Genomic DNA, 143,710 nt, shown 5'->3' with positions numbered 1-143,710 from the left:
ACGTTCCAATTAGACTTCAGCGAACACTTAAACAGAATATGTCGGCTTCGCTTGCTCTCTTTCAGCTGTGATCCCAGGCGCACCTCAAATTAAACAGTCAACAAGTATGTAATGAATGATGGGTTTGTGATTCATAATAATGTCACATTCAGCAGTCAGCTGTTTGTTGTGTATATTATATGCCGAACCATCACAAATTAATGATAAACTTGATCTACATTCACACAACAACTGACGTCAGAGATTGCCACACTTTTTACACATAATAAATAAACAAACGATCGAAGTCATCAGTAGCATTAAATATATTTTATATACAAATATGCTTATTCACGTACAATTTCATATAAAATGAAATAGAGAAACAAAAGCAAAAGTCATTGATAGTCAACACGCAGTCGAGTAAACGCATATATTTACAGAAAAGGTGTGCAAGTGCGTGTGTATGCCGAAGTGGCATTGCACAAGCCGGCATTTGGTTGCCAACAGTCAAGTGCGACGCAGCAACGCAACGCTTCGCTGGCGACTTGCCGAGTGATGCAATTAAACATCCGGACCATATGGCAAACGATCGACAGTCGGCTGTAACGACTACCAAACACCCAATCGTGCGCGCTTTAACGTTTGCTGTGTGCATTGAGACGAGACGAAGTGACACCGATTGTTCAATCAATCGCCCACGCGTCGAGCCGTAGCTCATTTAAATTAGTCAGCTGCTTTTAAACAATCGGCGCGGTGTTACAGCAAATTGCCCGAAAAGGGGGCGTTTTCGAGCGCATACATACATACAAGTGGTAAATAAGCGGTGATTGTTTGCAGCCCGTTGGTTTCGCCAATCAATTGTGGCTAACCGAAATCATTGAACGATTAACAAGTGTGAAAAACAGCGAGCGCTTTTGTGCGTAAAAATGTGTGAAGGTGCGCTGAAAGCGAAGGTGTTTATTTTAATGACAATGTCTTCCTTCATTCCAGTTGCGAGCAATTATTTGCCCAAAGAATTCAGTTGTGCCCAAAACCTCGATTTACGTTTTCGCTTTTTCATGGTTGTCTGCCTTCAAGCGAAGAGCGAAAGTGTAAATATTTCTGAACTTGACTTTTTATAAGCTGGCAACAGTCGTTTTGGTACGGTGTTACATACATATATTCGTGGTTTAAATGGTGCCTGTCAAAAGTCATGTGACAGTCCTTTGTGTCTGATATAGTAAGTTGTAATTATATTATTTTGCTAATTAGGAGGGTGTTCGAAGTATGAGTCATAGGTAGAGTAATAGACATTTGTATAGGGGGTTTGTTTTTTACTGGTTTTAGTTTGCAACAACCGAAGAAAACGTCGGAGCACCTATAGACCACATATCGCTCATTTGCTGCAAGACCGGCATAAATCAAAAAACGTGATTTTTGAGTTAATGCTGCAGAATTGTTCGTTATATCATACTTCATGTTGAGTGAAAAATTCATATGAATACCTCTTATATGCTCCGCTTGAGAAGAGGTGTACGGTTGGTGTCTCGGTGTATGGTTGTAGTCAGTTGAAAACTTTAAACGCGTTTTCTGAAAAATCGATTTTTTTGACTTATGCCGGTCTTGCAGCAAATGAGCGATATGTAAATGATCGGCGTGATGAACTAAGTCAATTTAGTCTGTTCGTCTCTCTGTCGGTCTATAAATAAGCGACTAGTCGTCCACCAGTTCTAGAGATTTTTGAAAATTTTCGCACTCCCTTTTCTGCCCAAAAGGAATTATTTTGGTATATATGTATGTATCAGTTATACAGTTCAGATAATATTGTGCGTTTTCTAATTATCAAAACAAAAAATTCATAAAACCTCTATTCACTTATTATACTCTCGCAACAAAGTTGCTAAGGAGAGTATTATAGTTTTGTTCACATAACGGTTGTTTGTAAGTCCTAAAGCTAAAGAGTCAGATATAGGGTTTTATATACCAAAGTGATCAGGGTGACGAGTAGAGTTGAAATCCAGATGTCTGTCTGTCCGTCCGTCTGTCCGTCCGTCCGTTCCGTGCAAGCTGTAACTTGAGTAAAAATTGAGATATCATCATGATGAAACTTAGTACACGTATTTCTTGGCTCCATAAGATTTTTAAGTTCGAAGATAGGCAAACTCGGCCCACTGCCACGCCCACAAAATGGCGAAAACCGAAAACCTATAAAGTGTCATAACTAAACCATAAATAAAGATATTGAAGTGAAATTTGGCACAAAGGATCGCATTAAAGAGGGGCATATTTCGAAGTAATTTTTTTGGAAAAGTGGGCGTGGCCCCGCCCCCTACTAAGTTTTTGGTACATATCTCGGAAACTACTACAGCTATGTCAAACAAACTCTATAGAGTCATTTCCTTCAGGCATTTCCAATACAGTTCAAAAATGGAAGAAATCGGATTATAACCACGCTCACCTCCCATACAAAGGTTATGTTGAAAATCACTAAAAGTGCGTTAACCGACTAACAAAAAACGCCAGAAACACTAAATTTTACGGAAAAAATAGCGGAAAGAAGCTGCACCTAGGCTTTTTTAAAAATTGAAAATGGGCGTGGCGTCGCCCACTTATGGACCAAAAATCATTCCTCAGGAACTACTCCACCGATTTCAATGAAATTCGGTATATAATATTTTCTTAACACCCTGATGACATGTACGAAATATGGGTGAAATCGGTTCACAACCACGCCTTCTTCCAATATAACGCTATTTTGAATTCCATCTGATGTCTTCTCTGTATAATATATACATTAGAAACCAATGATGATAGCGGAATAAAACTTTACACAAATCACGTTTAAAAAATATGTAAATGACGGATAATGAAATCTCGATTATCACTTTATCATGCGGGAGTATAAAATGTTCGGTGACACCCGAACTTAGCCCTTCCTTACTTGTTTCAATTAATTATTACCAACCTTTCTTTCTTCTATCGTCTCTCCAAACACAGTCGAATTGAGCATTTTATTTTTGCTATTTTTTGTTGTTATCGCAATTTCATCAATATTTGCCTTCTCTATTATGCTTGTTGTTAATGTTGTTGCGATTTAGTTGCCGGCGTTTTTTGCTTCTTTTTCGGCAACCTTGAACTACATTTGAATGTGGCTATAGTTACGAAGTGAGACGCATATATTTACATTAATGACGGACTGACAGTGAAATGAAGCGAAGTGCGAAATGAAGATCACAAATGAAGATAAATTTTATTAACTTTTTTAAGCTGAAGTAATTGCAAAAAAAAAAAATAATAAACAAAATTTAATCTAAAAAACAAAAAAAAGTCACTTGTTTTTGAGTATTAGTAAGCCACCCGCAAAGTGGGTGCCATGCGAGCTCACTTTTGACCAAAAGCAACGATGAGTTGATGACTCGTAGCAGTGTTTGGAGCTGTTCAAGCGTAATAAACCCGAGTTTATGCGTCGATATATGACAATGCATGAAACGTGGCTCCATCATTTCACTCCGAAGTCCAATCGGCAGTCATCCGAGCGGACTGCACGCGATGAACCTACTCCAAAACGTAGAAAAACGCAACAGTCAGTTGGCAGGGTTTTGGCGTCTGTATTTTGGGATGAGCATGGAATAGTTTTTATTGACTACCTTGAGAAAAGAATATCCAACAACAACGACTATTACATAGTGCTATTGAACCATTTGAAGGACAAAATAGACGAAAAAACCGCATTTGAAGAAAAGGAGAGTGCTGTTTCATGACAGCGATATCATTGGCCATAACAACCGCGTCGAGAAGCAAATAGGTCGGGTAGTGAACGAGAACAAGACAGTCATAACTTCGAAGTCGTAGATAATTTCGCGTATCTTGGAACCGGTATTAACACCAATAACAACTCAGCCCATAAATCCAACGCAGAATAACTCTTGCCAACAGGGGCTACTTAGAACTGAGTAGGCAATTAAAAAGTAAAGTCCTCTCTTGTCGAACAAAGACCAAATTTACACTCACAATTACATCATCCCCGTCCTGTTATATGGTCTATGGACGATGACAACATCTGATGAATCGGCATTACGAGCTTTCGAAAGAAAGGTTCTGCTGAAGATTTATGGTCCTTTGCGCATTACCAATAACTTTATCGTAGTCGATGAAACGAAGAGATGTACAAGATATATGACGACATTGACATAGGTAGCTCAGCGTATTAATACATATGCAGCGGCTTCACTGGCTACGTCATGTCGTTCAAATGGATTAAAACACTCCAGCTTAGAGAGTAGTCGTCACAGTACCCAGCGGGCAAGCAGAGGATAAGAAAGGCTTACATTCGTTGCAAAGACCAGTTGGAGAAGGACCTGGCTACACTTGGCGAAAAAGTAGAACGACTAGCGCACTGTTGTAAGCTCGGCAATAACGGCATAAGCGGTGTCTCTACCAATAAAGAAGGGCATATATAAATCTCCATACAATGACTAACGAGCGTTTTGACCTGGCCACAAATTAAATTAAAGCAAGACAAAAACTGCCAGAATTTTGAATAAATTCCCTACAGGGTTGTTTCTATAATATGCATGTATTTAGCAATTGTTTTTGTCACGACTAATCCGTATTTGCACTCTAAGTCACAGCCGTGTTTAACTGTTATTGTGTTCATTGTTGTTTATTGTTGTATATAGGCGAAAAATTAAAACGACAGACATAAAACTTTTATTTTTATTTCGAAGGTAATAAAAATAGAAACAAATAGGGAGTTGAAATCAAATCAAAAATACCTGGAACACACACACATATATTATTGTTGTTGGAATAGAATCGGCGATTCAGTGAATTAAGGTAACAACAACGTTTTTAGAGGAAAGTGTTGATACTCATTGCCGATTCAAAGAAGCAATTATCTTTTGACGGTTCTGAGTGATCTCCGTTGCGATTCATACACAGAAACTTCAAGAGATGCTTGTAGAACCTTCCAAGATTTGTAGTTGTCTTTGCATTTTATTCATTATTTCAAGTTTATACGACTCACTGAGCCCATTTTGTACGAGCTTCCAAAAGCTGTTCTGTTTCAATCCGAATGCCAAGCCGACTGAGATTTGGAGGAATAGGATAGTAATGTGAAAAGTACATTTCGGAAAGTTTACAAGGCAGAAACTACATCTTCATAGGAGAGCAGCATCTGCAATTTTACGTAAGCCGTAAAAATATCCCTTTAGTAACTGGCACATACAGAAACATAAGGGCATTAACCGCATACTTGGACGGCCTATATCACACCACTGAGTTTCGAAACCCAGCCGATTACAGTATATGTATGTACGCGTATATAGTTTCTTATATTGTGTGCTTATCATCGTTAAATTCGATCTAACTTGTCGAAATGTTCCTCCATATGATAGCTTCTTTGCTGGTGCAATATTCCGCCGAAACGTTTAAGGGTTTCTTTGGATTTTCACGTCCTTACAACTCTCTTTATAAGTTAAGGAAACAGTGCTCGATAATCGTCATGTCGTCTTAACATATCTTAGTTATTATTTTGGGTATGAAGGGTTAGTATTGGGAAAAGATCTGAATCTCTTGCCAAATTGTGTCGAATAGAGGTCGCAAAAAGATATTTGTAGCTGATTCATCAGACATACGTACTACTAACAAGACATTGGTTAACGAATATGACATCAGAACAATAGTACCTCAATATTGAGACGAAACTAAAAATACCAAAATTCGCAGAAGGCACTAAAGCTCATCCCATGCTAGGCTTACAGCAAGTGTATGGATGATTGGATTAAGTGTTGACAAGCTTTGTTTAATTGAGATTTGTATTAAAATAAGTGAAAATGTACATTTTTGTCAGTACGGTTCAAATTTGATCATATGGTATAAATATCTCAATATTATTTTTGTATACTATATGTAAATATATGTAAATGATAGCCAATTTATATACGAGTCTCTATATAAAACAACGCATATACATACACAGTACATATACCATTTAAAATTACCCACCACCAATGAGCGCAATTTAAATTATTGGCTTTCTAATGCCCAACTCCATTTTTTAACATATTATACTAAAAAAAAATTGTTGCATCTGTCGTTTTGAAATTTCGCTGTCAATCAAAAATGCAACAATAGTGACCGCAAACAAAAAACCAACAACGACCCCTGCATAAGCGAAAACCCACCATACCGAATGAATGGAAAAAATTCACCGTTCACCCACAATAAGGCAAAAAACTGGGTCACTCGACATACAAAGGCGGCACAAACAATTTTCAAGCAATTAATTAGCGAATTAGGCAATTTCATTTGCCAGGGTAATTTTTTGGTAATTCTTCAAAATTGGCTTTCATAAATGGTGGGAGTAAATCTAATCACTTTACGAGCTTTTGAAATCGAAAGCATTCAAATTCACGACAAAGTGGCTTCGTTTTATGAAGCTTACGCTTGTTAAATCTAATTACCGCTGTGTGCTGTTGTGACCTGTTAAAATGCTGCATGTTTTTCTAAACAATAAAAATTAAGTTCAAGCGCAACTGTACCGCAGCCAGCAATAACTTAATACAATTATACATACAAACAAGCAACGTTTCCTTTCCACATTAACTGTACCTACAGACCTACTGCCATAGAGCGCCAACCACTTCTCGACTTGACTGTAGTCGCTTCAAGCCAACCCCAAAAATATGCTACAAAATAGTAAAGCAACAGCACATGAACATACTCAACGTGCGGTGAAAGTGTTTACCCTGTAGGAAATTCGAAATGTTTAACTGATTTTCAATATTAGCTAATTTTAGCAAAGCCATTTATTAAAAACTATATTTTTAAATTTTTTGAACGGGAAATATTTTATTGATATATGTATATAAACTTAAAATATTTAATGTTGGAATGAAAGATATAATATGGGAGAATAGCGGAGCCAAGATCATACAAAATATAATATAGTATCTAGTTAAAAGAAATCCAGTAGTGGTGCCACTCTCAGAGAAAACCGAGTGCCTATTGGCAAACGCTGGGCTAGTCTATTTTCACAAGCTTTTCTTCACACGAAATTATTATCAGCAAACTCATTCGACAGACAGGAACTTGGTGTCAGGACCCGTTTATAAGGTTAATGGATAAGAAAATCCCAAACAGGTTCCCGGACAATCTTGTGCCGTTGGGCTGATGAATCACAGTTCCTTCTGAGTGTATGCTTCATTCAAATTAACCAGTTTTTGACTGTATCAAATAAAAGTTTAACCGTAGAAGGAGCAGCTCATAGTAGATGATTCCCAACCGATCCCACAAAACCATGCGCCATTTCTGACTTCGCAAAAGCTTGCGTGCAACTCACTGCGATTCGATCACGACTGTTTCCGTTTGAGGTTGTCCGGTAATACTCACTTTTCACTACCAGTCGCTATACCCGATGAGATTTTTTATGTTAACCCTTTTGTATCCAGCCTTATATAAAGGGTTCCAAACTGCCTTTTATGCAATAGTTAGCTCCTGGGCTATTCAAAATAGTGCTTGAAGGATGGAGCCATCTGTAGAAGTTCACGCAAGTGAGGAAACTTCTCTGCGCGCCATCCATTCACTTGGGATTGACCAGAAGCAATTCTTTCACATATGGTTCAAGCAGCTCACAACTTCCGATCTTAGACCAAGTATCCTCTGGGTAGTCAAAAAAACATCCGCTTGAAGGCGAGCTAGATTGTGAATGCGTATTATCTCTCTGCAGGGTTCTACACTAGGTTTGGGACCCGCCACGTAAAAAAATACCGCCAATGAAAAGCACGCAACAGCCTCGAATGAGGAACTCTCCTTTTGATCACGACCACTATAAACGTATTAAGGATAACGATTTAAGGGCATGCAACTGGAATGTTCGATCCTTAATTGGGAAGGTTCCGCTGCCCAGCTGAATGGTCCTCGTTCGAGTAAAGGTTATCATCACCGCCTTCCAAGAAATACGATGGACGGGACAAGAACTGAGGCGTGTAGGTTCATATGGCATTTACTACAGTGGCCATATAAAGGAGCGCAAATTCGGTGTGGGATTCCTGATGGGAGAAAGACTACGTCGTAGAATTCTGACATTCACGGTGGATAAGCGTCTAGTCACAATCCGCTTCAAAGCGGAGTTCTTCAACATATCGATGAATTGCACTTGCGCCTCGCTGCAAGAGAAGTGTGACCAAGATGTCTGCTATGAGCGCTTGGAGCGCAGCTATGAGAGTTTTTGCTTTATTGAAGGAAACCTCTAAAATATGTCTGGGAGGTTTTTTTACTATGAAGTCTACTTTTTCTAACGCCAGATAGGGGAGTCCGTAAGATACACATTACTAAAGCCATCTACTGGAAATGTAATGGACGCATTTTTACAAGACCTTATATATAATATATCGAATTTACAAGGCGGTTAACTATAAGTCATAGAAACATGGGTGGAGTTCCAATAAAAATTACATATATTTATATAGAGATTTTAAAATATCTGTCGGCACTTCACAATTATGAAAATTACCATTAAATTAAAAATAAAACTTAAATCCTAGGGAACTTCCAACTTGTAGGCGTGATAATTTCTAAACGATAGCAGAAGCTTGACCATAAATCTCCTAACATACGTAATTTCCAGTTTCCGTTTGCCAAAATGACAGTGTAATTAGTGAAAGAGAATTTTTACACTCAACTTTCCTGCAGGGCTTCAAAAGCCAGCAATCGAGTTGAGTAAGTGAAGCAAGCAAGCCAAAGCAACGCCAGCGACTTTCAAAACAAATGTTCACAAGTTAATTTTACACATTCACGTAAGCACTTACACATGTATAAATGTTGCCTACTGTTGCAGTGAAGAAGTTAGCGCGCTGCGCACACCCACCCCCTCGGTCAGCGTACGCCATTTGGGCGCACGTGTCAAACACGCAATCTAAACATGCGAAAATTAATATTTGCGAAAGTTGGAAAATGATAAACAATCAATGCAGTAATAATCATAACGACAATGAGATGTCAGCGGTAATAACTACAACAACACAAGTTATTGGCGCAACACTCAACACATCACATTAAACATTGAACAGCAACAACCAAACACTTGAGGCATACATAAATACATACATGCATACATATGTATATATGGGTAAACATATTGATATACGTGCCGAATTTCATCAACAACAACATGTTGCACGAAGTGAAGCACTACTGTGCCAACTCTGAGGATAATCACCATAATCGTTGCTTCAGCGCGTGTTTGCATATTAAAAACGCTGCTTGCGGGACGGGGCGCCGTGGATCAAATTAAAATAGAAGCTTCTTTCTTCATTTCGCGAAATTATGAAAATTATTGAAATTTGCATATTTTGTAGTCATCAGCAATCACATACATACACACACATATAAACCAGCAGCACACGCAATGTCTTACTTATATTTATGTAGAAATTTTTTTATCAATATACGTATATATTTTTTTTAAATTAGTGACAGTGGTTGAAGTCTTACATCTCAGCTTAGTGAGATTGTTTGCGAAATTTGATTAGTTATAAACAACAACAAGATATGCTCAGGGTATTAGAATTTATATATACCAGATCGTTCTTGTATTTTTATATGCGTCAATAATATTGAATGATGTATTAAAATTTTTACTGCTTCCAACCAAAAGACCTCTAACTGTATTTAAAATTAATGGTGCAGAACCTCTTAAGGTTACGTGGGTTTTGACGGTCGTTTTGTTTTCTGTATATTATGTCCATTTTCACCAATTTTTTTCATATAATAAATTAATACAACTTCTGAGTATTTCAAAACACAACATTTGAGTAATATTTTGTGAATTTTTTATAAAAAAAAATTTTTGGAAAATCAAACATTGGCTTTTTCCGGAACCACCGCCTAAAAATGTCACCTCGGGTGGTAGCATAATAGACGAAAGATTTATCTAAAATCAAAAAATCTAATTTCATCGATTAATAGATGAGTGTAAGTCCTAATTAATCGAAGGATTTGGAGAAAAATTATTTTTTGGCTAATGAAATGAATGGAAGCTGGCTAATTTTTTACCACAAATTACTTTGAAAAATTTAATTGTAATCGAAAAAAGACTCATCGATCAATCACAAAGTCATCTTATTTAGAAGAACTAAGCAAAATTTCGTAAGCATTGACTTTAAAGACTTTGGGGAAATATTAAAGCCATATTACAGTATTTAAAAATACAAAACTTAAAAAAAATACAGGTAAAGTTTTTGAAAAAAGGTCCACCAATCCAGCTGCCTCCAAGAATGAAATAAAAAGAAACGAGTATTGCCCGTACAATCATTAACGCTTAGAACAAATCAAAGCACCTCAGCGATTAGTGCCTTACTCTAGATGTGATCAGGGACTTTGTAGCGATTTAGTAAACTTTCATAAAATCATCGAAAACTTGTTGCAGTCCCTAATAAAAAAAAATAATAGTCGCTGAAGGGCACAGAAGGCCATCCCAGAGTATGTTTATAGGTTTATAAGAATGAAGAAAGCCATTGGCTTTTGGTATTGGCGCAGGATCTTATTTTGAAGGAGACAAAAAGGATATGGATTTTAATACGTGAAATGCATTTTTGAAAGCTGTTGATGTATTCGTGAATAACTTTGGGCAAATCTTTGTTAGGGAAACAGATAAATTATCTTCAATGAAAGTACTGAGTTTACCAATGTATATATATACATACAAATAATGTCAACACATCAACATACCATCCCCTGTATTCTCTCCACTCTTTATATGGGAGAATAGTAACAAAATGTACTCGTACGTGCCGTGTACTGAATATTTCCAAAGTAAATTCGATTGCTTGATTGAAATCGATTTGGATTGAGAAAATATTTTATGTCCACTAAATTATGCACTTACTGCTTCTCAATTGTGGTATTGTGAGAGTCTTTCGAACTTATTTCAAGAGCCCTTGAAATCATGGCACATTCTATGCCTCCTTAAATGAAATGAGAAGAGTATTGCGGCAAAGCAAGCACCGAAATGTACTTGAACACGCGTTTGTTAAAGGTGCCAATTGACAGACGTAACTTCGAAGTCGTAGATAATATCTCTTTTGGAACCAGACTCAGCATCGAAATCTAACGCAGAATAACTCTTGCTGCTTCGGACTGAGTAGGCAATTGGGAAAAAAGTACTCTCTCGAAGAATAAAGTTCAAATTCTGCCAAGTCACTCATCATCCTTGTCCTGCTATACGGTGCAGAGGCATGGACGATTACAACAGCTCATGAGTTTGGCGTTCCGAGTTTATGGTCCTTTGTGCATTGGCAACGGCGAATATCGCATTCGATAGAACGACGAGATATTTCGTCGCTATTGGACACAGTTCAGCGAATTAAGAGACAGCGTCTACGCTGGCTAGGTCACGTCGTTTCGAATAGATGAAGATAATCCTGCTGTGGGATTAACGAGCGAAGCAGAGAAAGGGTCGTTGGAAAGACCTGGTGAAGGATGACCTGGCTACACTTGAAATCTCCAATTGACGCTATATAGTGAAAAGCAGAAATGACTGACGCACTGTTATACTCTACTACGAGGGCTGCTATAATATTTCTGGCCTAGGCAAGCCTAAGTGTTGCCCAGGTGAAATCTGACATTTCCATTGGAAAGTTTGACATTTTTTTAGCATAACATCACTCCAGAACGTTTTGTCATTTAATCGTGAATTGTTTTATTTACAGGGAATTAAAAAATTCATCTCGGCCAAAAAATCGAATTAACTCGTGAACATTTTCGTGCGATCATTGTTCACAACTTTCGACGTGGATTATCACGACAAGAGTGCATCGATGAACTAAAATCTTTGTATGGCTATGAAGCACCATCCTATAGCACTGTGAAAAACTGTTTACAAACGAATTCAGTCGTGGCCGACGCTCGCTCTAAGACGAATTCCGTGAAGGTCCGTCCAAAAACAGCCGTTGTGCCAGAAAACATCGATGCCGTACGTGAACTGATAATGCAAGACCGTCATGTAAACATACCTTCAGATAGAGGCATGCCTATGCATTCTCCCACCAGCATACATTCGATATTGCATGAACACCTGGCCGTAAAAAGGGTTTGTTCTCGTTAGATCCCGCACCATTTGACCATCGCTCAAAAAAATGGCTCGGGTGGATTGGTGTAAACAAATGCTGAAATGATACGATCGCGGTGTTTCAAAAGACGTTTATAAGATCGTCACAGGTGACGAATCATGGATCTATGCGTATGAGCCCGAAACAACAAACAGCAATCGACCGTGTGGGTCTTCCAAGACGAGCCAAATCCAACGAAAGTTGTTCGTTGAAGAAGCACTTCGAAGCAAAATGGTCGCCTGTTTCTTCGGTAAAACTGGTCATGTGGGCGACTGTTCCGCTTGAGCAACGTAGGACGGTCAATTCTGAGTGGTACACCACCATTTGTTTGCCTGAATCTTCGGAGAAATTCGAAAAACGAACAAGAGAAGTCGAATCATTGTGCACCATGACAATGCGAGCTCTCACACATCGGCTCAAACCAGCGCATTTTTGACCGGCCAAAACGTTGAATTGATGGGTCATCCGCCGTACAGCCCTAACTTGACACCCAGTGACTTCTTTTATTCCCACACATCAAGAAAATAATGCGTGGTCCAACGATTTTTGTCGCCAGAAGATGCTGTTGAAGCATTCAAAAACCGTGTTTAAAACCATTTTCGTTGATAAATTTTCCTACTTTCATTATTATGCCAGAAATATATATAGCAGAGCCCTCGTATAACCGTGTAAGCGATTTTTGCACCAATAAAAAAGACGATTTCCCTTTCAGTAAGCTACGGAGATATTCAAAGCCACTTTCTAGAGGAACTTTTATTTTAGAATGTATATATGTGTTTCAATCAGAAGTTTTTGAAATTAAAAAAAAATGATTATTTTTCTCGGAAAGAATAATCAAGCTTTTTTCATAGCATTAGATTTATAACTAGATTAGATTTATATTTCTATTTATTTTCCGGAACCGCACTATATTCAGGTAATTGATACCGATGAATGCTGCTTTTTGTGGTAAAAAGGACACGAATCAGGAGACTGATCCAATTATAGTTATAGCTGTATAGAAACTGTGGCAAATATTGAAAAAACTGTGAATTCACTTTTGAAGTCTAGATAGTCAATACCTGATCCTAATTTTGTAAGAATTTTTAGTTGAACTTTATAACATAATAATAATGATTTAAAGCTGTCGCTTATTGTCCTCAACTACCTGCAGAGAAACTTGCTATTCTATCTTTTTTCATTGCAATTCGATTACATATATAAAAAGAAAGAATATGTACATATGTCAATAATAAAATCTGTGGTTACCGGGAAATTCAGTCTACTATACCTTCCTTTATTAATAATAACAGATACGGTTGATTTGTATAGAATTTTTCTAAAAATTTAATATATTGCTTATAGTTTTGGGATATTTGTAATATAGTTATAACCATAATTCATCAAAACACCAACGACAAGAAAAAATGAGATAGAAGTGTGTTGTATACTCTTAAGAAAACTTTATATGAGTTTACGCAAACTCACAGTCCTATAAGCAATTACTGTTATTCAAAGCCTCAAAACGATTACTATCTCCCAAAACAGCAACACTCTATGCAATTTATACAAAATCTAGGTAAATTACTAAAGTAATAACTATGTGGGGAGCAAGTGAGGGATGGTACAGTCCACGTAAGCCTAGTTATTGACATACGCTCGACTAGGCGAGGCAACCATTTAACCCCATTAAAGACACATAAAATGTTTATGGCAATTCGCGGATTGTTAAACAACACAACAAACGAAATCACACAAAATCGTTAGAGAAATGGAAAATACGCACCCACCCCACCCCTACATATACAGATCATTTGCTATGAGCGCTTTAGTGGGCATAAATAAAATATATATGTATGCATATGTATGGAATGTTTATAGTACATGTATGTGCTTAAGTAACTGCTGTAAGTTCGATGCAAAGTAAAGACGTAGATCCTTAAAGGCATACGGAGGAGCTGTGGATTTACACTTTCAAACATACATACAAACATATCAAGGCTTCGTATAATTCATGAAAGCACTCGTAGGTAAGAAAATTACTTATTTTTCCTATTGTTAAGAATTTTTAATCGCTCACAGCAAGCGCCGCATAACAAAAGCGAACGGTACATATTTACGTTTCTGCCATTGTAAAATGAATTATTTAAATTTGTTCGACACATTTCACAAGCAGCAACTTTCAATTCAAATTCAAGCCAAGGATCAGCGAGGCTCAATGACTTTTGTTTAACTCAAAAGCGAGTTTTCAACGAAGAAAATGAGCTGTGTGCCCATTGTGAGGGAAAAGCGCGAAGAAGGAAAAGCAAGAAATAATACAATTTCACATTTGCGGTACTTGTGAATTTACATATGAATGCAAAAGGTGAAATACTCATACCAGCGATGTAACTACTATTATACTCGATTTTATTGTGTTCCAGTCAAGAATTTCCCCTCTCACATGGACCGAGCTGGATTAACTCTGGTTCACTGGTACACAAATGCATGCATATGTATATGTATGTATGCATGTATAAAGGCTTGTGTGTGCTCTTTTTCAAAGGGATGAATTCGTGTGGGGTTTTCCTTACTTTTTCGCGAGGCGTTTAATTTGTGTCGTAATGAAAAATTCCTACAGTCCAAATTAATAGGAATGATTTTTCTTTTGTTGCCAACAAAATGTATGCTTACACTCGTGTGTAGCCAAAGGTAGGAAGTCATCCATCTTGAGGTTGTTGCCGAAGAGCAACGAATTCCGAAAACGCGAATAATTGTTCAATTGTCTGGAAAATGCATAAATTATAAAAAAACCCATACGTATATATAATATATATGTGGTTGGTAAATTGTATTTCAAACTTTGAATGTTCTGTAATTTCTTCCACAACGATGCTAAATATTATAACCAGTTGGAATTCAATGCTCAGAGATTCCGTATGCAAAGCCTTCGCTTCGACTAACTGAAAACTAGGTTAGATTAGAATATTTTTAGAATGGTTTTGACAGAGTAGACAAGCTCATCTCCTCAAATAGTAGGGTCCTTCGTCCCACAAGCTTTCCAGCCTTACATTTTGCTATCATTCCACTATATTTTGAAGAGCACTAGAGAGGTCACAAATATTTTCTAACCAATTGTGGCAAAGTAATCACAGAACCGAAAGATATGGTTGTCACTTTAGCCTAAAGTTAGATGTTAGAAGGTAGATGCTTCTTTGCTATCAGGAGGTCGCTATCAACTCCAGTTTCAGTCTTTCTGACTATTCCAGTGTCTTTCAGGGCGTAACCATTAAGATGGCAATAGATTCAGTACTCCGGAGTGCAGCCTCCTTCAAAAAAGTGGTCATCCACTCAGACAGCGATACCAGTCCTGAAATACTTAACAGTGCGTTGAGAGCTGACCAAAGAGTGCCTAACCTCGCTGTCCATAGCATTGAGTGTCTTTTCGATAAGACTGGTATCAGTGCCAGGCCACAACGGAATCGCAGGAATCTGTAAAGCTGATCAGCTAGCAATAAATGGTACCCTAGTATCGCTATCGTTATGTCGCAAAAGCATTTTGGTCCAAGATCGATGGCAAGAGATTTAGTACTCTCTTTACCTTCAGAAAGCTCAGCTTCTCCATAGTTTTAGGGCTTTTAAAGGGCCATTGGCGTCCACGCAGTAAGGCTGGGAATCTTAACAGACGCCATCTGCAGAAGATCAGTGGAAGAAGATTAAGTGGAAACAACCCAACACTTGCTTCTTGACTGTCCCGCGTTTGGGACCCCCTAAACACCTGTGAGCGCATACCTTCAGGCATTCCCCCGAGCTGGTGAGAGTAGCAATTAAACACCTGTGTCAATTTGTATTGGCTACTAAGTGTTTTGCTATATATGGAACAAAGAGGTTCTTCTTTTCAATGACCTTACAGAGGACTACATATAGCAGTCCATGTGCGATATTTGATCAGCCATCTAACCTAACCTAACTTAAACCTCCAAAATAAAGCAATAAGTATGATTTTCTTGTTGCCATACATATAATTTCCATTGTGCATCTTCCTGAATTGGTATTAGAATTTGTCTGATAAAATTTGAGCCGTACTAACACTAATTTGGCTGGCTTGATGAATATTATTTTTATTTTGCTTTCGGCTAATTTTTGGCGCGCCATTCGCAAGATTATTGGACTTTTCATTATTGGACTGTTTCGATGCCATATTCTTAAACCTATGTCCCATGTCAAGCTTTGTCAGGCATCTCTTTTATGGCCTCCACTCGACATGGTTATTTCAAAACACCCGAGTCTAGCTGACGGGCTGCATAACCAGAAAACTACTCAAAATGTGTTGAGTCGATCCATAAGAGATGTTGAGATCCTCTGCTAGCTCTTTGATGACAATACGACGTTTTTTCAACCACTAATTCCTTAAATTTTTCGATTCTATTGCCATTAACAGAGGTGGATGGACGACATAAATGAGACAAATTTTCCACTTTGTGCCATTTAAATACTTGCGTTAGTGATAAAGTAGACTACCTAAAATATTTCTGCAACATTTTCAATGATTCTTTATACTATTTTATTTCTTTGGAAACACGATATTTCAACCAAACTCGTTGCTCAACTTTTTCCCATAGTAAATATCGCCTGCTGTTCGCATCTAATTGACACAAGGACATCAAAATTTCAATGAACCAATGTAGTATCATAATATTTATTCTTTCGGCTTACTCGCGGAGCTTTAATAGAACAATTCTGGTTACTGTGCTCCTTGAGCTTCACCCAACTTACGGTCAATATAATAATCGGCCTACATCTATTTGCAACACTATCATCCATCTTGAGACCCAGCATTCATTAATATTCGACTGAATAGACCACGTCCAGCACGCAGTGAAGAAAATATAGCAACCGTAACTGAGGGTGTACACGAAGACGGTGGAGAGTCGATTCGACTTGGAGCATTTTGCGTCGTAATCTTAAATTGAAAATGAACAAAATACGGCTTGTGAAAGAACTGAAGCCCTCGACCTTCCCAAGCGACATCGCTTGGCTCTATGGGCTATTGAAAAGTTCAAAGAAGTTCCGACGTTTTCAAGCCAAATTTGTTTCAGCAATGAGACCCATTTCCTGCTCAATGGGTACGTAAACCAGGAAAATTGCCGCATTTAGGATGAAAAGCAACCAGAAGAGATTCAAGAGCTGCAATTTCATCCAGAAAAACATCCGTTTAGTGTGGTTTGGGGACCAGTGGAATCATCGATCCATATTTCTCCAAAAATGATGTCGATGAGAACGTAGCTGTAAATAGCGACCGTTATCGCGCTATAATAACTGACTATTTGATGGCTGAAATTGAACCTCGTGATCTCGGTGACACTTGGTTTCAACAACTTCCCTCACATCTCATCAATCAACAGATTTATTTAGAGAATACTTCGGTGATCATAAATTTTCACGTTTTGGCCGATTGGTCACCAAGATTATGTGATGTCACCCCCTTTTCCTGTGGGGATATGTAAAGTCTAAAGTCTTTGCGGACAATCGCGCTTCGATTTAGGCCTTGGAGCACGCGTCATCACCCGTGCCATTCGCCAGTTACCGGTCGAAATGCTCCAACGAGTCATAGCAAATTGAACTCAACGGCTGGACCATATGAGACGTAGCCGCGACCTGCATTTGATAGAGATAATCTTCATTTCCCATTAATAGGGTCCTCGAAATTGATCAATGATGCACCACAGTATTCGCTGCTAAATATAAACTCCACTGTCTACGGCAGTCCAAGATATTGTTACCAGTAACGTTAACGGTCGGTAATTTTGGTTAGAAATACTAAATGGAGAAGAACTTGTCTTCACTTTGAATCACAGGCTGATATCTTAAGTAACGCTGACCTGCTTCACGGACTATGACTTTCTCTTATTCAAAATTGTTTGGACCACCACCAACCAAATAAAACGAAAAGATTTCCGATATTTCGAAATTCTAGCCCGTAATAATCCAGCCAATGCAAAAATAAAAAAACTAATCTCTTTACAAAGGTAATAATAATGAAACGGGAAATGCCAAGAAATGAAATCTCTACGCACATGATTAACTTCAATTATCGGATTGAACTATTATTCGTCATGTGAGACATTTCATATATAAATATGTGTATGTATATTACTTGCAAGGGTATTATGTCTACGAAGAAACAGTTCGACGGATATACGTCACAATTACGACGCATTAAACGAAATCAATACGCCGGAATGACTTCGTTGCTATTTAATCAACTTCGCATCCGCCGGCATACACTAAACTATTATTCCCTTAAACGCGTTTTTTCGGCCTCGCTTTCTTATATTAAACAACAAAAAATGGAGAAAACACATAAAAATGCAAAAAGGACAAGAAAGGACCAACTGCTACTTCATTGATTACCGATTAAGCTGCATAAATACACAACAACAAATGAATATGCTCTGCGGAGTAAACTAAAATTCCCCGGGGATAGCGGAGACTGGGTCGCGGTCATGTGCTGCGCCATAACCATCATCATTATATCGACTACATTACATATTGGCCGGAGTGAGTGTATTGTCCAGCTCATCAACTACATACAGTCCGTCCGTCCGTCCGTCCGTCCATCAGTGTAACCATCTTAGCCGTCAGCGTAAGCGTGCGGGAACTCTCAATGGCAACACAATCAAAAAATTAAAATCTCTTTATGTGCGCTGACTGCCAGCCTCGACGCTGATTGAATGGTGTGTCCATTGTGCGGTGAGTGGTGAGTGGTGACGCAGACCAGTCGATAACAATCCCTAATGCGCGCCGCTTGTTGTTGTCAACAAGTTGATGAACAGGCGGCGGAAGTAAACAAGTCATCTAGATGGAAATTCGTCGCTCCACGCGCCCTTCGACCACAGCCGTTTGTTTACGTGGCACATAAAAAGCAAGCGCTCGTAAACTCACACATGTGCGACCGTTTGCCCAGGCGGTCATCAGCTCAGCTCGAGCTCGAGCTCACAAGAAAATTGTATGTTAATATATTTATTATCCTTTATATGGCGCTCACATATTCGCGTTTCGCATGATTTCCCGGCTTTCCTGTTTCCCTGTTTTGCATGACTGCGTTTAATGCCAATGAATATCGCAACGGAATAAACATTTAATTGATGAATTTATAAGAATTTCTCCAGCGGAGTCGTAAAAACATCGGACAGCCATGAACAACAAACTATTTCTTTTTTACCTAACCCCAATTTTGTAAGTCTCTCCAGCAAGTCCGGCGAGTGCGTAATTTAATTAAGGCGCATTGGTGCGTTTCCATTTTTTTCATCTTTTTCCTAGCAACGCATTTAGTCTTCAATCCGGTTATAAAGTCGTCAACGTGCACCTCGTGCGGTTGTGACCGTCTTTTTAGTGACCCTGATATTTGTGTATGTTTGAGTGTGGGTATGATGGACTGTGTGCTCGAACAATAGCAACTTCACACCTATTGTCTGCTCTGCGGTCCTCTTGCGTGCTTTCGTATTGTGGAATTGTCTTTTAAGTCGGCTTAGTTGAAATTTTGAAGTGTCTCTTTGGAAAGTTCAAAGGTGTCTACGCATCGATAAGAGTTTTCGTGTCACACCTGGCGAGTTGTGCCATTTCATTTTTATTTGAGAGGTCTTCATGTTGATAATCATTTTGAGGTAATTACGTTTTAAATTTTTTATTTTTTTCATTTGTAATTCAGCGCTAGAAACGCACTCGGCCGTTTTATGTAACCGGCGAGTAATTTTTTATCAATCTCATAATCTATTGAAAAAGTGTCCCATAAAACTGTCATATGCGAGTAAAAAAACGTTTTGAAATAAGATAGAACCTTGGAGAAGCAAAAATTCGTAATTGGCTAACTAAATTCCATAAAGTTCATATGTAAACGAAAGACGATGCAAAGTGGCAATTATAGACGAAAACATCAAAATTTCACAGTATACTTTCGAACCCCCGTAAAGTGAGGTTAAATAAGCTAACTGATACTTTTGATGATATCAAAAAGACGTTCATATATTACCTGAATTCTCGATACCCTATCTGTTTTTTACAGTACTGGCCTTAATTAGTATACACTCAAAGCTTAAGGACATTACATGCAATCGTTCATTAGTTATTGTTCTTAAAGTGAGGCTACCTCCGCTCATACGCAGACAACACTTTCAAAAAAAATCATGCGACAATTCGTGAACTTGTGCTGAATAAGCACAAAATATAATAAGTCAGTTATGGTAATATCATAAAAATTTCAAAGGAATCCCTGGGTCATATCATTCATGAAATAAAAAGCTTTACGTGCGATGGATCTCGCTTTTTTGGAACAACTCGCTCATATATGTACGAGTATGTAGTTTAAATAATTACGTTATAAACTCGTCTCTCCACACCAGATTAGCCATATTGCTCCCAACGACTATTTCCTCTTTCCCAGACTCTATAAGAGTGTCGTTGGATAAAGATTTCACTCAAATGTGGAAGACAATATGGAAACAAACGCCAGTAATGAAGGCTTTGAAACTTCATACTATAGAAATGGTATTAAAATATTGGAGAACTTTTACAACAAATGCTTAATATAGATCAAGATTTTTTCAAAGAATACAGCAGAATTTTCGTTAAACAAAAGCTCTTTCCTTTTTAAGCCCATTTTATTAAGTGAAACCTCGTTATTTTAGCATCTGTAAAGAATTATTTAGATCAATCAGTTTGAAAGGCACCTATATGCTAGAAAGATTCGATATTAACAATTCCTTCAGAAACTATATAATAATCTATTCCTAAGTACGTGAAGATACTATGCCAAATCATAAAAATATCTCATATTGCTTTTACTCAAGTTACAGCTTGCAGGGACGGGCAGACGGAAAGACAGTCACCCGGATTTCAACTTTTCTCGTCATCCAGGTATCTTCTTTAGTCTTAAGTGCTATCTGCGAACTGTAAAATAGTGAATAGTGACCCATTTCGTAAATTTTAGACTTTTTATTAAATATCTGTCACTTTCCGAATGGTATTTGACGTTTCCAATGTCGAAATATAGATAATTAAAATTTAAAACGTTAGATGGGACACCCTTTACAACCGTGAGGTGATGTACTATTTATTTGACAAAGTAGGCATGACTGCCGTTAATTACTATGCCAAATACGAAGGATTTGTCCCAAATCTTGTATTACTAACCAAATTTCGTCTGCGGTCTCGTTGCGAATGGTTCAGTTTTACCAAAAACACAAGAATACGAGAAGAACAAAGTCTTCAAAGACGGTCGGAAGATCGTTGAAGAAGACATGCCTCGTTCTGGACGACCTTCGACCTTTTTAAGTGATGAAAAGTAAAGAATATGGTTCATTAAAACCGTAATCAAGTGTGAGCTCGGTATCGCGAGTCCATTCGAATGATGTTAGTGGATATTTTGTGTATGAAACACGTTCTTGCTGGACTCGTCTCAATAAAGCAGTATATTTTTCAAAAAGAGTATCGTAAACATCGTCTTTAGACATGCTAGTTCGTTGCCACATTCATAAAGAGCTTTACAACTATCGAACAGATATGGGTTTATGAGTTTGACATGCAAACAAACCTACAATACTCGCCTAAGCCGCCAAAAAAACAAGGTGATGCTCATTGTTTTTTTTTTTGATATTCGTGATTTGTAGCATCATTAATTTGTTAGGGAGGGACAGACTCACTAGAAGAAATTCTATTTGGCCATATTGAGGCGTTTTCGTGAGAACATCCGTCGAAAGCGGTCGGAATTTTAGAAAAACAATCAATGGATTTTATACGATGATAATCTACCATCGCATCAAGCCACAATTGTTACCGGTTTTAAAGCCAAAAACGCAATGAATACCATCGATTAAAATCTATAACTATTTAGATGGCACATGGCACTACGAAAACTTGCATTATGGGAGTCGTCCAACCACCTCTGTCTTTAACATCGAGAAAGTTGAAGAAATGCTTGAAAATCGTATTGACATCTGAGAGATATATAGTATGTAAGTAGATCTCAACAACTCTTATGAATCGACTCAACACATTTTGGTTACTGTTTTGGGTAAGAATCGTGTCAAACCGAAAAAACTGAATATTTTCGATAGACGACGTCGAGTAGGGGTGCTTGAGAGAAGCATCAGAAGGTAGCTGAAGTTCATGCATTCAGTAAACGCATCATTACTACTGACGAGACGTGGGTTTATGTATATGATATCGAAACTATGCAACCATCTAGCGAAAGGCTTCATCAAAACAAACCGAAACGAAAATTTGCTGGAAGTGCTGAAGGCCGTCACAGGCTCAGGCTTATAACAAGTTTATGGAAAAGTGGGTTAATGCTTGTAGTGGCTTCTAGGAGCTTATTTTAAAGGTAAAAATACGGATTGGTACTAAAATACGTGAAAATGTAGCTTTTCTTTGCCAGTCCGGGTCAGTTTTTATCAGATCGGTGGTAAGTCACTAATAGAAAATCTACCTACGCAATAGGGGTTAGCGCTGACTATAGTCTTTATTGCTGACTAAAAATATATTTGAAAGTCAGACGCTATTTATCCGAAGACATCATGTATATATTTGATTGAATCAGTTTGAGGCTTCGTTCAAAACATCTACCCTGTCTGCTCGAGACAATCCACTGAAGTTTTGCTTTTATTTAACAAGGTTTCTCTTCCCTTCATTTTACTCTCGCAGTATTCCTGATAATTTTTAATACACACTTATACATAAATATTTACATGATCATCGTTTGATTCTCATAACTTTTCAGCAAATACATTTCTACAAACACAACTTGCCACTAATGAATATTCATGCGTAAATGTCCGCAAGAAAAAAAATCGGCATTTAAGCATTTAATAAACTCCGTACTGCTGTCATTCAAATGCCACATTTTTCCGTCACCGCCGAGTCACTTCATTTAGTTCGTTCCGCCGTGGTCGCCACAGGATGTGCTTGATTACTTGACATTTGTTGGCGTTTCGCAGGCAGGACATTGCCATAATGAATGAAATAAATTTGATTTTGGCAATTAATGCCGAGCCGCACTCAAGCTAGGCAGTGCCGGCAAAATTTGATGCCTCATCATGGGTATAAAGGGAATTATGATAGGATATCAGCGATGTCGTTTGATGAGTCTGACTTCACTGGTTTGCCGGCAACCCCACCCCAGACATATTGACCGAGCCCTTAGCTAGCTGGCTGACATCCTTCCAGCGACGGGATGGCTTTCGTCATCCTGTGCACCCTTGTCCACGACTAACTGTAACTAACTTTCTATTTTGATGTACGTATGTGTGTTTGTATTGCTCTTTATCATTACTCTTGAATTGTTGCACATTTTAATGCTAGTTGTTGCTCTTGTTCTTGCACTGGCCACTTCCCCGGCTGCTTTGTTTCTCATGTCATTCTCATTATGAGTCTGTGCCACATTTTTGCTGCTTCATTTCAAGCAAACACAAATACAAATACAAATACACACTTGCTGACAGCAAATACTTGCAGGGCGACGGAAGGCGGTTCGGTTACATGTCTTCTCTTGCGGGTGGGCGACGCAACTTGTGTCCCATCACTTTCACTAAATTTTCGCAAATTGTAATAAAAAGAAAGTAGGCAAATGACAGCAACGCCAAGGAGGGGGAGGGGTGGCGAAATCAAATGGGCGTGGGTGGGTGGCATGCAACATTTGTTGTGTCATCCTTTTGTCAGGTTGACATAGAATGCGTGTGTGTGAACATCCTGCATATCCTGTCGGTGTTTGTTGTAAGTTGTGTGAACTGCTGTGCCAGTCATTCGCCCATCAACTCGATTATTAGATTACTCAAGTGATACTTGTCGAAATTTACGAGCAATATTCACTAGTCTTGATGAGTTTTCTGGCAATAGTGACGGTGCATACTTTCACTCAGGTGGATTTAATATCGTTTATTCCTTCATATTTCCATTCATTACGCAACACAAACATGTGCGTGGCTTATAAGGATAGTTTATTTATATATTCAAGCGATAAATTTATTGGAAAATTGCTGACTGGATTTAATAAGATGTTGAACGTATACAGTAAGTACAGGGTTTGTCCGAAAAGTAAAAGGACTGAGTCGATTTAAAAAAATTATTGAACCAATCGTTGCAATTCCCTAAAAACTTTCAAAATAGGCTCCTTCTGTGTCGATGCAGCGCTGCCAGCGCGATTTCCTAGCATTTACCATCTTCGCGCACACCTTGCGCATGGTGGATGGGTGCTACCGAAACCCACCACTTCTTGCTAAAACAACATCTGGGTAACCTTGCTTGATCATATCAAACGCGGATTTACCGAGCATTTAAACGTGTACCTCTGCTGTAACGAGCGATGCATTTTCGGCTTGCACCATTAGAGTTAGAAGTAGGTTAGGTGTAGTGCATTAAAGTTCAGCTTTCGATGCTTCTCCCTACATAAAAAAGTTCATATGAAGGCTCACTGAAATCTGTCGGAGATTTATATTTTCCAAACAACGTAAAAGTATTCCCTCTAGGACGCTTGACCTACATATTATTAGATTTCACCAAAATTATATCCATAAAACTCTTCAAGACCCATAATCTGTAGTTAAACAGAGAATATTAGGTATATTGGAGTTTGCAGAAGTATTCAGCGGAATTTACCACAAGTCACAAAAAGCGACCACTCTCTGAATTCCATTAAAACGTCTCACATATTGATCGGTATTTATGATGTAATTCTACCGAAATTTTAAAGATTTGCATTATTGGGTTGGGTAAAAAACAGAATTTTTTCAATAGTTTTTTCTCATATAAAAATTAAAAATATTTTAGAATTTTTTATTGTTTCGAAAATACACCATTAACATAAAATATTCTGAAATTTTTGGAAAAAAAAATATTTTAAACTCGGCCATTGCGACGCCAATTCCGGTGACCCCTACTAAGAAAGATGCGTCAACGTTGGCTGGATAACTTCTTACAGGATCCAAAGTAAATAAATACGTGTTTGAGTTAAAACCTTAACTTAAAAAGTGACGAGAAATAGACTTAAAAATGAATTTTCGGCAGACATTTTTACAAAAAAAATTAAAATTTCGCGGCATTTTTTTCTTTTTCAAATAGTTTTAATCGAAAAAAAGTCCTCCGTCCAAGTCTTGTATCTCAAAGACCTGTGCAAATTTCATAAAGGTCGGTGGAGTAATTCTCGAAAAGTCTTGTCAACCAACTTCAAAATCACAGTTTCGAGAAAAAACACGTTTAAAGACGGCACACTTGGCTTCGAGCGCACATGTTCTCAAAGCTGTATCTCCAAAACTATTACTCGGATCGGCTTGAAAATATAGGACAATATTCTAAAGCTATTGTAGAATTTAATAAGATAATAAAAAAAATCAATTGAAACGTTCTCGTAATATGGGATTTCAACAATTACCAATTTTTACAGCGATTCCCAAAAAAGCCTACCGTAACATGTTAGCTGTGAAATTTATTGCCTCTGACGTTTTTAGTGAGGTCTAGTACTTTTAGTCGGAGGATGTGCCAAAAAGAATTGTCCTAAGCAATTTTCGCTTATATAGTTTATGAGATTTGTAGAAGAAACCTATGAAAGTGCTAACTCTTTGAAGCATTTCAATTCATATTTTCCTTTCCCTAAAACGATTCATTGTACCAATGCACAGTATCTTAATGTGGAGCTTAGGCTTGGCACTTTATAGGTTTGCGATTAATGACGTTTTATGATTCGATTCCGACCTGCTAACCAGTTTTTTTTTAGTTTCAGCAGCATATATCTAAATATACATATCGATTAGTTTTAGATAACATATACGACGGTTAGGTGAAGAACATTTTTAGAAGAAACATACATATACCGGTGATGGGCAATTAAGTACAACAACTAGATTTTTTGATATTCAGTGTGAAATAATAAATATTACTGGTTATAAAGATATCTAAAAACGAAGGCTTATTGTAAAATGCAGCAAGTGTACAATGATTAAGTTCACATAGAGTTAAAAGATTTTGAATTTTCAACCAGAATTCTGTGCAAAAGATACGGCAGTTCATCGGTAAATGCTGGAACACCTTGTAATGGGTTTTTCCGTCCCTATTACAAGGTGTTACAGCATTTACCGATGAACTGCCGAAAAGGAGAACTATTGAGATAGCAAACGTTGTCATATATTTATGATCGCCATAATAGTCCTGTCATATCCGCAATTGAGTGTCTAGTGACAAAATTTAAATCCACAGGCACAGTACAAAATGATTCCCGGAATACACAAATCGGTCTCTCACACATCGTTCTCAAACATAAAGCATCTCTGTGACGTCAGGTGGCAATGAGGCTAATTTCTGGCTGAATAGCTTCGTCAATAGCGCAAAATATTTGTTATTGGTCAGGCAACAATCCACACGAAAAAATTACGGTTTGATGCGGTTTATGTGCCGGCGGCGTCATTGAGCTGTACTTACTCCGTGATGATCGAGACCGGCCCGCCGTCGCTTCCGCTCAATGTTAACAGAATATTTTTGGTCCGAATTGGATGATATCTCACGAAATGGCCCAGTCAATTAGCCGCCTCGTGCGATTTGACGCCGTTCGACTATTTACTGTAGGGCTACGTCTATGGTCAATGCCAACAAGCCAGCAACGATTAATGAAGTCCTCTCTCGACGAACAAAAACCAAACTCCATAAGTCATTCATTATTCCCGTCCTGCTATATAGTGTAGAGGCATGGACGATGACAACTTCGGATGGGTCGGCGTTACGAGTTTTCGAGAGAAAGCTTCTGCGGAAGATTTATGGTTTGCGTTGGCCACGGCGAATAATGCATTTCAATGAACGATGAGCTGTATGGGATAAACGACGACATCGACATAGTTCAGCGGCTACGCTGGGTAGGTCATGTCGTCCGAAAACACTACAGCTCTGAAAGTATTCGAGATAGTACCCTTCAGGGGAAGCAGAGGCAGAGGAAGACCTCCACTCCATTGAAAGGACCAAGTGGAGAAAGATCTGGCCTCGCTTGGAATCTCCAATTGTCACCACATTGCGAAAAGAAGAAATTGTTAACTCGGCTATAACCGCGTAAGCGGTTCCACGCCAGTAAAGAAGAAGAAGACTGTACAGTGCCGTAATTTTCCGTATTCAGAACATCGTTTTGAGATTCATGAAATGCCATGGCATAAACAAAAATTGAATAACGAAAAAAGTCTTGATGTTTACTTATTTAGATAGAAACTGAATTTCTCTAACAGAAATTCCCTGGTCGGCGGATGTCAAAAAGAGGTAACATTTGTCGGCCACTAAAATATCAGGATTTGACTTCCTTCGACTTCGCAAATGAAGGTATTCGTCAGTAATTGTCGGCCAGTTAACGAGCAAAAAACAAGCATTTCGATATGTACTCGAGCCTCCGAGGTACTCGAAAAAGTAATGAAAATCCAAACAGTAAGAACGTTTTGTTAAAGATTAATTGAATATACATATATTCTAGGCATATTTTCCACAGTCAGATAAAAAACTACAGTTCAACCAGTAATTTTCCGGTGAAGTAGACACCCGTGATGAGCAATTATATTAACCCTAATTGGTATACAAGCTCTCAATTCAAATCAATTTATTTGCTTTGCGAAAATGAATGAAGAAGCCTTTTCTGGTGGCAAAGAGCAGAAAAAATATTTCGGACAACAATGATTTGACCACAAACGCACCACCACCTACGTGGACCAGCACACATGACCAATTTAACTTGGACAATGGACAAATTGCTGGACCCAAAATAATATCAAACTATTATCACAACAATAGCAAATCGTACAATGAGTAAAAAAATGGGAAAATGACATGTTGCTGCGGCAACAAAAAAACTGTAGGGGAGGGGGTTGTAAGGAATGCGGTGCAAGTGCCCATTGCAAGCATGTGTATGGCATCCTTTAACAATGTTTTTTTGACCTGCTTCTCGATTTGATGAAATCGCATATTTTGACCCAGAAAGAGACTTCTTTACATTCCAAGCAGCCTTTTACCGTTATGATAAACAAGTTTAATCTAAAATTGTTGCCACTGCTGACAGCAGCTTGAACATAATCAATTAATTGCAAACAGGCGTTTCCGACACAAAGCGAACCCATATTTTAGCGCAGAGCCACAAGTGACATAAAAACATAGATATGGTTTGTACTTATGTACTGAATCGCGCACTGGTTCTTAAACGCCCCTTTTTCAGCAACTTTCACTTTTTATTTGTCGCCGGCCAAGGCGGCAGCGGCGCACAGCGGGAAAAGTGATTCATATTCCTTTATTTGCTTGACCACTTCAATATGTCAAAAAATGATGCCAACAACTAAACAAACAACTACAAGCCATACCGTACAAGTCCGTCGCAGCGACCAGCCACCAGTCGGCAAAAGCGAACCACCGATTTCGAGTGAACTCGGCCGCTCGTCGCGCTGCTCGTGGTTAGTTGTGTATGAAAAGTGGAAATTATATAAATGTTTTGCAAAAGATTTATTATATAAGTTTCGGTAATTTATTGCGTGCTGTTGCACGTGTTGCAGGAGTCGAAAGCCACACAGCAACAAAAATCAAAAATGGAAATAGTTATATGTGTGTGCGCTCATATCCTGCTTCTGTTAGATTTTTTGCCGAAGTTGGCGGAAAGTTTTGTCATTTGCCAATTGTCGTTTTATATTTGTTGTTTGTTGATTTGTTGTTGTTGTAGTTTTGAGAAGCCGAACGAATTTCTTTTGATTTTGATAAACATTTACTTTTGGCAAATTGTGCTGGTGAGCGATGTGGGCGTGATAAGTGCTTGTCTTGGGGGGTAAATATCTACAGATTTATGCTTTTATGTGGCTTATGAGCAAATATAAAAATATAACATAAGTATTTTGCTGTTCAATATTTGTATTTTACTTTAATTTGTATTGTGCTGCACTTACCGGATTTCAAGAGCTTCTGACATTACCAGGAGCCTGTAAGTAAAAATTATTGAAAATTATTTATTTTTGGAAAAGTATTTAGTTTCTGTATTTCTAATGATTTAACTATAAAATTAACAATCTTAATGTTTTATATTAGGAAAATATGATCTAATAAAAATAAAACGAAGAGTTTTCGAATAGATGGCTGTAGTAATACCATATGTATACAGTCCGGCATTCGAAGTGTAACAAATTAAAATAACAATAAATTCGATTTGGAAAATTAATTTTATTTATTTTAAAGTATAATACAAAATATGTGAAAATAATCATAAATTCAGGACCAATTCACTTTTGCCTTAACTATGGCCTTGAGACGGTCAAAAAACGAATGCAAGCTGCCCGAATATGATTTGCCTGTATTTTGGCCCACTCACGGACAATGGCTTTCGGGTGTGTTTTTTACTTCGAACCTTGCTCTCCAAAATGGCCCAGAGAGAATAATCCATTGGATTCGCATCTGGTGAATTCGAGAGCCATTGTGTGGTCGTAATGAAGTTCGGAACGTTGTTTTTCAGCCATTCTTGGTTCACTCTCGCTTTGTGAGACGGTGCTGAGTCTTGTCAAAACGTCCATGATTTGCGACCGAAATGTTTGTTCGCCCACGGCTTCAAAGCAGCCCCCTCGATGAAAACAATTGGAGAGCGCCCATCTGCGGTGACAGCGGCCCAAATCATTATTTGTGGCGGGTGCTGCCTCCTGGCCAACCGATGACTTAGATTCTCGTATGAACCGTCGGTCAAGTAAACCCTATCGTTTTGAGAGTTTACGAATTGCTCAATTGTAAAAATATTGTCGTCAGAAAACACAAAGTTCGGAATTTGACCGCTCTCGGCCAAGCGAAGCAACTGCTTCGCTCTCTCAAATCTTACTTGTTGCTGCTTCGGTGTGAGATTATGGGCCTTTTGGAACATGGAAGGCTTGACCTTGAGCTCATTTTTCAATATGCTTCGGATGCTGCGGTCGGATATTTTCAGTTCTTTAGCTATTTGATTGGCATTTCTTCGTGGATTTCGCTCAAGTCGCTTCTTCACTTTCTGAACCATCTCACGTGACGTTGCAGTCTTTTGATGACCACCTCCATGGCCTTTTGCGATGCTACCAGTATCATTGTAACGAGCGATGGTGCGATAAACAAAAACTTTATTCACATTAAGGTGTTTGAGCTCACGAACAATTGCTGGCTGTGATTTTCCAGCTAAATATAAAGCAATCACACTATTACGTTTGAATTCCATCGCTGATCACTTTTTTTGCGTTCAGTTTTGGCAAAACGCTTTTGTCCACTTGTGAACAATACTCCATCTACTACTACTGTCATTCAGCAAATTTATAAACAGCTGATTGCAGTGCGACAGCTGCGCGAACGGTATGAAGTTGGTTACACTTTGAGTGCCGGACCCTGTATATTTCGTATCTTGTCTGGGCGGCGAAAAACTGTTAAGGACTATGCATTAGCTTCTTTGTAGAATAGGGGCGGACGAAAGAATGCCCGGTTATTGGAATTTAAGTGTGCTTTGCTCAATCCATAAGCAGGGAGACCTCATAATCCGCGTCAGCTACCGTGGGTAAAGCCTCCTCAACATCGCATATAAGATCCTATCGAGCGTACTGTGTGAAAGACGGAAGTCCCCCGTCAACAAACTGATTGGACCTTACCTGGAAAAAGACAATCGACCAGATTTTTAACAAGACGGAAAATCTCTTATCATTAAACAGACAGTCATCGCATAAGCGACTTGGTTCGAAGTCGTAGATAGTTTCGTCCATCTTGGAGCCAGCATCAAAACCTACAACAATATCAGCCTTGAAATCTAACGCAGAACCACTCTTGCCAACATGCTATGCTACTATGGACTGAGTAGGACCTACTCAGTAGGTAATTTAATGTAAAATCCTCTTTCGACGAACAAACACACAACTTTACAAGTTCCTCATCATTCCCGTCCTGCTATATGGTGCGGAGACATGGATAATAATATCATCTGATGAGTCGGCCTAAGATTTATGCTACTTTGCGTATTGGCAATGGCGAATACCGCAGTCGATGGAACGATGAGCTGAACGAGACATTCGGCGGTATTGACATAGTTCAGCGAATCAAGAGACAGAGGTAAGCGCTGACTAGATCATGTTGCCCGGATGAAAAAGAACACTACTGCTTTGAAGGTTTTCGATTCAGTCCACGTCGGTGGAAAGAAAAGAAGATATCCAATCCTAAATTTCTAAATTACTGACACAATCGTTTAATAAAACTAAGTTATAGAGAATATTTAAATGAAATTATGAAACGAAATCAATATTTAATGCACAATCACTATTCGGAAGCCTGAAATTATGCAGCACAATTTCCAAAAACCTTTCAAAAACACTTTCTCAAAAGTAGAAAAAGAAACACTCATTTCCGAGATTCGTAAAAAATATTATGATGCCATTTTCGTAAGTAGTTATGTGCATAAATGGGTAATCTTCAGCTTTCCTTTATTTTTCCACCCATTTTCCATTACATCAGCAATTTAATAAATTATTTACTTAAGTAAGGCATGCATCTTTATACCCGCCACTAATAATAAATGTCAATGTCAATACGAAACTTCAACATATCGCAGCTGCTCGACGGAGTTCGTCAAAAGGCTTTGTGTGGTGTGTGTGTATGTGTGATGAGTTGAAGCTACGCACTGAAGATTAGCAAACGTTTGGTGATGATCAGCGCTTGTTGGAGCTACAGCAGGACCATTACATTATATTAAGTAGGGAAGTACATGCTTCTGTACTTAAGCGGGTATGCAGACACAACAAACAACAACAAATCGCTGCCACTTTGTAAACATAAAATTTTATCACCTAATATCGAAAATGGCTGTAATACGCATTTGCTGTTTTTTCGCATTTTTTGCGATACTTTCCGACTTTTTTTCCGAACCCTTTTTGGCAATTACTTTAGCTCGGTTTGCAAGCAAATTGCGAATTACTTATGACATTGCAAATGGTGATGGGAAGTGAAATATCTGCAATGTGCGAGTTGGAGGCAGACATGTACTGGGGCATTCATACGTGTGTGTGTGTATTGTCACACATGTGTTTTCTCAAAAAAGTGTTCGAATTTGTCGATAGTCTCTAAGCGTTCATTGATGTGTCGCTTGCGAATATTTTGAATATTTTAATAGGGTGTGACATTACTTTCCCATTAAATATGAATCGATATGATAAATATTTAAAGGCAATAGTCTGAAACAACTGGTTCAAAAATAGTTCAATAATTTGATTTTATTTTTATATACCCTGAACAGAGTATATTAAGTTTGCCACGAAGTTTGTAACACCCAGAAGGTGACGTCGGAGACCCTATAAAGTACATATATAAATGATCAGTATGTTGAGCTGAGTCGATTTATCCATGTCCGTCTGTATACATATATACGAACTAGTCCCTCAGCTTTTAAGAAATCATTTTGAAATTTTTCCAACGTCATTTTCTCTTCAAGAAGCTGCTCATTTGTCGAAACTGTCGGTATCGGACTCCTATAACATATAGCTGCCATACGAACTGAACGATCGGAATCGAAGTCGTAGATAATTTCGTCTATCTTGTAACCGGCATTAATACCAACCACAACGTCAGCTCCGAAATTAAACGCAAAATAACTCTTGCCAACAGATGCTGCTTCGGACTGAGTAGGCAGTTAAGAAATAAAGTTCTCTCTCGACTAGCAAAGACCAAATTCTACAAGTCACTCATAAGCCCCGTCCTGCTATCGTATAGAGGCATGGACGATGACGACATCTGATGAATCGGTGGTACGAGTTTTCAAGGAAAACGTTCTGCCGAAGCTTTATGATCCTTTGCCCGCTGGAAACGGCGAATACCGCAGTCGATGGAACGATGAGCTGTACATTGGTCATGTCGTCCGAACGGATAAAAACACTCCAGCTCTGAAAGTATTTGACGCAGTACCCGCCGGGAGAAGCTGAGAATGTGGAAGATCTTCACTCCGATGGAAAGACCTGGTGGAAAAGAACCTGGCTACACTTGGTAACTCCAATTGGCGCCAAACAGCGAAAAGGAAAAACCACTGGCGCACTATTGTAAACTCGATTATAATCGCATAGGCGGTGTTTACGCCAATAAAGAAGACGTTTCCCGTGGTATGCTAGAAACAAACAGATCCATTCGAGCTTCGCTTTTTAGCGTCAGATTCTTTTGAGGCGCTCACAGCTAAGCTCGCAAGAGCGTTCTGTGTCCGTTGATGACACATGACAAGGTGATATCGCTTTTTGGAATTAAGGATGTATCTTCTACATATGGAAAGCACAACGGTCGCAGGGCTCTATAATGACTAATTTTTTTGTCCGCTTCTACTCCAAATTGGCCCGTATGGTTTTTGTTTGTTTTCAAACATGAAAAAGTCACTAGCGCATGGAAAATGTCTTAGTTCGCGGAGGTCTACTTTGAAGATCTCTAGAAAATCTAATTTTCAGTCTTGGATGGCTGGGTCTAGTGTATCGAGCTAAAATATAGTCTCTTGAAAAAAAAGCAACTATTTGTTTTATTTTGTAATTTTTGTTGTTCTTATTAAACCACGCTTGGATTATTGTTTGTTTCCTGATTCCAAATCCTATTTAAATCAATGTCAGGAAACAAATGATATTCTCGTTTAATAAAACTTTTGCCCTCTGTAGTAGTCTTTTATGAAGAGCAGAGCATTGAACCAGCAAGCTGGAGAATAGTCCAATCACTTTCGGCTAAAAATGTTGAACCCTTACATCCACTTGCTAACAGTCAAAGTTGAGTTTTAAACGCTTTCGGGCTGTTATTAATAAATTATTACAAATTTATTTTGACTCTATTTTTAGAAAAAGGTTTCAGACAGCTGCTGCAATCAACACTACCTTTAACAGATGCCTTATAAGTATAAATATTATTGTGCTATTTTGTCTTTTTAACTGTACATTAACTACGGTCATTCCCGAGGGTATTTGGTCGTAGGCGTTCGCTAGCAACACGTGAAATCAAATTAACGGCCAATGTGACGTGACTAAAGCAATTAGTGTGAATTATGTGCGCCATTTGCGACATTTACGCCGTTGATGGCTATGTAACGGATTCATTTCGTCAAAAATCCCAAACAATCTCCATGGCAATTAATTTGGGCAGCGCCACTGGCAAAACGGTAGCAAGAAGGGTCCAAATGAGGTGTAGAAGTCATAATTCAGTTAACTGAATTGAGTGAAGAAAGCATTTTGACGTTGGCAACAATATTAAAATGACGGCATCTTCAACAGACGCCGCGAAGTTCAGAAGAGAATTTTAGATATGGACATCTTACGACCCTCATCAAAGTAATTATAACCCGTGCGGCGGATTGATTTCTGCAATCCATCTTATTATTGATTCAAAGCAGCGCTTTTACGGCTTCTTATAGCGGCTGGTAAGCAATTAGATGACCCTCGTGTGGGTGTAGTTACGTTCATATCGGAGTATTTGTAGCATTACGCTCCGCCACTCCTTCCGATTAATTTGTCAGCCGTCGGCGGCAGCTTGTTGGCGCTAAGCGCGTAGGTTGGTCAAGCGGATTAGATTTCACACATGCTCGTGTGTTTCCACGCCGGCCGCAAACAAGCGTTGAGCAACCACAAGTTAGCCCACTTCAAGCAACCGCGCTCACCATTACTCTAACGTCGAGTGCTACAAGTGCTTAAGGGCATTGCATAAGTTACGTGTGTGTGGCTCGCTCTCAAACACCCCTTCAACTGAAATCTTGCTTATCTTACATAAGATATGTATGTGCCCAACCTCTTTGTTGCCATTCGAGATGTTAGTAAGAAGTGTGCTCGCTATTTCGCAGCCATTAATAAATCTGCTTAAGATCAGCAAATTCGCACAAACCCCCCCACTTTCCAAGTAGATTCTCAAATAATTCGCTTGATTACTTTCATTAATCACTCTATCCACTGCCGCCTTACTAGTTTCTTGTTTGAAGCGGAAGCTCATATTTTTTCGTATTTCCCTTCTTTCGATGAGTAGGAAAATCAACAAGGAAAATTGTATAAGAGAGACTGTCTTTTCTGAGATTTGTAATTAAATAATTCATTCATCAAGTATTATGTGATAAGGACAAATTATCACATTGATTGGTTTTGGCACTGGTTTGATAGTCTTGCGGTGGACTGAATCTAAATCTGAGAAATAACTTATAACAATTTTCCATAATATCCCCCACTATTTAAAAATGATTACATGTATTGATTGGATGACATCTCTCAATTAAAGAGAAACTAAACTCTAGGTGCTCTGGACCTGATCACAATGTCGTCTTCGATTCATCAATTGTCTACTCGCTACATTTGAGTAAATTTATGGAAATAGTACTTTGATTTCACTATTCGCTATTACTACGACTCAAATTTCTGGTGTCGAAACGTTCAGAATGTTGGAAAAGAACTTCATTGATATAAAATATTCAAAGTGGGTCGAGAACGTGTTGATGACTAACCACCTCCAGTACGGACATTACATCAACTGATGATCAACAAGTCAATAAAATAAAGGAATTTGTGCTTGAGAGTCGAGGATTAACAGTCAGAGATCTTACTGGTTGGAATATCGAAAGGATCAGTGAAAACCATTTGAAAGATCATTTGGGCGTAAGAAAAGTAAAAGTACGATTGGTTTCAAAATCACTAAATTTTTTTGAAGAAAGCCTCGCGCTAATGTCTGTAAAACAATGCTTTCCAACCAGCAGGATGACATCAATCGTATTACTACTAGCGATGAGTCTTGGATCTATGCTTAGAATCCGGAAATAGACGATCAATCGGCCTAATATCGTGGCAAAGGTGAGCCGAAACCGAAAAAAACTACATCTAAGTAGATCAAAAATCAAAGTTGTGTTCACAGTTTTCTTCAATTATCGAGGTGTGGTGCACGCCGAATTCGACCGGTCAACAAGGAATAGTATTTGAGTTTATACGTCGTTTCAAGTCAAGTTAAGAGTCACCAGTTACTGGCCTACGCCGACGGGATCGACAAAGTCGGCCGCAGCAAACATAAAAAAGCAAATGAAACAGAACAAGACGGAGTACCCCTGTTATCAAGCAAAGAGTCTTAACAATTGGAAGAGTATGTCAATAACTTCGGGGTAGTGAAAAACTTCGTTTATCTAGGATTCGGCATAAAGACCAACAACGACTTTAGCCATGAAAGCAACGACGTCGGACACGAAGTACCGAATTCGATGGAGTGATGAAGTCTATGAGTTCTTTGGCGATATGTTAATATGTGATAAAGCCGCGCATAAAATCACAGTAGCTGCGCCATCTTGACCATGTTGCCCGAATGGAAGAAATACGCGAGCTCGAAAAATTTACGATTCACCAGGTGGTAGATTAACAAAAAAAGGACGACCCAAACTTAGATGGAAGGATCAAGTGAATGCAAACCAGGCGAAGTTTTAACGGCAGCTGGCAACTTCGTGCGCACTGCAGAGACAACTGGTGAAGACTTATCGACGCGGCAAATACCGACAACCTGATTGTAGTGTCAACATAATGATGATAGGATATTGCAAACTGATATATATCGACATTGCTTGGCTTTATGGGCTCTTGAAATGTTCCAAAAAGTTCCGACGTTTTCGAACCAAATCCTTTTCAGCGATGAGGCCCATTTCCTGCTGAATGGGTACGTAAACAAGCAAAACTGCTCATTTGGGATGGAGAGCAACCTGAAGAGATTCAAGAGCTGCAATTTCATCCAGAAAAACAATCGTTTCGTGTGGTTTATGGGTCAGTGGAATCATCGATCGATATTTCTTCAAAAATGATGTCGGTGAGAACGTAACCGCCAATGGTGACCATTATCGCGCCATAATAACTGACTATTCGATGCATGAAATCGAATCTCGTGCTCTCGGTAACACTTGGTTTCAACAACACGGCGCCACTTCCCACACATCTCATCAATCAACAGATTTATTAAGAGAACACTTCGGTGAACATAAATTTTCACGTTTTGGGCCAGTCGATTAAGCATCATGATCGTATGATATCACACCGTTATACTTTTTCCTGTGGGGATATGTAAAGTATAAAGTTTATACGGACAATATCGCTTCGATTCTGGCCTGGAGCAAAATAACACGCATGTCATTGGCCAGTTACCAGTCGAAATGCTAGAAAGAATCATCTAAAAGTGGCCACATCGACTGGACCAACTGAGACGTAGCAGCGGCCAACATTTTAAAGAGATAATCTTCAACAAATATATGCCAAAGAATATTTCTTACATTACACAGGACAACAGCTAATCTGGGGTAGTACCATCACCCTGACTTGGAATTTCTCTCCCCCCAGACAATAATCCGAAAATGTTCCACAGTGTAATAAACATTCTCCATTAAATTAGAAGTGTCTGTGTATTTTTCTAAAAAAAAGTAAGGAACTTAGAAATGGATCACCATACATAATGGCTTCGCTTCGTATGAACGATATGAATTAGTCAACCTGTCTGATGACCAAATTAAATACATTTTTTTCATAGCTAGTCATATATTTATTACTCTTGCTCTTCATACAAAATTGGTACTCCAATGAAGTTAGTTATTTCTATAATTCATGACTATTAGTATCCAGTATCTGATATCACGGCATCACATTCTAATTGCTTCACTAAATCTTCATCATCAATCTATAACTCAACAACTCTGTAAGAGCAAACTATGCATAAAACCTAACTACTGTTCGAAGATATTAACGGAAGAATTCTCAGCACGAGCTGGGGAAAATTATCATTATTATATGATCCATGTTTTGCAACGCCACCTAAATAGCACTATATTATGATGTAATAGTAAGCATTACCTTACTGTCATACGATTTTGGTAATTTCTTCGACGCAATGCCTTTATTCCTTTTAAAAAACGATATAAACTGTGTCGAATGGAGATAATGCTCGCATCCGATGATCTATGTGTGAAGCAAATTAGCATAGAAATGCCATAAAATGTCTAAAAAGCACTTCACCGCATTCCAGTGACAGTATCCAAATAGAACAATGAGGCCATAAAATATCGTCGTGCCAATAACACACTCTGTCGCTGTTGTATTTTGTTGTAGCAAAAACATAAAATAGTGTAAATGCGAAAATTATACAAGCAGCCATTAAAAATTTTCAACTATAAAATCCATAGATGCCTAGAATATTTTATTGCAAATTTTGCAGCCTCGTGCCTTATACTTCACTTGCACGCCACGCGTATTTTCGTGAAGTTTGCCGGTGTAAGTCGCAGTAGGCGAATCGAAAGCAAGGCGCGGGAGCATCTAAGGTTTATCTTTTATATCTGCGAAATTATGCCATTAAAATTATAAACTACGTGTTTCACTTAAGCCTCACGCGCTTTGCAAGATTTATGAGCTTCCGTTTGATCTATTCGCCCTAGATTTAAGCGATTGCCTGCTCGGCACAAAATAATGAAAATGCTCATGTAATTTTCTATACTCTTTGAATTTATGAGAAATTTATAAAGCGCAGCTACAAACTCGCTGCTGTCACATATGCCACAGACTAATTTTGCAAATTTTTGCATTAAGCCGAGTTGATTGGGGAAAAAATTAATATTATGCGGCACACGGGTGTACGGGTGTATACAAACAAATGCGCCTGAGTGTGCGTGTGTGTCACAGGCAGCAGTGAATCTTTAATTTGATTTATTAGCAGATTTAACAGAGAAAACGTGCCACATATACGCGAGGCATTGTGTGCTTTTGAAGTGCCTGCATGCCTGTCCCTGTTGTTGCGTAAGCCACAATAGGTTAGGTTGAAGCTCAAATATGTGTGTAGTTATGGTAGCTGCGCGGTCGGTCATGAGGGCAAGAGTAGGTCATGCGGCAATTGATTTACTTTGATTTTGCATTTTAAATTGGTGAATGTTTGCCGTGTATTGGCAATGGAAGGGCGTGGGTGTGGGTTATGTGTGGTGAGCAGTGACATCGTCTGGTAACCAGTTTTTGTCATTTAAGCGGTGACTGGTGTACAGTGGACATATCCAGTGCGATTTTAAAATTTTGTGGTACCCTTTTATAATAAAGTTTGCTTTAAAAGTAAAAAATTAAACAAAAAAAAAACAGAGAAACTTCAAATTTTCTGGGTTTGAAAATTATCTCTTTGAAATGGTGGCCGCGGCTACGTTGCAGATGATTCATCTGTTGAGTTCAATTTTCGATGACTCGTTCGAGCATTTCGACTTGTAACTGGCGCATGACACGCGTGATGTTTCGCTCCAAGCCCTGAAATGAAGCGGAATTGTCCGACCCAAAACGACGACGAATCGACCCTCTCCGGTCTGTACACTCTCAGCTACGGCTGCTATATTTTCTTTAATGCGTGCTGGACGTAGTCTATTCTATTCTAAATAAAGTTATGGTTCGGTTATTATGCACATCCACATCCGTACACTTTGCACCGAAGACACTATTGATGCTTTGGCTCAGAGTTTGGAAGAAAATTCGAATGAGTCGATCAGCCATCACGCACTGCAATTGTCGTGCCTGTGCACTTTATAGAAGACGCACAACGCACCAATATGCTCGCCTGGAAGTAACACACATGCCAGAATACTGCACTCCGGACTAAAACGGGATGCCTGTTGATGTCTCTCATGTAGCAACTTCACAGTGAGGCCCGTATACTTCTAGTTAAAAAGCATAATGAACTTATCTCCAAGCAGGTTCAACTGTGGTGCTTTCGGAAAAATCATTCCTACAGTCACCTGCTTATAGAGAAATAACATCCTTCCTCAACTACGTTAACGACATAAAACAATACGTCGACCAGACTTCGGATGCAACAAACTTCAGACGTGCACTCACCGCTATTCACAGAGGAGCCATTAACACCTTCATTGACTCCCTATCAGTGAATGGTATACTTGGAGTCAAAATACTACCCATTGCAGACAAAGAGCTCGAGTTGCCGCAAGAATCGAGAATGACCCTTGTGCACCTTCGTTGTGAATACAGGAGCAGCTCCTACTTATCCCCAATCGATCCCCACATATAAAATATGTATATATTCAGCGTGCAACGAATTCCGGCATGATACTAACCACATCTTTCCATGCCCTGCTAATCCTATACATCTGACACTCCGATCCCTATAGTCCGACCACGACGAAACGACATGCTTCCTGGGCCTACCGTTGGATGACCTCGATGACAACTTATCTAATCCTTATCATTATAACAACAACATCTTTATAGAAGATTTTGATTTTCAACTCGAATTGAAGCCGAACGACCGTCAAGCGCATTTGGAGTGATGATAATCCACAAGCCATTGCTGAGGGGCGGTTACATCTTCAAAAAGTCACGGTTCGGTGTGCTCTATGGGCAGAGGGAATCATTGGTACATACTTCTTCTAAAATAAAACCAGAAATAATGCTACTGTCAATAGAAAACGCTATAGAGCAATGATTAATGACTTTTCCTTGTCTGAATTGAAGAATGTTGATGTGGACGAGCTTTGGTCCAACGATGAAACCAATTTATTGAAGGAAACTTTTGGTGGGTGCATTATCTAGCGTCTTGAGCCTGTAGAGATCTTTCCAAGATCGTATACATTCAGATTAATCCTTATTTTTATAGAGTTATGTGAAGTCGCTTGTCTATGCAGATGTGGCTCAGACGATTGGGGCCTTTGAAGAGAATATTCGGTGCTTTATTGCTGTAGAAAACGATAGAAAATTGAGCCTCTCCGCAGGAATTTATTTAAGTCAGTCACGCCAGTCACTTGTCCGTCTTTATGTTAATTTATGTTTAATTTTTTCTTGAAACCACATGTCTAAATATTCACTCTGTATTCATTTTCACTAGAACTTATAAAACCAATTTGAATTTTATTTTATTTCCACAAGCTCTTTCTACACTTTGGAAACAAGTTATAACTCTATCAAAATTTTGTCGCTGAATTCTGAACCACTGTGCGCAGAACCGCAAATTTGGCAAACAATACCGACCCTTTATAAGCACTGATTGTTTGTCCCAAAGAATTTATACCACACATCTGTAAGTAAGTACATCTGTACATATGTCGGGGGATTATTTGTGTTTTGTTTGAAATACCTGCGCCCCTTCTTCCTTTTTTTTGCAATTCAAGTACTTCGTTGTCACTTTTGTTTTCGCAATGCCCGTTCGCCTATTTGCCGCTGTTTTTTCTTTCGTGTTTTCAATTCTTTAGAAAGGCACATAAATTTTCGTTAGTTAAAACATGTGAAAAGTGCGGCACACGTGATGCGAGAGGCCATGCGGGTTAGTTGACTGCAGTCCGTTGTAGTCAGCCAGCCAATTTGGCATGGATTTGTCACCGAGTCTACTGGCTCTCGGCTGGTGTTTGCAAACATTGTGATCCGTTTCGCTAAGCTCGCCGATTTTTCAATTGTCACACCGGTTGTTGCGCTGAATTAACTCATCACGGTTGACAACGTTGGGCTGCAAATTGCCGCAGGCATCCGCAACGCGAACTCGCAAAACTTGCAACGCGCGATTCACGCTTCGTTTGATGAGAATCGTATGCAATCAGCTACCGCGGAAAATGCAATCACACGCACATACTATATGTATACATACCTCGGAGGACCGTGTAACAGGCGCTAGGCACTTTCACTTTCCACTTTCTGCTGCCAGTTATCAGCGGCGCTCAACGGTTGTGTTCGACAAGAGCCCGTCACCGTCGCTGCAATTGTTGGCTCATCACGATTTTATTACGCGCATCATTTGCTCATTTTGATTTTAATGATGTCATAATGCAATGCGTAAAAACACAACACCAAGTTTTGACAATGCCAAATTGAATTTTGATTAGTTTTGTAAAGGACACACGCGCAAGCCATTGGCAAATGCTTGATGGGAAATTTATGTTCGCTTCGGCGTCACAGTGACGCTTGTCACCGTCGTTAACCGCGGTAGATGGGGTGGAAATTTACCTATGCGGTAGCACTCGGAAGTTTATACGACGACTTTGTGATTGATTTCAATTATTTGTCATAAGAACAGGAAAAAACGATCGATTTACGCAGTGACTTAAGCATTTTTTGCTGCTATTGTAGTTTTTAGTGTGTGTGACCTATGTGTGTAGAGTTTATGCTGGCAGGAGATACAATGTAATAAATATAAATGTTATATCATGAAAAATAGATAATATTCTTCAACTCCTCAAAAGCTACAATAAGGTAGGGCTTACCAAAACTACTAAGTAAAAGAAATTATAATAAAAGCGGTGTAAATTGGTATGTAGGTAGAGTTGCTGTCTAATGACGCACCCGAGCCTTTAGAAGAACCATTGTGATAGCACTGAGACTAAAGTCTACTCACTCTACTGGTTCCTCTTTGAATTATTCTCCTATGCTTCAGATATAGTTCTTAGCACCAAATGTTTTATCTGCGCAACTTCCTGGAAGTGGTCAAGAAACTCTCGGCCGATAGTTCCTATTCTTTTGCTACATAGACTTTTATTGCAGGTTTATCGTGAAATATACCCACTAAGATATTCTTTCACTAACTTTGACGAAATCTTAAGAGACTTTAGTGATCTCGAAGCCGACTGGCTGTCAGTATATTTATATAAATATATTCCTTGCTCTGAGAACAAGAAGGTTTTTCTTTAATTGCTGAGATATCCCGTTAGAAGGTCTTAGAAGTGGTTTGTAAAGCGAGTATCTAGTTTTACAGAGATTACCCCACCTCCCAATCGTTTATCTAACTGGGACTCATCCGTATAAATGCTTATCCCCGCGCCCTTGTCTACTTCGCCACTTTCCCACTTTTCTCTGGAAAGGAAGGCAATATTGGGGACCGAACTAAGATTCAACTCTATAGGACTTCGAAAATTGGATGAAATCGGAATTTTTTAAATTAAGTATCATAGAATAACCCTTGTTACTCTCGACTAATGGATAGGATTCCTTCAGTCTAAGAGCTGACTTCGCTGCCATTCATTTACAAAACTTGTCTGTTGAAGGTAGGTGGTGTTATTCCAAAGAATTTTGACCCCTTGAAATGGGAAAATCAAAATATAAGAAATTACGATTAATTTAGGTACATTTGACAGCTAGCGATTTACCACACACAACCATTTCTGCGGGTTTTTTGTATGGTTTGTGTAAGAATATATGGTTCTGAAGGAAATATTAAAGGATCGTTTCAACTTTTTTAAAAACTTTAATACCGCTTACAAAATTTCCACCACATCTGATACTACGCTACTGGAATTGGTCCGAATTGTATCCGGCCAATGACTGTTTTTTCGGAGACTTTAGCCAGTTTGGATGGCAACTCCGCGCGGCAGGGTTGCTCCCTACCCTCCTGATTCATGCTGACCGTGAGTCCAAACTCGGTTCGGTGGAATATTTCTGCAGCGTCTGCGCTAAAAGGCTCCAACCCAACTCCACCTCGATTAGGTGTAATACCTGCAATAGATGGAGTCATCTTAAGATCTGCTCAGGCCTTAAGACAAACCGGTAGTGAATCAAAAGTTACTTGGCTCATGCTGACAACGCTCTATTGCGACATTAGCCTCTGCGGTTGTGCAATCTGCACCAAGTTCGCGCACACTGCCCCGTCACTCCACCCAAGTGGCCAATAAATAACTACTACGATCCGCAGAAGCTTAAACAAGCAGCATGACTTCCCTTCTGATCATTTGCTAGCCAGCGGCACATGGAGAAAAGTCAAAGAAATGTTGTTGGCAACATACAAATCAATCGGCCGGTCGGCCCTGAACTACGCCGCACCAATATGAACTCCTGGGTGCAGTGAAACGCAGACGAAAAAGCTTCCAGAATATGACGGAATGCCTTCTAATGTCTCCGATCGAACAGCTACACAGTGAGGCCCATTTGCTCCCAGTTAAGGACCATAATGCACTCCTCTCTAAGCAGTTTCTGCTGGGGTGTTTTCGTAGAAACCATCCTTGAAGTTGCCTGCTTGAGGCTGAACCGCCTGCCAGGAGCATAAACACATAAACACTCTCACCGACTCCCTCCCAGTGTATGGCGTACTTGGAGTCAAACCACCACTCATTACAGACGACGAGCACGAGTTGCCGCGAGAATCGAGAGTGATATATGTACATATGTCCAGCACGCAACTAGTCTCGGCCTGACCCTAACCACCTCTTTGCATGTCCAGCTAACCCTACACCTCCTGAATCTTCTCTTTCTATGGTCCAACTACCGTTGGATGCTCTCGGTGACAACTTATCTGAACCTTACCACCCTCACGGGACTAGATAATCGTTAGAACAACAACAAAGTGCGCGTTTGTGTTATACAGAGATCATTTAATTTTTTTACAAGATATCAGATGAGCCATAAATATATTGTACAATATTTAATATTTTCATAAAAAATAAATTTGCGCAATATAAATGATTTGCAATTACTTTTTACGGGAAACCCGACTTTTTAACCCAAAACCACACATTTTATTATATTTCTTGGAAATAAATAATATTTTCATTTAAATAATTGCTTCCTCTACGCATAATTTCAAAAAAAATATGTTAACTAATCACCGTAGGAAAGGATTTTATGGGTTTTCATTTCCTCCAACAATTGATGCGCAACGGATGAAGTCACCCTGCACCACACCCACACCGTAAATTGCGAAGTAAGTTAATATTTTTGCAGAGCTCAGCCAAACCGAAACGGAAATTCGGAACGTTAAGCATTTTGGGGACGAATTGCGCCAACACCAAGCCATATGCCTGAGGAATAACACAACAACAGCTAGCTGTCAAGGTGCTGCTTTTACATATGCATTGAAAGTGTATTGTCATTCTATTTTATAATAAGAATAACGGAAATTGCTGTGGAGTTTGGCGCTTTGGATGATTTGGGCACATTTTCGGACGAGGTCATAACGGTTGAACATTGTGACACATCGCTGGATGTAGCTGGACATACTTGCGAATATTATGAGCGGATCTCAGTAGCGGTGGTTGGCAATAAAAATTCGCTTTCAAGGGTGCGATTATTTATTATTATGTGTTAAAGCACTTTTATATTGAGAAATAAAATTGTACGAATTCAAGTGAAATATATGCATATGAGTACATTTATGAGCATTTAGTCCAGTAACTCGCCCCTTTTCGAGCAATTGCGGCTACTTAATGACTTGTAACACTCAACATTGGCTTCCTTAAACTCATATTCACTCTACAATTCGCTATTTCTAGCTATTTCGCTGCTATTTCGCTCATTTGACGGCGTATATTTCCTTTTAAGCCTGGCAATAAATAAATTAATTCAGTGTCATTATGACAACCGACAATAAGCGTAGAATGACTGCAGTCGAAATGTCATAACGCTTATTGACAGGCCGACCGACCAGCAGACATGCCATCGTATCGCCTCCGCTCCGCTTACAATAGTCGCCACTATCTCAACGTATCCTTACCTTACTGACCCAGCATCCAGCACCCGACGGCGGATGTCATTCGCAGTTTCCGTTTCCTAGGCGAGCGAATGCGCTTCACTGCCTCCACGCTTCGTCTTTGTGCGCTTAAAAGAATTTTAACTTCGTTTTTCATAATATGCACGGGTACAACAATGCCGCTTTATTGTAATTAGATGCCGTGCACACAGTTCACATTATACAGTATCGAATTCCAATCCGCTAAAGTGTAGATAATAACACCGCGGTGGTCCATTCGCGTCGGATTTGGTCGGTTTCGTGTGCTACTACACAATGAAGAACTCAACACGGCGGCAGCTTTGTGACAAGCTGGCAAAAGCATTGTAAAGTAATTTTTTTTTATCGTAAGAAGCAGGCAGTAGCGTCCGTGGAGGGGGTACAGTGTTGTCATTTGAACGCAGAATCCTAAATTAGTTTGCTGAAACATTTATTCTTAAAAGCGCATTTGGAGAGAACTTTGAAAATGTATTGAAAAACTTTAATTTAAAAAAAAAAAAATAGATTCATAATTTTTGTTATATCCACATATATTCGATATTCATGCCCTTATATGGTACCTAGATCATAATCATATATTTGATCAAGCTTCTTCTCCTCCTTTTCCTTTTATCCGAAATTTTGCACTACCTATTAGGAGGCGTTCACTATTAGAAAAACTTTCTTGTGTTCATTGGAAATTTGGATCAGAATTTTTATTATCCATCACTTTTTCAGACGAACCAAAGTGCCCTACAGAAGTGTCTTTTGAATCGTTGAAATTGGTAGAGGTATTTTATAAATCTGAAAACAATTTCACACATAGAGAACACAACATTAACAAGCCCCTCCCAGCTTTGTTGAACAATAACTTTCTCAAATGAATACTTTCTCAATTTACTCACGTTTTCTAGACTGAGTTAGACAGAAAAATACTTCAGTTCGTCACGTCATAAACGAACGAAGAAAAAAGTTTTGAAAGTCTGACAGTTCGACTCGTTTATGACGTTATGTTGAAATCTGTTATTCCCATCAATACAGGGGTACATAATTATTTCGTCTCAATACTTTACTGAATCAGCACCATACCTATTTCGATAACATCTTTAAGAACAAAGAACATTATTTTCAAAACTGTCAAGTTATGGGAAAGACATTGAGTAGAGGCGAAAACAACTCTATAGAGGCTCTGTAGGCTCTTTTGCAATCATAAAAAGTTATTGTACGATTTGGTTTGCATGTAAAATTAATAATTGATCCCATAGTGAAGAGCCCACACAATCGATCTATAACTTCCCAAGTCAATATCAGAAGTCTAAGTCATAAGTAGCACTGTGAGAATGGCCCAAGAAGCTCTACTGCGTGTGAAAGCAGCACTTTTTTATGACAAACTTTTGGCGATAGAATCACATCAAGAAATAGGCCTTTTAAGTCAAAAATCTTCGAATAAGCTTACCCAACATATTGGCAATTATATATTGCTTATGAAATTTATGTTCGAAAAAGTTCTATACCTCGAGCAAAAAAACATTCTATATAAGCAACGCACTAAACGGAATTTCCTAGAATACAATTTCGTATATCGGAAATATCATTAATATGGAAAGGACCCACTGTACTGTGTGTTTCACTAAGGAAATTGTAGAAAAAAGCTACTTCCCTCAGCACCGTGACAACCGAAGAGCTAACTAACATTCCAGAAGCTAATTTTGAATTGTAGTACTACTTACATAATACAAAACATGCGCATATTTCTATTCAATTCTTAACAGCAACTTGACTAGACTGTACCTACTTGCTTTTATTCAAATAATATAAAAATATGTATTTATTTCAGTATTTGTTGTATTCTCCGCTCGGACAAATTGGAATTCGGCTATCATTGACGAACAACACGGCATCACAACAAGGAGGAGAGTATGCAAATATTTGAGACTGGTGATGGTGGTGGCTCAATGCGAAGAGGTGTGGTGTGGTATGGCATTATCCCGCTGTTCGGCGCATTATAATGACACAATGTTTCACGCTTCGATAGCGCGTTAAGCATTCATACATTTTTTTGTTGGTGATTTGAAGTAGCTGAAATTAAAATTTTATTGTTCGGGAAGCGTTTTCCATTAATTTTAAGGACCACATTTGAAGTCACATGCAGTTCTGTGTTGGAGCAGAGATAAGAGTGATTTCAAAGTTTATTTCCCCAATTATATTACTATTGGTAATATATATGTATATCTATTTATTTAAAACTTCGACGCATTATTAGAAGTTTTTGTTTTTCTAGGCGGAACGAGAAATTGCTTATATAAACCCGAAGAACCATCCTTTTTTTGAAAACTCTTTTATGAGAATTAAACTAAAATTAATTCATATATTCTTTAAAACTTAACCTTCAAGAACTACTTATGTGAGACCAAATATTCTACCAAAACTGCTTAGAAACCATATGCACCTTTTTAGCCCGCCAGATAAGCATAGAGCTTTTGAAATAAGCTTTTTATATCAAACTAACAGATATTAGTTTCTCGAAATCCAACACAAAAAAGCTCTTGTCAACATGGACTATTTCGGATTGAGTATGCAATTCCTCTCTCGACGAACAAAAACCAAATTCTAAAGTCACTCATCCCGTCCTGCTATATGGCGCAGAGGCATGGACAATGACAACATCTGATGAGTTGGCGTTTCGAGTTATCGAGAGAAAAGTTCTGAGGACGATTTATGGTCCTTTTCGCATTGGAAACGAGGAGTACCGCAGTCGATGGAAATGGATGGATGGCTGATGAGCTGTACGAGATATACGACGACATCAACATAGTTCAGCGAATTAAGAATGGATGAAAACACTCTAGCTCTGAGAGTATTCGATGCAAGGTCCGCCGAAAGAAGCAGAGGGAGAAAAAAGGCCTCTACTACGTTGGAAAGACCAGTTGGAGAAAACCTGGCCACACTTGTAAACTCGGCTATAACCAATACAAGTATTTTCTCGTTTGGTTAACGGATTTTTTAGATCGATTCCTGCGATAATCATTCCCAGCCGAATGTTCGGAACTCTGTGTACTCGTGAGGATCAATGATATGACAAGAAAGCTTGAAAAAGTCGGTTGCTGGGTTAACTACTCGGACGATGTATTTTTCACGGATGAGGGAAAATTTATTAATACCGTGAAGGAAGGAAGGTCCCTTGCCCGTATTTCGGCAAAAGATGGTGACTATTCAAAGGTAACTCGTAGGTTCTATGAAACCATAGTTTAGCCTAACATATGATGTTCTACTGAATTATGTGTAGTAGAAGGCGCTAATAAAGACTAAGCCCGCGAAAAATTGAGGTATTCAACGGGCTGCTCTCATTAGTATCTGTGGTGCACTACGAACCACATCAATTATGGCACTAAATGTCTTCCTGCATATAGCACCGGTGGACGTGTATGACAGCAAAATCTGTCCTGGGTACTTAGCTAACTGCGAGCCCGGGCACTCTGGAATCCTCGCACATTTTGATTTCATCCTTGGATTGCCTATGCGTGGTTCTCTGATGACTAACCACTCTGATACCAAAGCAGCGACATTAGCCTCGAGTTCACTGCCTGCGCACTCAAGACTAATGAAAGGATGTGTAGACTCTTCATTTCTAACACCGACTTATTTTATGATTATACTGGTTTAGGTGCTGGTCAAAGCAATATTGCAGGAAACTCCAAGTTTGACTTCAGTCTCAATAACTGCGTAATGGGAACAAATAGGAGCTTCGTTGTCATTTTGTGGTTCACTACTGGATTGTTGGACTTCAGATCAAATCAGGAAACGAAGATTGCTTACTTAAGCTGTGAAGACGCAAGGTTCCTTTCAGATAGAATGCCGCGCTTTTACCTAATCAAGGCTAGACTCTTTTGTCTACCATCGACTTATTTTACGACTAGACTGGTAGGCCACTGCGGTATTGGAGGATTGCAGAAAACTGTAAGTCTGATTAACTTGATATGGGGGTACTTCAGTCCGAATAATTTCGAAGTAGAAACGGTTAGGAGTTCTGTTGGCATCTTGTGGTTCATTAGTGGACAGTTGTGCCCAACTGGTTGACTACAAGTAGTTGTGTAGTCGAAAAGTTCCTTCTGGCCCAGGGTGAATCGTTAGAAGTCCGAATTCTTCGTTCACAGCAACGTCTACTTTCAATGATTATAAGAGTTCTAACTGAACCGATCGAGCTTCATTCAATAGGATTGAATGTATGATAACTCAAAACCTGGCCTAGTTCGCATATAAACAGACAAATAGTCTGACAGACGGTGCACTACCTTACAAACTACTCACATTCTTATATTGAAAAAACACAAAGCTCATCACCAGTAAGTAACAGTTATTAGATTTATTCTACCTTTACAATTTTTTAAAATTCAAAGCATGAATGTTTCTCTATGCAAATAAATGAAAGAAAACTGAAAAAGACCGTACACCCATGTGTGTAACTCCTTCGCAACAACATCAAAGACAAACAAAGCAGATAACCAACAAAAAAATGCAAAAAAATGGCAATAGACAACAAATCCTTTGAATATGCACAATGACTTACATAGATAAGGCAATTTGTGACCTTAATTTGGCAAACCAAACAAACTCGCTGAAGTGTAGCAGAAAAAGAAAAGAAAAGCCGCCGAAAAAAAAATTAGAAAGAAAGAATTTTAAAATCTAATTTCATGCTATTTATATATGTGTAGAAAAAATGCGACAAAATAAATAAAATCAGGAAGCGCAGCAACGCGTTCGAACACGCTCGGGCTCTGGCAAGATTAAAGGCGAGCTCTAATACACGGCGAAGCGGCATAGAAATACACCCCTGCATGTGTGCGCATTTAAATTTACATATGAGCAAATATTGAGTACCTTGTCGTGGAACGGGTTCCGTTACTCTGCGTGCTTTGTATATTTTTTCACATATTATTATTTGCAAATTAGCCACCAAACGTTGCGCCCACCCACGGCTAGAGCGCTTTGTCAATACAACGGGTGAATAGAGCATTTCGAACCAATAAAGCGTAAAGCCAACTGCACGACCGTCGTGGAGGCTTTGTGGACCAGCCAACGCGACGGCCGCAAGGAATGTGCTGGTTGTCATTTTGTCAAACTCATTTTAAAATTTTCTTTGTACCTACATGTGCATGTACATATGTATTGTGCCAAAGGGTGTGCGCGGCCTGCACCTTAATATCTTTTGACTTTCCGCTTCGTATGCCAAACTTATTTGTTTGCTGTCGGTTTGCAAATTTGGTTGCTCCGTTGGCGAACGACAACAAAAAACTACATAAGATTGGAGTAAACATTCACCCCGTTGGTGCATATTGATGTGATGGACATTCATCCTGAGGGTTTGCCGACAATTTATAAAGACATGTGTGCTTTGGTCGCTGATCATTGCCGTTGATATGCTTCGATGGGCTTAAATAACTGGTAATTTGTGGAGTTTGGTGAATAAATTTATGTTTTAAGTTCTGCAACTACTTCTGTTACTTTACTCATTTAAAAACTTTCAAACTAGCCTACATTTAAAAACTATTTTTAACGCACAGGTCGTAAAAATATATTTGGTTTCATGAAATGTGTTAATAATTCGTTATTTAGACTCTTTTACGTTGGATTTTTTTAAGGGAATCCAAACTGTATAGATAATGTTTGCTGCACTTTGAACCGAAATGAGACACCTCGGTCCACATGCTGAACCACTGAAATAATATCGCTGCAATAGTGAAGAATATGCAGCTCGGTCACGAGCTCGCCAATTCAAAATTCCACGTACTAGTCACTAACTCTTGTTCTAGCAACATATTACACATTCCAAGGAATTAGGTTTGTGGAATTTTGCCAAGGCATCAGAAAATGGACGGTTATACAAGGTATGTTCCAAAGTAAACAGGACTTAAAAAAACACAGAACAAATGGTTTTTTCGGCAAAATCAATTTATTTTATTCAAAATAGTCTCCTTCTGCTTCAATGCAACTTTTTGCACGATCCAAAAGCATGTCGAACGAGGGTTTTAGCTCGTTGGCTGGTATGGCCGCCAGTATGCCGGTTCAAGCCTTTTGAATGGCCTTTTCGTCTGCATAACGCTTTCCTTTCAAAGGCAATGCATTTTTCCGAAAAGGAAGAAGTCGCACGGTGCCATAACAGGTGAATACGGGGAGTGGTAAATGGTTAAAATGTTAGTTTTGGTCAAATAATCATCCTTCGAATTTTGGATTCTTAGCAATTTTTGGTCATCAGTCAATTTGTGTGGAACAAACCGTGCGCACACCTTTCTTAAGCCCAAATGTTTGGCCAATACGCGATAAATCGATGTTTTGGAGATGTTCAATTCCATTTTCATGAACTTCAATGATGATTTCGGCTTATTTTTGATGAATTCACGCACAGTTTCGATGGAATTTACGGGGATCACGGATTTTGATTGGCCCATATGTTGATCGTCTGTTTACTTTGGAACGCACCTTGTATATTCATTCCGTATTCAGTTTTAATTGTATGGGAAATTAAAATGGACAAGAATTCTGTATCTATGTTATGCGCGCGATCATGGAAATCAATGTTTGATGTTGTGGTTGTGATGATCGATCGTTATAAATGAGAGTCAATGAAGAGGCAATGTCGGGGCTATAAGGCTGGTAAGGCAAAACTTTCCGCCGATATTTTCCCAAATAGTTTTTAATCGGTCATGAAACATGTGGCCGACCGCCGTTGTGATGAAAAATTATTGTCTCGTGTTTAGTCGTAAATTCCGGGCGTATCGCTCATTTCAATTTGATTAGTTTTTATCGGTAGCGTTATGATTTCGTCCGGTTTCAGAAACTCATAATACAGCACGCATTTTTAATGTCACCAAATACAGGGCACTACCTTGACTTTGTGGATATTTGGCTTTGCCATTGATTTGTTTGCTTGGCCCAGTTTCGCATAAGACTTTTTGCAATTCTACCAAATAACAATGACTTTGATCTGAGGCTTACTTCTTATTAAAGTAATTGGTGAAGATCTTCACGAAAGCGCGCCAATCCAATATTTTACGACAAGCCTAAGCAGAAAGATAAACATTATTTTTAACGACACAAAGACGAATGGATACATGTTACCCGAACAAACACGAAATACAAGGCTTTGTAGATCTTAAACAGCTGAACGGTGCCTAGTGTTCGATGCATAAGTCATTCCTTAAGAATAAGTCGCCACAGCAATGCGAAGTGCTGGTGGTAAAAATCGCTTTGTATCGCTTTGAGGAGTCAGGAGTTCGTGTGATTCAAGTCTCCGTTTATATTTCCATTTAACACGCCATTTTCTACGGAGACAATCACCTTTGAATAAGAACTGTACTTTAAACTCATGTCATGGTTTTTGACCCTCGTTTAACTGTTAAAATTTAAACTGTCCACTCACAGCACTAAGCTTAACACTGTCCAACCACATAAAGTACATACATAATACATGACGAGCATAACCTCCACAAACACGAAGTGTCAAACATCTGTTTAACTTTTCTAAACAAGAAAATAGTTAATATTATGTCCACACAGTCGCAGAAGGCGAGGCTCGTGATTATGTTTAAAAAATTAAAAATTGTAATTTATGCCTTCCCAAGTAAAATTGCGCAGTCATGTGCACTTTTCATACAAGCATTCGAAATCATCCTGCATTTTGCGCAGCTGTCCGGTTGAATTGCGCTCACAATCAATGCACGAACCAGTAAAATGTGACAAATGGTCATTTCAAAATATCAATTTATTTACACTTGATGACTTTCAATTACGCCTAAAGACTTTTATGACCAATTGGTCAGTTGGCTAAAGCATGTACGTGTTAAGGCGACTTGTAGAAGGGTTGTATGTTAATTGGGTGTCACGTGGTGCTAAGACATTGTACAATGTCACATGGGTTGTGACATCGCTTTCGAGGTAGGGGTCATTTGTAATAAGCGATCCACCGAAGAACTTGTTGAGTTTTTAAAAAATAGTTACATGTGTAAACATAAATCACCTAATTTATATGGGCCGTTTGAAAAGAGTGTTTGTAGAGCCTGAAAAACCAGAAATTAAGTACTTTACGACGACGCAGAAATTTTAGTTCACGAAAAGTAAAGGTGGTCAATAATTTCTTTTTAACCAATTGTGATTGCTTTGTATTTTGATGAGTATTCGTTTTTATTCTTTCCTATTATGCTAATTGATCAAATTTGACCCAGATTGGTCCCCTTAAGTCCAAGAGGTTCGATATCCATATGTTAATTACTGCGACTGTGGTAGCTATTTGGAAAAGTTTGTCTTAGTTTTGTTTAGTCTCCCTTATCCGGAACACAAGTACTTGAGTAGCACAAAGCATTAAGTGAAGGTCTACAAGTAACCGAAACTTCTCTTCTCACCCGAGTCGTCCATTAACCTCTGTTAATTACGATAACATCGAAAAGTCAAAGACACAGTGCTTGAAAATCACCGTGTTGACATTAGAGAGATAACAGAGAATCTCAACACCTCTTATGGATCGACTCAACATAATTTGGTTAATGTTTTGGATATAAAGCGTGTCAACGGTAGACTCTTACTAAATACTTAAGACTTTTGAAAATTCGACGTCAAGAAGAGGGCGCAAAAGGAATGCTTGCCAATGCAGGTAAGGACCTCACATTCATCAAGCACATCCTTGCGGGTGACGAGATGTGTGTTTATGAAAAAATGATGTTGAAACAATAATCTAGTACATGACACTTCAAAAATATGTCAAGACTGACAAAAAAAGTGAAAATCAGCACCCATCAAATATGGGAATTTGGATTAGGCGTTGACACGCTTGTAAAGGCTCGGAAGCCTCTTTTGCAGACGATAATAAAGATTTGTGAAAATTTTTGAAAATCTGTTATTTTTGTCCTTCCGAGTCAATATTGATCATATAGCAGTTATGAAGTTAACATAAAGGACCATATAATTCAAGATTTATAAACTAAAACCGACAATTTAGCCACCACTAAAATTATTAAGGATCCCAAATAAACTTTAGTAGAAGCTGTGTTTACCATAAATTGATGGATATGGTGCTTGCAAATCGTCAGGCAAGTGTAAGAGAGATGGCAAGAGAGCTCGATTGACTTTGGTGAATATTTTGCGTATAAAACGCGTTCTTGCTCTACTCGTCCCGATAAACCTGATTTTTTTCAAAAAGACTGCCGTAAATAGGTCTCTTTGGACAAGCTTAATCATGCGAATTCCGATCCTACATTAATGGAGAGTATTATAACTACCGATGTGACATGGGTTTATAAGTTCGACATGCAAATAATCATCGGAATGGAGGGGAAAAACGAGCCGAAACCAAAGCCGCTCAAAAATCAAAGCGATGCTAGTGGTTTTTATCAATATTCATCGTATGGTGCATCACGAATTTGGTTCCAGAGGGACAGACGGACAATAAGCGTTTTCGTGAGAACAACCGTCAAAAATGAGGCCCGTTTTTGTGGAAGAACCACTCATGGATTTTACTCGATGATAATGCATCATCGCATCGAGCCACGATTGTAACCGAATTTAAAACCAAAAACGCAATGAATACAATCGATCAACCACCTAATTCACCAGATTTTGTTCCGTTTGGCCTTTTCTTGTTCCTCAAACTAAAATTGACACTCCATGGAGTTCGTTTCCAAACGACAGAAGAGATAACACAGTACTGGAAAATTTGTTGGCATAAGGCGACAAAAGAAATATAAATAAATAATCAAATAAATAGCGTTTTATTTACAATCTCCGGTTACTTTTTTGTCACAATGTATATCCCATATTCGACCTGATTTCCCCGGACACTATTCCGTTAGCAACTCAGTATATCATAGGGCACATGCTATTCCAATTTAGCTCTACATACATAGTTTTTGTCCATGGAATAATGCCTTTGAAAGTATATATCCTTCGTCCCAGTAAAGCCGAATCCAGTACTTAAATTCGCAGTGAGTTCAAAGTTAAATACAATTGCCTAGAAAATTCACATGTACGTTCTTCTTTCAGTTGGATGTCATTGGGAGGATATCAAGAATAGTTTTCAAGAGTTTTGATAAGGTTTTTGCCTGCGGAAATAGCACAGTTACATCTCAGCTATATTGTGCAGAGGAAGTTTAGTTTAGTTTCATTGATAGAAACTTAACAACAGAACAAGACCTGAAATGTCAGCACTTAAACTAAGTAGAAATAACCATTAACCCTTTAAAGTGCCGAGACATAGTCGAGACAAGTCATTTTCCGCTTCTTTTATCTAATTAAATTGCTACTTTTAAGTTTATTTTCCAAAATATATAACTTCAGCGCTTTTCATAGATCTACTTTCGAATCATCTATCAAGACTGAATTAAGAATGAAGTTACCTTAATGTAGCTAATGATAAATGGTTATTTTTTCCACCAAATAGTTGACGTACATCATTACTTACGAAAAAATTTACATACATAAAAAATTTTAAATCTCAAAATAACGACAATTTAAGCTGTCATTGTGATCAAAGCACGGGTGTTGGTCTACGTGGAATCAACCCTTGCCATCAATCGGGCTCAACGGTTGAAGAGTCAAACCGCAACTGATTCCAACAATATGAGTACATGAAAAATACAGCAAAAAAGTGTGTAGACAGCAAAGGCTCACACGATTAACGTCGTTGACATTAAGCAACAACAGCAAAAAGTAGAATGGCGTAACTCGAAATAGATCAAATAGCGGAAAAACTAACTCGAAGTTATAATTTAATAAAAACTTTTCAGGAAAGCATGTAGATTAAGTGAAGCAGCAATAAAAATAAATAAAATTAACAGTTATGTTATTTTTATATATGTGATAGTCAAAGTGCCTTATTTTTGTTCATTGCCGCAAAATTTGCAATTTTTTAGTTAAGCCACTCTTTGAGCAAGCAAGCGATATGTGAACAAGTGTGTGTAGGCACGCTGCGTTTCCGAAATGTCAAAATCGCGTTTGTCACACATCAACACAATATCACAACATCAATCAAAACCACGAACCGTTACACGCGCACGCACACACATATGTGCATATGTAACCGGAAGTCAGCCGAAAAGGATTGGCGGTGTAATTTTCGCGTTGACTTCACATAAGCTGCGCTGAGCCACACTATTACTTTTATGCATTTTCAACCTTACTCTTTGCAAAGCCGCTTTTTTAGCAATTTTTTTTTTGGCGAGCAAATGCGTTTCCCGCTGCGTAAGTGCCGCGCACCCTCGCGATTCTTAGCCACCGACGTTTGTGGGTCGTTTGCGAAATTTAAATTTTTCTTTCAAAAATCTTCAACACTTTTTCCACGATTATTTACATGTGCAATACGAGGAGTCAACGTTGAAAGTAACAAATCCACTCAAATATATACATACATATGAGTAAGCGCCTTCTATTCGGTGAAAATGTGAGCGAACTTTAGCCTGTTGACAACTGCAACAGGCGGCTTTTGGTAGTCGTGTGCGCCAGGCGCGTTGAAAAACACAGATCTCAAATCAGATTTTATGGGTACTTAGCCTGTTGGCCTGTGTTTGTAAACACATTGCATGAAAGGGTGGTAGGCATACGTCCCCCCGAAGTATTTTTTGCATTTCCTCACAACAATGTGTGAAAATTAAAAAAAAAACGCACGTATGGCTATAAAAATCGTTTGAATGCAAGTCATCATTTCTCAGCACAGCGTGTGTCAGTGTCAGGCACGCGAATACGCCATTTCCATTTCATAGTTTCCCGATTATCATCAGCAGTACACTCATAAATACATATGCATATACAAAATATGAATATTCGTTCTAAAAATAAATAATAAATATATTCGAACAAAATAAACTAACTCTCAAAACAAAAAAAATTTACAGATTTAGAATTTTTAAAAAGAAAAACACTTTCATAATTGTATTTAAGACTAATACCATACAAAGTAGTAATCAAATACGACTTTATGTAATTTTTCGTTTTCGAAATTCCTAGTACTCGAAGAAACCCAATTTCACATTGAATATAAAATACCCTAATAATACATGAAAATCTAAGGTAACTAATTAATATTCGCAGTAATAGTCTAACTGGTTTCAGAGCAATTAAGCTACAAATAATAACACACATTTGTCTTAATTAGTCACATTAATACTTAAATTAGTCATAGTTACATGATTCATATGCGACTACAAAAATAATTCATCAGTTGTCTGCTTAGTCTGAACAGATACACAAACTTGGTTGTAAAGAAGTGCGCGGCTGGTAAGTATTTCATGGCAATGAAATTTCATAAATTACTGATTATAATTTTAATTTAAACATTTATTTTATAACCTTAATTATGCTAAACCAGATATTCTCACCTAATACTATGACATCTCACATATTGAGGAATATTTCTGGTATAGAGGGTTGTCCGGAAAGTGATAGGACTCAGTCGATTTCAAAAAATGTATAGAACCAATTATTACAATGCTTTAAAAACTTTCAAGCAGCGCTGCCATTGGGATTTCCAACCATTGAAGGCGTCACAGAAGGCATTCTCCGGAATAGTCTGAAGAACTGAGGTGTATGCTGCTTGGATCCCCTCTGTCGTCTCAAAATGATTGCCTTTCATCGGCCTTTTCATGAATGGAAACAAAAAAAGTCCCGGGGGGACCACGTCTGAGCTGTAGGGCATTGCGATTTCGGCCTTGGTTAGGTAGCTGTTCACAAGAAAAGCGGTGTGAGCCGGTGCGTTGTATTGGTGCAACTTCCAATCGGTTGCGATGTCTTGTCGGACCCGATTGACTCTTTGTTTGAGTCTCTTGAGGACCTTCACGTAAAACTCGCCCTTGACGGTTTGTCCAGGAGGAATAAATTCATGGTGGACGATGCCTTTGGTATCAAAAAAGGAAGGATTCGAACCACTTTTGTCACTCTGATTGAGGTATCTCCAGAACAAGCGTTTTGAACGCATCAGCCACTTCTTCAGGTGTCGAAAAATATCGACTTCTTATTTTATCATTTACGCAGAGGAATAAAAAGAAATTATACGGTCCTAAGTCAGAACTATACGGTGGATAACTCATCAAATCGATGTTTTAGTACTCACAAATGCAGTTGTTTCAGTCGATGTGTGAGAGCGCTGGTATTGTCATGGTAGAGTATGATCCGTCTTCTAACTACTCTGTGCTTTGATGGATCGACTCATCTGGAAACATAAATACAGTGGACTGCTGTTTATTTTCGGGCTTACATGCATAAATCCACGATTCATCACCTGTCATTATGTCATAGACGTATGTATTTCGAAGCATCGCTATAGTATTTTCTTAACATTTTCCTCGACCAATCGAAACGAGCCTTAATTTGAACAATAGAAAAATTGTGTGCGATCCAACGTGAAAAGATTCTTTACAATCAAATGTTCATGCAATATAGAATGAACCCACTAATGCCTATAATTGTCTGAATCTCACGATAGGACACATAACCATCTTGCAATATCACTTTACGCACAGCATTAATAGTTTCCGGAGTAACAGCTGATTTTAAAGGACCTTGACGAAATTCGATATATATGTAATAGTGCTTGATAGAGCTTCATCGCCAAAAATTGAATTAAGTTCATCGAGGCACTCTTTAAACTAATCCACGTCGAAAGTTTTAAAAAATAATCACGCGGAAATGTTGTGGATTTAATTTCATGTTTTACCGAGTTAAATATTCTTAGTTAGTTTTGAGTTTTCAGATTGCAAAACTATCCAAATAATGAAACATATATGACAACCTAAGTATTTTTCCACATAATCGCTTAATATAGCTTGAGCTTTTGAGCTCTTAAGACATTGCATAAGATATTCGACTGCTTATAACCTAAAACTGCATTTTGTATTAGCAATTCAGCATCCTTAAGGCATGCCTTGGCGGAACGACTCTCTGCTTAAGCTTTCACTATAAATTTGATCATAAATATTTCTGAATTGCTTTCTGGCAAGTCTGAGTTCTGTTATTCGGTACTTAATGAGTACAATGTTTAAACCATTTGCCTGAAAGATCACAGGCACATTTTTCTTTCATTTGAATGTCATTTGGAAGATATTAAGTATAACTTCCAGGGGGTTTCACGAGACTATTACACTTTGAGGCACCCAGCCTTGGACTATAACTGAGTTTAATTCTTAATATAAAGCTTGTTTTAGTTTCAGTGATGGATCTTTAATCACAGAACAAAACTTGAAACGTCATTTCACTCAACCGTATGGCGTCGTTGATTCCCGGCCTCACTTTTTCATTAATTTTTAAGAGAACCATTTCAACTACATTACGATATTTTGGCTTGATGGTTGTTTAAATCCTGTTTTTTGAAAGGAGATGCATGGACATCTTGAAGATTCTTATCCTCTACTTGACTGACTTTTCCAACAAGAAGAAACTTCTCCCAAAATATGTCAATCTATTTTCATATTCCCGCCACTTTAAAGTCTGATATATGATTGTTGCAACTCTTCCAATAAATACATACATATATATGTAATATAACATATACATACATATGTAAGTCTTCCCCCACCAATGAATTTTTTCAGTTCCTGAACACATTTACATTCATAACGGTGTTCAACTATGCGTTGCTGTGACTTAACCCAAATTGAGACACATCATTTTTCATAGACCAAAGTGTCACTTGCACATTTTACCACAAGCGTAACAATACTAACAACAACAACAACAATAGGTGTACTGTAACTGCTAACAATCAGTTGTCACTCAACGCCGCACCCAATACACGAAGGCGACGTGTTGACAACTTTGTTGCGAAAATCTCAAGAAGCAGAAGCAGAAAAAATCAGCAAAGTAAATTTGCATTCATTAAGAGCGACGGGGAGGGGAATGATTGTAATAATAGAAAATAAACGAGTATAAAGGAGAACGCGCTGCAACATATTGACAGCATAATAATATGATACCGTTTTGTTGGCAACAACAACACTAAGTAAAGTTGACTGCTCCAGATTTCCGTTTTTGCATGTAAGTGTGTGTCTGTGCGTGAAGATGACGGTATTCAACATATGCTGAGTGCCACTTCCGGCCCATCATTGCCGCCTTGTGCGCGTTTGTCACCAAAATAAATTGTTTATTTTGAAGAAATCAAATTGCAAGCGTTTACACAGCTTGTGATTCACTTAAAAAGTGAAAGTGCGAATTTTTTTTCGTCCGCCAACATGTGTACAATCGCGCATAAAACCGCCGACTCGGTGCAAATGCCACGTTTGATTATTGTAAAGCATCAGCGCCAGTGACGGCCAACGCGTCAGCACCCTTAAAACTGAATCCACCACCCAAAAAAAAAATCAACATCGCGAATTTTAAATTAATGATACGCATATTCGTGGCACCGACTGTTTTCTTTTCATTTTCGCACTCATACTCATGCTGGGAGATATTGTTGTTGCCGTGGTATGCAAACTTCGTACACTATCGTGTTTAGCTGCGGCATGTGAAGCTGCTCTTTGTGAGGCACACATGTGTGCCTCTTCATTTCCGTTTGCAATTTTTCCAATTCTCTTGTAAGAAATGCTAAAAAATGAATTCGAATTTTCAAAAAAAAACTTATAAACGAGCCTTCATGTGTGACTTATTTTTTATACTTTCAGTTTTCATGCAAAAAAATACTGCATTTGGCTTTGATATGCTTATTATGTTAATATTCTCATCCACGCGATTCCGTGACTGCAAAGACGACAGGCGCCGTTAAAGAGTTTTGATTAATGATGGGAATCGTGTGAGCAGTATCGTCTTGTCAGCGTTGAATTTAGAAAACTTAAGTGACTTTTAACGCTGATTACTTCTGGAAAGAATTGCACATGTGTTTCACTATTTCGCATATTCGTAAACCCCCAGAAACTTATGTAGATAAGTAATGACATGATCCAAGATTGTCTTGCGTACAGTTATTTGCAGCTATGAGGTGTGTTCCGAAAATAACGAGAATTTCAATTTTCGCGGGTTTGGAGACTACATACACACTTCGTTGCTTGTTAGTGAATTCTTTGCCAAAAATAACACAATGCTATAGCGATACCACAGCTTCCATATTCACCAGATATGGATCCGTATGACTTTTTCTTATTTCAAAAAATAAAGAGAACTTGAAATAGACGTCGTTTTACATAAAGTAGGCGAATAAATAACTATTAAAAAAAAACGAAAATTCCTCTTATTTTTTAACACACTTCATAACACACATACAATATACATTGTGACAGAAAGCAACCGAAAATTGTAATTTAAATTCCCCGGGTAAATGATAATTTAAACAAATGTACTTTGCTAAGTTGGTAGGACTTTCCTTAATTACTATGCCAAATATGAGCGCGATCTGCCAACCAGTTCGTTTGCAACAGCTGCTTAAGTCGGTACACCTCTGCAGTGCGTTACGATTTTTACAATGGATGAAAATATCATACGAAGGATTTATCTCAAGTTTTGTATTTCTAACCAAATTTCGTGTGCGGAGTCTTTGCGAATATAAGACAAGTCTTGTTATGATTCAGTTTTATCAAAAACACAAGCTAACGAGTTTTACAAAGCCTTCAAAGACGATCGAGAGGACGTTGAAGACATGGTTCGTTTTGGAGAACCTTCGACCTCTTCAACTGATGAAATATGAAAATATTTAAAAGAAGTGACTAGTCCGTTTGAATGATTTTGATGGATATTTTGTGAATGAAACACTTGATTGCTAGACTCGCCACGATAAAGCTGATTTCTTTCAAAAAGATTACTGTAAACAAGTCTCTTTGGACATGCTTTATCGTGCGAATTCCGATCCCACATTCACGGAGAGCATTATAACTACCGATAAGACATATGTAGGTTTATTAGTTTGACATGCTAACAAGTCAACAATCATCGGAATAGAGGGAATAACACCAAAAAAAACCACCCCAAAACCGCTCAAAAATCAAGGTGCTGCTCATTGTTTATTCGATATTTGTGTGCATCATGAATTTGTTCCGGAAGGATAGACGGTCAATAATGAGTTTTATTTGGCCGTATTGAGGCGTTTGCGTGAGAACATCCGTCGAAAACGGACGGAATTGTAGAAGAACAAATCATGGATTTTACTTGATGATAATGCACCATTGCATCGAGCCATGATTGTGACCGAATTTAAAGCAACAAACGCAATGAATACCATCGATTAATCGCCATATTCACCAGATTTGGTTCTGTGTGATTTTTTCTTGTTCCCCAAACTGAAATTGCCGCTTCGTGGAACCCGTTTTCAGTCGGTCGAATAGATAAAACAAAATTAGCTGAGTATATTACATCTGGTGGGTATTACTTTGAAGGAGACAAAGTCGATCGGAGTATCAAGAAACACGCTAAAATATAGCTGTCGCTAACACCAAAGAGTTGGAGTAAGCTAGCACCCCAAAACTCAATCCTTAAACGATTCGGAGCTCCTTGTTTTGACCAGATTTTCTAGTGATTGTATAGAACACTAAGCAAGCCGCACGTTTCGAAAAGGTCATAACGAATTTTGGGATTCTGTAATTTTTACAGATGATGTAAGGAAGTTTAAACACTAAGAAAAAAAAGAAAATTAGACTGTCGTCATGGAGGAGACTGTATTGTGTGCTGCAATGGAGCTAAATGGCGTCAGTAACCCTGTTTTCATCGAAGGAATTATGTAAAGAATGAACTACTAGGCAATATTAAATAATAATTTAGCTCCGTCGACAGATAGACTCAATTTACTGCTCTAATAAGGATAACGAGCCGAAGCATTTTACTTTAGTGGTATAGGGGATGGTTGTTGTAAAACGTAAATGTGCTGCTACATCCTTTCCAGAGTTCAGACCGCCATCCCACTAAACATCTGTAGGCCTATATGGGAACGAAGTTACGAGAACATTAGGTTATGGCTGCTCTTCAGAAAATATGACCAAATATACCTCTTGAATTTACACAAAATCTGGTGCATTCTATATCTAATATAAAAGACTACAAACCGTCATAGAACAGTTATTTTTAACGATGCGCATACAAAGCATTAAATTGTGTAAGAGTCTCAATTAATGGAAACTGCAGAAGTTGTATTTTTTGGTGTTCGAAAATTAAGTCATTCTGAATATTTTAAATTTTGAAGACTACTGGATTTTTTAAAATAAATTTCAATTACATTATGAAAGCTAATAAAACGATTTTCTTCTCACTTTTAGATGTAATGTAAAAGTTTTAATAGCTTAGAAGATACGTCACTTCAAATCAAGTCATCTCGCTATACAAGTTTTTTTGGTTTACTGTACGAGGTGTGTTCAAAAAGTATCGCGAATCGTAACTGATAGTTTTTCTTCGATTGCAGGGTCGACTGATCATGAGTTCTTACCACAGGGAAGAACGGTCAATAAGGAATATTACCTGCAAGTTATGCGCAATTTTCGCGAAGCAATCCGCCAGACCGCCCGGATTTGTGGAAGAACAAAAATTGGCTTTTGTACCACGATAACGCCCCTGCTTACACATCGTTGCTTGTGCGCGACTTTTTGGCCAAAAACAAAACACTAACGATGCCGCAGCCACCGTATTCCCCAGATCTGGCCCCCTGTGACTTTTTCTTGTTAAAACTGAAGAGGCCCATGAAAGGACGACGTTACGCTTCTCTTAACGAGATAAAGACGGCATCGAAGGAGGAGCTGAAGAAGATAAAAAATGATTTTTTGAAGTGCTTCGAAGATTGGAAAAACCGTTGGCACAAGTATATAATATCTCATGGGATTACTTTGAAGGGAACAAAACAGATATTCATGAATAAATAAATAATTTTTGAAAAAAACACAAAGCTCCCGAAACTTTTTGAACACACCTCGTATGTGGGCAAAAAATCGTAAAAATTTTTAATTTAAATTTCGCTCGAAAACCTATTCATTAAATTTTTCTAGGTTGGTTGTGACTGTCAGTAATATCTGTGCCAAAAGTCACATCAAACTGATCATTAATGTTTAGTATACGCTTGTCTTTCTGAAGTTCATAGGGTGCATTCGGCGACTTTAAAGATGAGCTAAATAATTCAACAAAGAAATTCCATTAAATTTGGTGTGCGGAGGAAACGTTCAGAATGTTGGAAAAGTCCTTCAGTGATAATTGTTTGTAGAGAGCAAATAGGGTCAAGAACCCGTTGACGACGAACCACGTTCAGAACGGTCATTAACATTAACTGATAATCGACAGGTCAATAAATTAAAAGAACCAGTGCTTGCAAATCGACGATTAATAGTTAGAGATCTTACTGGCATCGTTGGAATATCCGAAGGATCAATAAAAACAATTTTGAAAGAACTTAAGAAAAGTGAAAGCACGATTGGTTAAAAAATTACTAAATTTTTTCGAAAAACAGCGTCGCATTAACATATGTGAAACAATGCTTGCCGACTACCATGAGGTCAAGAAACGTATTATTATTGGCGATGAGTCTTGGATTATGCTATCAATCGGCCAAATATCGTAGCAAAGGTGAGCCGAAGCCAAAAATACTACTTCTTCGATTATCGAGGTGTGGTGCACTTCGAATACCTAAAAGAGGCCGGAATTATGGACTGACAACTCTTGATTTTGGCACTACCATAAGGCAACCTCGCATAATGCATTGATTATTCGTGAGTTTATCGCCAAATTTTCGCAATTGGCATAATGGTATTGGGTCAAGAGGGGTTACTTTGACAGGGACGACTTAGATTTTGAAGAGTAACTTAAGAATTTAAACAATATGAACAAAGCCTTACTATTTTTTGTTCATAATTAAGGAATAAATACTTGTAAAATAATATTAATATTAGATCTCGCATCGACTAGAATTTAAATACTCGGACACCCTTGCCTTAGTTTTTTTCTAACATACATATGCATATCTCCCATCATTTACAGATCATAAGATACTCATCATTCCAACGCTTACTTTATTGTTCGTCATTTTGAAGTAAAATAACTACGTAATAATATGTAAAGTGTAGTGTAACAAGGAAGAAATAAATTTAATCTCTCAAACAAATATTTTTTATTCATCAAATTCAACCGAGTACCTTGTGGTTTCAAATTACGCCACTCCTCATTGCCAACAATATTGAAATAAGCCCGTACTCACACGCTTGCCTTTCTATTTATTCATTCAATATTTGATCAATACAACTCCGTTGAGCTGAAATAAACATAGCTGAGTTGAGTTGAGTTGGGGTTGGGGCAGGCATCAAGTCAAATATGAATGTTAATCAAAAAATCAAACAATTGACATTCAATATGGTCTAATTTTTACGCTGCCATTATACAAATTATAATGATGAGGTACAAAGCATGAGAGATGAAATGAAAAACACACGCCAACTGTCGCAACGGACGCAGTAGTGAGCGTGGTAAGACCAGCCGCAGGATTCCCCAGAGAGGCGGCGCATTTTCATTGAGAAATAAGAAACACGAAACGCAAGTGATTTCCGACGCAGAGCCAAAATACAGAGTAATTGAAATTTTAGAGCTCGCCAACTGGCTCTGCGATTATCGAATTCTTGGTTAAGGCAATTGATAATGCATTACTTACTAGAATAATAAACAATATCGATGGAATATGACGAGTATTAAAGGTAAACAAGTCAGCGTAGGCGAAGTCCACTGAAGACACGGTGTTACTAAGGGTGGTTCGGTAAGTTTGTATTCGTATCTATATATTCAAGGCGCTGAGGCAAGTATAGATTTATAGATGAAAGGTAAACAAACTACACAAAGTGGTGAAATTAAATACAAACAATTTGAACACAGCTTTTACCATAGAGTACCGGTGATTCAGAGTTGGAGTTTTGAGTGTAGAAATTAATATTAAGATAAAAATACCCAAATACACACTTCCTAAAATTACATTCATATTTTTTATGAGTCTTAAGTCTAAAAATTTATTAACGCTAATCACAAACAGACAAATTGGACACCTCATTTCACCTTTCATAAACAGCCGAATTAGCTGAAGCGCAAATTGTATCGGAAATTGTAGAAAAACCAACGAAAATTAACCCAAAAAAAAGGAATAATCATACGAAATATGCAGTGGAAAAAGAAGTGTGTCTAATTGTATAATACCCTGTCTTCTCCCTTCATCCTTTTTTGTTATTGCATTAGCATAATGCATAGACAATTTGTGGTGCTTAGTTGCCCTCTAACTGCACTCAAAAGCCTCAAATTAATTCACAAACAAAGGGCTCGCGCCTTGCACGCAACTCGAAATAATTCACGCACCAAACAGAATTTATATATGTACATACACACATACATACATCTAGAAGTGGGGGGAAAAATCGAGGTTCTGTCACAAGCAAGCGCAACTCAACTGACCTCTCACGGCCATAAAAGTGCTATCGCCACTTCAGTGCTGGAACTCAAGCAAATGTTGGAATACAGCATACACGAGTGTACCTACATAATGAACTCGTGTTTGCTATAAATGTAGGCCTGTCCAGTGTTTAATTTTGATGGACGTGCATTCTCGAGGTTTTACCTAATTACACCTTTTATCTTTGGACGAAATGCTGCTTTCCACTAATCGCACACACTTCACTTCAGCCGCAAGTGAAAGAAAAGCCAACAAAAAAGTGAGCGTGAGTGTGGCTTTGTGTTGGCCACACTTTCGGCGTCTTATCTTCATCACAAACACCCTATACGACCAGGAATCGCATCAGGATTTTATCACACCAGCAGTGTGCTGCTGTCACCAGTCACCCACCATCAACACCACAGATGAAAACAATGCATTAAATACAAGTATGAAGCATTCGTGGACTCAGGCGAGAGAGAAAAAAATAGAAGAACAATGGCATAGTGTTTACGGGTGTCAAAATATGAAGTAAAACACCAGAAGCTGTATGGCTCTTTTATAATATATATGAGCTATAGTCGTTCCATATCGGGTGCTTGGAGCAGCTTTTTGGGGAGAAAAGGACGTATGCAAATCTTGCCATCTCTATAGCACTTGCCTGACAAACACCATGTTCTTCACTTTTTTAATATTTTCATCAGTTGAAGAGGTTGAATATCGTCCAGAACGAGGCATTGTGTCCCTCTTAGGCAATGCAAGTATATAATGCAATAATCCAATAATATTTCGAAGAAAAACTTATTGCACCATTAATTATGTATTTCAAAATTTCATTTGTACTAGCTTCAATAGCAAGGTTAACATTTTAATTAAATTTTATACATATTTCATTTTTATGTCTCTTTACTCACCAGCAACCCACTGTTCACTGCACTAAAGTGGATTGCGTGAATTTCGTCGGTGCTGGTGCCATTGTTGTTTTCTTTGATTAAGTTTTTGACACCAAAGAAAATTAAATGTCCATAAAAAACGACTGGTACTTAGGCAAACGAAGTACTTTCGAATTAAATAACTGCCTAACGGTTCAGCGATTTCCAACCAAACTTCCCACAAACTGCCAAACCCACAAAACAACACATACTCACATACCCTGGCCAGCGAGTTACTAATTTCCCGTTAATGAGCGCAATTTCCCACACCAGCTGTACGGTGCAGATGTGCTCTCGCAATCGCCTCGAGCGCACATTGGTGGCAAGTGTCATGCACCGTCATTAATATTTGGTTTTCAGCCTCCGATTCCTTCAATTTATAAGTGTGTGCTTCGTTGCTGTGGCTGAGTGTTCCATATATCCTTATTATGTATTAGTTTTATTTTCGCTTTTCTTCACTGAAGATTAATTTGTGCTTGGCGAAGAATTGACATTCGCTGTCAACGCCGTCGTTTCGTAATTCTTTTCTCAGTCGGGATTTGTATCGAGGCGCAGATGAGCCCTGTCATGTTCGTGTGTGCTCACCAGCATTTCTCTTGATTATTTTTCAAAGGTGCCACATATTATATTATTCCATTGTCTGCCTTGAAGCTATTGGGCGGAAAATTGTTATTAATTGTTCTGCCACACATCAAAAGTCGCTTTGACACACGGCGTACGGCCGTATCGGATTTCAAGTGTTCAATGGTGTTAATTATTATATGGCGTTTTTGCTTCAAAAAGGAAAAAGAGAGATTGCATAAACTAAGCTTACTTTTCATTTTTTTATGTCTTCAAACGTGGTCGTTAAGTTTATACCATTTTTTTGTGAAATCGATTTGGTTCCAGAATACATTAATTTTGAGGAATACTGCCGAAAGGAACAATCTTTGGCTGGTTAAAACTCCAGGTTCATTCTGGTTACGTTGTAGAAAGGGCTCAGTATCCCGGAGACTCTCATGCGAGTCGTCAATCCACCTCCGTTAAAGATGATAACATCGAAAAAGTTAGAGAAACAGTGCAATCGTCGTACTGATATGAGAGAGATAGCAGAAGACCTTAAGAAAGTTTGTGGATTGAACTCATATTGGTTCATGTTTTGGGTATGATGCGCGCCAATGCCAGCCTATTACACTCGTACAACTAGACCTAAATCTTTTGCATAAACGTTGTTGAGTAGAGGTCTGAATATGACGTCGAAATAGTCCAAAAATTTAGGGAATGGCGCTCCAAAAATAAGACGAAGCCGAAGAAAATAAAGGTCGATGGAGACACTGAAGGCCATCCACGCCGAAGCTTAGAACAAGTGTATTAAAATTTTGATGAAGCGTTGGCAGGCTAATAATGGATGATACAAGTAGAGGCACTTTGTTTGACAGCCCACGCGATAGTTGTGTTAAGCAGTCAATTTATTTTTGGTATTTCATCATGGAAAGACTTACGCCTAACAACGTTTACAAATCGTTCAACTCTGTTACGAAAATTCACGTTGTGTTCCGTGAGCTTTGCTCAATTTATGGTCAACATAATCGGACCATCTAAAAACCCAGCATTATTATCGGATAATATTCGACCGAATAGACCACGTCCAGCAGGCAGTGAAAAAAATGTACAGCAAGACCGTAGAGAGCCGATTTGACGCCGTTAGCAACTCGAACTGACGTATAGAACAACTTGGCGTATTTTACGTCGAGATCTTAAATTGAAAGCATACTAAAAATATAGCTTGTGCAAGAACTGAAGCCGCTCGACCTTAGTCAGCGGCATCGCTTTGCTCTTCGAACTCTTGAAAAGTTCCAAGAAGAAGAGACATTTTCGAGCCATTCGCCAGTTACGAGTCGAAACGCTCGAACGAGAAGTTCGAAATAGATTAGCTTTTATGGAAAAATGCAAAATAATAAAATGTTCACTTTCTCAAATATTTACTACGTTTTAATACCAAAAATATGCAAAACTATATTCAAATTTTAGATTTCACCCCGCACACGTGCCAACATATCGCACGCATCGAACGCAATAAAAGTGTAAACGGCGGCACATTAGCGGGAATTGGGCGCAAAGTTGAAAATCAATACAATTACAAACACTTATCGAAACTAATAAAAGCGGAAAACGGCAAGCAAATAGATTTCAAGTGCATTATTCAAGCAACATGCGTTTTCAATCATTTTTCCAGCAACGCCCGAGGCTATAAAAATTCACTGAGGCCTCACGGCGCGCCAGTGCTTATATTTTCTGTGCTTAATATGGGGGCATGTATGTTTGGATGGGTGTTGAAAATGAAATAAAAAAGCGCTTATGTGGGACAATGCGAGAATACTCACACCTTTTAAGCAGAATTTATTAAACTCCTACTGCGACATGTTATCCTTTCGCTGCGGGGAGCCCGACAAAACACTCAACATCACACACATTGCCAAGTACTTAGACAATACTGGGGTATGCAGCGAGGAATCTGCGTAGTTGGTTATTGGATGTTTTGTCAATAGATGTATTTGTTAACGAAATAACGGGAAAATGTGACATATTTTCAAGTGCTGCGCGTCATTACAACAAAATCACAGTTTACGACCCTATAAGCCCCGGTAAGGTAGTCAAATGAAAATAAGTGGAATGCGATAAAATATATAGAAATCGTTGTGAATGGTTATATAAATTCCAAGTGTGAATAAAATGGAATGAAGCCTAAGGAAATGAAAGCATCAACGGCGGATATGGAAATTCTAGCAATGCTGATTTAAAGCAAATTTAATGAAAAGTCTTATTTCGTATTAGAAATTAGTAATCAACCATTCAGCTGCTCTTTTCAGACACACATTCGCGCCCAAATTATCAGCCAACTCATTATTATTCAAATTAATTTCTTTCTATTATGCGCTTTTTTTGTCAATTTAATCCAGCTTATACACGCCTTCACAAATGAGTGTATGTCACATGACACAGCTACGACACTCACGCTCACTCATCTTGTCTACTTAACGCAGCGCGTCTTGTTATAACCGAAGGCTCTCCTCATTGGTTACCACCCTAAAATCCTTGTTGTAACCCACAAATCAACAATTTATACATACATTTGTTTATATGTATATGAACATAGTTAGATGAGAACTTGCATTTGAATGCCTAAAATTTGATTTCGTTATTTGTAATCATCTCATCACTTTTCAGTTACTTTTAAGCTGTCAATAATTCGTTCAATCTGCTCGCGATTTTTCACAAATGCTACCAAAAATTAAACCAAATGAGGCGAATTGAGTAGAACAAACAAAGCCGGAGGGCCATAATGAATACAGTAATACAAGAGTATGAATATATGTAACACAATCGAAATTTGACATAATTCTTGCACAACCTGTCAATTTCCCAGGAGGCGCGTGGAACATTGTTACATAAAATAATATATTTTAAAAATGCTGTACAAACATATACACTCACATATTTTCAATGGATCTAATAACTTTGCATATAGCGAACGTGCGTCTTATTAACCATTCATTTGTTCCGTCCCATTTCTTTGCTCAAATGGGCGTTAACTGTACGTGCTTTGACGAATTTTTTCGTTTGAAACTGTAACGAATTGAGTTGTAGATTACTGCAGGACTCACTCATAAAGCTCTATTCTTATGACAACTTGGTTATTTTTCTATGATTTGTTATATGAAAAACTTCGTTTATTTCCCAGCAACGACTCGAGTTTAAGTAAGTGAAATCACAATAATTCGTAAGCCCAACTACTCAAAAATAACGGCAATGAAAAAATTAATGAGTTGAGTAACTTCGACCAAATTCTGTGTGCCTAGTTAGCAGTCGTTTTTCTCTGAAAAGGAGAAATCGCAACAACTCACAAACTCGCTAGCTCTAAAATTACAATAAATCATAACTAAGCTGCACATTTTGTATAAAGAAATATTTTTTTTCAGCCGAGAGACTTTGTTAAATGTTTTGTATCCCTTCGGTGTTCCAAAAGAGGAATCATGTTAAAAAAAATAGTTCAAAACAAGTAAGGAAGGGCTAAGTTCGGTGTCACCGAACATTTTATACTCTCGCATGATAAAAGTGATAATCGAGACTTCATTATCCGGCATTTACATATTTTTATTTTGCTGTAAAATTAATTAGAATTAAATTCTGAGAGATTTACCGATATTTTCGGTGAAAAATTAGGTTAGGTTAGGTTGGGCACCGAGTTCTTCGTGTTCGATATCAGGGACCTTGAAAAGTTATAGTCCGATCACAACAATTTTTTCCACAAGGGATACCTCAGCTCACATACCGTATTTGAGTAAAGTTTTATTCCGCTATGATCATCGGTTTCTAATGTATATATTATACAGAGAAGGCATCAGATGGAATTCAAAATAGCGTTATATTGGAAGAGGGTGTGGTTGTGAACCGATTTCGACCATATTTCGTACATGTCATCAGGTTGTTAAGAAAAAATTATACACCGAATTTCATTGAAATCGGTGGAGTAGTTCCTGAGATATGGTTTTTGGTCCATAAGTGGGCGACGCCACGCCCATTTTCAATTTAAAAAAAAAATCTGGGTGCAGCTTCCTTCTGCCATTTCTTCCGTAAAATTTAGTGTTTCTGACGTTTTTTGTTAGTCGGTTAACGCACTTTTAGTGGTTTTCAATATAACCTTTGTATGGGAGGTGGGCGTGGTTATTATCCGATCGATCTCTTCCATTTTTGAACTGTATATGGAAATGCCTGAAGGAAACGGCTCTATAGAGTTTTGGTTGACATAGCTATAGTAGTTTCCGAGATATGTACAAAAAACTTAGTAGGGGGCGGGGGCCACGCCCACTTTTCCAAAAAAATTACCTCCAAATATGCTTCTCCCTAATGCGATCCTTTGTGCCAAATTTCACTTTAATATCTTTATTTTATGGCTGAGTTATGACACTTTTTAGGTTTTCGGTTTCCGCCATTTGTGGGCGTGGCAGTGGACCGATTTTGCCCATCTTCGAACTTGAACCTTCTTATGGAACCAAGAAATACGTGTACCAAGTTTCATCATGATATCTCAATTTTTACTCAAGTTACAGCTTGCACGGACGGAAGGACAGACAGACATCCGGATTTCACCTCTACTCGTCACCCTGATCACTTTGGTATATATAACCCTATATCTGACTCTTTTAGTTTTTAGGACTTACAAACAACCGTTATGTGAACAAAACTATAATACTCTCTTTAGCAACTTTGTTGCGAGAGTATAAAAAGGAGAGAGGTTCAATAAAGTATCAATCACGATTTGGCGATTTATGATCTGGATTCTATGTATAAGTACATAGAACATCAAGGGATACTGAAAAACTGTAAGCGCATTATTTGATAAGCCACCTATCTTTCCCACTTCATTTCCACTTACTTTTTGATCTTAAAGATGCACTGAACGATTTTAAACCACTTACACAGAAATCAATCTCTAAAGGTTAGTCCCATACGTTCTGACTAACTAATGATCATAACGGATTTTCTGCCTTATTTGATAATTGTTTCCCTCATTTCATTTTTGTAGTACGATTTATACATTTCTTCAAATCAGACTTCAGTTTCGGAGAACACAACAAGGAAAATTTTTTCCTAGTAAGCATTCGTTTGAGATCTGAGAACAGGACATAGTCGATGGGGGCCCGATCTGAAAAATACGGTGGATACAGAAGCAATTCGAAGCTCAATTTATGGATGTTTGCACGTTCAGTTGATATCAGTGCCTGTTATTTAGAAAAACTTCATTTTATGGTCATCCAATATCATTTTTTGGACTTCTTTGAGGTTTTCGTCAGTAAAAATCTTTTTGGACATCTACTGGGTTCGCCACGTATGAACTTAGCATACCAATCCTTCATGGTTGATTTTTCTGGGGCAATTTCCGGAAACCCGTCAGCAAGCCAAGTTCAACATTCCTCTAATCCATATTTTCCACAATAGCAGAGGTTGCTTCACTCAAAATAATACAATTCACAAACTAATGATCCGACAGCTGTCAAATTTATTGAAACGCCTTTTGAAGGTTAGAGCTAACTAAAAATAATATGGATTTAATTCTAGTGCCGTCATATAATGTCAGACCGAGGACTTTAGAATTGACGTATTATTTGCTGGTGAACTTGTAGCTATAGAATTCAAATTGAGTTCTTCAGGTATAATTAATGAGACATGCTATGTTTAGAAAAACCAGGACAGACGTTATGCCAGTAATGATCGATTGGGAACTATTATAGGAATTTATTGACAACAATTTCTTGTTTGTTGGCCCACGCGCTACTGAAGTTTCACGAAAAGAAATTTAATTCAATTAATTAAACCTTTTCCAATCCTCTTGAGCCAACCGCCTTCGGTTTGTGCGGCGAAGATTGTCATAAGTACAGCGGGAATGAACAAGAGACCACTGAAATTCATTTTGTGTAAAGTTCGCTTAATTGCTTCCGATATTTTACACATTTTTGAAAAATTTGCGCGCTTTGAGCGTGTTGTCGTTGCTACTGTAGCCGAGCTCTGATTACTGGCCCATGTTGAGTTTTATCAGTGAGAGAGCACCAGGCACACGATCAATCAAGTGATTTCCCTGTGCTTGTGCCACTGCTGTGAGTCAGCTCAGACAACAAAGAAATTCATATGTGTATGTATGCTAGCTACTATTACCATACAGATTCTTTTAAGCGGGGATTCTTCATATGCTTTGAGCTGGTATTTTTTGGCTCTTGATACCGGAAATAACTGAGTTTGGAAGGGTATGCACTGAAAGTACTTTACTATTTTTTATAGTACCAAAAAATCACACTTCTTGTAGGAAATTAATATGTTTAATTAAAAGATATCTGGAACTATATTAGAGCGAGAACCGTCAAAACACATTAGGCATGTTTTCGTTCACTGGGTCAATAGAACTGAAGTTCAGACTGACTATATGATACATGAAAATGCTAAGAGATGAAATAAGGTAGTATCGGTTAATGGGATATAATAAGACCCTAAAAAGTTCAGCTGGAAGACTCAAAATTATATAAAGTATATTTTAAAAATTTATTTTTGTTACTTATGTACATCATTATTTTATAAAGTCCAATAAAATATTTAAAAATATTAAATATTCTTAAATTATAAATTCTTTGACATTTTCAAAAATTTACTTATTTTACAGAGATACACAGCCAATTAATAACTTTAGTTAAAAAAAAATACTGAATAAAAAATTATTCCTCTTCATTCGAATCTGGATCCAAAGTTTTTAGTATCTTTCCAAGTGCATCAATACTTGTAGCAATTTTATTGATCTTCCCCGCATTTTCGTTCACCGCATTCACTACTTGATTCTGAAAAGGCAAACACTTGTAATTAATACCGGAAGACTTGAGTGCATTAAGCAAATAGCTCACCGTTCCTTCGTTCAGATCGTCCAACCAATCGGCCTGTGTGAATCCCACAGCCGCAATGAGCAAAAAGACAGCAAAGATAACCGCGAGTTTTGTATTCATCGTGAATGAAGCGAAGACAACGAGTACGGAGAGTTGAATGATTGACCTCCAGTCAATTCATTGCTTTTATATATTTTACCATAAAAGGGATCGACGCTTACGAGCGCGCTTGCTAATTAAACGGGGATTTTTGCACAGATGCTGTTCTGGAGTAGTTTTTAGTGATAAGAAATCGCATAAGCAAGCTGACGGCTAACAATAATTTCTACACAAGAATGCTTTATATTTTTAGAGAGATCTGTCTGTCGGCACAGTAATTGATAGGCATACATATACATATATACTTGTATGTATGCAATATTTTTATTAGATACAGTAGCAAAATCAGTTCATAGCTTCATTAATGAACGAAAATTGTTTAACGAAGCTTTCGGCTAAAAATTATTTTAGAAGGTTTGAAATCTATTTAACAATGTTTAATTCAATAAACACCGTTTGGCAAGCTTGAATTTTTATATTATGGGATCAGTTTGAAACTTGTTGCATTGAACTCATAATATATTGGTATCCAAAGGATTACAAACATTTTGATGGATATTTTATTGCAAATAGCAGACCATAGAATCACCGTCGCCGTAGACGCTTTCTTGAAAAATGAGGAAAGATAATCGGCTATTTTCTCAGTGACCATTTTTTAATATTCTCAAATTATTTGTCAATAGAACTTGAAAAAGAAAAATGCGATTCCTTGATGCTACTTCCAGAAAAAAATGTTGTCTCTTCTGAGGGTTTTAGACGACATGTGTATACCCTTAATCAAATGGGTATTTGCCAAAATAAAAAATAAAAAAACCAAAAATAAAACTTTATATTTCTGAATTAGAAATTCATCAAGTGTAGATTGATTTTACTATTTATAATTATAATAATAATATAATCCAAATGTATATGGACTAAAACTAAGGTAACAAAAGTCGATCGACAATTTTTAGAATCCACACACACACCAATTTAATATTTTTGTGCAATTTTTTATGAATTTCTAAATGAAAATTTGAATTTTTTTATATAAATATACATATTTATTTACAATATAACTACTAAGATATTTTTATTTGACAAAATTAACCCAAAAATTGGTTTCTTAAAAATTATATGATGTTGCAAACACATACCAAGAAGCATACATATACAGCAACAAGAGAAAACAAAGCTTCTCTATTCAGTATTAATTGAAAGAAATCCCCCACAACGCGCTGATAACGAAAGGTGACGTTGGATTATATTTCCGATGTTCACGTGCTACGAGTATAAAAACATCGTCGAGCTGACAAATGATCATTAAACACTACTCTCACGTTGAAGAAAGCAGAAGTACATCAAGCTTAATAAATCTAGCACACATACATTATAATTAAAAAAAAACCTAAATAAAAATGAATTTCAATAAAATTTTCGTTCTCCTGGCTGTGTTCATCGCCGTCTTCGCTGGTCAAACTGAGGCGGGATGGTTGAAAAAGATTGGCAAGAAAATTGTAAGTATCATTTCAATATTAAAAAAAAACTTTACACACACATTTCTATATATCTTATTAATTTCAATTTCTCTCCATAAAATTTCAGGAACGCGTCGGTCAACATACACGAGATGCTACCATCCAGACTATTGCTGTGGCTCAACAGGCCGCCAATGTTGCAGCAACTGTGAAAGGATAAACTGAATCTGTTCGAAAGTTAACACAAAAGCATTTATGTACCTTAATTAAGTTTAATATTTATTTATTTAGAAAATAGTAAACGATTTATGGAGATTAAAATGAAACTACTTACTTGAATAAAAAATTTTTCCAAAAAAATTACATATTTTTAATTTTATTTATATATGTTTTTATAATGGTATCACGAACAATTAGAACAAGTTCCTTCATCGAGAGATATCTAAAATCTGCTACTATTAAAACTGACGCTCTAGATATTATTTTAGCAATATAAAAGTAGTTGATAGAAATTGCTGTTTTCAGTTAACTCTGAATGATGATAAAAACCAATCATTTTCGGCAAAAATTTGTTGCTTTATATTTAGTAATATGGTATATATATTGGTAATAGGTCACAGAGATAAAAGGTTCTATAGATAAAGCTTTGAAACTCATTTTGATGGCATGGTATTTAATTGTTACGCTGGGGATTCCTACATCATTTGAATAAAATTACACAGCTTTGACCTTGCATCATAGTGGTATTTGAGAAGTACTTTGCTGTTTGAAAACGGCACAAAAAGTTGTACGAGGGCTGCTATATATATTTCTGGCCTAATAATGAAAATAGGCATATTTATCAACGAAAATGGTTTTTTTTTCGTTGGATTTGGCTCGTCTTGGAAGACCCACACGGACCCTTTTTTTGAGCGATTGTCAAATTGTGCGGGATCCAACGAGAACAAACCTTTTTTACGGCCAGGTGTTCATGCAATATCGAATGTATGCTGGTGGGAGAAATGCATAGGCATGTCTCTATCTGAAGGTATGTATGTTACATGACGGTTTTGCATTATCAGTTCACGTACGGCATAAGTACATGCCACGACGACATAATTTGTGGAACAGATCGGTACTCCACTATATGGTACAATACAGCGTATTTTTTTTTAATTTCCGTTAGACAACTAACTTAAAGTAAATATTAACTAAATATATCAGTGATAATTCGACAAAATATACTTCCTCAACCTACTACTGCATTCTCCCGAGCAGTAAACAAAATCTCTATCTAAATATCTATAGAAAGTGTACATATGTTTTACTAGTTAACCACATAAAGTATAGTATATATATGAATAATCAGAGTGACGAGTTGAGTCACTTTAACCTGTGTATGGTTTACGCGAACTAGCCCCTCAATTTTTGAAATATCTGAAATTTTATACACGTAGTTTTCTCCCCAAAAAGATGTTCATTTGTCAGAACAAGTGATAGCAGACCACAAAAGCAAAACGATTGAACTCAATTCCTCGTATGGAAAACTTTCTTTAGACAAGGTTTCTTCACGAAATTTGGCATAGATTATTATCTAAGGCAACGGTGGAATATTCCAATTAATTCTTCAGATTGGAGAAACTGCCTTAAAAATAGACCGTTTAAAATCAATATAAAGATTTTTTTACTACTCTGATTAAATTGAAAGGCGAATTTTGTCCATTTCATCTCCTTCAAAGTAATCCACTCCCGCTACAATACACTTCCAAATACAATACATTTCCAATCCCAGTCACCATAGCACTTGGAAAAATCCTCCGTCGTGATGGCCATCAAAGCCTTCTTCGATTCAGCTTTTACATCCTCAATTGAGTCAAAACGGTGTCCTCGGAGTGGTCATGTAAATTTACTGAATAGCCAAAAGTTACACGAAGGTAAATCAGGCGAATGCGTTGGTTGCGGCATGATATTAGTTGAAAATATGGCGAAATGAACACGAATAACCAATGCAACATGAGATGGTGCATTATCGCACTTCTTTGTTCAATAAATTCAGAAAAGTAAAAATCGAAGAATTTACTTTTAGAGCCTCATAAAACGACGCGTTTCTCAAATACTAATGAATATTTTGACGTGAAATTTACCGTAGATGTCATTAGCAGTACTACCAACTTACAGAAAAACGATTTACCGATAGAATAAGTTAAAAATTCACCTTTCAATTTGATCACAGTAATATAACCTTTTTTGATTTAACCGGTGATTTCCAAAATGACGAATCAAATTTGGTTTACCGGCAACAAAAGTTGATTGTGGGATTAAAAAATATGGTTTAACAATATCAAATAAAGAAAACGAAAAAATAATGAGAAATCACCTAATACCCAGGAAAACAATAGTTATGAGGTGTCGGCAATAATTCGCGTATAAATGAGCAGATTATTAACATGTTTTTGTGTTGCTGAACTGAAACCAAGAAATAAAGTAACAAATACAACAAGCGAAAGACAGAAATATAATTTAAAAAAAAGCAAAACTACAAAAATTCAAGAAACATGGGTGCTTGTCTGTAAAGACATTTTAATTAATTATTCGCACAACTACCCTGCAGGAAAATTGAATCAACAATCTATCGAAGTAAACAAAGTCACGTCTACTCGATAAAATTTGGAAACTAAATCATTTTTGTATAACAAAATATTTATTTTCACACCGTTATATATTCAAAATTACAAAACTCAACAAATCTGAAGGAAAAATGTGCGACTGATGTGCTAAGAGCTCTGTTGGGTATTTGAGGTGTTCTGGCTTCGAAGTTTTGAGTTTAAAGCTTTTCCACCACATTCAACTAATTTCGTTATTTTAATGCAGCCCTTCACTGCAACACAAATTCCAAGAGTTAGAAAATATTTACTATCATTTTCGGTTGAAACAACCCAAATTTGTTTAATATTTTCCTGCTGGGTCATGTAACAATTTTCTTTTCGATGCGTTTACATATGAGCATATGAGTAGATTTATTTAAGAAGATATCAATTAATGAAAAATATCTGAAGTTTTTACGTAAACTTGTTTATGTACACAAATTTTATTAACACAAGTGATTTTTTATTTCAGAGTATTAAAAATAATATCTACTTAGTATATAGTTTTATGAAAGGCTCAAACTAATATACATACAAAGTTCATCTATCCATATCCATATCCCAAACTGTTTTCTTATGTGATAAATGACAAATTTAAAATTTCCCTAGCAGATTTTAGATTGCATTAGAGCTCTCTATGAGATGATGGCTGAAAAAGGGGGACTTTTGCACAGACCACATTCTAGAGTTTAAGCGATAAGAAAGCACCGGCTAAAGCGTAAAAATAGAGAGATTGGGTATACAATTTCTATGATGCTGCAAATACATACATTCATATACATATGCTCGTACATACATAGGCACATTCAAGTACACAGCGATCCCCTGTCATAGCAGGAAATCCCCGACAACGCGCTGATAACGAAAGCTGACACTTAATTGTATTTCCGATGTGTTCACGCCGGCTATAAAAACAACGGCAAGCTTGCTAATGATCAATAAACATAATTCGAACGTTAAAGAATAGAGAACTTCTCAACGGCCGTAAAATAAACTCACACTAACAAAATGAACTTCAACAAAATTTTTGTTCTTCTGGCCGTGTTCATTGCTGTCTTCGCCGCACAAACCGAGGCAGGATGGTTGAAAAAGATTGGCAAGAAAATTGTAAGTCTGCAAGAACTACCACAAGCTGAAATATATTTCTCTACTACTTGTTAAAGAACGCAGCATTTATTAATTTCACTTTCTTTCGATAAAATTTCAGGAGCGCGTGGGTCAACATACACGAGATGCCACCATCCAGACCATCGCTGTGGCGCAACAGGCAGCCAATGTTGCAGCAACTGTAAAAGGTTAAACTGAAGCTGTGTGGAAGTTGCAACAAAAGCCTTTATGTACCTTAATTAAGTTTAATATTTATTTATTTAGATAATTTTGTGACAGAAATACAGAAATAAAGTTGAGAATGAAATCAAGTTTTTCCATGATTTACTTTTTTACTTATAATTGTTTTATGAGATTTGTTTTTGGAAGACATTTTTTAGTTCGACGAGCCGTCCGATTCTACAACATTTTTCTCTATACTAAGGTAGTCGAGCTTTGTTCAAAAAGTATCGTAAATTCTATGTTCCTTAAGACCAGGTCACATATGTACATATTGTCCTCTTCAAAGTAATCAGCGTTTTTCCAATCCTCAAAACACTTAAAAAATTAAGAATTCCTGAGATCAGGCCCCTTGTGACTTGTTATCAAAACTGAAGAGGTGTTTTCATGAACCTCCTACGCTACTCTACTTAATGACCGTACGATCCTTTGGCAAGACCTCATGATGCGCAACATCCCTGCAATTGAAGAAAACTATTAGCAAAACCTTCACATTCGGCCTAACTAAGTAGGCGCACTATTTTCTTGGATCATCCGGCAGCTTGGATTAGGAGGGTCCTCGCGACTCTATGAAAGCATTTTCTACACCGATGCCTTGGACTAAAGCAAGGTAGCTTCACCATAAGCCACAGTCTGCATGCGGAATGCTTTCGAGAACTGAATTTTCTTTTACAAACACAATTTTATACAGATTCTTTGATCCCTTTTTGTAATAAGCAAAAAGCGAAGACAAACCAAAGCGCGTCCAAGCAGAACGAAACGTTCAATATGGCCGACCTTGTCAGCATAAGTAAAGCATATGAGTACAAACATAACGCAACCAAACAATAGAAAATCAAATACAAGTAGCGAGACTCTTTTACGAGCCAGGCTAATTGACTGAAATTTAGATTAACCCTATCAACAGATTTGTGGCAAACTCCGGGTCACTTGACGCTCTTTTTAATCCAACCTTGGGAGCTCGGAGCATTGACAACCGACGCGACGTAGCTGCAAAAGTGGATCACTTGTAATCTCACGAATATCAGAATGATTACCTAACCTCACCTACACTAGTTTCAAACCTTTAATCAGCCTACGAAGCTAATATAGCATAAGCATGACAAAAGTATGTACATAATATTCCGACGCATTTATTTGAGAAAAATCAATCTTTACTAAGAAAAGTAATTTTAATTTATTCCTAATATAGGGCTTAAGATATAATTACACCCTGAACAGGGGATATTAAGTTTGTCACGAAATTCGTAACACCCGAAAGGAACTGGCATGACTGGCTTGGTCGAGATAGGTATGGCCGTCTATTCGTCGGTCAGTCTGTCTGTATATACGCGAACTAGTCCCTCAGTGTTTCAGATATCGACCTGAAATTTTCACACGTCCTTTTCTCCGTAAAAATCAGCTATTTTGTCTGAACCGCCATACAATTTGACCGATCAAAATCAAGCTAACGATTCATTGGGACACTTAACACCCTGAAGAAACCATATGAATAAGGGAATTTGTGTTATCGGTGTTAAATACTTTTTTTTAAAATATCGACAGGATATTATGTGATCCTGTGATATAAATGGCATTATATATTGTATCTGAATGCATTGAAATAATATTGAATATTGAATATTCTGGCGAAAAATCATAAAATATATTTGGTAACCTAAAATTGCATAAAGAAATACTCATTTGATCATAAATGATACAAATTGTAACCATTTAATTTCCCAGGCCTTGAAGACACAGATTTCTCAAACTTCCTTTAGGATATCATTAACCTCAGTAATATTTTAAATAGTCTACAATTTGAGGATATATGGGCCGTAGTGTTATGGCTAGACATTTGGTGTCCTACTCAGGGTGACCTAGATTTCAACTCAACTTTACTACTGTAAATTACACTTATATACCGTAGGCAAAAAATAGTAAGACTTTTTAATTTAAATTTCGGATGAAAACTCAAGTATGAAAATAAAAAATAATCAGCTCGCACTTCCCTCCTTTATTATTTTGCTATTTAAATTTTCGCTTAGACGATAGAGTGGTAATATACATATTCAGTAAACTAATTAATGTATGAAGTATTCCCCATTTGTTCAAAGACATTAATAATACGAAAAAAACTTAATTTTATATATAGACATAAATGCATATATATATGACTATAAATTTGTGAGCTTACTAGACTTATAATTCATGAGATATGTACGTATGTATGAGTACAATCATATTTCTCAGTACGTAGATATTTGAAATTTTTTCAATTAACTCAAAGGCGAATAATTTAAAATTTTTATGATGCTGAAAATATGTACTACATGCATACGAGTACATACATACAACAAAGCTACATTATTAAGCGTTGAAACGAAATAAATCCCCGCCAAAACACTGATAACGCCGCTGTCGCTGTTGTGTAGTTATTACGGGCATACTACGAGTATAAAGCCGCGGTTGTGCTGGTGATCGATCAACAAACACAATTCGAGTGTCAACGAAAGCGGAAGCACACCAAGTGTAATATCTATCATACACAAATCGAAAAACTTAAACAATTAGACAAAATGAACTTCAACAAAATTTTCGTTCTCCTGGCTGTCTTCATCGCCGTCTTTGCTGGTCAAACCGAGGCAGGATGGTTAAAAAAGATTGGCAAGAAAATTGTAAGTCTCCAAACTTAAACATATTTTTCTACAAATTTTTAAGGAACGAAGTATTTATGAATTTCCAATTTTTTCCGTAAAATTTCAGGAGCGTGTCGGTCAACATACACGAGATGCCTCAATCCAGACCATCGCTGTGGCGCAACAGGCAGCCAATGTGGCAGCAACATTGAAGGGATAAGCTGAATGTTTTCCTGCCCAAAATATACATATGTTTACACGTGTTATAGCTTAATTTAAATGAATAATATTTATTTAGACATTTTTGTGACTGATTTATGAGGAGTAAAAGATAAGAAGTTTTTTATTAAAATAAAGTATTGAAAAAAATAGACGGATTGTTTACATTTCTTAATAAAATTTCCACTATTCTTCGATTAGATATTTGCTGGTTTAGTAGTTGTCATAAATATAAAGTTTCTATTTAAATAATTTTTAGTTAAAAAATATTGCCGTGAGACAAACAGCGAGGAAATTGTGTGCTTTGCCAATAAAATAAAATTTTACCATAGAACCCAATTGCAAAAGCTGAAATATCACAGTATAATGTTTAATATTTAATTAATTATCAATATTTATTTTGTAGCTTTGAAAGTAATCCCCATCAGCGAATTTTATTTTATCTCTTCGATCGACTGAAAACGGGTTCCATGAAGCGGCGGTTTCAGTTTGACGAACAAGGAAAAATCACACAGAGCCAAATCTGGTGAATACGGTGATTGATCGATGGCATTCAATGCGTTTTGGCTTTAAATTCGGTCAAAATCGTGGCTCGATACGATGGTGCATTATTATCAAGTAAAATCCATGATTTGTTCTTCCACAATTCCAGCCGTTTTCGACGGATGTACGGTAAAATAAAACTCCTTATTGACCGTCTGTCCATTCAGAATAAATTTATGATGCATCAAACTACGAATATCGAAAAAAACAATGAGCATCACCTTGATTTTTTCTGCGGCTTTGGCATGATTTTTTTTGGTTTCGGATCGTTTTTTCCCCCTTTCCTATTGTTGTTTGCATGTCAAACTTCATCATTGGTAGTTATAATGTTGCTCTCCATGAATGTGGAATCGGAATTCGCATGATCATGCATGTCCAAAGAGACTTGTTTACAGTAATCTTTTTGAAAAAAATTCAGCTTTATCGGGACGAGTTGAGCAAGAATTCATACCCAAAATATCCACCAAAATCTTTCAAACAGACTCGCGAGAGATGTCTCTTGCCACCGCTCTAACACTTGCCTGAGGATTTTCAAACTCCATTACCTTCAGTTTTTTAATATTTTCATCAGTTGAAGAGGTCGAAAGTCGTCCAGAACGAGGCATGTCTTCAACGATTTCTTGAACGTATTTGAAGGCTTTGTACCACTTGTAGGTTTGTGTTTTTGATAAAACTGAATCACCGGAAGGCTTTTCCAATATTCGCAACGATTCCGCACACGAAATTTGGTTAGAAATACAAAATTTGAGACAACTTCTTTCCTCGGTACTTTGGTCCACAATGTATACTCAAATAGAATCCGTCATTATAGGAACTTTCTTCATATAGATCTTTATCCATAATATAAATATCATTTTAAATATAGTCAAAAAAGTATTATCCTTGTCAAATAAACCATTTATGAAAAAGAGAAAAAATGCCAGTTTCTAGTAAAATGCCTGAGTAACATACATACATACACATGTATATCTCAAATTTAACTTTCGGATCCAAAAACAATTAAGCTTTCGGACTTAATTATAGCAAATCAGTAAATATCAAAAGCTCACAGACCGAAATCCAGTTCTTTAATGTACTCTTTCCTGAGTTACCGACGGTTATTTACACAGGTGTTTCCCAAAATGACGTTAGTAAAGCGATTTGACATTTTGAAAAAAAACAGAAATGAAAGAAACGGGAAACTGTGATAAAGAGGAATCACCTAATACCAAGAAAAGCGATTAAAATGACGTCGCACCAATAGTTCGCGAATAAAATGCAGTTCGGTAACCTCCTTTGTATTGTTGGATTTTAAGTAAGAAAAATAATAAAAACTAACATATCAGACGAACGAAAGCTAAGAAAATTACGAAGAAGAAATAGCGAAACCACGAACATTCATGAAACATTATACAAATATGTGCGTTTGTAGCTCCATGTATGGTTAATTATTCACAAAAACACCCTGCAGGAAAACTTAGTCATCGCACTAGCGAAATGTGGTAAACTGACTAGTTAAGCTAAGGAAAATCTATTATTTATTCAAATAAACAAATTATTATATTTAATTAACATTATGTTAAGAAAACAACCTATTTGGTCATTTATCATATAATTTCTTTTCAAAAAATATAATAAGTGATTCCTCAGATAATGTAAATATAAATTTTAAATTCGATATATGCGAAAATTGTGACTTGCCTAACAAATTTCATAAACTGACTTCTTAAAAAAAATATGGGAATAATTCCAGATACAGTTTGAGGGCACCAAAAGACTAAGTCAATTAATTTTGAACCAATAAACTGTTCACAAAATCAGTTTATAGTAATGAAATATTTATCAAAAATAATTTTTTTATGAATATATATCGGATATGAAATCAAATAGTTCAAAAATGTAAAGTAATTCAGAAATTAATATTAAAACTTGATATTTTCGTTGACATAATTTTACTGAAATCTTAGTTAATACTAATACCTACAGGGCATTCCCAATGAATAAAGTTATACTTGTAAGTATAAACGCATTTATGAATGAAGCTGTGCTGAATTAATTGAGCTCTTTGTTTACGTGCCTTTACTCATAAAAATTACTATAAACGTAGGTATGAGCATATGTGTGATGGATGACGATTAAAGTGATTTTTTGTTTCCGAAGCTCAAAGTGTAAATAACCGAGGCGGTTCTTTGTTGTTGTCAAAGATTGGGGAACCTAACGATGATTCAAAATTAACCCAAAAAACAATGATTGATTATGGAAGCTGCTTCTTGTATTTGAAAATTAAGTAATTGGCCCCAAATGTGAGAAATGACTGTTAGGGGAAGCCTGTAATGTCAGTGACCAACGAGTTGGAAAATACGAGACACATTTCGAACATGAAATCAGGTTTGCTAGCATTAAGTACACATAACGCAAAACTTCAATGATATTGGATATTGAACTTGAATTGATAATATTCGACCGAATAGACCATGTTCAGCCCACAGTGAAGAAAATAAAGCAGCCGTAGCTGAGAGTGTACATGAAGACCAAAGAGAGTTGATACGGCCCCGTTCGCAGTAACTCGGACCGAAGTATGTAACGTGCATTTTACGTCGAGATCTTAAATTGTAAGCGATCAACGATGCAGCTTTAGCCAGACTGAAGCTGTTTGACCTTCCCAAGCGACATCACTTCGCTTTATAGCCTTTTAAGAAGTTCCAGGAATATCAGACCTTTTTTAGCCACATTTTGTTTAGCGATTGAGCCTATTTCTGACTTAATGGGTATGTACTCGTAAATCCACGAAATTGCCGACTTTGGGACGAAGAGCAACTTTAAGAGATTCAAGAGCTGCCATTTCATCCAAAGCTCCACCGTGGGCCAGTCGAATCCTCAATGCATATTTTTTTCAAAAATGATGCCCGTTCGAACGTAACCTTCAATGGCGACCGCTATCGCGCCAAGATAATCGACTGATGCCTGAAATTGAAGCTGCTGCTATCGGCGACATTTGGTTCCAACGAGACCGTGCCACTTCACACACATCGCTTCAATTAATGGATTTATTGAAAGAACACTTCAGTGAGCAGAAAATGTCACGTTTGGGACGGTTTATCGTGTGATATCATACCGTTAGAATTTCTCCTGTGAGGATATTTAAAGTCTAAAGTCTATGCGGACAATCCGCTCGATTCAGGCTTTGGAGCAAATCATCACGCGTGTCATTCGCCAGTGACCAATCGAAATGATCTCTTTAACTTAAGGGGTTGTTCTTGTGAACTACAAAAATCGATATATTATCGAATATGATCTGAGAAACTCTTTTGGAGATATGAGCGTGTTTGTAAATATTTTTTAATCGGTTCCCAAAATTTTAAACGCGTTTTGTCGAAACTCTGTTTTCAGAGTCGGTGAGACAATTTTCTCTAATCGGATGAGATAATCGACTTGAAATTTTCACACGACCTTCTTAGATATACACATCTATTAGTCAGGTAATGATCGAAGGAAGAGGATTTTAACAATAATTTGGATTTTTAGACCAGCAGAAGAAATTAAAAAAAAAATTTTGTAATTTTAAATAACTTAAGCTTACTATTCTCCAGCTTTTTAATTTAAATTAAATTCACTGGATCTAACTGTTCTCGAAATTTCCCATACATTTACGGATTTATTGTTAATTTCTTTTAAAAATACCTTTTACAAATACACAACGAATACAACTTTATTAGTTTCAATTATAAAAACTTTTCAACAACTTTTCAAAGTTCTGAGCAGTTTGGGACGCTTGGTTAATTAAATCCGCTTTCTTTTGCAGCATGTCAGTCTGAAAATGAAAACAGACTTGATATTAACCCAAGTATTTGAACGTAATATTAGGAAATATCTAACAGAACTCTTAGCGAGGTTTATCAAACCAGAGAGACCGCCAAAAATATCCTGCTGTTGGCATTCCACGCCCGCAAGAAGCAGGAATACAGCACATATAACCGCAATTTTAGTAATCATTGTAAGATGGATCGTAATAATTGCTAGTTTTTAAAACGGAACCCGACAATCACGAATGCGATGGACAACGGAAGTAACTTTTGCTAGAAATAGCAGCTAAACAAGCGTGATTCAGACTTTTAAAGATTTCTATAGAGCTGTTTTAGATTATAAAAATTAGACACGGTAGCAAATTTGATTGACCGTAACGAAATACCTGGTGTGACCAATGAAATCCCCTGCTACAGATTATAATACGAATATTCGCCACAGTAAGCCACTTTTACTTAGGAAGTCAGTTTGTTTGACAGCTAGATGCTATATTGGCTTGATCTGAACAAAAGTTTTTGATGCAAGAACTTGATTTTGGCCGGTCACTTTGTATGGTAGCTCGATGTTAGAGTGGATCATTATCGTCAGAGAATTGGAGGAAACTTTCGAATCGATATCTGAACTGAAAGGTAACCAAATGACCGGTTACAGATTAGTTAATCACTTGTTTATACCCTTTATAGGGTATTCGACTTTTCCATCTCGCAGCCCCCACTAAATGTATCAATATCTAGCTTATCTAGCTGACTAATACGTACGGTGTATTGTCAGATGATTTAACGGTGACCAGTAAAATCGATAAATGGCTCTTAGGGAAAGATATCGAGCTTAATTTCAAATGTCAAGTTTTACTTCGGTACCTTTGTTCATCTCAGAATTACTCACTGTCAAATATTCGATGAGAGCCACAATGATGTTCTATGAAAAATTTGTAAAATAGTAGTAAGTACCTTGTTGTAAGAGTATAACGAAATGATCAAATAAAAATTTAAAATATTGTTATCAAATGAAAGTTTCTTAGAAGTCATAATATACATTCAAGAAAAAATTATTATCAGGATTTCACCTACTCAAAAGTGGTCCATTCGGAAAGTCCAATTTTGGGCAACTTTTTCGAGCATTTCGGCCGGAATAGCCCGAATTTCTTCGGAAATGTTGTCTTCCAAAGCTGGAATAGTTGCTGGCTTATTTCTGTAGACTTTAGACTTGACGTAGCCCCACAAAAAATAGTCTAAAGGCGTTAAATCGCATGATCTTGGTGGCCAACTTACGGGTCCATTTCTTGAGATGAATTGTTGTCCGAAGTTTTCCCTCAAAATGGCCATAGAATCGCGAGCTGTGTGGCATGTAGCGCCATCTTGTTGAAACCACATGTCAACCAAGTTCAGTTCTTCCATTTTTGGCAACAAAAAGTTTGTTAGCATCGAACGATAGCGATCGCCATTCACCGTAACGTTGCGTCCAACAGCATCTTTGAAAAAATACGGTCCAATGATTCCACCAGCGTACAAACCACACCAAACAGTGCATTTTTCGGGATGCATGGGCAGTTCTTGAACGGCTTCTGGTTGCTCTTCACCCCAAATGCGGCAATTTTGCTTATTTACGTAGCCATTCAACCAGAAATGAGCCTCATCGCTGAACAAAACACGCGCGCGAAACACATTTCGAACCGAACACTGATTTTGGTAATAAAATTCAATGATTTGCAAGCGTTGCTCGTTAGTAAGTCTATTCATGATGAAATGTCAAAGCATACTGAGCATCTTTCTCTTTGACACCATGTCTGAAATCCCACGTGATCTGTCAAATACTAATGCATGAAAATCCTAACCTCAAAAAAATCACCCGTTAGTAGTAAGTACCTTGTTGTAAGAGTACAACGAAATGATCAAATAAAAATTGAAAATATTGTTATCAAATGAAAGTTTCTAAGAAGTCATGACATACATTCAAGAAAAAATTATTATCAGGATTTCACCTACTCAAAAGTGGAAGTGATCATAATTTTATATAGAGCTACATATAATACCTAGATTTGAATATACTCCAGCAAGCGTTGAGTACCATTGAAAGAAATCCCCGACAACGCGCTGATAACAAAAAGTGGCGCTTGATTGCATTTCCGATGTCCGCGTGCAACGAGTATAAAAATAGCCTCAAGCTGGCGAATGATCAACAAACACAATTCCAACGTTGAAGAACACAGTACTTCTCAACAAGCTTAAAATAAACGTATACTGACAAAATGAACTTCAATAAAATTTTCGTTTTTCTGGCTGTATTCATTGCCGTCTTCGCCGCACAAACTGAGGCAGGATGGTTGAAAAAGATTGGCAAGAAAATTGTTAGTGTCCAACAAATTCTCTAAACTGAAATATATACCTCTACAAATTCTTAAATTACAAAGCATTTATTAATTAAACTCAATTTCTTTCGATAAAATTTCAGGAGCGCGTCGGTCAACATACACGAGATGCTACCATCCAGACCATTGCCGTAGCGCAACAGGCCGCCAATGTTGCGGCAACATTGAAGGGATAAACTGAATATGTTGGAATGTTGTTACAACAAATATTTACATATGTACTTAAATTAGTTTAGTATTTATTTATTTATACCATTTTGTGACTAAAATTAAAATTATAATAATTGAATAAAATCAAATATACCAAAAAATAAACGCTCATTATTTTCACGCCCCACGTTATCAATAATAAAGCCAAGTTAGAAGGAAAAATTAGTAGATTTCTAACAAGTTTCCAATTTCAAAAAAAAAGAAAAAAAATCAAGAAATTAAAAGAAAATAAACTTAATTCTAAAAATAAAATAATTGTAATTGCGTGTTTGTTTTTGTTAGCACAGAAGATATGATGGGTATTTTTTCTGAAAATATTGTTCAGTGTTCTGTTGATTATATTGCTAAGGTATCCACTTCAATTTGGAAAACACTTACTATTTGCAAATACTTCCACTGCTTGAAGGCTATTGTTATTGTTTTGATAAGCATTATATTATGCTTTAATAATTTTTTTTTAAATGTTCTTAACTCGTACCGGTAGCTTTTTGAAGCACATTCAGTGATAAGTGAATGTCATAGCAAATATGGTATGTATCTCTATAGCCAACTTTCACAGTGGTACAGATCGACAGTGTGCACTATTGGTTAAAATTATATTGTATTATGGTTTGCGAAAAATGGACTATATAATATATACTTTAATATCTATAATACCTATTAGAAACATATAAATAATATTAAAGTGGGGATTTCTGCAACCATTGGTCTTTATCCGGTCAAGGACTGTCAACTTGGCAGCATTTTGAAGAATGTTTTTTCTCGATATAACAACAAAATATATACATATATGGTATATATTTACCAAACATATGTTATATGTGCTGCTCATTCAATACCCATTAGTTCACTAGAGCTCATACTAGGGTACTCTGATGGATCCCCTTTGGACAAGCCAATTCAAAAGTATAAAAGCTTATGTGAACGCGGTAACAAATCGGCACCAGTCGTCAAAATTTATGACTTGTAGCTGTTGGTACCCGAATTTAATATCTGGGGCCTTAAAATGATGATCCAAATGTTCAAAAATATTACAAAGTTAAGAAAAGATAGAATTAAAATATCAAAATTCAAATTTCTTTTATACTTTTAGTCGCTATAGTACTTATATAATTTCTGTTGGACAATATGCCATATACGACATGAACAACATACATTACATAGCTTTTACTGTAAGGCAGAGAACGTTCACTTACTATTAAGAGAGAGTTGGAAAGGCTTTCCTAGAGGTGTCTAAGACCCATTTTTCAATGCATCAAGCACAAAAAAATGTTTGAGCCACCTTAACACATATACTCGTATAGATATGTATATATAACTGCATGTGACAAATATTAATTCACCTGTAATTCAAACACTACTAACTGAAATTGAAAATTATTACATTTGAAAATACGAGGGCTGTCCGATAAATAACCGACCTCAACGTGAAGCTAGCGGCACATCTGAAAAAAAGTTTCTACTTCAAATTGTGCATATTATAATAGCTACTCGCCAAAATTTCAGAAATTTATCTTGCGCAATTATCTGTTGACAGTCGTTTTTGTGAGTCTATTTCGGTGATTTCCCCAAAATGGAAAAAATTTAATATCGACCTGTAATTAAATTTTTATTTTTGAAAGGCAATAAGAATTCACAAATCAAAGATGAGTTGGACTCTGTGTATGGTGACTCTGCACCATCCTTTACCACCGTAAAATTTGGGGCAGCTGAATTTAAACGTGGTCGCAGGAGCTTGGAAGATGATGAACGTCCTGGGCGTCCAAAAACTGTAACCACTAACGATAACATCGCTAAAGTTCATCAATTGGTACTAGACGACCGCCGGATTAAAGTTAGGGAAATAGCTGAGTTTATGAAGATGTCAAGAGAATGTGTTTGCCATATATTAAACCAAGATTGGGGCATGAAAAAGCTGTCCGCGCGTTGGGTGCCGCGTTTGCTTACGCTAGACCACATACGTGCGCGAATGAACATTTCCAGCGCTCTGTTGGCTCAGTTTAGAGGCAATAAGACCGAGTTTTGGCGCCGATTAATAACTGTAGACGAAACTTGGATTCATCATTATACGCCCGAAACAAAAAACCAATCTAAACAGTGGATTGAAAAGGGGGAACCAGCTCCAAAACAACCTAAAGCTGTGTATTCGGCTGGGAAAGTGATGGCGAGTGTTTTTTGGGACAGCCATGGAATTATTTTTATCGACTATCTTGAAAAAGAAAAAACTATAACAGGAGCATACTACGCATCATTATTGGACAAGCTAAAGGAAGAAATTTCGAAAAATCGGCCACATTTGCAAAAAAAGAAAGTCTTGTTCCACCAAGACAACGCACCATCTCACACCTCAACAGTCGCCATGGCGAAAATCCACGAATTGCGGTTCGAACTGCTTGACCATCCATCTTATTCACCGGATCTAGCACCAAGCGACTTTTTTTTGTTTCCTCAACTTAAAACTGCGCTCGGTGGCCAGAGATTTTCGTCAAATGAGAAGGCAATCTCTTTCGTGAACTCGTATTTTGCAGACAAAGACGCCAAGTACTATTTGGAAGGGTTGCAGAGATGGGAGCATCGCTGGGAGAAGTGTGTGGAGTTACAAGGAGACTTTGTAGAAAAAAAAAAAAAAAAAATTTTGAAAAAGACGCGTGCATCATGGTTAGGTCGGTTATTTATCGGACAGCCCTCGTATTATAGTGAGTAAAAGACGAATAATTTTTTTTCGCTTGCTATGCTCGAAATAGGTTGTTAGATATCCTCTATCTAAGGAAGTCCCTCCAAATGTCTTAAATGTAACTGGAAGATCCATCGCCTTTTAGTTTTCTATTTGTTCTTATTATCAGATCAAAAATGTCAAATCTCACTTCCAAATACTTGAAATAATATGTCATGCCATAATGCGAAACATAAGTGACCATTTTTGTAGAGTTGTAGATATCCCACAAAACTATGAATTTTCGAAGTTACTGTTCTTTTTTTTATTGAGTTATAGAATTCAAAAGAAAGAAATTAATTTGCCTTAGAATAATTAAACTTTAACCAATCATATCTTTTAAACGGGTAGGCTTATGAAAAAATCATATGAGAAATTTTGTAATCTATTAAACGAAAAAATGATTTGAATTTTTCGATCTGATAATAAAAAAAATGTGCACTCTGTAAGGCAGAGAACGTTCACTTGGAATTAGGAGACTTGGAAAGGCTTTCCTGGAGGTATCTTAGACCTATTTTTCAGAATATCAAGCGCAAAAAATTTTTTGACCCACCTTAGCACAAATATACATACATATGTATATATAACTTAATGTGACAAATATTAATTTACCTGTAATTCAAACACTACTAACTGAAATTGAAAATTATTACATTTGATAATATTTGCACATATTCGCTAATATTGTGTAAATAATAAAATTAATTGCACACATTAACGCTAGGACTGAAAACACAAAATTGAGATGATGCTGAAAACACATACATACTTACCTAGCAACACTGCTAGTCTCTACAATGTAGAGTAGAAAGAAATACCCGACAACGCGCTGATAAGGAAAGCTTCCGTTTGCTTTGTACCTCTCTCGTACTATAAAAGCAAAGCTGTGCAGGTGAACCATCAACAAACAAAATTTGAACGTCGAAGAAAGTAGAAACACACCAAGCTTAAAAAATCTTTCATACAAACAAACAAATCTACATACATAAACAAAATGAACTTCAACAAGATTTTCGTTCTTCTGACTGTCTTCATTGCCGTATTCGCCGGACAGACTGAGGCGGGTTGGTTGAAAAAGATTGGCAAGAAAATTGTAAGTTAGAAAAAGTAACTCAAGACTAAACTATATGTATTAACTAAACTCAATTTCATTCCTAAATTTCAGGAGCGCGTGGGTCAACATACCCGAGATGCCACCATCCAGACTATTGCTGTGGCTCAGCAGGCAGCCAATGTTGCGGCAACGTTGAAGGGTTAACTGAATCTGTTCGGAAGCTCTAAATAACATATGTGTACCTAACTTAAGATTAATATTTATTTATTTAGAAAATTATGTGACTGATTTCTGGATATTGAAATAAAAGTATTTGAATAAAACTAAATTTTACCGAAAAGTTTTAGTTAATATTATCTAAACCTTGGTTATAGTATTCTTAGATAAAAAAACTAAAACAACTTCCTCTTAAGATACGAACAATTTCGATGTTTTTGTTGACTAATTTTTTTTCTACTAGTATTAATATACTCTTAACGAGTTTCTTATGAAAATTGATTATCGATGCGGGCTTAAGACATGTCGGAAGTCATTAAGGTGTCTATAAAAGCATTAACAAAGATAAAAGAACTAATATTTATATAACACTAACTGTCTATTATCGGAGCAATATTTTCATCCTTTTCCTTCGATCTTATCAAATCAAATATTCAAATCTCGTCAATATCAAGGTGTTAGAAACCAAAATTCAATTATTTTATGGTTTTTGTTTAGTTTCAAAATGTTGCAAAGGCTTATCTGAATGGGTGTTTCTCAATATGACGTACTATATGAAATATTAAGTTTCCATCAATAAGAGTTTGGGAAAAAGTTGACTATAATAAAAATCCATAAACGAAAAGATACGAAACTAGGAATAAAGAGGAATCACCTAGCACCAGAAAAAACAATACACAAGACGATTCACCAATAATTTGCGAATAAAAACCAGATCGATTACTTTTTTCTGTGTTGTTGTGTTGAATGTAAACAAATATAAATTAACAAAAAAAAATGCGATGAAAGATAGAAAACTTATTAAAGGAAATAATGAAATCACAATCGAAGTCTACCATGTATTAATAAGTTGCGAATATAAATGAAAGAGGTCGAAACAAAAACTTTTTCTGTAGCTCGGAAGGTGGTTTTATCGCAACCACCACAGCAGGGATATATCGCCAAGTGATAACCCCCTGTTTCTGTCCATGGCGAACCCACTTGTTGGTGTAAAGTTGAACTCAAAAGAGGCTTGTGAAAAGTGGCTGTCCGAGTTCTTCGCAAATAAAGAGGGGAGCTTCTACAAGGGGGGCATTATGAAGTTGCCGTCTAGTCGGAAGCAGATTATCGAACGAAACGGCGCATATTTGAACTAAATCCGATCACTGTAACACTTTTATAAAGCATTGAATGAAGGCCAAAAAGCGGAAAGGAGATATTTTCCAACCTAATGTATACCAAAAAAACGTTAATCTCGGTTTCACTGAAGTTATTACATTTCAGAGCTGCATTTCTTTTTGTTTTGAAGAATTTCCCTGCTGGGTCATTTATAATTATATTTTCCTTTCTAAACATATGTACATAAGTGCATATAGATTTGTATGTGAAACATTTTTTATGAATGAAACAGATCTGAGCTTATCACACAAATTGCTTACGTTTTTGTAAAATTTACTATACACGAACGTTTAAACAGATTCGCGTGATTTTTTTTCCGAAACACAAAGCGTAAATAACTGAACGTTTTATTTGCGTGTGATTTTAATTTGTTGTTGCCAGATGCCGGGAAACCAAGCTGCAAATCGAAATTCTCGCCAAAAACAGTGATTAATAAGCAGCTTCTTTCTGAACTTCAGAAATTGACTTCTAATTGGAAGAAATATATCATGCAGTGCTTATTAAATGATGCCGGAAAAAGATAAGCAAATTTCTGAGAAATTTCGACAAGTCAAAATATATGTATATATTCACAGGAATATATAAAGCATTCAGTTTTTTATAATAAAACTTCAGAATTAGATGATGCTACAAGAAACAAATCCGACCTAAACGTAAATGCGTTTTAAATTCCAGCCCTGAGACGAACACCATTGTAAAGTATTACTCTTCATTCGAATCTGCATCTAAATTTATTAATATTTTTCCAGGAGTAACATACAAATATTGAGCATTTTCGTTCACCGCATTAACTACTTGACTCTGAAAAAGCAAACACTTGAAATTAATACCGGAAGTACATTGAGCAAATAACTCACAGTTCCTTCGTCTGGATCCTCCAGCCAATCGGCCTGTGTGAATCCCACAGACGCAATAAGCAAAGAGACAGCAATGATTATCGAGATTTTTTACTTTACAATGTCAAGTTTATATTTTGCCATAAAGAGATCGACGCTTACATGCGCAATGGCTAAAGAAAAGGGGATTTTTGCTTTTCTAAAATTTTAGTGATAAGAAAGCGGAGAAGCAGCCTTAACTCTAAAAATAATCTTTATACACTAGTGCAATATATTTTTAGAAATGCTTTTATGACTGTGTGATAGTTGGGTGATGTCGTCCGAATGGATGAAAACACTCGAGTTTCGGCGCAGTACCCGCGGGGAAACAAGAAGAAAGGAAAGAAAGAAAGACCTCTACGTTGGAAAGGCCAAGCGGAGAAGGAGCTGGCTACACTTGGAATCTCCAATTCACATATGTATATACATACATATTTGCACTCTACTGAATACCGCATGCAAGGAAATCCCCGGCATCGCGCTGATAAGGAAAGTGTCATTTGCTTTGTACCTCTGTCATGCTATAAAAGCAAAGCTGAGCCACTGAATTATCAACAAACACAATTCGAAATTCGAAGAAAGTGGAAGCACATCAAGCTTTAATAATTTTTCGCACAAAGAAACAAATCTACATACACAAACAAAATGAACTTCAACAAAATTTTCGTTCTTCTGGCTGTCTTCATCGCCGTCTTCGCTGGACAAACTGAGGCGGGATGGTTGAAAAAGATTGGCAAGAAAATTGTAAGTTAAATAATAACTCAAAATAATATATAAATTTCAATGTGCATTCTGCAATAAGAAGTATTTCTCAATTTCTCCCTATACATTTCAGGAGCGCGTCGGTCAACATACACGAGATGCCACCATCCAGACTATTGCCGTAGCGCAACAGGCCGCCAATGTTGCGGCAACATTGAAGGGATAAACTGAATAAGTTCGCTACCTGATACAACAAATATTTATGTACTTAAAATTAGTTTAGTATTTATTTATTTAGACCATTTTGTGACTAAAATTAAAATTATAGTATTTGAATAAAATTAAATTTTCAAAAAACTACAAACTTTTTATTTTTACATGCCATATTAGCAATTGAAATGGATAGAAGCAAAGCCAAGATTGCATGAAAAAATATCAGATTTCTAACAAGTTTCCAATTTTAAATCCAAGAAGTTAAAAGTAAATAAACCTAATTCTAAAAATAGGTGATTGCGTGTTTTTTCTTGTTAGAACAGAAGATATGGTGGACATTTTTTCTGAAAGTTTCGTTGAGTGTTCCGTTTATTATATTAGCTGAATTGCCCACTTCAATATGAAAAACACTTACCCTTTGCAAATACTTCCACTACTTGTCTAGATATTAAAGCCACTTATTTTGATAAGCAATACATTATTCTTCGAGGAAATTTTTAATTGTTCTAAATTCGTACCGGAAGCTTTTAGAAACACATTCGGCGATAAGTGTCATCGCAAATACGTATTCGTGCGTTCCAAAGTAAACAGGACTTAAAAATAAAAACAGCAAATTGTTTTTTCCGATAATCAATTTATTTTATTCAAAATAGTCTCCTTCTGCTTCAATACAACCACCTTTTGCCATTTTTCTACTATAGACATTATTCAAATTTCCAGAACGGAAGCGATCGAACTGACAGCATCGTCTCCGTAAACTTTACAAAATTCATTAGTGGCTTGCCTGGCATTCTTCCTTTTTCATAAAAAAATTTCAAAATATAGCGAATTATTTCATTACTTTCACTCATTTTTGAACAGCTGTAACTCTTTTTCAGCTTCCTCGAATTTAATTTTTTTTTGGTTAAATATAGTTTAAAATTTCACCTTTCCAACATTATATGGTATGACACAATGTGATTGGTAGCACTGGAGATATACGACTGCAACGACATCAATTGACAAAATACGAAAAGACTTTTTCTACTATCATATATTTTATACGTACTGCTCATTGAAAACCCTCTTGTGAACTTAGAAGGCTTGCTTGGGCTATTATGGACAAACCAATACACTTCAAAAGTGTAGAAGCTTAGGTGAACACGGTAACAAATCGGCTCCGAATGTAATCGTCAAAATTTATGATTTGTAGCTATTTGTTCCCTAAATTAATACAATATCTGTGTCCCAGACCATTGAACTGCGAAGTTGGTTTAAAGTTTAATTTACTCTACATATGATTCTCCTCTGTGAAGAAAGAATTAATAATAAAGCATACTTGTGCCGCCATTTTCAGTACCCACCAGTGGAAATTATTTTTATGTTAAAATTTTTCTTAACTTTCCTGGCTTTTTTTACATAAGAAATATTTTAAAGAGTATTGGCTGATATTACCCAATTTTTATTCGTAAGTCTTGCCATGGATTTTGTACATAATAAAAAAAAACCAACAATTATTACAATATAGACTCAAACATTGACCTAATTCCAGTTGAATACTTTTGTAAAAAAGAAATAGGTCGCGAACGGTTATTTAAAAAAAATTGAGACCTAATTTGAGTAAGAAAACTGTAGATTATCCAAAAATGCTGAATTAATTTATTTTATTTCTTTCCAATAAGGCAAGTCCTCGCTTTAGGATACTTGACATCCCTGGGTAATAAAACTTAAGTTTTTCCCCATTGCAAGTACTTCAATGGTCACGTATAATACGTATCTACGTACATATGTATATATAACTGCATGTTTAAGCAGCGAATAAATCTTTACCTGAAATATAAACCAATAAAAATATTCTAGCTTATGTTGTCTAGGTAATATTTGTAATTGCACCAATTAACCCAAAGACTGAAAAAAATTTAGATGATGCTGGCAACACATACTACACACTCAGCAACATCGTTACTTTCTTCAGTGGAAATTATGAGTGGAAAGAAATCCCCGACAACGCGCTGATAAGGAAAGGTTCCGTTTGCTTTGTACCTCTGTCGTGCTATAAAAGCAAAGCTGCGCTAGTGAACTATCAACAAACACAATTCGAACGTCGAAGAAAGTAGAAGCACACCAAGCTTAAATAATATTTCATTCAAGCAATCAAATCTACATACACAAACAAAATGAACTTCAACAAAATTTTTGTTCTTTTGGCTGTCTTCATCGCCGTCTTCGCTGGACAAACTGAGGCGGGATGGTTGAAAAAGATTGGCAAGAAAATTGTAAGTTAAATATTATAATTCAAAAATAAAATAAATATATGAATTTACTCTTCAATAAGAAGGATTTATTAACATCTCAATTTCTCTCCATACATTTCAGGAGCGCGTGGGTCAACATACCCGAGATGCCACCATCCAAACCATTGCCGTAGCGCAACAGGCCGCCAATGTTGCAGCAACTTTGAAGGGATAAACTAAACATGTTCAGTTGTTGTTACAACAAATATTTATGTACTTAAATTAGTTTAGTATTTATTTATTTAGACATATTTGTGACAGAATAACGGAAATTAAAGTAGGAGTATTTGAATAAAAATAATTGTTTCCAAAAAATATGCACTTTTTATTTATATTTCTTTCATAAAATTTAATTTAGCAATCAAAGAATCCTTTAAAAACTGGGCCAATGCTACCTGTCTTTGCTTGCTGTATTTTCATATACTTAACTGGGTGATAACGTCGAACTCTATAAAATCTGGCCCAGGAAAAGTAGTAAAAAGCGGTGTTATGATAAAGTAAAGGAAACGAAGAAAAGAGTTCAAATTTTCTAAACTTTAAAGGGCTTTCAAGAAATGAAGTAAAGAAAAATTACTGTTAGGTCTGTCTTCATATAATATATTTTAAGACGTTTTTATTAAATTTTGGATATTATCGGAGCCAATAAATAAAAATAATTCTAATAATATGCAAAATTTAGGATCGATTTCTCAAACACTGAGAGACTAGGTATACTCGTAGTATATACGAGTACAGACAGACGAAGCGACTCAGCTCGTCATGCTGATCATTTATACTATTTTCATACAAAAACCAATTGTATTACCTGATATGAGTATGTTCCAAATAACCGGATACGGAAACTATTTCGGTAATATTTTGTTCAAATTATAACTGATAAAGGTATAAGATTTCGTAAATGTTTACAAAAATGTGTACAATTTCTCGCTGTGCCCGTTTTTCTTTATTTGTGGTGTTTCCAGACAGTTATTTTCAAGAACAATATTCAAAATGATCACAGCAAACAAATTGATTGGCGTTTTCTCCGTCTGTTCGCCATAGGCGGTCAAAAACACTGCGACGGTTATCAGGAATTTCACTGTACTTTATGCAGTCCTTAGCGTTTCCTTCTGAAAAACTTCGTGGCAAACTTAATATACCCTGTTCAGGATTTCAAAAAAAGGTTTACACTTATACTATATATTTTATTATATTTATTAATTCTTTAGAGGATTACTCGATCGAATGAAAGATCGATAGCAACTCTTCAAATACCCATTACACCATCGTCACACGTTTTGAAACCACTAACTATTCCGAATCACGAAATGGACTAAAATGTACACGTCTTAATAGTAATAGAAACAACAAAATTTTTATTTGGATAATACATTATGAGTTATCTTAACCTAAAATACGCCTTAACATATGTTCGTAAATTTAATAGAATTTGCATTAAGCTCTGTTGCCCCACATGTGTATGTAAACTAGGTTTCAGTTTTAAAAAATCTTAAGATGCTAACTTATTTTCCTTTCCGGCTCTGTAAATACAAAAATCTATCTATGAAAATAAAATATTTTAGTCTTTCTTTCACTTTCAGTTTTTTCGGGGTGTTTCCTAAACTTGCGTGAATCATGAAATTGGATTTCCACTAATTAAAAAATAATAATTATTTATTCGTTTCCTTGTACAAAAAAAGTACACCGAAATGAAGATGATTCACATAACACCAGGAAAGACAACGACGTTTTAGAAACAATTTGTAATAATGAGCAGAATATTAACCTCTTTTGTGTTGCTTGTATTGAGAGTAAAGAATTGAGCATTGACAGCAACTGAGACAAATGAAAGATGGAAATATGAGTAAAAAACATAATAAGATTATAAAAATGCATATGAATATATAATATTCTAATAAATGATAAATAAGGAAATTTTTTTCGAGATGATTTCATCAAGTAATTCTGATAATTTTCCTACTAGGTCAATGAACCACTTAATGGCTACTTTTATAGAGATGCAAGTAGAAAACTTTTATGAATGGAACAGAGCAGTCAGAGCAGCAAAGTAAATTGCATAATTTGTTTACGTGACTTTACTCATAAAATTTACTATAAAAGGATGTGTAAACAAATATGTGATGAATGACGATTCATGTGATTTTTTCTTCCCCACCCCCGAAGCATAACAACCGATCGATTTTTTGTTGCAGTCAAAAGTCGGGGAACCATGCGCCAGCGTAAAAGTTCCCCTCTAAAACCATGATTACTAATTGAAGTGCTTTTTTTTTAATTTCAGGAGCGTGTTGGTCCTCGTGAAAATAAAGGCTGACATCACCGCCGTCCAAGAAATGCGATGGACGGGACAAGGACAGAGACGAGTAGGTCCTTGTGACATCTACTACAGTGGCCATATAAAGGAGCGCAAGTTTGGTGTTGGATTCGTGGTGGGAGAGAGACTCCGTCGCCGAGTACTATCATTCACTCCGGAGAATGAACGTCTAGCCACAATCCGCATCAAAGCGAGGTTCTTCAACATATCGCTGATTTGCGCCCACGCCCCGACGGAAGAGAAGGACGATGTGACCAAAGATGCCTTTTATGAGTGCTTGGAGCGCACTTATGAGAGATGCCCCCGCCACGATGTCAAAATCGTGCTTGGCGACTTCAACGCCAGGGTGGGCAAAGAAGGTATCTTTGGCACTACGGTCGGTAAATTCAGCCTCCACGAGGAAACATCCCCAAATGGGTTGAGGCTGATCGACTTCACCGGGGCCCGAAATATGGTTATCTGTAGTACTAGATTCCAACATAAGAAGATACATCAATCTACCTGGCTGTCTCCTGATCGAAAAACTACCAACCAGATCGATTATGTTGTGATAGACGGAAGACACGTCTCCAGTGTTTTAGATTTGCGTGCGCTCTGAGGTCCTAACATCGACTCGGACCACTATATTGTTGCAGCCAAAATTCGCACCCGCCTCTGTGCAACAAAAAACGCACGACAACAAACACATGGAAGGTTCGACGTCTAGAAGCTGCAATCACAACAAACAGCCGAACGATTTTCTACTCGGCTTGCACTCCTGTTCTCTGAGAGCACTCGTCAACAACTCGGTATAAGGGAACTGTGGGACGGCATTTCAAACTCCTTACGTACAGCTGCAACCGAAACCATTGGTTTTCGGAAAGTGCAAAAGAACAGCTGGTACGACGAGGAGTGCCGTGTCGCAGCGGAGAGAAAACAGGCTGCCTACCTCGCAACGTTACGATCGACCACAACACGTGCGGGATGGGATAGATACCGAGAGTTGAAGAGGGAAGCGAGACGCATTTGCAGACAGAAGAAGAAAGAGGCCGTGAGTGCGTGAGTACGAACAGCTCGATAAACTGGCCGACAGGGGTAATGCTCGAAAATTCTACGAAAAGATGCGGCGGCTTACAGAAGGTTTCAAGACCGGAGCATACTCCTGTAGAACCCCCCAAGGTGATCTAGTTACCGATGCCCAGAGCATACTTAAATTATGGAGGGAACACTTCTCCAACCTGCTGTATGGCAGTGATAGCACAACACCGGGAGAAGGCGAACCCGATACCCCAATCGATGACGATGGAGCAGGCGTTCCATTGCCCGACCATGAAGAAGTTCGAATAGCAGTTGCCCGCCTGAAGAACAACAAAGCGGCAGGGGCCGATGGATTGCCGGCCGAGCTATTCAAATACGGCGGCGAAGAGCTGATAAGGTGCATGCATCAGCTTCTTTGCAAAATATGGTCGGACGAAAGTATGCCCAACGATTGGAATTTAAGTGTGCTATGCCCAATCCATAAAAAAGGAGACCCCACAATCTGCGCCAACTACCGTGGGATTAGCCTCCTCAACATCGCATATAAGGTTCTGTCGAGCGTATTGTGTGAAAGATTAAAGCCCACCGTCAACAAACTGATTGGACCTTATCAGTGTGGCTTCAGACCTGGTAAATCAACAACCGACCAGATATTCACCATGCGCCAAATCTTGGAAAAGACCCGTGAAAGGAGAATCGACACTCACCACCTATTCGTCGATTTCAAAGCTGCTTTCGACAGCACGAAAAGGAGCTGCCTTTATGCCGCGATGTCTGAATTTGGTATCCCCGCAAAATTAATACGGCTGTGTAAACTGACGTTGAGCAACACGAAAAGCTCCGTCAGGATCGGGAAGGACCTCTCCGAGCCGTTCGATACCAAACGAGGTTTCAGAAAAGGCGACTCCCTATCGTGCGACTTCTTCAATCTGCTGCTGGAGAAAATTATTCGAGCTGCAGAACTTAATCGAGCAGGTACAATCTTTTATAAGAGTGTACAGCTGCTGGCGTATGCCGATGATATTGATATCATCGGTCTCAACACCCGCGCCGTTAGTTCTGCTTTCTCCAGACTGAACAAGGAAGCAACGCAAACGGGTCTGGCAGTGAACGAGGGCAAGACGAAATATCTCCTGTCATCAAACAAACAGTCGTCGCACTCGCGACTTGGCACTCACGTCACTGTTGACAACTGTCAATGTGTTTTAACGTGAATACCTGCCACTAGTAGACTTAAATCCACGGCACTCAAAAAGTACAACGGATCAAAATCAAAGCGTTGATCAGCGCCCCAAAGCATAAGTGCATGCACAACACTATACCTTGGGAAACCAGAGCAAAGTGACGCCACACACTTATACTTTGGTACCAATCAGTTCGGGTGAAAACCAAAGGAAAAACACCCTAGCCACCTTGGTCGGGTACGAGGCCTACCTAAACCTCTGCCGTACTTTGGGTCCGGCACCCGGCCGCAGTGCGACTCCACATTGGACAAAAGCCCTTCCTGCATTTAGGTCTAAACCACAGCCACCACGAATCTCCCCAAAGGGCCGAACCCAATGAGCAGATTGGAGCGAACTCCAAGGGCATTACTGCTCCCCGTGGTACCATGTTTTAGTCTTTGGTATGACCTGTAGACCACAGTGTTACCTGTGATCCACTGCCAGTCGGGGACCCTAAGAACTCCTAGGAATTCCTAAGGACCCGGCTGTATGATGTGTTGTTCGTCATTTCGTTTTTGTGTTTGTTATATAATCGCAAACCCATTTAAAGAATATGATAATCATTTCAATATAGCACTTTTCTGACACCTCATGACCATGCCGACATTATTAAACAGACCTGTGAATGTCGGACATAGTGCATTTGGATTTTAGTCGCCTTTTACGACAGGCATGCCTTACCGCGGGAATATTCTCAATCCCCCTCCCCGCAGGGGGCGTCACTGTTGACAGTCATAACTTTGAAGTTGTAGATAATTTTGTCTATTTAGGTACCAGTATAAACACCACCAACAATGTCTGCCTGGAAATCTAACGCAGGATAACTCTTGCCAACAGGTGCTACTTCGGACTGAGTAGGCAATTGAGAAGCAAAGTGCTCTCTCGACGAACAAAGACCAAACTCTATAAGTCGCTCATAATTCCCGTCCTGCTATATGGTGCAGAGGCTTGGACGATGATAACAATCGATGAGTCGATGTTGCGAGTTTTCGAGAGAAAAGTTCTGCGAAAGATTTATGGTTCTTTGCGCGTTGGCCACAGCGAATATCGCATTCGATGGAACGATGAGCTGTACAAGTTATATGACGACATTGATATAGTTTTGCGAATTAAGAGACAGCGGCTACGCTGACTAGGTCATGTAGTCGGAATGGATGAAAATACTCCAGCTCTGAAAGTATTCGATGCAGTGCCCGCCGCGGGAAGCAGAGGAAGAAGAAGACCTCTACTCCGTTGGACGAACCAAGTGGAAAAGGACCTGGCTTCGCTTGGAATATCCAATTGGCGCCACGTAGCGAAGAGAAGAAACGACTGGCGCGCTATTGTTGACTCGGCTATCATCGCGTAAGCGGTGTCTACGCCAGTAAAGAAGAAGAAGAAGAGTTGGTCAACATGCATAAGATGCCATCGCCGTGGCCCAATAGGCAGGCAATGTTGCTGCAACAATATCTATGTACAGAATTTCATTTTCATTGTATGATTTACTTTAAAATCAGAAGAGGTAAATTTAAAATATCAAAATTCAAATTTAACGTAAGCCTTAGTCGACATACATATGTAACGCGTCTACCAATAGGGTTGACGTGATTTTGACAGCTCGTGGTCATGTGTGTTTAGGGATTTGTGTAAAAATTTGCCAGTGTGTTCTATAAGATTAAGGTACATACATATAAGGTTAGCTATTTCATCATGTCACGTTTCACTTTGGGACAACGCTTAGAAATTGTCCAGTATTATTTTCCAAATTCACGTTGATAGAAAGTTCTTCTTTCCATGAGTTCCATTTCGGCCTTAATGGCTTCTCCAACAAACAAAATTGTCGCTATTGTGGTGAGTCAAATCCTCATGTGAATCGGAAGACGCAATTTCCTCCTCAAAAATTTACCATTTGGAGCGGATTGTGATATGGCGACATCATCGGTCTTTATCTCTTTCAATATTGAGCGTTGTAATGCAATGTTGACCGACTTTTTTCCTCGGAATTCGATGAAATCGACGCAAACGATCTCTATCTCCTACAAGACGGTGGGAGCCTCATACTTTCCGTCTAAACATGGACGCATTGCGCGTAAAAAGTCTTTTCGTATTTTGTCAATATATATATGTATGTCATTGCAGTCATATATCTTGAGTGCTACCAATCACATTGTGTCATACTAAAGGGTGATTTTTTAAGAGCTTGATAACTTTTTAAAAAAAAAAACGCATAAAATTTGCAAAATCTCATCGGTTCTTTATTTGAAACGTTAGATTGGTTCATGACATTTACTTTTTGAAGATAATTTCATTTAAATGTTGACCGCGGCTGCGTCTTAGGTGGTCCATTCGGAAAGTCCAATTTTGGGCAACTTTTTCGAGCATTTCGGCCGGAATAGCCCGAATTTCTTCGGAAATGTTGTCTTCCAAAGCTGGAATAGTTGCTGGCTTATTTCTGTAGACTTTAGACTTGACGTAGCCCCACAAAAAATAGTCTAAAGGCGTTAAATCGCATGATCTTGGTGACCAACTTACGGGTCCATTTCTTGAGATGAATTGTTGTCCGAAGTTTTCCCTTAAAATGGCCATAGAATCGCGAGCTGTGTGGCATGTAGCGCCATCTTGTTGAAACCACATGTCAACCAAGTTCAGTTCTTCCATTTTTGGCAACAAAAAGTTTGTTAGCATCGAACGATAGCGATCGCCATTCACCGTAACGTTGCGTCCAACAGCATCTTTGAAAAAATACGGTCCAATGATTCCACCAGCGTACAAACCACACCAAACAGTGCATTTTTCGGGATGCATGGGCAGTTCTTGAACGGCTTCTGGTTGCTCTTCACCCCAAATGCGGCAATTTTGCTTATTTACGTAGCCATTCAACCAGAAATGAGCCTCATCGCTGAACAAAATTTGTCCGAAAAAAAAAAAAAACCGAACACTGATTTTGGTAATAAAATTCAATGATTTGCAAGCGTTGCTCGTTAGTAAGTCTATTCATGATGAAATGTCAAAGCATACTGAGCATCTTTCTCTTTGACACCATGTCTGAAATCCCACGTGATCTGTCAAATACTAATGCATGAAAATCCTAACCTCAAAAAAATCACCCGTTATATAGTGTTGGAAAGGTGAGATATTAAGCTCCATTTAAAAAATTAAATTCGGGGAAGTTGAAAATAGATTACAGCTGTTCAAAAATTAGTGAAAATAATGAAGAAATTCCTATTTTTTGAAATTTTTGTATAAAAAAGGGAAGAATGCCACACAGGCCACCAATGAAATTTGTGAAGCTTGCTGTATCAGTTCGTGTAGCACTACAATGGTTCCGTTCTAAAAATGTCAACATGAAAGATGCACCTCACTCTGGTCGGTCTGGTCGAAAAGTCGATGAAATTATGGAAAAGATTGATCAGGACCATCACATAAGCATCCATGACATCGCTAAGAAAGTTAACATTCATCATCAAAAGTTTTGAAAAATTAAAAAAAAAGCTGGCTGCAAAAAGAAGCTCGATGCTTGGGTACCACATGAACTGTCTGTGAAAAATTTGGACCGAATTAACATTTATGATTCTTTGCTGAAACGAAATGAAATCGAACCATTTCTAACAGGAGACGAAAATTGAATCAAATACGACAATAATGTGCGAAAATCCACTATTAGCTGCACCAGCCTGGTCGAGTAATTGATCTTACATATTACTGTCAACAACTGATGAGATTAGAGCAAGCAATCGAAAAAATGACCAGAACTGTTCAATAGAAAGGGCTTTGTCTACCATCAGGACAACGCTAGACCACACACATTTTTGATGACTCGGCAAAAACTGGGACAGCGCGGCTGAGAAGTTTGGATCCTTCATATAGCCCTGACCTTGCAGCATCGAACTACCATTTGTTTCGGCCAATGCAGAACTCCCTAAATGGAGCAAAGTTGTCTTCAAGAGAAGCCTGTGAAAATTACTTGTCGCAGTTTTTCGCCGAGAAACCAGAAAACCAGGAAAATGTCTCTAGCGGAAAAAGGACAAAAAGTGGTCGACTAAAATGGAATACACAAGTATTTGATTCATTAAAGTTCATTATAAATATAAAAAAACTAAGTTTTAGTTTAGATTAGAAATACGAAAAGACTTTTTCGACAACTTAATATTATTGAGGTCGAATTTGATTGAAAAAACTCCCAGACTCTCTAAAAACGTTAAATTAATTTATCTCCTTTCTTTCAATAAAGCAAGTTCTTGCTTTAAAATATTTGACATCCCTGGGCAAAAAACACTTAAGTTTTTCTCCATCGTAGGTACTTTAATGGTCACATATTCATTTATATTGACTGATGATAAAATTTAGATGATGCTGGTAACACATACATACTCAGCAACATTGCTGCTCTCTTAAGTGCTTAGTGGAAAGAAATCCCCGACAACGCGCTGATAAGGAAGGTGTCGTTTGCTTTTTACTTCCGTCATGCTATAAAAGCAAAGCTGAGCTAGTGAACTATCAACAAACACAATTCGAACGTCGAAGAAAGTGGAAGCACACCAAGCTTAAATAATCTTTCATACAAACAAACAAATCTACATACAAAAACAAAATGAACTTCAACAAGATTTTCGTTCTTCTGGCTGTCTTCATTGCCATTTTCGCTGGACAAACTGAGGCGGGTTGGTTGAAAAAGATTGGCAAGAAAATTGTAAGTTAGAAATAAGAATTCAAAAAATTATATATAGTATATTTCAATGTGCATTAAGAAATAAGAAGCATTTACTAATTTCACAATTTCTCCCCACAAAATACAGGAGCGCGTTGGTCAACATACACGAGATGCCACCATTCAGACCATCGCTGTGGCGCAACAGGCCGCCAATGTTGCGGCAACATTGAAGGGATAAACTTAAAAAGTTTGCTAGCCGATACAAAAAATATTTATGTACCTAAATTAGTTTTATATTTATTTATTTATTTAGAAAATTTTGTGACTGATTTTCGGGGATTGAAATAAAAGTATTTGAAGAAAACTAAATTTTACAAAACAAACACATTTTCGATGTTTTATTGACTAAACATTAATAGATTTGCCCCTCGGGGTAGACCTAATACGAAATAACGAAAAGATACGAAACTGAGATAAAGAGGAATCACCTATCACTAGAAAAAACAATACACATGACGATTCTCCAATAATTTGCGAATAAAAAGCAGATCAATTAATTTTTTCAGTGTTATTGAGTTGAATGTAAGGAAGTATAAATTAATAAGAAATGAGACGAACAAAATTATTAAAAGTAATAGCGAGACTAAAATCAAAGTGTACGTATGTAAAACGTTTCAAATTATTATTCGCACAACGACCCTGCAGGAAAATCTAATTATCGCCATATCGTAAATTTATATATTACAAAATGTTCATTTTTAAGCGCACTGACTTGCAATTCATCAAAAGGAATAAAATAATATAATCTACCATATATTATTTAGTTCAAAACATAAGTAAAAGAGGTCGAAATAAATGTTTTCTCTCTAGCAAACATGCTGCAATAGCATAAGTCCATAATAATCCACTAAAAGCCATAATAAATAATAAAAAGATCTTTATCTTGATTTTAATCGGTCAGTTGATATGACAGCTATATGCTACAGTGGTTCAATTTCAACAATATTTATGAAGATATGCTGTCAAATAAAAAAGTTTTCCATATAAGGACTTCATTTTGATATATCAGTTTGTATGGCAGCTATATCTTATATAGGTCCGATATTGGAGATTGCGAAAAAAACAGTTTTTTGGAAAAAAGGCGTGTTCACAATTTCGAATCGATATCTCAAACACTGAGGGACTAGTTCGCGTATATATAGACGGACGGATGGCTAAATTGTCTCCGCTATATATAGGGTTTTCCAATAAGAGTGATATGCTTTCTTAAAAGATACTAATTGGTCAGGAATATCAAATGTTTTTTTATTTAATGTGAAGAACATTCGATACAACCTAGACAATTAAGTTCTGAATATAGACTAATAAAATGTCATCCTTGACTTCTTTTTTAGAAACTAATTCGATGATCCAATTTTCGAGTACCTTTTCCACTAAATTAAGTCGTATGTCATGAATAGCACATACAATATTTATTTCTGAAGCTCGAAGAGAGTTTATTGCTAAAAACCAATGACTTCAAATAACCCCCAGAAGAAGTAGTTTAGATTATTATGAACGATTATTTTGATGAAATATTTTATAATTTGTAAACGTTGTTCCACCATGATGAAATTGTAAACATTACTGAATACAATGAAAAAATTACAAATCATGTTATATTAAAAATGGTCGAAAAAACACTTAGAAATCATATCATCTCTATTGGAAACCCGGTATTTTATAGGGTCTCCGACATTTACATCTGTGTTTTGCTTAATATATAGTACCTTGTTCAGGGAAAAGAGTTTTTTTTAATAGTTTCCTGCTGGGCCATTTATAATTATTTTTTTTTTATATACATATACATATACATATGTTTATGAATGAAACAGAGCTGAGCTAATTACACAATTTGCTCACATTTTTATAAAATGTAGTATATGTGGACGTATAAACAGATGTGAGTATGTGACAAGTCGAGTGATTATTTTATTTTCGATTCACAAAGCGTAAATAACTGAACGTTTTATCTTCGTGTGAATTTCATTTTTTATTGCCAGATGCCGGGGAACCAAGCTGCAAATCGAAATTCTCGCCAAAAACAGTGATTAATAAGCAGCTTCTTTCTGAACTTCAGAAATTGACTTATGTTGGGAAGAAATGTATGAAGCAGTGTTTATTAAATGATGCCGGCAAAAGATAAGCAGGTTACTGAAAGATTTCCACAAGTCATAATATATTTATTCTCAGGAATATATTAAGCATTCAAATTTTTATAATAAAACTTTGGAATTAGATGATGCTACAAGAAACAAATCCGACCTAAAAACAAATGCGTTTTAAATTTCAGTCCAGAGACCACCACCATTATAAAGTATTATTATTCATTCGAATCTGGATCTAAATTCCTTAATATTTTTCCAAGAATATCATACAAATATTGAGCATTTTCGTTCACCGCATTAACTACTTGACACTGAAAAGACAAGCACTTGAAATGAATGCCGGAAGATATGAGTGCATTGAGCAAATAACTCACCGTTTCTTCGTCTAGATCGTCCAACCAATCGGCCTGTGTGAATCCCACAGCCGCAATAAACAAAGAGGCAGCAAAGATTATCGCGAGTTTTGTATTCATCGCGAATGAAACGAAAGCAACCAGGAGTGTTTAACGATTGACCTCCGGTCAATTTATTGCTTTTGCAGGTATATACATATACCCTAAAAGTATTCGACGCTTTCGAGCGCGTTGGCTTAAGAAATAAGGATTTTTGCAGTATCCGTTGTTCTAGAATGTTAGTGATAAGAAAGCGCGGAGACAAGCTTAGCTCTAAAAATAAATTTTATTCACAAACACAATATATGTATGTATGTATTTTTAGAAATTCCCGAGCCAATACTTTCCAAATTGTTGAAGATGATGTTCTCCACAAGGAAAGAGAACAAGAAGGGGATATAGACACTGCAGCGGGCTTAAACCACGTGCATATTTGTTAATTCTTTTTTCGTGATATAATCATTTATTCTCGAAACTAATGAAACAGTTATCAATTTTGAAACCCAAGCTGATGAAAAATTATTATTTTTCGCTTAATTGCGTAATTTACTTGCTATGAAGTTCTTAGAATTCCTTGGCAAAAATGTTTCATGTTTGAATAACAACTTTTAGTGGGCATATCATTGCAGTAACCCCGCCTCTTTCTACTTAAATTTGCACTTATAGTATTTACCTAACATTTATACTACTTACTTAATGTTTATAGTACTTAATTTTTAAAATAAATACTTATTAAATAACCCACAATAAGTACTTTCTAATAATAACTTTTATTACACTGTTTCCGTTTTATTATTTTCTCGAGTTTCATTACAATTGAAGAGTATTAATTTTTATGCGCCAAAAGGTATTGCCTTATCAGGAGGTAAGTGCGCGCTTTGTTTGCATAAAGACGGGGATTCTCCTAGAGTATTCAAATAAATGTATTATATAATTATATACAAACATCTCGGAGGAGACACCGGTACACATAGTATATGCATATCTGCGCTACTGAGAAGAATAAAATCACCGGACGGTGTAAAAATTGTTGTTCGCTTATCAGTAGGCGCCCATATAGTGAGCGTCTGTGCACCCCCGTAGCATTTCTAGGTCTAATAACGGTTGCAGCTGCCAAAAGCCGATGCTTGAGCTCACTATAAAAAGTGCAGCCAACAAATGCATTGCCATCAAACTCACTTCAAGTGTCTCAAGAAGAGCAGTAGTGTCTACTCAAGCGCAAATAAAGGACAAATCTCATAAATCCCACCCTTCAGAGAGCAGAAAAATTCGAATCAGCATGAACTTCAACAAAGTCTTCATTTTCTTGGCCGTGGTGATCGCCATTTTTGCCGGACAAACCGAGGCCGGTTGGCTCAAGAAGATCGGCAAGAAAATCGTAAGTATTTTTACTAGAATTTTGAATTTATATTTTTCAGTTTACTAACAGCCCTAATACATTTCGACAGGAGCGTGTTGGCCAGCACACCAGAGATGCCGCCATTCAGGGAATTGCTGTGGCCCAACAGGCCGCCAATGTTGCTGCCACTGCCAGAGGCAAGTAGTTGCCTTATTATCAAACCGCCACTGCCTAAATAAATTAGTGATACATTATTTAAATATTTATTAATTTTAATAATAAATTAAATTAAATCGATGCAAAACAAAAATTTCTTTATTCATTTATAAGTGGTGGTCTCGCTAAAAGGATGTTTTGATATAAGATAGTTGATTGAAATCATCAAAAAATAAGGAAAAATATTGAAAACTGGATATTAGTAGATTTTAATTTTTTTAGGATATGAAACAAGTCCCCTATGACTGTAAGCGAATACACCCAAAGTGATGAATATTGATCTCTCACTGGAGTTGCTTTAGACGAATCGTTCTTGAAGAAATTAAAAAAATGAATCTTATCTTGAAATTATGTATATCTATCGGAACAGATGAGTGTGCTGTTATGCCGTCAGGTATCGGAGCGGTCAACGAAATAAGTAAAGATGTGAAAAATGCTGCAGTAACTCCCTGTTATTCTCACGAACTGGACAGCAGTATTTCCACATCTCTTAAGATACAATTAATCAAGATGGTATGCAATATCATAAGAGAGGTGGACAAATTAGGAAAAATACTTGGTGAACAACCACATCCACTTATATGAAAGATGGCACGTTGCAGTTATCCAATTTGCCGCAAAATTATCGTTGATCGTCAAAGCTCTTAACTAGAATTAGTAACTGGAAAAATAAGGAAACATCGGGAAAAGCAACTATACTCATCGCTGCCGTGTGCAAATTTGAATTTATAACTAAAATTTTTTGCCTATGTGATACTCTATCTCTAACTCATTCACTCAGCGTGAATCGATCTATCTGGCAAAGGCTTCAAATACGATAGATACGCTGCTTGTAATGTTCCGAAATCGAAGAAAAAAGGCTGAGAATCATTTTTGATTAATTTATTCAGACACGAAGAAAATGGCGGCAGAACTGAATTTTGACGAAGAAAAATCTTGAATCTGCGTCCGACAAATAAAACGCGAAAATTTCTGTGAGAAAACTTGCGAAGATAACTACAGGTCGCAGTATACATTCCTCGTCTTTCTAGAGAAATATTTGATGGATTTCAACTGAGTTGATGCTTCCAGAAAAAGTATGTTCTTTGAAAATCAAAGAAATGGAAAATCTTATTGACTGCTTGATAGATAGATTCAAAGGCCTTTTGGATAATGAAAATGTCATGCGACATTTGAAACTCAAAGTTGAACTTGATGACTGGCAGGTGCATTGGGAAACTTTGAAGAACTGCCCTGTGCCGCCCATATTCGGCACACTTCCTGTGACGAATGATACATCTGAACACTCATTTTCGACACTTCGCCGCATGAAAACGGGCTGAGGACGAAGTTGCTTCAAGATAGATTGATCGGCCTGGCGTTGTTGCCCACACATCATGACATTGAAGTCATGACATTGAAGTTCTCGAATGATTCTCAAAACTTGGGCCACATCGTTTTGTTTTGTGAAATTTTTCTTTTCAAAATACGAATTGACTACAGTATTTACATTGCAATAAAGTTTATGACTCGCACGACTACGATTTATATATTTTTCAATTTCGTAGGATTTGATATTAGAAGGGCGATTTGAAATTTTTCCACCATGACATTAAACTGTATAAAGACTACTATATAAATATAATAATCTTAATATTTCAAGCAAATGTTTATTATATTTATTTTATACATAAATTGAGAGCTAAATTAATATAATTTGACCAAAGCTTAAATCTGATAAAAAGTATGGGCCTAATTTGATATGAAAGAGTAGACAAGTTGTATATTCTAAGCTGTAGAATTTACATACATATATACATGCATGCACACAATTGCAGGTTTATTCGGTTATTAATTATTTCTTGAACACTTTACTATTATATAATAATCGAATTTACATAAAAAATATAGCTACATAAATATTGATACATATACTTATGTATAAGTATAGATCCGAACATAGATATTATGTATTTTTAATTGCCCAAAAGTTAATCAACAACGTTCAAATGATGCTGCAAATACATACATACGTATATATATAAGTACTTATTTACACTCTACTGAGTGCCGTATAGAAGGAAATCCCCGACACTGCGCTGATAAGGAAAGGTATCGTTAGCCGACGTGCTATAAAAGCAAAGCTGTGCTGGTAAACTATCAACAAACACAATTCGACCGTCGAAGAAAGTGGAAGCACACCAAGCTTAAATAATCTTTCACACAAGCAAACAAAACTACATACATAAACAAAATGAACTTCAACAAGATTTTTGTTCTTTTGGCTGTCTTCATTGCCGTCTTTGCTGGACAAACTGAGGCGGGATGGTTAAAAAAGATTGGCAAGAAAATTGTAAGTTAGAAATAATAATTTAAGAGTAAACTACTCGTATATGTACTAACTAATCTCAATTTCTTTTCTAAATTTCAGGAACGCGTTGGTCAACATACCCGTGATGCCACCATCCAGACCATTGCCGTAGCGCAACAGGCCGCCAATGTTGCGGCAACATTGAAGGGATAAAGTCAACTTGTTTGGATGTTGTTACAACAAGTATTTATGTATCTAAATTAGTTTAATATTTATTTATTTAGACATATTTGTGATTGAGTTATGGAAATTAAAGCAATAGTATTTGAATAAAAATAATTGTTTACCAAAAATGTTCACTTTTTTATATACCATGCATGTGTTATATGTTTACGGTCAAATATAATATGAAATTTGATTTAGCAATCGAAGAATACTTAAAGCAAGCTGTCATTGATTACTTTTATTTTGGAATAGCTTACTTTGAGTGTTCGCTTTGAACTCTTTCAAAACTATCATTAAAGTGAGTGAGAAGTGATATCACGGTTTTTCACAAGTAAACCACTTCAAGTAATTGAAGTAAAATTAAATTAAACCAGCCTTCATAGAAGTTATTTTAGGATATTTTAATTAAATTTTGAAATAAATCCCTTATTGACTGTCTGTCCGTCCAGAATAAATTTATGATTCACCAAACTACGAATATTGAAAAAAACAATGAGCATTAATTTGATTTTATCAGCGGCTTTGGCGTGATTGTTTTGGTTTCGGCTCGTTTTTTTTCCTCTGATGAAATGATTGTTTGTTCTGATGATTGTTGATTGTTTGCATATCAAACTTATAAACCAATGTTTCACCGGTAGTTAAAATGCTCTCCATGAATAGGGGATCGAAATTCGCACGATCAGGCATCTTCAAGGAGACCTGTTTACGGCACTCTTTTTGAACAAACTTCAGCTTTATCGGGACGTCGAACAAGAACGCTTTTCATACTCAAAATATCCACCAAAATCATTTGAACGAACTCTCGGCAGGTGTCCAGGCCTCTTAACATCTCTCTAACACTTGCCTGATGATTTTCAAACATTACGAGTATATCCTTAACTTTTCTAATATTTTCATCAGTTGAAGAGGACGAAGGTCGTCCAGAACGAGACCAGTTTTCAACGATCTCTTGACTGACTTTGAAAGCTTTGTACCATTCGTGGGCTTGTGTTTTGACAAAACTGAATCACTGTAAGCCTTTTCCAACCTGTGCAAAGATTTCTCACACGAAACTTTTATAGAAATACAAAATTTGAGACCAACTCTCTCTTCGATATTTTATCCATTGAAAACATCGCAAAGCACTACTGATAGATCGTGCTTACATTTGGTGTAGTAAATAAGGAGAGTCCTACAAACTTAGCAAAGTACATTTGTTTGAATATTATTTACCCGGGGAATTTAAATTGCAATTTCCGAGTGCTTTTTTGTCACAATATATAACAGTATACCATGGTGAAAATTTATGCTTTTTAATGATGTTTACCACATTCATCTGATACCGAATTCGTATTTTTTTAAAGGAAATACCCAAGTTATAAGCTTTCTCTTATATTATACCCCTTACATGATTCATGCGATAGGATCAGATGTGAGTATTCACAGAGCACTCCAAAACAAACGCTTTGCTTCTGTGGTATATAAAGTCAAATAGAGGAAAATTAGAACGAATCACAAACGGATTGATTGTGCACCAGTCACTTAAACGTATTTAGTAAAACGTTTTAAGAAATTTTAAGTTTGTCATTCCCTTTGCAAATCCAACAAAAACTGGTACTCTATCGCTCACTTTCAGTTTTTTCGGGGAGTTTCTAAAATTTCCGGGAAACGAGAATTTGTGTTTCCATTAATTAAAAATAATTATTATTTTTTCGTGTTCTTGTTATAAAAAAAGAAGCTGAGATGAAGAGAAATTACCTAATACCAGGAAAGACAGTGACGTTTCAACAATATTTTGCGAATAATAAGCAGAACATTAACTTCATTTGTGTTGTTGGAATCAAAAACTGACAGCAACTGAGACAAATGCAAGATAGAAATATGATTAAAAACATAAAGAGATTATACTGTTTTATGTGAATGTTTATATGTATAAATAAATACTTAGTTCGCACAAATACGCGGTAGGAAATTATCGCGAAACTAAAATTAAAAAAATTAAACTGAAATTTGAAAACTATGCTTTTTATAATGAAATATTTATATTTTGCACATATTTTGCAAAATTGTTTTACATATCATTGTATTTACATACGTGTATATAAATATAGACCTTGAGAAAATACATCAAATTGATCCAATAAAATATTTTCTCTGACTGAAATCTAATTTTCATAATATAATTTGTAATAAATAAATTGTAGTAAATAAAATAATTTTCCTGGGCATTATTTTCAATCGAAATTTATGGTAATTTTTTTCTTGCTGGGTCACTGAGCCACTCAATGGCTACATTTACAGATATGCAAATAGAAAACTTTTATGAATGAAACAGAGCAGACAGCGCAGCAAAGTAAATTGCATAATTTATTTACGTGACTTTACTAATAAAATTTACTATAAATGTGTTTGTAAACAAATGTGTGTTGAATGACGATTCAATGGGTGATTTTTTATTTTCTTCTTCTTTCTAAATTAATTTGATTGTTGTTGCCAAAATTCGGGGAACCAAAGGCCAGCTTAAAAGTCCCCCCTGAAACAATGATTGATAATTGAAATATTTTTGAATTTGATGAAGAAAGTACATATTTTTTTAATGTCAGGTGATGTCTACAAGTATAAGGGCAGTGGCAAACTTTTTATACTCTGAATAGGGTATATTAAATTTGGCTCGAATTTAAAACCGCTAGAAAGAAACGACGGAGATCCTATAAAGGTCACACAGAGAAAACACCAAAACTCGCAAGCGACTAATGAACCGAAACACCCATAAACATGTCACAGATTCAGGATCTAGCTCAGAAGAATTATTTTTTTCTAGACAAGTAATGAATTCAACATACATTATTTACAGGGAATTAAAAAATTCATCTCGGCCAAAAAATGGAATTAACTCGTGAACATTTTCGTGCGATCATTTTTCACAACTTTCGACGTGGATTATCACGACAAGAGTGCATCGATGAACTAAAATCTTTGTATGGCTATGAAGCACCATCCTATAGCACTGTGAAAAACTGGTACAACGAATTCAATCGTGGCCGACGCTCGCTCAAAGACGAATTCCGTGAAGGTCATCCAAAAACAGCCGTTGTGCCAGAAAACATCGATGCCGTACGTGAACTGATAATGCAAGACCGTCATGTAATATACCTTCAGATAGAGGCATGCCTATGCATTTCTCCCACCAGCATACATTCGATATTGCATGAACACCTGGCCGTAAAAAAGGTTTGTTCTCGTTGGATCCCGCACAATTTGACAATCGCTCAAAAAAAGGCTCGTGTGGATTGGTGTAAAGAAATGCTGAAAAAATACGATCGCGATGCTTCAAAAGACGTTTATAAGATCGTCACAGGTGACGAATCATGGATCTATGCGTATGAGCCCGAAACAAAACAGCAATCGACCGTGTGGGTCTTCCAAGACGAGCCAAATCCAACGAAAAAAAAAAACATTTTCGTTGATAAATATGCCTATTTACATTATTAGGCCAGAAATATATATAGCAACCCTCGTAATACAAAGTAAATCGGTATGTGTAGAGAATAAATCTTAGAGCAGCTTGGACCTTTCTACTTTTCCAAACATACGAAGAAAATGTTCAGTTTTTATCAAGGATAAATGGTTTGTGTAATAAAGAAGAGACCGACATATAATTTAAATCTTTAATAAACATGAATTTATATTGATTAAGGTTTATGGTTGGCATACAGAAATTAAATAAATATTGCGCGAAACAAACAAGCAACTGGTATAAATCACATAAACTGGCATAAGCACACAGTGCTATCTCTGGCTAATGGGTAGTTAACTACTTCAGTGAGGTATGTAAGTACTCGCCTGTTCCAAATTCAATTAGATAACTTTATTGTCACTTTTATATATGAATTGTTTGAGAAAAGAGCAAAAATGTTTGAAATATACATATGTACATATATACAGAAAAAAATGATTAGCGAAATAAATACAAATAAACGGCAAATACTAAATCATCTCTATTGGATTCATAAAAGTAGTTATTCAAGCTGCTTATCAAACTTTTAGAAGATATTAAAAACTTTTAATTACAGCAATAGTAAAAAGTGTAAGTGCTGCAAGTGAACAGAATTAGTGAAAACAGTTAGTTAACAAGAGAAACTAATTAGGGAACAAGCTGTCTAAACAACAATTTGCCGCCACAACACTAAATTCTGCCGATTAGAAATTATTACTAAGAAATTATCTAATATTGAATTAGCAACTTTTATGAGCAACTTTGTCGCGCGCAAAAGTTTCCCAAACAATTCCACATAAACACAAATTAGTAGATAAGAGCTTAAAAAATACCTGTGCGAGTATTTTTGAAAAATTATGCCATATGTCGAAAATACATACATACATACATACATACATATGTAATTTGAAATTTCAAATAAAGACTGAGCGTTGAATTCCCGGTAGCAAAACAATAAAACGAAAATACAAAGTTTACAACAAGCACAACAATTTATTTGTCTGGATAAGCTGACTAATTAGCAAGCCTAAATAGTGGCGCGAAGGGAAATCACTTGAAAGATCCAGCGTTTGGCACGCTCCCGCTTATAAAAATCAACACGGTTCAGCAAGGCAACTATCAGCGCTCAACCGCATTAGCAACCATAACACGCTCAAAGCGCGCAACTTTCTACAATTTAAAATTACAATTTAAACAAACGGAAGAAACTAACCAAATTTTACACAAAATGAATTTTCGTGCTATCTTCATCGTATTCGCTGTTCTTGTGGCAATCTTCGTCGGACAGACCGAAGCTGGGTGGCTAAAGAAAGTTGGCAAAAAAATTGTGAGTTAAACGCAAATTACAAATATTTATTGAGCTTATTAATCGAAAAAAATGTCGCATTTCAGGAACGCGTCGGTCAACATACACGAGATGCCACTATAGAGACGCTCGATGTGGCTCAACAGGCCGCCAATGTTGCTGCGACGGTCAAGGGTTAATAAATTTACCTTAGAATTGGAGATGTGCTATTTTCAAGCAAAGCTTTAATTTATGCTTGTTTACCTTATAGTATTAATAGCAATTTGTAATTTAGCGATTACAAATTATTTTAAATAGATATTATTTTTGAAAATTAGAAACATTTTTACTTGTTATTTCGGAACACTATTGGAAACAATTCAGATTTATGAGTATTCGAGCTATTTTTTTAACAGTTCAGAAAATAAGAATTTAAAGAATGTGTCTTCGTTGGGCGATATAGTCTATGCAAGATTAATATGCTTCGCAGTTTAAGAAACTAGTTTTCATAAAGTTTATTCCAGGATATCTCAGGTGATCTTATGAGGGATGATTCACTGAGTACCGTGATTTGTGAAAATTTGGCAAATCTGTTGAATAAAGCTCACGCATTTCCATCTTAGAAAAAACAAAAACAATATAAGAGGAAGTAATTTGCTGAGAATTGAGCTGAATAAGAAGAATGAGTCACTATGCAATGATTCAGTTTTATCAAAAACACAAGTTTGCGAGTGTTATAAACCCTTTAAAGGCGATCGAGAGATCGTTGAAGACATGCCTCGTTCTGGACGACACTCGACATCCAGGCCCGTAAGCCGCTTTTCATTTCGGGGGGGGCTGAAGTAAAAACATATATGTATACACTTTAAATTTTCTGTTTATTAAAAAAAACGATATTAATTCATATACATATTACTGATATGATTTGGTAGTTGTAACTTAAATAAGTAATATTTTTCTTTTCTTCTTCTTTGCCATATCATTAATTACTTCATCTGGATCTATTTTAATATCGTGGTAAAGTTTTTATTCTTTTTAAGGTTGAAAAAGTTCTTTCAACGGAAGCGGTCGTCATTTGTAGAGTTGCTAAAATTGTAAGCAGGTAGTGAATATTTTTAAAATACGTTGCATCGCAATGTTGCAGTAATTTCAACACTTCTATGGTTGGATCTATTGTTGATAAGCTGGCACACCACAATCGATACTCTGATTTTAATGCTGTCATTGATATTTGCTCCTCGAAGTAAATAGTTAAATTTTTTAATTCTTCGGCATTATCAATTGCAGCAAAACCTGGGAGTAGAATTTGAAATGACGAGAGTATATCCTCATTCACTAATAAACGTTCTGTCATCTTTTGAATCAGAGCATCAACGCATGGAATAAATATTGTAACTCTGAAGTGGCTTTCAGGGGTTGTGCAAGGTGGATTAGCACGAGTAGTTTGACGCGAAGTGTCAAAAAGATCTTTAGACATTTGTGATGCAGTTTGGAAAATATCGTTGAAAAAACCATCCGCTGTTTCTGTTGTAGTTTGTTGTTTTAACGGTTAGCTAATCCCCGTTAGGATGGTAAGGGTTGTTTGTGTTGTCGTCGAGATCATCTATCGGTAGGCCCAAGAAACGTGCTGTTTCGACGGGGTCGGATCAAAGGGAAGAGGGTGTTAGATGGGTGGGGTTTGTGGGGTTTGTGGGGCATGCAAAGAGGTCGCCAGTGTCATGCGGAGACTCGTTGCATGCAGGACATACATTAATACCTAATGTCGGGGTCGATTCTGGATAAGTCGGAGTTTAACCTGCTACAGTACCCAGAACGAAGTTGCGCTAGGGTCACTCGCGTTTCTCGCGGCAACTGGAGCTCTTCATCTGCAATAGGTGGTGCTTTGACTCCAAGAACGCCATTCACGGGAAGGGAGTCGGTGAAGGTGTTAATGGCTCCACTGTGAATGGCGGTCAGTGCCTGTCTGAAGTCTGCGACAGCGACAACACACAACACGAAGTTTTATTGGAACTCTTTTCTTAAAGAACCTTGACGAAAATTGTTTGAAACTTTCTGCGTACAAGTACTATATGTCATAGAGAAAAATAAAGCCAACTCACCATCTGCATTTTAACAGTTCTCGTAAAGTAGGAAGATTATTAGGTGACACTTTTTAAATCTAACTCAAGAATAGAAATACTCAAAATCTGGTTGAGAGACTGCAGTAAGCAAATGCTGTAAAGCTTCAACGTTTCGCGGTGCACTGATTGCTATAAATTATTATAGTTGCTTTTAAACCAATGCAAAGGAGATAATCGGAGATTTACATATCTCATCTATATAATGACTACAAATATACACTACATATTTATACTAATTTAAATTAAAGCAAATACGAATATTAACCTTTGAACGCAAAAGTTGATGGCATCAGCAGTACCAGATGGACCAAGGGTTCATACCTCAAAAATAATATAAACAGTTATAGAAGTATTCTTTAAACGGCAGTAACCCCTCCAATCCTGCACTAAGTGAAACTCCAACAACACAAGGGGATTCATTCAAAAATCCATGAACCGCTTAATAGAGTTTAAAATTCCCCTTAATAGAAAATTATCAAAAAATAAAAATAATAATGAAAAATAGTACCCTTATCCATATTATATGGTATATGCTTTTGGAAGAAATTGAAGGGAATTTTTCGGCAGTGTAAGGAATAATATACTTATAAAAAAAATAAAAATAAAAAAATTATAACGGGACTATTGTGTGAATCCATCGAATTGATAGTTTGATGTGCTCGCAATATCAATGAGTTTAGGTAAATGCATATAAGGTCACTTATACACATCTACGTCTTGAAAACAACACGAGTTTACTTTCTGCTGAGCGCAATAAAATCACCGAACTGAATCAAAAAAGAAACAACAAAATATGGTCTGACTGTCAGTATATATTTTATACATATGATAGACAGTGAATATTATATATGCATGCAATAAACGACCGTGGATGACGATCGGCGCCTGTGGTCCCCCTGAAATATGTATATAACCAACGCGGGATTTTTTTCAGCTGAGTCTAGTGGGCAGACCGAAGAACTGACTATAAAAGTTGGAAGCATAGCATGTATTGTCATCAGTTTCACTTCAAGTGTTTTAAGAAGAACAATAACTGCTAACTATCAGCCAATAAATCTATATATTGTACCTCGAATTCGAATCAACATGAACTTCAACAAAGTCTTCATCTTCTTGGCTGTGATGTTGGCCATTTTCGCCGGCCAAACAGAGGCCGGTTGGCTCAAGAAGATCGGCAAGAAAGTTGTAAGTATTTCTACTAACGAAATTTTATACTTTTTAATAATTCATACATCACTAACATTCTTACTTTTGTTTCCGACAGGAGCGTGTTGGCCAGCATACCAGAGATGCCGCCGTTCAGGGAATTGCTGTGGCGCAACAGGCCGCCAATGTCGCTGCTACTGCGCGAGGATAATTATTATTAGTTGCCGAAAATATATATTATAATAACAGTTTATACAGTTATAAGCTCATTTTGAGCTAAAATTTTATGGCATGAATTTAAATTTTTTTTTATTTATTTTTGAAAAAAAAAATTATATTATTAAGTTGAGGAAGAAATTTCGAATAAAAATACTTAAAAAAATATTATTTATTTTATCATTTTTTTTTTTTGAATTTGAATAGTTGGCATGTTCGGCTTGTTGAGCAAGTTAGGGATTGTTTCCACAGTGACTTAGCTATATCTATAACACATCTGTCGATTAAATATCTACAAGTAGTCGGGGGCATATAAATTCCCTCTTTTGCGGAGTCTAATTGTAATTATGCTTCACAGTTTCCAGCCGGAAATAGCCGAGTTGAAAATATTTTTTTCCAAAATTTCAGAATTTCTTTGTTAATAGTGTATGTTTGTAAGAAAAAAAATTCTAATAAAATATTTCATTTTTGTATGAGAAATAAATTGTTTTTTTTTTTTTTGTTGTAAATTTTTTATGAGTAATAAATTGTTGAAAAACGCTGTTTTTACTCGAGGAAACCCATGTGTTCTTGAGACAAAACAGGCTGAGGGAGGGCGCAGAATTTGGCATTTGCCTAGAGCGGTAAATTGTCTCCGGCCCTCCTCCTACTTAACATTCCAATGTTAGATTTTGCGGTTGCCATTATGCAATATACTATGTATTATGTATGTATGTATATCGGTCTGGTTTATGATTGGATATTATATTTTGTATATAAAGCTAGATAAAGTACTAAAACTACGTAAGCATATGAACCATAAAATAAGTTAATATTGTATTATAATAATAAAAATAAGGGCAATCGGTTCATAATTTCCAACAGTAATTATTATGGAGTTCATAGTATTCCTTGCAAAAACTTTTCGTGTTTGAATAATAACTTTTAGTGGGCATTTAAACTTAGACTTATATGAAGTACTTATCGCATACTACTGGTACCTATCTAAAACTTATAGTGCTTACACAACAAGTACCTTCTTATAGAACTTTTATTAGATTGTTTTCGTTTTATAATTTTCTAGAGTTTCATGGAGATTGTATACAATCAACGCGGAAGAGACAGACGTGCCCATATTAAATGCATACATACATCCAATGTGCGCTGCTGAGAAGAATAAAACTGCCGGGCGGTGTAAAAAATTATTGTTCGCTTATCAGTAGGCGTCCTTAAAGAGAGCGTCTGTGCACCCCCGTAGCATTTCTAGGTCTAATAACGGCTGCAGCTGCCAAAAGCCGACCATTAAGTTGACTATAAAAAGTGCAGCCAACAAATGCATTGCCATCAAACTCACTTCAAGTGTCTTAAGAAGAGCAATAGCGTCTACTCAAGCGCCAATAAAGGACAAAACTCGTAAATACCACCCTTTAGAGAGCAGAAAATTCGAGTCAATATGAACTTCAACAAATTCTTCATCTTCTTGGTTTTGATGATCGCCATCTTTGCCGGGCAAACTGAGGCCGGTTGGCTCAAGAAGCTCGGCAAGAAAATCGTAAGTATTTTTACTATATTTTTCGATTTCTTTTTTTCAATTTACTAACAACCCTAATGCTTTCTGACAGGAGCGTGTTGGTAAGCACACCATAGATACCGCCATTAAAGTTGTTGTGGCCAAAGAGATCGCCAGAGGCTAGCAGTTGCCACATTATCATACAGCCACTGTCCAAATTAATTATTGATAAATAATTAAATTTTTATTTATACTAATAATAAAGTAAATAAATCGTTGCAAAACAAAAATTTGTTTATTCATTTTTAACTGATGGTCTCGCTAAAAGGATGTTTTGATATAAGATCCTTGATTGAAATCGTCAAAAAGAAGGAAAACTATTGAAAAGTAAATAATAGTAGATTTTAGATTATTCTAGGCAGGAAGTAAGGATCTTTATATAAAGCTCTTTGCTCAATAAGTGGCTATGGAATCGAAAGACGCGGGTTCCTAACCTATATGTTTTTAATACGCGGTAGCCCCTCGGACGACAAACTGTGGTTTTAGACATGTAAAGACTTTTTCAGCTCGTTGTAGCTTGTGATAATAATATATGTATATAATAAAAAATCTATTTTCAAATAATAAATGAGCTTGATAGTGGAGAGACCAAGAAAAAAAGTATGCAAACTCATTTGAAACGCAAAAAATTAATGGGATTATGGTAACCGCAATAGTTAAATATTTTTTTTATATATAATTTTCAATCGTTTTGAAGTAGGGATAGGTCATTACTAAATAATATAATACCTATTTTTAGAAAGACCCTCAAAACTAATTACGGTTTTAGTATTAAATATTTTCTTTTATTTATTTCTATTCATTATTTATAATTTTTTTTATTCCCACACTATATCACGCTGTTTGATAAGAGCGCACCCTAGCGGCGACTAGGTAATCTAAATTCGCTGAATATTTACTCGCCCGTTTCTGACAACCAACTCGTTGCTAATCGCTTGTCAAAATGCGAATGACGGAAGTTACTGTTCTGTGGTATGCCTTAACTTCCTTTCCTGTCAAAATAATTGACCAAGGTTGGTGTACTTCTCTGTTATCTTCACAAAATAATTATAATTTCTATATATGCCAAGTGAAATATGCAAAAATGTTGCTTGAAAACAAACTACATAAAACAGATATATCGAAATAAGTGAATGTAATTGAAGAAATGTAAACAGTGACGAAGATGTGCAGTGATTAAATGTACGCCGGTCGGACGCTGTTACATTTTACTACTTGATAAAATATGTGTTCTGTTTTAGCAGATTTGTTGCTCTCGCATGCACACTAGCAGACATATTCAGTTTAAACGCTGCTAATAACAAATTTGGTGTTCTATTCACAGATGATCGGCAACAAGATTATCAAGCCTGGTGGCGCTGAACCTGATGACTTTGAGAAGTCCATTGCCCAAGCTCTTTTGGAGTTGGAGGCCAACAGCGACCTGAAACCCTATTTGAGGGATTTGCACATCACCCGTGCACGTGAGATTGAGTTCGGTAGCAAGAAGGTAAGTTTGTGTGTGTTAGTATGTACACAAAAAAGGAGTGTATAAATATGTTGTTTGTATTGCATTTCTAGGCTGTCATCATCTACGTACCGATCCCACAACAAAAGACGTTCCAGAAAATCCAAATCATCTTAGTGCGTGAGTTGGAGAAGAAATTCTCTGGTAAACACGTTGTTGTAATTGGCGAACGTAAAATCCTGCCCAAACCCACCCGTAAGGCCAGGAATCCATTGAAGCAAAAGCGACCACGCTCACGTACTCTTACCGCTGTGTACGATGCCATCCTGGAAGATTTGGTCTTCCCAGCTGAAATCGTTGGCAAGCGCATCCGCGTCAAGCTTGATGGCTCTCAGTTGATCAAGGTGCATTTGGACAAGAATCAACAAACCACAATTGAACACAAAGTAAGTACAGTGCAAAAGTGTGCAGCAAAACCGAGAGTGTATAAATATAAAAGAAAATAGTTTGTCCCGGTGTTATTTGCTGATTGATTACCCAAAATCAGTGATCGTCAAAAGGGACACACATCAAATTCCAATGTCTCGTTATTGCCTTTTAATCGCCCTCGCGGCTTCAAGGCACTTCCATACATTGGAAACAAATCAAATTACTTTATTATAAATAATTGCAAAAAGAACATTTTGTGTTACATATAAATTTCGTCCCTGTGTTATTTGCTGATTGATTACCCAAAATCAGTGATTGTCAAACGGGACGCAAATAAAATTCTTAAGTCTCGTTATAGTCTTCATTTAGCTTTTACGGCAAGTAGACTTCTCCATACTTTAGAAACAAACAAATAATGTAATAAATTAGTACAAAATGTTCTCTTTGCCACGTAACGTTCTTGTGTTATTTGTTGATCACTGCTTAAGGTCAATAATTGTCAAAAAGAACGAAAATTAATATGTGTAACTTTAGTTTATATACCTCAATTTTAGATTAAAAATTAGGGCTACCTTTAAAGTTATGCACAAAAATTGTCTAATAACATAAATAGTAATAACTTCCGCCGTTTTGCCTCCCGCTTGTCCTTTTTCAAGGTCTATGGCAAGTTGGGACTTCCTACATTAGGCGGAAAATTAATAATGTCGCTGTAAATGTTGTTGCACTGCAAATTGTCAACAATAATGGTCTGGCGATGTTTACATTAATATATGCCGATTTTAAAGTTATGCACAAAATTGTCTAATATAAATACAAATTATTTATGTGCCGCCGTTTTGCCTCCCGCTCGTCCTTTTTCAAGATCTATGGCGAGTTGGGACTTCCTACATAGGCGGAAAATTAACAATATCACCATAAATGTTGTTTTACTGCATTTGGTTGACAACAATGGTCTGGCGATGTTTACACAATAATTTAATTTTATATTTATATAGAAATATTTCTGGTATGTCGACAGTTACTAAACTATATTTCTCTTCTTTTCAGGTTGATACTTTCACATCTGTGTACAAGAAGCTCACCGGTCGGGATGTCACTTTTGAATTCCCAGATAACTTCTTGAATGTTTAATTTCTAACCGATGCGGAAAAAAGGGGGAATATTAAATGATTCTTTCGTGAATACGTTATTAACAACGTATTTAGGAGAAAATAATAATAAAAATTTTTAAAATAAAATTAAAAATAACGTGAATAACTGTTTTGGTTTTTGAAACTATAGTTGAGGAATTTGAATGTGCCTGGTAAGTACATATGTATTTATCTGTTCGTAGCTTTTGTGGTAAAATGCACAAAAATATTTGACTACAGTGATAATGAATAATAAAAAGAACTCGAGAAATCGTATTGATATGAAACCAGAATTCGTACATAAATCGAATTATAACCGACCCCAGTACGATGTCGCTAGCAGTTTTCAATATTCAGTTTGATTTCTAAGTTTAATCGCTGGATAAGAGTCGATTAAGTAATTTCGTACATAATGGTAATTATGTTATATTCGACTTTTTCGACTACCCAACATGCTCCTACTTACTGTATGTTCACTATTTAACTTATTAATGAGAATAAACACAGAAATAGTTTTGTTGATAAATTTCTCCTAATTAATCCAAAAACTCTCAAAACAGTACAAGGAAGTCGGCCAATCGGGTATTCCCGAAGTGCCTAATTTAGAATCGGACGAGGACATCATTACAATTATGTTACAACTACAACAACTCAAAATATCTGCACTTTGGTAAGAGCAGCAGTCGAAATTTCTCCAAATAATTGTCGCACAATTGATCCAGCTTAAATCTACAGCTCCCGTCTATATATGTAGATTTCATGGATTAATTGAATCAATCTAGAATTGTTATTATAGCTATAAATTATTGCTTATAATGAGACATCGCATCACTTGAAGCACTAAATAAATATCTCCCCACCAATAACAAACAACGCTATTATGCAAACGTTATATAATTAGATTTACTTCTAATTTTGGCGTGAATTGAAAATTGTAACAATAAGTCAACCTGTGGGTTTTAAAATTAATATCACATACGCATTTAATAACGATGTGTGATCTCTCCTGCCCTGCCGTGAGCCCACCCTTTTTTCTGTTATTTGTGGGGTGTGATAAAAGGGGTTAATACCACCGTTTTGCCGCATGAGTGGATACTTTTACAGCTCTTTTTTATACTTCCACACTAATTTGCATATGAATACGCGTTTAATTAAGCCGCTTCTCATTCTTATATGTGTCAGCATGTAGGACTTTTGAAAAACATTTTTCGCTAACGGGATATCAATGTTACAAAGGATTATCAGCAAACATGCATACATATGTACATATAGTATAGGAATACCTGTTTCAGTATTATACGCCCTGTTGCACTTCATTCATAAACATTTGTTCTTCGCTTCTTAATTAAGAATGTTGTGTTTTTGTTTGCCTAGTGGGTTTGCCTTTTTGGGTGGTACATACCTAGTACATATACATACATACATTTGCAAGTATATGTATGTATGTATATACCATAAAATCCTTCTTTGTAACCGGAAAATTAATTGTTTAACGACATGTGTCACTCATATGGGAATTGCGCCATTTTTTGTTTGAACATTTAAATTAAAGCCAACACATGCAATTATTTATTTTTTAACACATGTGTGTGCGTACACGGCCTTGTTTGCACTAGTATTATGTAATATAAAAAAGATATTTACGGAAAATGATAACAGCCTTTGAAATTGATGTGTAATTAGAACATTTTCAGCTACACATGTATGCACTTGAATTTAAATTGAGTTGTTGGAGACTTACCCGACTTTAAACACTGAAAAAAGAAGAAAATGTGGAGATAAGTAGGAAGCGATATAACAATTAAAGAAAAAATATGAAATTTACCAATAAATTTCTGATATTAAAGTATATTTAATTAAAAATAGTAACACTTACCATATCATTCATTAAGTTCTTATTTCAGCATCACACCTCTTGTAACTGAAACATTTTTAACGCACTCATTTTGCACTTTTCACACTAATAACTCTAAATAAAAAAACACATAAATTTTACTACGAACTTTGATTTTATATTAGTCAAACCATCTCATCAATGACTATTTTTATTAATGTAGAAAAAAAAAACAGAAAAAAACCTGCATATCATTCACTCATTTCTGCCTCACACCTTTTCTTGAAACTATAACACTTTTAACACACTCACTTTGCACTTTTCACACTAACAACTCTAAATAAATATATACACAAATTTTACTATGATTTAAACACAATTTTAATTTTATATTAGATAAATCACACCGCCATTGGCTATTTTCATGAAAAGTAACTGTTAATAAATATTTGTAGTACAGGGTGAACCTTAAGCCTTTAACTCTGAAGATGAACAAAGAACTACTGTAGCTTTTTTGCAACATGTTTGCGAACTTTTTAATTTTCAAATTTAAAAATCTACTTTTTATTGAAAATCTGAAGTTTTAGTTATGAAAAAGATATCAAGTTTTTAATACATTAAATTTTTCATTATGATTTTGGGATTAAAAATTGAATTTTCTGTATGTTTGGGATAAAAAAGCGAAAAGTTTATTTTTTAATTTAATGGTAACAATTGCAAATTTTATTTTTAATCCTAAATACTTGTGTGGCCTCTAGTTAAAAATGGTAGAACACGGAATACGCAAACTTAAAAATATTTAAATTCAAAAACAATTACATATTTCAATTTAATTTTTAGTTATATGCTTAAATAAAAATTTGATTATTAAAATATCTTTTGTTTCAATCCGGTATAGCTGATAATGTTATATTTCGGGTTTAAAATTTAAAAATTATTTTTAATCAGGATTTTTGGATTTACAAAAAAAAAGAAAATTACTATTTAAATCGTAATTCAACTATTTTTAATGCATTATTTGCAACCCTGCGCACGGTATTATGTGTTTTTGAGATTTTAATCAAAACGCCTTGCCCGGAAATCGATCCAGTCCGTTATTTATTAAAATTAAAAATTTTGTTTGAAAAGTGCAAACGCTTCGAAGCACCCTGTGTAATAATATGAGTAGTATTCACAAATAACTGTTAATATTCGATTTCTTTAATTAACATATAATTTTAGAATTATTATTATTATTGAAATTTTTACTTTTCAATTAGTTTAAGATAATTGTTAATTAAAACTGCGATCATCTGTGTCGAACGCTTGGAATTGACAACTATACAGTGATCCCTGTGTAGCCTGCTTACAGGGTGCCCGAAAAGCTATTGTTTAACCGGAGAACATACAACAATTATGTGATTAGATTTTTAGACTGTTGGAAGTTCTCTGATTATACAATCTTTAAAAACTTTCAAAATAGGTTCCTTTTGCGTCGATACAGCGCTACCGGCGTCACGGAAGGCATTCTCCAGAATAGCCTTACAAGCCGAGGTGCAGGATGCTTGGATCTCCTCTGTGGTCTCAAAAAAAAAAAAAAATGACTCGTCATCAATGGTCTCCCAGCACGGTCTTTCCCAGCGACCTCTTCTCGGCCCTCCAAAAAAAATCTGGTGCCAACGAAACACATCAACACATGTGTAAGCCTGTTTGATCATACCTTCTCTATTCAGCTCGAATTATTTACTCCTGGAGTAGATGAAGAAGTCTCACGATAGGGAGTCGCCTTGTCTGAAACCTCGTTTGGTATTCAATGGCTCGGAGGGGTCCTTCCCGATCCTGACGGAGCGTTTGGTATTGTTCAACGTCAGTTTACACAGCCATCATATTAGTTTAGCAGGGATACTAAATTCAGATATCGCGGCATAAAGACAGCTCCTTTTTGTGCTGTCAAAATCAGCTTTGAAATCGACGAAAAGTTGGTGTATGTCGATTATCTTTTCACGAGACTTCTTCAAGATTTGATGCATAGTGAATATCTGGTCAGTTATTGATTTTCTTGAGATCACACTGATAAGGTCCAATCAGTTTGTGGACGGTGGACTTTATTCTTTCACACAGTACGCTCGATAGAATCTTATATGCGATGCTGAGGTGACTTATCCCACGGTACCTGGTACAGATTGTGGGGTTTCCTTTTTTTGGATTTGACGGAGCACACTTAAATTCCATTTGGTGGGCATGCTTTCGTCCGACCATGTTCTGCAAAGAAGCATGTTTCTTATCAATTTGTCGCCGCCGTATTTGAGTCCATCGACCCTCGCCACTATTTGTTCTTCAGACGGGTAATTGCATTTGAAACATTATCATGGTTGGGCAATGGAACGTCTGGTCCATCGTCATCGATTGGGTAATCTGGTGCACCATCCGCAGGTGTTATGTTTTCACTGGCTGGAGAAGTGTTGCCGCCATAATTTCAGTATGCTCTGGGCATCAGTCACCTCTGGGGGTACTATATATACTATATTTATGTCCAAATTAATCCTGACATATTTTAGAGACATGCAACATTATTCGTATAACTGTAAAATAATTAATTATTATATAATTATCACAACATATGGCTGGTACAATCGATCGATTAAAAAGTTAGTAACTAAACTATCAAACTGCCTGGGTGTCAAAGGATCCACTAAAGCGCTACAATTACATATTTAATCAAGCTTTAATGACATATTTTAGAGACATGCAACATTTTTCGTAAAAATATACTTACTACGACTATATACATATGCATATACATATGTACAGATTCACATACTATAGTATTAATTAATTTTCATTCTTATAGGATCATCATACATATGTGCCATATGTACATATACATACATATAAATAAGTGGTTTTTATGTATGACTAAACATCACTATTTGACATATGGAGCAATATACATAGCATATGTCTATATGTATGTTATGTGTCTGCTAGCCTTTCAATCGACATGAAAGTTTCTAATAAGCTTTCACTATCTGATTTTCTATGGCAAAAACCACTGACACATTTCAACAGCAAATTAATGTGAATTTATATGAAAAAGTGACTAAGTAGAAGCAGAAAGTTTATGAGGCTTGAATACTAAAGAAGTATGTTTTGCACAGTTGTTTTTATTGAAATTTTAAAATTTTACGTTGAGTTTTGAAAAAGCTGTTTTCTATTTCGTTTTCAATGCGACATATTTCCTCAATACTAATATCATAAATAATAAAGATTATATCCTACCAAAATGCACTTATGAAGTTAGTAATTTCATGTTATCTCATTATTTAATGTTGATAGACGAGTGTCCATTTGGTTCGTGTGCAATGCACGTGCAAACATCGCGATTGACAAACAATTGTGTTGCGGAAGGTGGTGATTTTAGTTCTTTCTAATAGCGGTTAGATTTTTTCTAACGTCAACTTTGCAGGCGCTAATTGACATTGAACTTGAATTTTAAATAGCAGGTCGTGCGGTTATTGATCTAGGAAAAACCCCACAAAAATTTAGCAAACGAAAAAAATTGTTGATGAATCATTATTTTCAGTTTCAGATATACTATGTGCCCAAAAAATAAGATTACATTGCGTTTATTTTGAAAATTCTTTATTTATTCTTCCAAATCAATTTCATCCCCTTCAAAATAATCCCCTCCCGATGCAATGCACATATGCCAACGGATTTTCCAATCTTCGAAACACTGGTTGTAGTCACTTTCCAGGATGGCCTTCAGTTCCGTCTTCGCTGCGGCTTGAATCTCCTCTATCGTATAAAAACGGTGTCCCCGGAGCGGTCTTTTGAGCTTGCTGAACAGCCAGAAGTCGCACGGCGCCAGATCAGGTGAATACGGTGGTTGCGGAACGATATGGGTTGAGTTTTTGGTGAAATGGTCACGAACTTTTTCCAAAAAATTCAATGTTTTCGGTACCACTCGAGATTTGACGCGCTTGAGGCCCAAAACATCCTTCAAAATAGTATTGGCTGAGCCTTTCGATATGCCAACTTCATCAGCAAATCTTTGATTTGTTGAACGTGAGCTTCGTCGGTTGAGGTTGATGGTCGCCCTGGACGCTCTTCGTCTTCAACACGTTCACGGCCGGCTTGGAACTCACTATACCACTTGTAAACATTTTTTTAGACATGGCCTCATCACCAAAGGCTTTCTGCACCATCCTCAACGTATCCGCAGCAGAAAATTGATTCCGTAAACAAAATTTAATGCAAATTCTTTGCTCAACAAATTTCGACATCGCAAAAAACGAAAAACTCACTTTTAGCAGCTCACAAAACGGCACGTATCTCAAACACTAATGAATATTTTAACATAAATGTGACTGACAGTACTACCAACCTAAAACCAAAATAATTTTCCAAATCCTTCGACGCGCACAGTTTAAATTCAAATGTCACCTTATTTTTTGGGCACAGTGTATAATCCACTTATTCCAGAGTTATACATATATAATGTAATAACAGTATTTTTTAGCAGAATTTTTAGTTGCGTTTGAAAATTTTCTGTCAAATATGTTCTCTAGCTGATAATCAAAATAGTTCTACTTTCTACGGTAATAGAGACATCCCTAGGCCTAAAGATGTACATTTATTCAAGTAGTGATCTAAATTTTCGTTCTAAAGTTGTTACCCTTTTTTTCGGAAACAATCTTAAGAGAGCGAAATTTGAAGAATATTCTTAACCTCTTCAGATTTTCCACTTTTTTGGTGATAAAAATCTTAGCTGGGAATTATTCAACAATTTTAAAGGTATTTTAGAAAATAACAAATATATTTCGTTAAAAATATTTAATTAAGTAATATTGCATAAGGGATATATATTAATCATGATAATAAAAAGGTATCTTTAAAGATTTATTGATTTGAACACTTCTTGTTTTCAAGAAATCGATCTTGACTGTTTGTTTGTTGCTATATGGTCTACAAGAAGTCAACTTAGCTCGATCTGAAAGCTGTTTCTCCGCAAAGTACAGCACAAAGTTGATTTTTTTGGAACTTTCGTTGCTTTTTGAGGTTATGGACTTCACTAGAGCCATAGATGTCAAAACAGCCGTTAAAGTATCTGTTCTAACGTTCAATATATGTTGTCGAATTACCGGCAAAGACTTACACCGGAACAAAATCTTGAAACACCCTCAACCACCAGAGGGTGGTACGCTGATGATTGCACTATCTCTCCGACCCTTCTCGCTTCCTTGCTGCACGGCACCTAACATTTTCCACCACTTAATCCACAGCGAGCATACGAGTATATAACGGGTGATTTTCTTGAGGTTAGGATTTTCATGCATTAGTATTTGACAGATCACGTGGGATTTCAGACATGGTGTCAAAGAGAAAGATGCTCAGTATGCTTTGACATTTCATCATGAATAGACTTACTAACGAGCAACGCTTGCAAATCATTGAATTTTATTACCAAAATCAGTGTTCGGTTCGAAATGTGTTTATCGACAAATTTTGTTCAGCGATGAGGCTCATTTCTGGTTGAATGGCTACGTAAATAAGCAAAATTGCCGCATTTGGGGTGAAGAGCAACCAGAAGCCGTTCAAGAACTGCCCATGCATCCCGAAAAATGCACTGTTTGGTGTGGTTTGTACGCTGGTGGAATCATTGGACCGTATTTTTTCAAAGATGCTGTTGGACGCAACGTTACGGTGAATGGCGATCGCTATCGTTCGATGCTAACAAACTTTTTGTTGCCAAAAATGGAAGAACTGAACTTGGTTGACATGTGGTTTCAACAAGATGGCGCTACATGCCACACAGCTCGCGATTCTATGGCCATTTTGAGGGAAAACTTCGGACAACAATTCATCTCAAGAAATGGACCCGTAAGTTGGCCACCAAGATCATGCGATTTAACGCCTTTAGACTATTTTTTGTGGGGCTACGTCAAGTCTAAAGTCTACAGAAATAAGCCAGCAACTATTCCAGCTTTGGAAGACAACATTTCCGAAGAAATTCGGGCTATTCCGGCCGAAATGCTCGAAAAAGTTGCCCAAAATTGGACTTTCCGAATGGACCACCTAAGACGCAGCCGCGGTCAACATTTAAATGAAATTATCTTCAAAAAGTAAATGTCATGAACCAATCTAACGTTTCAAATAAAGAACCGATGAGATTTTGCAAATTTTATGCGTTTTTTTTTTTAAAAAAGTTATCAAGCTCTTAAAAAATCACCCTTTACTAACTGCAAGAAGGAGTACAGACTTGACCTTAATATTGCAGTCGATGGCGTTAAAATTCCGACTGTCAATAACCCTAAGATCTTAGGTGTGCTATTCAATATACTTCTTACACAACCGAGATTATCTGCAAAGTACAGAACCGCAACAAAATTCTCAAGTCGCTAGCTGGCAGCACATGGGGAAAAGACAAAGAAATGTGGTCGCCTGGATGCAGTGAAACGCAGATGAGGAAGCTATAGACATATCAGAACACAGCACGCCGCACTACAACGGGATGTCTTTTGATGTCTCCCATCAAACACCTGTGAAGTGAGGCCCGCATGCTCTCAGTTAAAGAACTTCTCTCCAAGCAGTTTCTGCTGAGGTGCTTTCGTCGAAATAATTTCTGTAGTAAATACTGTGGAGGATGGAGTCATGTGTAGAAGTTCACGCAAGTGAGGAAAGTTCTCTGATCGCCATTCACTTGGGAGTGGCCAGAAACGATTATTTTACATATGACTCAAGCAGCTCACGACTTCCGGTCTTTGACCAAGTATCCTCTGGGTAGCCTAAGAACATCCGTTTGAAGGCGAGCTAAAGTGAGAAGGCGAAACATCCCTTCCACAGGGTTTTGCGCTAGGTTTGGGACCCGCCACGTAAAAAATTCCCCAATAACTAATCACAAACAGCCTCCGATGAGAGACCCCTCTTTTGGTGACGATCATGGCAAACGAAATAAGGATTGCGGTTTGAGGGCATGCACCTGGAATGTCCGGTCGCTTAATTGGGAAGGTGTCGCTAAGTTGGTTGATGCCCTCGTCAAAACAAAGGCTGACATCACCGCCACCCCAGAAATGCGATGGACGAGACAAGGACTGAGGCGAGTAGGTCCTTGTGGCATTTATTACAGTGGTCATATAAAGGAGCGCAAATTTGGTATGGGATTCGTGGTGGGAGAGAGACTCCGTCGCCGAGTACTATCATTCACTCCGGAGAATGAACGTCTAGCCACTATCCGCATCCAAGCGAGGTTCTTCAACATATCGCTGATTTGCGCCCACGCCCCGACGGAAGAGAAGGACGATGTGACCAAAGATGCTTTTTATGAGTGCTTGGAGCACACTTATGAGAGATGCCCCCTCCACGATGTCAAAATCGTGCTTGGAAGGTTCGACGTCGAGAAGCTGCAATCACAACAGACAGCCGAAAGATTTTCTACTCGGCTTGCACTCGTGCTCTCTGAGAACACTAGTCAACAACTCGGTATAAGGGAATTGTGGGGCGGCATTTCAAACTCCTTACGTACAGCTGCAACCGAAACCATTGGAAAGGTCGGAAAGGTCTAAAGAATAGCTGGTACGATGAGGACTGTCGTGTCGCAGTGGAGAGAAAGCAGATAACATACCTCGCAATGTTGTGATCGACTACAACACAAGCGCGATAGGATAGATACCGAGAGTATAAGAAGGAAGCGAGACGCATTTGCAGACAGAAGAAGAAAGAGGCCGAAATGCGTGAGTACGAACAGCTTGATAAGCTGACCGACAGGGGTAATGCTCGCAAATTCTACGAAAAGATGCGGCGGCTTACACAAGGTTTCAAGACCGGAGCATACTCCTGTAGAACCCCCCAAGGTGATCTAGCCACCGATGCCCAGAGCATACTTAAATTATGGAGGGAACACCTCTCCGGCCTGCTGAATGGCAGTGAACGCACAACACCAGGAGAAGGCGAACCCGATACCCCAATCGATGACGATGGAGCAGACGTTCCATTACCCGGCCATGAATAGCAAATAGCAGTTGCTCGCCTGAAGAACAGCAAAGCGGCAGGGGCCGACGGATTGCCAGCCGAGCTATTCAAACACGGCGGCGAAGAACTGATAAGGAGCATGCATCAGCTTTTTTACATGGTCAAACGGAAGCATGCTTAACGATTGGAATTTAAGTGTACTCTGTCCAATCCACAACAAGGGAGACCACACATTCTGAGCCAACTACCGTGGAATAAACCTTCTCAACATCGCGTATAAGGTTCTATCGAGAGTAATGTATGAAGGATTAAAGCCCACCGTCCAAAAAGTGATTGGACCTTATCAGTGTGGCTTCAGACCTGGTAAATCAACAACCGACTAGATATTCACCATGCGCCAAATCTTGGAAAAGACCCGTGAAAGGAGAATCGACACTCACCACCTATTCGTCGATTTCAAAGCTGCTTTCGACAGCACGAAAAGGAGCTGCCTTTATGCCGCGATGTCTGAATTTGGTATCCCCGCAAAACTGATACGGCTGTGTAAACTGACGTTGAGCAACACGAAAAGCTCCGTCAGGATTGGGAAGGACCTCTCCGAGCCGTTCGATACCAAACGAGGTTTCAGACAAGGCGACTCCCTATCGTGCGACTTTTTCAATCTGCTGCTGGAGAAAATAGTTCGAGCTGCAGAACTCAACAGAGAAGGTACCATCTTCTATAAGAGTGTACAACTGCTGGCGTATGCCGATGATATTGATATCATCGGTCTCAACACCCGCGCCGTTAGTTCTGCTTTCTCCAGACTGGACAAGGAAGCAAAAGAAATGGGTCTGGCAGTGAACGAGGGCAAGACGAAATATCTCCTGTCATCAAACAAACAGTCGTCGCACTCGCGACTTGGCACTCACGTCACTGTTGACAGTCATAACTTTGAAGTTGTAGATAATTTCGTCTATCTTGGAACCAGCGTAAACACCACCAACAATGTCAGCCTGGAAATCCAACGCAGGATTACTCTTGCCAACAGGTGCTACTTCGGACTGAGTAGGCAATTGAGAAGCAAAGACCTCTCTCGACAGACAAAAACCAAACTCTATAAGTCGCTCATAATTCCCGTCCTGCTCTATGGTGCAGAGGCTTGGACGATGACAACAACCGATGAGTTGACGTTACGAGTTTTCGAGAGAAAAGTTCTGCGAAAGATTTATGGTCCTTTGCGAGTCGGCCACGGCGAATATCGCATTCGATGGAACGATGAGCTGTACGAGATATACGACGACATTGGCATAGTTCAGCGAATTAAAAGACAGCGGCTTCGCTGGCTAGGTCATGTTGTCCGGATGGATGAAAGCACTCCAGCTCTGAAAGTATTCGACGCAGTACCCGCCGCGGGAAGCAGAGGAAGAGGAAGACCTCCACTCCAGTGGAAGGACCAAGTGGAGAAGGACCTGGCCTCGCTTGGAATATCCAATTGGCGCCACGTAGCGAAGAGAAGAAACGACTGGCGCGCTGTTGTTGACTGACCCGTGTGTCAAGTTAAACTCCTACTTATCCAGAATAGACCCTGACATATCAAAAATACTTATGCCCAGCATGCAACGAGTCCCCGCATGGCAAAACCATCTCTTTGCCTCGCGTCTAAGAACTAGTCGAAAACGGACTATGACTTTTCATGCCTCAGTTACAGAACATGGGGATCCAGACCTTTTCCTAGGCTTCATGTACTCCATAGGTATAGTAAAATCTGACTTTTTGGCTGATTTTGAATCCGATGCAGTGATGATTGTTTTTCCAAGTGACTTTGAACCTGATTTAATGATTTCAGTCTTTCCACCTTCTTACTGTGAACCGAAAGTTATGGTCGTCAAGACGAACTAAGTGCCATACTTTCTTGAAATGAACAAACTACAAAGAAAGTTTTAGACAATTTTAGTTATCAAATTGTTTGTGTCTAGTTAAATTGATTAATCAAAATCCACTAAATCCACTTGAAGTAGTTTGCGCAGTGTGCAGTGTAAATATACAATTTCTATATTTGCTCTCAAGTGTATATAGATTGCAGAAACAACAACAAGCAGTTATCAGTTTTCATGCCAGCACACTGAAAATTCATACAAGGACAGTGTTAAGAGCAAAAGCTCATAGCCCAAACAGACCACTACTGTACGCCCCATAATTATGCTTGTAAAAAATCACCAGGCAATTTTGGTGATTATAGTGTCCTTTAGCTGCATATTCCTTTTATCAAATTATGCTTTTGTAAATTTGCGATTCTTTAGTAATATGTTATGAATATTTGTGGAAACCACCGCATTAGGTTTTTTGATTAAAAAGGTGTGAATAACAGAAACGTGAAAACAAAGTTCTAGTTTTTAACCAGTATCAGTTATCAGCAGTCTAGTTGCTTATCTAAAGAGCTTGCAGCTGTGTTAACAACTTGGGAATGTGCATATGTAAGTATGTATGTATGAATGGAGTAAACGCCTTTTATCTTTTGAGTGATTTCAGAAAAAATACAATTTTTGTAAAGCATATATCTTCTTACAATATATATGTGTATGTACAAAGCTGCATATGCAACACCTGGCTGGCCTTAAAACCCATCGTTATCAATATTGATTACATTTCTGATTTTTAGCATGAACACCTGTTCATTAAGCCATTCAACTGACATGATAATTGACTCACCGCCAAACCGTTATCTCTGATTATGTAAAAGCGAAAGCGACATTTTTTCGGAACAGTGGGTTGTAGGGGTGTTAAAAGACTCTATTCTATGTTGATTGATACGCAATGTGATGCAGATTATTGATTACTCCGTTTAACTGGTATTATTATTTGTTATTTTGGAGAAGGTTGTTTTTTTATTGAAACGGATGACAAGAATCAGAAAAGAACCCTAAAATCCAATTGCAAAGTGACTCATATGGTTGGGTAGATTTTTGTTTTGTTAACACCAGATTAACCACTAGTCAGTGGCTTAGTGTTTTCATAGGCTGTAGCATATTTATCGAATGGAGGCGGTGAATTCCCTACTTTTAGACTGCTGTAATGAAAGCCAGAATGATATTTAGGATTTGTTTCCGCAATGTTTCAAGTTCTTTAACTCGTGTGAAAAAAAACATTTTCTGGGTACCTGCAAAGTAGGGCTCCATGGCGGCGATAACCTACTCAATCAAGGGGTTACATGAGATTTTCGGTTAAAAAAAAACGATTTTTTATTTTACTTTTTAAATTTATAACATCGCTTAAATATTGTTCTAACTGCTTAAGTTGATCCGAGTAATAGTTTTGGAGCTGCAGCCTTGAAAAGTTATCACTTGAAACTTTAAACGATTTTTTCTCGAATCTGTATCTTCAAAGTCGGTTGTCAAGAATTCTCGCGTACTGTTCAACCTATCTTAGTGATATTTTACGTAGGTCTTTGAGATATAATTTACGAATAATTTTGTTGTTCAATTGAAACTATTTGAAAAAACATTAAAAATCGATAAATTTTCATCAAAAAATGAATTTTGTTGTAAAAAGTCGGAGCAATATCGTATTTTAATTTGTTTTCTTAAACTTTTGATGATCCTATAAGAAGTTCTGTTTTCAACACCCAAGCGGGCGACTGCCCGAATTGACGTCATAATGGCCAAGTTTTGGACGGTTTCCTAAGAAAATGTCACACAAATCTTATTGAAATATATATATATGAGACGAGTTTTCCTTCGGGAAACCCATGTAACCTCTTAATTTAGTTTTCTTTTCAAGTTTGGAAGCAAAAACAAGTCACACCGTGTTCAAGTTTGTCAATGTGGCCGTAAGCTGTCATCACAATAAATTGAATGAGAAGTCGGTTTGAATTACATACATATATGCGTTTACATTTTCTTACCGTCTACCGAGCTATCTAACTATTTTATATTGGTCCATAAGCCCACAATGGAGGACATATGTATATAGAAACTAATTTCATTTGGAATACCCATCTAGTACTTCTATTAACGACCCTAGCATAATTTTAAATGGTTCTTTTGAGCTTTTCTTTCTTTTAAGCGGTTACACCTAAGAGTCAGCGAGAGAGAAACCAGAAAGTTCTCGGGGAAAATAATACAAACCAAATTAAGTTATATTTAGGGAATCTTTACTGAGACCCACAGTATTGCCGGTGGTATAAAAGCACTAATTTGAATGAAACATTTAACAACGAGTTTGCTACGGCTTCGAAAACACTGCAAATGTTGTATGTATATTTATTTGGAAATCGTTGTGCTGGTATCAGAATATGTCAGAGGATTTCAATGTTTCTTATGAACCGACTCAACACATTCTGGTTCATATTTTAGCTGTGAAGCTTGCCAATGCTAGCTTCGTACCATAAGATGTGAATCTTTTGAGAATGACATGGAGAAGGAGTCGGAGAATAGATACTTTGTAAGGTAGCTGAGAACTTTTTATTCATCAAATGTATAATTATTGTTGACGAGATATGGATTTATGAATATGACCTCAAAACTATCCAATAATCTACCGAGTGAGGTTTCAAAAATGAACCGAAACTGAAAATCCGTACAAAATCAAGGTGATTCTTATTTTTTTTATTACCGCGGTGTGGTTTACCATGAATTCGTTCCACAGAGTCACTACTGGCATCAACGTGAAGCAATTCACCGTAAACGATCGAAATCGTGGGCAGAAAATTCATGGATTTTTCACCACGATAATGTGGCGTCAGAGTCCAGCTGGATTGTGAATGACTTGTTTGCCAAACTCGGAATGAGAGTCATCGCTAAGCCACCGCAGTTGCCAGATTTAGCACGCTGCGGCTTTTACTATTTACGAAACTGAAATATCCGCTTCGGGGAACGCAACATGAGTTCATTGAAGTCATTAAAAGTCATTTTCTGAAGATAATCCAAACCGAGACTGATAACAAGTTTCCCTCAAAAGGAGCCTAGCAGTCTGGTGCATATTGAATCAGATGGTAATTGCTTTGCCACGAAAAGAATCCACCTTTGTAGACCATTTCAAAATATTTTTCGGTTTTTAGAAACATTTAAATGTTGTTTCTTCAAAATCCAGTATACTGTGACAGAAATCTAGAATAACGGGACACATATAACTTTCTTAAAACATGTCGCTGAAATTTAACAACTTTAATTTGTTTAATGGCATAGCCATAAAAAAGTTTTCGCCAAAGGAATTTACAATCCTCTTTCCGCCACAGTTTAAGCAGGAGAAAAGTAGAGAACGCATATACACACACATACATATGCGTACGTCTGTATGTATGCATTTGACTTGAATGAGCAGCGTTGACATCATTGCTCAGACATTACGGCGAGTAAAAGAGCGTTCACACAAACACACTTAGGTTTGTATGTATGTACATATATAAGTTTACGTTTTTCCGTTGCTAAAGAAGAGTAGATGATTGAATATGCATTATTTATAGTACGTTTTCTAGTTTCTGCGAGTAAATATTTCAAATACTATATACATATATATGTCTAAATAATTGTTGTGAATCTTGTTGCTATATTTGCATTAGATTATAGAGTTTTCTTTATATTTATTATACCCTGGACGGGGCATATTAGGTTCGCTGCGAAGTTTCTAACACCCAGAAGGAAACGTTGGAGGCCCTATAAAGTACATATGTATGTATATCTTTTGTAGATACAATATACTTGTACATAGGTATAAATGTTCAACGTGCCAAGCTGAGTCAATTTAAGATATGTCTGTCTGTCTATATGTACGCCAACTA

General features: G+C 37.0%; 13 protein-coding genes, 2 long non-coding RNA genes and 3 other non-coding genes across 21 annotated transcripts; 16 read left to right on the top strand and 2 right to left on the bottom strand.

Annotated features, from left to right (window-relative positions):
* Positions 1-74,919: 74,919 nt before the first annotated feature.
* On the bottom strand, positions 74,920-75,863 carry LOC125776850 (uncharacterized). Its single transcript, XR_007422024.1, has 2 exons — positions 75,152-75,863; positions 74,920-75,088 (listed from the first exon to the last, which is right to left on the bottom strand). It is a non-coding gene; the product is annotated as an uncharacterized LOC125776850 (long non-coding RNA).
* A 672-nt stretch (positions 75,864-76,535) lies between these two features.
* Positions 76,536-77,018, top strand: LOC105231775 (cecropin-1). Its single transcript, XM_011213231.4, has 2 exons — positions 76,536-76,725; positions 76,814-77,018. The coding sequence occupies exons 1-2, from the start codon at positions 76,627-76,629 to the stop codon at positions 76,904-76,906; spliced, it is 192 nt and encodes a 63-aa protein (XP_011211533.1). The 5' UTR covers positions 76,536-76,626; the 3' UTR covers positions 76,907-77,018.
* Positions 77,019-80,242: 3,224 nt separating this feature from the next.
* Positions 80,243-80,728, top strand: LOC125776843 (cecropin-1-like). Its single transcript, XM_049450463.1, has 2 exons — positions 80,243-80,417; positions 80,518-80,728. Exons 1-2 carry the CDS (start codon positions 80,319-80,321, stop codon positions 80,608-80,610), a joined length of 192 nt encoding a protein of 63 aa, XP_049306420.1. The 5' UTR covers positions 80,243-80,318; the 3' UTR covers positions 80,611-80,728.
* Positions 80,729-83,087: 2,359 nt separating this feature from the next.
* On the top strand, positions 83,088-83,625 carry LOC105231780 (cecropin-2). Its single transcript, XM_011213236.4, has 2 exons — positions 83,088-83,293; positions 83,382-83,625. The coding sequence occupies exons 1-2, from the start codon at positions 83,195-83,197 to the stop codon at positions 83,472-83,474; spliced, it is 192 nt and encodes a 63-aa protein (XP_011211538.2). The 5' UTR covers positions 83,088-83,194; the 3' UTR covers positions 83,475-83,625.
* Positions 83,626-87,615: 3,990 nt separating this feature from the next.
* Positions 87,616-88,323, bottom strand: LOC105231779 (uncharacterized). The gene is made up of 3 exons (XR_852798.3): positions 88,185-88,323; positions 87,872-88,125; positions 87,616-87,806 (listed from the first exon to the last, which is right to left on the bottom strand). It is a non-coding gene; the product is annotated as an uncharacterized LOC105231779 (long non-coding RNA).
* Positions 88,324-89,967: 1,644 nt separating this feature from the next.
* Positions 89,968-99,840, top strand: LOC125776842 (cecropin-1-like). Of its 3 annotated transcripts, none has more exons than XM_049450461.1 (3): positions 89,968-90,146; positions 90,251-90,380; positions 99,794-99,840. In XM_049450461.1, exons 1-2 carry the CDS (start codon positions 90,048-90,050, stop codon positions 90,341-90,343), a joined length of 192 nt encoding a protein of 63 aa, XP_049306418.1. In that variant the 5' UTR covers positions 89,968-90,047; the 3' UTR covers positions 90,344-90,380; positions 99,794-99,840. The 3 variants fall into 3 exon arrangements, with proteins under 3 accessions (XP_049306418.1, XP_049306419.1, XP_049306417.1); XM_049450462.1 differs by lacking the exon at positions 99,794-99,840 and adding an exon at positions 97,359-97,448; XM_049450460.1 differs by lacking the exon at positions 99,794-99,840 and having other exon boundaries at positions 90,251-90,404.
* On the top strand, positions 93,979-97,366 carry LOC125776844 (cecropin-1-like). Of its 2 annotated transcripts, XM_049450465.1 has the most exons (3): positions 93,979-94,076; positions 97,033-97,137; positions 97,229-97,366. In XM_049450465.1, exons 2-3 carry the CDS (start codon positions 97,039-97,041, stop codon positions 97,319-97,321), a joined length of 192 nt encoding a protein of 63 aa, XP_049306422.1. In that variant the 5' UTR covers positions 93,979-94,076; positions 97,033-97,038; the 3' UTR covers positions 97,322-97,366. The 2 variants fall into 2 exon arrangements, with proteins under 2 accessions (XP_049306422.1, XP_049306421.1); XM_049450464.1 differs by lacking the exon at positions 93,979-94,076 and having other exon boundaries at positions 96,940-97,137.
* Positions 94,049-94,472, top strand: LOC125776847 (cecropin-1-like). The gene is made up of 2 exons (XM_049450468.1): positions 94,049-94,183; positions 94,256-94,472. Exons 1-2 carry the CDS (start codon positions 94,085-94,087, stop codon positions 94,346-94,348), a joined length of 192 nt encoding a protein of 63 aa, XP_049306425.1. The 5' UTR covers positions 94,049-94,084; the 3' UTR covers positions 94,349-94,472.
* LOC105231778 (cecropin-1-like) lies at positions 99,359-99,840 on the top strand. Its single transcript, XM_019992329.3, has 2 exons — positions 99,359-99,563; positions 99,664-99,840. Exons 1-2 carry the CDS (start codon positions 99,465-99,467, stop codon positions 99,754-99,756), a joined length of 192 nt encoding a protein of 63 aa, XP_019847888.2. The 5' UTR covers positions 99,359-99,464; the 3' UTR covers positions 99,757-99,840.
* Positions 99,841-108,604: 8,764 nt separating this feature from the next.
* Positions 108,605-109,149, top strand: LOC125776845 (cecropin-1). Its single transcript, XM_049450466.1, has 2 exons — positions 108,605-108,801; positions 108,908-109,149. Exons 1-2 carry the CDS (start codon positions 108,703-108,705, stop codon positions 108,998-109,000), a joined length of 192 nt encoding a protein of 63 aa, XP_049306423.1. The 5' UTR covers positions 108,605-108,702; the 3' UTR covers positions 109,001-109,149.
* A 3,315-nt stretch (positions 109,150-112,464) lies between these two features.
* LOC105231777 (cecropin-1) lies at positions 112,465-112,885 on the top strand. Its single transcript, XM_011213233.4, has 2 exons — positions 112,465-112,679; positions 112,750-112,885. Exons 1-2 carry the CDS (start codon positions 112,581-112,583, stop codon positions 112,843-112,845), a joined length of 195 nt encoding a protein of 64 aa, XP_011211535.1. The 5' UTR covers positions 112,465-112,580; the 3' UTR covers positions 112,846-112,885.
* Positions 112,886-114,993: 2,108 nt separating this feature from the next.
* On the top strand, positions 114,994-115,500 carry LOC125776846 (cecropin-1-like). Its single transcript, XM_049450467.1, has 2 exons — positions 114,994-115,188; positions 115,267-115,500. The coding sequence occupies exons 1-2, from the start codon at positions 115,090-115,092 to the stop codon at positions 115,357-115,359; spliced, it is 192 nt and encodes a 63-aa protein (XP_049306424.1). The 5' UTR covers positions 114,994-115,089; the 3' UTR covers positions 115,360-115,500.
* A 4,444-nt stretch (positions 115,501-119,944) lies between these two features.
* On the top strand, positions 119,945-120,452 carry LOC105231776 (sarcotoxin-1C). Its single transcript, XM_011213232.4, has 2 exons — positions 119,945-120,173; positions 120,239-120,452. The coding sequence occupies exons 1-2, from the start codon at positions 120,075-120,077 to the stop codon at positions 120,329-120,331; spliced, it is 192 nt and encodes a 63-aa protein (XP_011211534.2). The 5' UTR covers positions 119,945-120,074; the 3' UTR covers positions 120,332-120,452.
* A 2,793-nt stretch (positions 120,453-123,245) lies between these two features.
* On the top strand, positions 123,246-123,784 carry LOC125776840 (cecropin-1-like). Its single transcript, XM_049450443.1, has 2 exons — positions 123,246-123,436; positions 123,516-123,784. Exons 1-2 carry the CDS (start codon positions 123,338-123,340, stop codon positions 123,606-123,608), a joined length of 192 nt encoding a protein of 63 aa, XP_049306400.1. The 5' UTR covers positions 123,246-123,337; the 3' UTR covers positions 123,609-123,784.
* A 2,305-nt stretch (positions 123,785-126,089) lies between these two features.
* LOC105231783 (40S ribosomal protein S7) lies at positions 126,090-128,295 on the top strand. The gene is made up of 4 exons (XM_011213238.2): positions 126,090-126,175; positions 126,487-126,651; positions 126,723-127,055; positions 128,086-128,295. Exons 2-4 carry the CDS (start codon positions 126,487-126,489, stop codon positions 128,167-128,169), a joined length of 582 nt encoding a protein of 193 aa, XP_011211540.1. The 5' UTR covers positions 126,090-126,175; the 3' UTR covers positions 128,170-128,295.
* On the top strand, positions 127,117-127,254 carry LOC115066552 (small nucleolar RNA psi18S-1377). Its single transcript, XR_003846112.2, has one exon. It is a non-coding gene; the product is annotated as a small nucleolar RNA psi18S-1377 (small nucleolar RNA).
* LOC115066550 (small nucleolar RNA psi18S-1377) lies at positions 127,311-127,448 on the top strand. The gene has a single exon (XR_003846110.1). It is a non-coding gene; the product is annotated as a small nucleolar RNA psi18S-1377 (small nucleolar RNA).
* Positions 127,493-127,585, top strand: LOC115066551 (small nucleolar RNA psi18S-1377). The gene has a single exon (XR_003846111.2). It is a non-coding gene; the product is annotated as a small nucleolar RNA psi18S-1377 (small nucleolar RNA).
* Positions 128,296-143,710: the final 15,415 nt, after the last annotated feature.

This window comes from Bactrocera dorsalis, chromosome 2 (genome assembly GCF_023373825.1).
Source record: "Bactrocera dorsalis isolate Fly_Bdor chromosome 2, ASM2337382v1, whole genome shotgun sequence".
Lineage (NCBI taxonomy): Eukaryota > Metazoa > Arthropoda > Insecta > Diptera > Tephritidae > Bactrocera > Bactrocera dorsalis.
This window is presented reverse-complemented; position numbering and strand designations above follow the sequence as displayed.

What these genes read in the sequence shown, in the direction of transcription:
- LOC125776847 (XM_049450468.1), top strand. Translation starts at nt 94,085, where the DNA reads ATGAACTTCAACAAGATTTTCGTTCTTCTGACTGTCTTCATTGCCGTA. An exon ending in AAAAGATTGGCAAGAAAATT is followed by an intron (nt 94,184 to 94,255) that starts GTAAGTTAGAAA and finishes CCTAAATTTCAG; the next exon opens with GAGCGCGTGGGTCAACATAC.
- LOC125776844 (XM_049450465.1), top strand. Translation starts at nt 97,039, where the DNA reads ATGAACTTCAACAAAATTTTCGTTCTTCTGGCTGTCTTCATCGCCGTC. An exon ending in AAAAGATTGGCAAGAAAATT is followed by an intron (nt 97,138 to 97,228) that starts GTAAGTTAAATA and finishes TATACATTTCAG; the next exon opens with GAGCGCGTCGGTCAACATAC.
- LOC125776842 (XM_049450461.1), top strand. Translation starts at nt 90,048, where the DNA reads ATGAACTTCAATAAAATTTTCGTTTTTCTGGCTGTATTCATTGCCGTC. An exon ending in AAAAGATTGGCAAGAAAATT is followed by an intron (nt 90,147 to 90,250) that starts GTTAGTGTCCAA and finishes ATAAAATTTCAG; the next exon opens with GAGCGCGTCGGTCAACATAC.
- LOC125776843 (XM_049450463.1), top strand. Translation starts at nt 80,319, where the DNA reads ATGAACTTCAACAAAATTTTTGTTCTTCTGGCCGTGTTCATTGCTGTC. An exon ending in AAAAGATTGGCAAGAAAATT is followed by an intron (nt 80,418 to 80,517) that starts GTAAGTCTGCAA and finishes ATAAAATTTCAG; the next exon opens with GAGCGCGTGGGTCAACATAC.
- LOC105231775 (XM_011213231.4), top strand. Translation starts at nt 76,627, where the DNA reads ATGAATTTCAATAAAATTTTCGTTCTCCTGGCTGTGTTCATCGCCGTC. An exon ending in AAAAGATTGGCAAGAAAATT is followed by an intron (nt 76,726 to 76,813) that starts GTAAGTATCATT and finishes ATAAAATTTCAG; the next exon opens with GAACGCGTCGGTCAACATAC.
- LOC105231777 (XM_011213233.4), top strand. Translation starts at nt 112,581, where the DNA reads ATGAACTTCAACAAAGTCTTCATTTTCTTGGCCGTGGTGATCGCCATT. An exon ending in AGAAGATCGGCAAGAAAATC is followed by an intron (nt 112,680 to 112,749) that starts GTAAGTATTTTT and finishes ACATTTCGACAG; the next exon opens with GAGCGTGTTGGCCAGCACAC.
- LOC105231778 (XM_019992329.3), top strand. Translation starts at nt 99,465, where the DNA reads ATGAACTTCAACAAAATTTTTGTTCTTTTGGCTGTCTTCATCGCCGTC. An exon ending in AAAAGATTGGCAAGAAAATT is followed by an intron (nt 99,564 to 99,663) that starts GTAAGTTAAATA and finishes CATACATTTCAG; the next exon opens with GAGCGCGTGGGTCAACATAC.
- LOC105231780 (XM_011213236.4), top strand. Translation starts at nt 83,195, where the DNA reads ATGAACTTCAACAAAATTTTCGTTCTCCTGGCTGTCTTCATCGCCGTC. An exon ending in AAAAGATTGGCAAGAAAATT is followed by an intron (nt 83,294 to 83,381) that starts GTAAGTCTCCAA and finishes GTAAAATTTCAG; the next exon opens with GAGCGTGTCGGTCAACATAC.
- LOC125776840 (XM_049450443.1), top strand. Translation starts at nt 123,338, where the DNA reads ATGAACTTCAACAAAGTCTTCATCTTCTTGGCTGTGATGTTGGCCATT. An exon ending in AGAAGATCGGCAAGAAAGTT is followed by an intron (nt 123,437 to 123,515) that starts GTAAGTATTTCT and finishes TGTTTCCGACAG; the next exon opens with GAGCGTGTTGGCCAGCATAC.
- LOC105231776 (XM_011213232.4), top strand. Translation starts at nt 120,075, where the DNA reads ATGAATTTTCGTGCTATCTTCATCGTATTCGCTGTTCTTGTGGCAATC. An exon ending in AGAAAGTTGGCAAAAAAATT is followed by an intron (nt 120,174 to 120,238) that starts GTGAGTTAAACG and finishes GTCGCATTTCAG; the next exon opens with GAACGCGTCGGTCAACATAC.
- LOC125776846 (XM_049450467.1), top strand. Translation starts at nt 115,090, where the DNA reads ATGAACTTCAACAAGATTTTTGTTCTTTTGGCTGTCTTCATTGCCGTC. An exon ending in AAAAGATTGGCAAGAAAATT is followed by an intron (nt 115,189 to 115,266) that starts GTAAGTTAGAAA and finishes TCTAAATTTCAG; the next exon opens with GAACGCGTTGGTCAACATAC.
- LOC105231783 (XM_011213238.2), top strand. Translation starts at nt 126,487, where the DNA reads ATGATCGGCAACAAGATTATCAAGCCTGGTGGCGCTGAACCTGATGAC. An exon ending in TTGAGTTCGGTAGCAAGAAG is followed by an intron (nt 126,652 to 126,722) that starts GTAAGTTTGTGT and finishes TTGCATTTCTAG; the next exon opens with GCTGTCATCATCTACGTACC. An exon ending in AAACCACAATTGAACACAAA is followed by an intron (nt 127,056 to 128,085) that starts GTAAGTACAGTG and finishes TCTTCTTTTCAG; the next exon opens with GTTGATACTTTCACATCTGT.
- LOC125776845 (XM_049450466.1), top strand. Translation starts at nt 108,703, where the DNA reads ATGAACTTCAACAAGATTTTCGTTCTTCTGGCTGTCTTCATTGCCATT. An exon ending in AAAAGATTGGCAAGAAAATT is followed by an intron (nt 108,802 to 108,907) that starts GTAAGTTAGAAA and finishes CACAAAATACAG; the next exon opens with GAGCGCGTTGGTCAACATAC.